General features: G+C 46.1%; 3 protein-coding genes across 5 annotated transcripts; all 3 read left to right on the forward strand.

Annotated features, from left to right (window-relative positions):
- Positions 1-5,045: 5,045 nt before the first annotated feature.
- LOC126534085 (uncharacterized) lies at positions 5,046-16,270 on the forward strand. Its single transcript, XM_050181305.3, has 4 exons — positions 5,046-5,151; positions 9,000-9,037; positions 11,350-11,424; positions 15,837-16,270. Exons 1-4 carry the CDS (start codon positions 5,115-5,117, stop codon positions 16,020-16,022), a joined length of 336 nt encoding a protein of 111 aa, XP_050037262.1. The 5' UTR covers positions 5,046-5,114; the 3' UTR covers positions 16,023-16,270.
- A 13,412-nt stretch (positions 16,271-29,682) lies between these two features.
- Positions 29,683-44,866, forward strand: LOC126534931 (uncharacterized). Of its 2 annotated transcripts, XM_072289077.1 has the most exons (6): positions 29,683-29,803; positions 40,155-40,192; positions 41,019-41,093; positions 41,891-42,065; positions 42,102-42,217; positions 44,770-44,866. In XM_072289077.1, exons 1-6 carry the CDS (start codon positions 29,770-29,772, stop codon positions 44,788-44,790), a joined length of 459 nt encoding a protein of 152 aa, XP_072145178.1. In that variant the 5' UTR covers positions 29,683-29,769; the 3' UTR covers positions 44,791-44,866. The 2 variants fall into 2 exon arrangements, with proteins under 2 accessions (XP_072145178.1, XP_054928044.2); XM_055072069.2 differs by having other exon boundaries at positions 29,684-29,803; positions 41,891-42,217.
- A 24,667-nt stretch (positions 44,867-69,533) lies between these two features.
- Positions 69,534-104,960, forward strand: LOC129385822 (uncharacterized). 2 transcript variants are annotated; one of them, XM_072289282.1, is made up of 5 exons: positions 69,534-69,713; positions 71,073-71,128; positions 98,733-99,950; positions 102,811-102,849; positions 104,723-104,782. In XM_072289282.1, the coding sequence occupies exons 1-4, from the start codon at positions 69,677-69,679 to the stop codon at positions 102,835-102,837; spliced, it is 1,338 nt and encodes a 445-aa protein (XP_072145383.1). In that variant the 5' UTR covers positions 69,534-69,676; the 3' UTR covers positions 102,838-102,849; positions 104,723-104,782. The 2 variants fall into 2 exon arrangements, with proteins under 2 accessions (XP_072145383.1, XP_072145382.1); XM_072289281.1 differs by lacking the exon at positions 104,723-104,782 and adding an exon at positions 104,809-104,960 and having other exon boundaries at positions 69,535-69,713.
- Positions 104,961-117,883: the final 12,923 nt, after the last annotated feature.

Consider the following 117,883-nt stretch of genomic DNA (forward strand, 5'->3'; position numbering starts at 1 on the left):
TAAATTTGTCAAGTTGATGACGTTATTCGATGACGTTGTGAATAAATTGCCTAATCGCAGTCCTAGTGCAGAAATAAAATCTCTTGTTCAGCTTATTGCAAAACTGTAGTAGTCGGAACCGCTTAATAACGCTCCCGTAAGTGGTTCTTCTAGTGGAATCGCTTTAGGCTACTTACATCACGCAATGTATCTAAAAAGAGGGATAGGGATTAGCGGTAATCCACTTAGGAGATGAAGTGGTCTTAATTAGTAGAAGCAAAGAACTAAAATATTGCTTGAATATCTTCAGCCTTCTTTCCTTTTTTTTGCAAATAAGGTCCTCGCAAAAAACGGTTCATTGTGCGGATAATTCGAAGAGTTCAGTGCGCATTCGTAAGTTCACTTTAGCTGCTGTTGGAAGTCAAAATAAGTAAGCTAGAATGTAATTTACACGCAAGTTAAGTGAACGAATGCTAATTGAAGCAAATGACCAACTCTGTTCAAGATTTCTGCTGGCACGGTTATTGCTCATTGTTTGGCCCATGTCGATAAGCCAGCTAGAATCATGATCATTGTGCTTTTCTACGCATTTACGCATTACAATGGGCACATTTCATGCGGTATAATTGATTCCTACCCTTAACAGAAGCTGGGCACTTGCCATTTAGCCTACTAGCCAAACTAAACGATGTGTTTGACAATCAAATGCCTGTGAAACGAATCTCTCGAGGTGTTTACATTTCTGAAACGAAGAAAACTAGAAACGAAGAAAATCCCATCACTGTTGGCCTAGCTCATTTCCTTTGTTGTCGTCCACGCATTACAGCCAAAACATTTTTGGCTGGCAGCGTAGTGATTCGGGTATCTGTTTGTGCAAAAAGGACAAGTTTCTGTGCGATAGTGCCACGAGAAAACTGATTAAAGCCAAATGTAGGACGGTACTCTGTGTTCTAGCACGTGATGAGAAACGCATGGCTAAAACAAGGAAAAGCACGATGCTCTCTCACATTGATCTGTCTTGCGAATATATATATATATATATATATATAGAGAGAGAGAGAGAGAGAGAGAGAGAGAAGAGAGAGAGCTGAACTTATTATGACACTGAATTACGTTTCCGCGGCTTTCAATGTTGACCAGAGGATCAAATCGCTTGTCGGAATGTGAGCCTAAGAGGACGCTTGTCGCCATGCCTCAATTTCCACGATGCCCAAAAGTAGCTATATGAAACCTTGGCAGCGGCAGACATATGTTTGTAAACATCCTTAGTCACTATCGAGTTACCACGTGAAGGTTCTTGATAGCATTCAAATTAGTTTGAGAACAGCTGAAAACAGCAGCAGTGGATTCATTAAGCTTCGCTGTTCGTGCTCACTTTCCTAGCCCAAAATTTCTTACGCTAAGTGTGCAACTCAAGTGGCACGGCATATAACTAACGGCGTCGTGTGAGAGCGAAAAGGAAGGTAAGCTCGGAATAAACGACTAGAAAGGAAAGAAGCGCAGTCAACTGATAGCATGATGGGGCATCATGCATGTGTAATTGAGGCTATAGTTTCACGGCAAGTCAGTACACACCCCTATTCAATAGCTTCCTTTTCCGGGCGTCCGCTACAGCGCCCACAAGCGCTACCATGCTCGCCCGTTCCCCACACCACCGCCAAAAGAATGGCAGTGGAAGTGTCACGCATTCTTCTCGCACCTCTGCGATACGCAGGACTGATGGACGCATGGTGGCATATTTGACGCACGAAAAGACGCACGAGCAGTGGCCGGCCATGTCTGCCATGCTTATACCGCCTGTAGCAACATCACCACCAGCACCACAGCCACTATATTACACAGCGTCTAAACGCCTCCATTTTGATAATAATTACAGAAATGAAAAAAAGAGAAAGCTGCATAATAATACTAGCTGCTAGTCGAAGACGATTATGTCGACCCTGGGATTAGTGGGAGGTATCCGTAAGCGGCCACTGGTGACCTGATCACGACAACGTGCCTTGCTTGATGTTGGCTGGCTTCCACGTTGGGCAGTGCTTGCTACCCCTTGTATATACCCTGTAAACAGTTTAGCTACTACTCTTCTACGTAACATTTATTTCGTAGAGGCGCTGGGTACATCTGACGATGCAGCTTCGCAGCGGACGCCACCTCAAATCTACTGCAATGCCTCCACGCGATGACACGTCACCGCCAGCTACGCCTGCGACCACTACTCAGTTTATCACCCTCGTACACCGCATGCGATCCCGAGACCTTTTCAGGGGCGAATAGCGTTGACGTGGACGAGTGGCTCAGCATGTACGAGCGAGTCAGTAAACAGAATGGCTGGGATTCAACTATAATGCTGGCCAACGTCATATTTTACCTCGGCGAAACCGCTCGCACCTAGTTTCAGAACCACGAGGACGATCTCACCGGCTGTCACACGTTCATGCAGCAGCTTCGCGACCTTTTCGGCAACCCGTGTGGCCGACAGCTTTCCGCCAAGAAAGAAGTGGCGGCAGGTAACCATGCGTCAATTGAGCCATAATTGTCGTACACACAGCTGACAAGCTGACGCACACAAGCTGACAAGATGTCCGAGACTGACAAGATCGCCCACTTTTTCAACGGCATTGCTGACGGCGCGTTCAATCTGCTCGTTTCCACCAACGTCGCCACCGTAGACAGCGTGATCAAAAAGTGCCGTCGTCTAGAGCAAGCGAAAGGCGTGCGCACCTCGCCGTATTTCGAGCGTCTACCGAATTCCGCTGCAATGTCGTCGTGAGAGGTAGCTCTGTTCATCATTCCAGAAGCCCTTCGGAATGGAGAACACCCGATGATAAACCTGTCTTGTTACGCTGCAGCCAAGCTGGACACACTGCTGGCTATTGCCGCAGCCAATAGCCATCCGAGACCCATAGCCCATTTCCCGCTTACTCTAGACCCTTCCGCACTGCAAGCCGCTTCCACTGCACTAGGTTGGCCCTGCCGGAACTCTGTCCACTGCTGCGTGCTCCTCGCCTCTTGTCAACCAATTAGGTCAGGAAAACCCGTCACGATAGTGAATGCTACTCGTGTTCATGAATGGGCGAAGTTGTTTTTCATTTTCAAACTGCTCCAGCGCAACAAGACAAGCTAGAAACAGCTGAGCCGGCCAAAATAAGAAACACCGTGCTCACTTCCAACTGCTTTCATTAGCGGATTGCATGAAATATGTAGGCACAAGAAAGCATCAGAAAATATCGTCAAAGCACGTCACAAAGCGTCACGTTGAGCGAAGATCGCACCATCATTAGTCGCATAGAACACGTGCAATTCTTTCATGCGCGGTTGGAGTGTTCAAGAAATTGTACTTCCTGTGAAGACAGGCCCAAATACTGGGCGCTAGCACACGTGCTGCAAGCCCTTGCTAGGATAACGTCTTCATTAATCCGCCGCGTTAGTTGCCATCGGGATTTTTCAGCGCTGCACACCGATCAAAATTCGACTTATTCACTGTAAAATTCACTGCCGCGATTGTGGACGCATGCCGAATTTTGATCTTGTGAATTGCTGGAAGAGCAGCGATCACAACTCGCTATAAACAAGGGGAGCGGTCAAACGACGCTACCGGTCACCGCCCGGTTCCTGCGTCACAACAGGAGCGTTTCGCTGCGCAGCGAAGACGCTCCGGTTCCGCACGACGCCTCTTTCGGACCTGGGTGCCCTCGACGCTTTGTGCACGCTTTGGAGTTACTTTGCTGGCTCGTGTTTACGTGTTCATTCTGCATTTGTGGCCCGCATGCTGTTGCGACGACAGCTCCAAGCGCTCTCTTCAAGCCACGAACAATTGTAATGTTTACAGTATGACAGCCCAGCAGGCTACCTTCGCAGCCCAGTATCTGCACTCTTGTCGCATAGAAAAGCAAGCACAACACGTGCCATACACACAAACTGCGAAATGCTGCCGTGGTGGCACCGGCCAGGATGCGTGGAAACGAGCGCCATCTGGTGGTGTTGCACCAAACCCAGAGGCGTTGCGCGAGCAAGACCACATCAGCAGCAGCAGCGCCCGGAAAGCTGGGAGAAGAGGCAAAGATCGCTTTGCCCTAAACCCTCAATGTTCAGATGAAAACACGTAGCGAACCACAATAGTTTAAATGGAGTAAGAACGGAAGAAGATATAAACAAAGTTACAGCGTATCGAGAAAAAAAGAAAAAAAGAAGGAACATAAGAACAGTCGGTGGAACATAGTATTGCATTAATTTTGGCAGAGATCATGCGGCACATAAGACACTCTATTCATTTGAAAACTCCTATCATTGCTTTCCGGGCCTTCTTTCATCCCGACAAATTTCGCTGATCCACTGCTGAGCTGGGAAGGTTATAATAATAATAATAATAATAATAATAATAGTAATAATAATAATAATAATAATAATAATAATAATAATAATAATAATAATAATAATAATAATAATTATAATAATAAGAATAATAATAATATTATTATTATTATTAATAATAATAATCGCCGTAGCGCAGCTTGTCTTAGGCGTCAGCATACGCGACGAATTTTGCAGATAAAACGTTTCGTGTTGTTTGTGGCACACTCAAGCAATCTTACGCTTCCAACCTAGCCTGCATATCTCCGGTAGAGGAGCACTGCGTCCCCTGGTATTCTTGCTGGCTCTACACGTTATTCGTGATTTAACGGATTAAAACCACATTAAACATTAAAGCATCCGACGCACCGCGTTTAACTGGAGGCAGTTATATATTCTTCAAGGTGCGCGGAAGTGTTTTAGTTCTCCGAATCTCGACTGCAACTGCATGCGAACGCTGTCGAGTGTTTTGAAAAGCGCACGCTCGGAACACGCGGGACCTCTCTGGGCACCTGAAAAGAAAAACCAATTAAAGCGGCCCGTAAGGGTGCTCAGAAGCACACGTACCAGTTCACCACTTGCCCCCCACCCCCTCCCCTTTAAAGAAAAAGTAATAAATGTATGCACCGAGCCGCGAGCGTCCCTAGACGAACAAACTTCTTGACAGTCCGCGAGAGCGACTCAAAACCGTTTCCGAGTGCTACAGCTACTTAAAGGGAGCTTATCCTTCGAAACGAACCGGAGCTCTTCTAGGTCCCATTACGTCGCACGGTGGTCGGGATAGAATGATGCGGCACGCGCTCTTCACAACCTTGCTCGCACGTGAGTACGCATTATCTCAACGCAAGATACACGCTGATCAGACAACGTGGTTGGAGCGATAGCAGGGCGCTGGTTCGTTACGTGCCTCGCCGTGCTTGTCGTTCGAGGCAAAATTGAAACCGTTCACCTCACGGGATTGTGCATAGATCTCGGAGATATTCCAAGATGATGGATATTCAATCGAAGGTGGCGTTGCTTTTACGTTGACGCCCGAAGCAAATCATGGGCATTGGACGCGTTCCGTTTCCCGAAATCGCATGACCGGCTGCTGGCCGCCTTGTGTTCGTCGGTGCTTGCTATTAGACACATCATATTTTATTTTTTGTTATAATTTATTGTAGTTTAACCATTTATCCCTGGTGCTCACCAATGTTCAAGTACCTCGAGCACGCAGCACGAGATATGACATGCCAGCTGCGTGAACTTGAAAACTATTAGACGACAGAAAGGCCAGAATATATATTGGTTGTAAGAGTCACTACTCCTTTACTTACTCAAATGGTAATAAATGCCTTTTTCACCTACAACTTAGTACGTACAAGATTTGGCGCATTACTTAAGTCTCGCTCAAAGCTGGTTTTGAGTATAATATAACATACGGCGCGTATAGCATAAATGGTAACTCTTAAAGGCGAGCAGTGAATTATCCCACACAGAGAAATGTGAAATTAATATTAGGTCGTTTTCCATAGGAATATACTATTGCATGATTTCATCTGCCGTTAACCAGGACACGTCAGCTGTTCGTAAGAAGTTGCTTTTAATGTTTGTTTTTCTCTCCGAAATATGTGAATTTTTTGCAATATTGAAGTTCACATATTGCCAGCCGTGGAGGCTGAGTGGTTAGGACGTAAAGCTACCGAGTACGAGGATGCGGGCTCCATAACCAGCCGCATTATAATGCATGCACAATGATAAACTCACCCGTATATATATATATATATATATATATATACTCGAGAGCTTTAGCATTTTGCATCCACACCTGGGTAAGAAACCTAACGCAAGATCACAAGATATGGTGTATCTCAAAAGCTCCTGTGTCGGTTTGTGACATTGAACACCACAACATCACTTGATAAGATTATTTTGATGAATACGGATACTGCACCAGCAGTGCATTCTCAACAAAGACTTTTCTTGCATACATATTTCTGGATTACCCACTCATTCTCTAAGCTATGCAATGGTTTGGGAGTTTCTCTCCTGGCAACCACAGAATGTTAAGTGAGGTAACACAGTATTGTCTTTTTATATACGAGGTGTACATGGACAGAAAACAGGAGTCGGGAGCTATGAGGCGCTATCTCAAATTGAGTAAAATGGCGCCAACCTTATCCAAGACCCTCGTGATCCCACTGAAAAAGAGCCAAGTTGGCAAGTTAGCGTTTTGCGCATTTTCTGATGAGTCATCATAATTAGCGAGTAACTAAATATATATTTGTGCAATCAGTAATGTTTCGATGCTCAACGCAAACAATCGCACACAACGGGCTTGAAACCGATAAACAATCTAATTATTGACCGCTAGCATTACTGAAACAGAGAAAAAAGTTATTTCTTTTCTAATTTCTGAACGCGGTACGTCGAGCAACGCTACATAAACGTGATAATGCCCTCAGCAGTGGTCGTCTCTAGCAATACGCAGCACATTGTAGGGAAATTAGGGCACAGTGAGCATGCGCGTGGTTCAATTCACTTGAAGCTGAATGTGCTCTTCTTATTTTAGCCCACTAACGGACATGACAGAACTACAAACTGAAAGTCGTGTCCACAAATGTGGACATGGCCTTTCAAGCGGACCCATTCCGAGTTTCAAGATGTTTGTAGATGCACAGCCCTTAGACATGCACCAGCACACTAGCGTTACGCTCAAACGCTAGCAAATTTGCTCGTAAGATGGCATGATTCTTCGTAGGATGGAATAAATATTTGAACGGATTTTCTAAACGCGAAAAACGTAACGATGTGCCACGAGTCACGCAGATGCATCCGCAAAAACGAAAAGAGTAATTTCTAGCGGCGATTTTGTAAAACGAAGTTCCTATACTTGTATACAGACAGTCAATATTGCAAAATTAGGCGAAGTACACAAGTTTTGATATCGAAGCGGGCATGCAGCAGCGGAATAAATTTAAATGGCTCAGGGAAATCCCGGAAACCACGGATTAAGCAGGGCGTAATGCTTTGGTGAGCTGGCCACAAAACAACTGCGATAAAGCTGTCGCAGAAGTTACAAGCAACGCAAGGTGTAAATCAGAAACAGAGGTGTGCAATCGATAAATATTTAAGCGATTACAATTCTCAGCTCAAAGATAATAGGTAATGCCTTTCTGTTATTCTAATGATATTCCGTACGCCCAAGAACCTAAGAACGTGCAGTGGTGGCTTACTGGCTATGGTATTGCGTTGCTAAGCACGAGATCTCGAGATCAAATTCCCGCCGCGGCGGCCTGATTTCAGCGGGGAGGAATTGCAAAAGCATCCGCCTCTCATAGATTGGGGGCACGTTGAAGATCCCCTGGTGGTCAGAACCAATTCGGACTTCCCCACTACGGCGTGCCTCATACTCAACTCGTGGTTTTTGCACGTAAAACCCCAGAATTGAATGGAATTCCATTCGAGATGTTGAGAAATTTTGGAGGGCTCCTCAAAAGTATATTGCAAGCGGCAAGCTCACCTCACTTCTAAATCACGAATGCATCTGACCAATGAGTATACCTACATGCGGGTAAGTCCACATATAAAGATGCACCAACTAGAATATATGGGGAAAAAAATAGTTCTCACGGAGAATGGGCAGCGTAAGTATATCGCCGCTGTTTCATTACTCAAAAACAGAATGCGTAGAAATGACAAAGCTGACATTAGATGCCTGCATGTTTTCTGTAGAAGTGAATGTAAAAGGCGCGGAAACCAGGCAAGGAGCTGTTTCAATGGCATGCATGAGTTATCTCCGGAGATGTGTGTCCGAGTTACAAGTTATGTTTAAATATCGCGAATGGCTCGAATGTGATGTCGTTTGACCGGTGCAAGTTCTCACTGTCACCTTTTGCACGTGCTATGCACCAGTGATTGCATGCGCAAACACTATTTTTAACTTTATTAAAGCATTATTTTCGCTCTATTTTGTATGCGTTCTTGTACTATGGACAAATGATATGAGTAGCCGGGGGAATCATATCTCCAACATTTGAATCAAGCCATCAGCTAAGCTTTTAACACCATACCTAAAGGTACCCAAAGCCGAGTCACAGAATGTCATTTATTTCAACAAGCAGCCTTTTACTTCAACAGTGTATGCAATGTCGTAATTCTCAGCTCCTTTGCATAGTGGTCATTGAAACACGTAATCCCAAAAATGTCAAATACGCGATAATACGCAATGTCAATCACTGCAACTATTAACATATCAGGCGTCGAAGCTTAAGAACACTGCGTTTATCTTCAGTTACAGTTACCTCTTATGGGCCTTTAATTTCATTGTTGACTTAAAAGAATTTAGGGAACACACATTCGGTGTGAAACACCGAACGGGTAAAGAATGTACCTAATATGGCAGGCCCATTACTTACTTCTGATGACATATTCACGACCTTGTTTGCATGTAAGACGCATTAGTACTAGAAACAAGGTGCGTAAAATTAGTCGAGTGAGCCCAGATGCATCGTACGTTGTCATCGCAATAAAATGTAACGGTACCAACTCACGCAGGCGAATATTGTAACAAAAGATCAAGCTCTCTGTTGTTTTTCATTCTCCTTAGTGAACTTCAACACAGCGTTTTCACACACTCGCCATATTGGGCGCATGCGCGTTAACTAACAAAATATTTCTCAAATTTGCAGTTCTCGGAGCAATCACCGTCGACAGAAGTTATGCTCAAGTGAGTATAACAAGATGTACAGTCTATACTGCAGTTGTGCATATGATTACTAAATGTACACGTTAGATAAAAGACAGCCATTTAATTGCAGCTGAAACGCAATACTAATAAAAAAATTTGATAAATTTAGGAGTGCTAGATAGATCATGCCCTTTCTACAAATGTTCCAAAGCCATTATTGATTTGTTAAAGTAACCTAGAAGCTTGACAAGAAGTCAAATACCGTACAGCTTACGATGAGACAGAAAATTCAGTAACGTAGCGTTTTGGGCGCGTCGGTATGACATGGTGAGGTTTATAGCACACGAAGACAGAAGGGCACAGAAAGACGTGGTACGCGCAGGCGCCGTGCGTGTACCAGCTCCTGTGTGTACCACGTATTTCATCACTACCTCACTGATACCAAGAATGACATCCTTAACAATAAGACGACCAAAAACAGTGGTAGAAATTAGAAAGTAGACCACGGTAGCTGTTGTAGTTGTATTACAAGACGAAAAAAAGTTGAGTAAATGTGGTGTGGTAACGTGGTAAGCAGGCAACCGATTCTATAGGTCATCGTTTATCGGAGTAGCAGAATGTGTGCCGAAGAAAGGCGACCGCGGCAAAGGACGGGAAAGAATAGCGTTTTGAGAGAATCTGCACCTATAGTTTGGTGTACGCTGGTGCAGTATTCCAAAATCGGCTGATGGCGGCTGCTCCGCTGCTGCTGGTGGCATGATATGGTATGGTGAAACATTATGGATTAATGCAAAACACGCAGAAGTTTGTTTTTCGCCAAGTGGATGAGTTGAACGCCGCCAATTGTGTTACTAATATACCTATGTCAACGTGCCTACGACGCATGCGTGCTCTTTCGGGAGAGCATTTGCACGTGATGTGGTTACTTCTGGTCATCGCAGTGGCAGGACAGAACTGTGCTGTATACGTAGTTACAAACTGGGGCTCTTCTCGTAAAAGTATTTTGTAGGCATACTGGAGACACAGCATAAATATTCAGCGTAGTACGCTTTAAAGGGAGCCATGAGTAAACAGCAAGGCAATGTTTTGCCCTTTGACCAATGGGAAATCGCGCAGGTTTGCAGTAGATTACTCGCTCTTCGTAACACTGGCAATCTTTTATCTACCTATGCAGTTTATTGATATCGCCTAAGCCGGTACACATAGGTAGAGCGCTTGAAAAGCCGGAAGCTGCAAATTTCACAGTTGTATTTCGCATACCGTGAGTTTTCCTAATGGATTTTTCCACGCTCTAGACGGCTGCACCTGTCAAGAAGGCTGGTTTGTAGCTGTGAACGGAGATTATTTAAAAGCTCGTAACACGTGTTTCTTTATACCAAGTTACCAAATCAGGGCCGATAGCTTACCGCTGTGCTTGAAGAGAAAAGTGCAAAGTCATTGCTTTTCCGCCGTTACTGAATTAGAGGGCAGGAACGTGGAGGTTAAAAAAGCAGCTTGAGAAAAACTTACTCACTGCGCAAAGAGCAATGGGACGAAGAATGATATGCATAGCTTCAAGAAAGAGGAAGACAGGTGCGTGGATTAAAGAGTAAAGGAGGATAGCCGATATTTCGGGCTAAACTATGAGAAGTAAACGGGGTTGCGCAGGACATGTGGTGCGTATGACAGATAACCATTGGACTATTGGAGTCACAGATTGGGTGACAAGATAAGGAAAGTGCAGTCGAAGATCGCAGATGGCAAAATGCGGTGATCCGGTGAAGAAACTTCCAAGCATAAATAGGCGTCAGCCCTGAAACATACCTTGACTACACGTAGGACACCACACAAAAATATACGCTCAGATTTCCATAAAGAAAACATGAAGTGAAACATTCTGAGACAAACATGCTTTGGGAACTGCTGCTAAAACAAAGGAGGTATTCATTTCCTAATTCAGGTTTGATGGCCCATGAGGCGACAATAACGAACTCGCCAAACTAATAAAAATTCAGTTTCGCAAGGGATGAGTGCTTTCGAATACCCAGGGATGCTTCAAGTTCAACCGATGCGGACGCAAGATACAGGGCCGATTGTAGTAGACACGAATGCCGCACACGTAGTGGAAAGCCTGAGAGCGACATCTGTCCGGCGATAGCAGGCAAACGGCCTTCTTCAGTATCAATATGTATTTTTTTGTCTATAGAAAAGCACCTGGATTTTCAATAGGGAGCGCTGTCCAAAAAGTGAACGAAGGCGTCAGACAGCGGATGGCGGGAATCTATTATATGTTAAAACAAACATTGCACCTTTAGAAGTAAAATACGCAAGTGACATCGCGCGGCCACTAATAATTGTCACTTTTTTTCCAGGTAGGATACTACGGCGGGTCTACATTCAAAACCGGAACCAAGGGCGGAGGATACGACTCGTATTATCCATATGTTGTGAGAAACAAAAAAAAGAAGTGCTTTTCTTAAGTTTTGAGCAATCCTGCCTGAACCCTACCTCACAGGCTCACTTTCAGGAACGATTATTTTGGACATAGTTCTTCGCGGTACATAGTTGGATGTGCTTGTTTCCTTATGGAGCGCCGTGGACTGCGGCTTTGTCTTAAATCAAAAATTTCAACGGTACAAATTGCCGTGCATATCTGGACAGCTACAAAGACCATTGTACAAGAAAAGGGAGCAAACTAGTCGACAAGGCTACGTAAGATAATACGGAGGTGGCGAAAAATAAATAAGGCCACTAACATTCACATTATCGCGAAGATAGGTCAGTGGTGGACGAAACCATAGGTCGGCATACTCACTCGTAGCCGCACTTACTTGAGCTCACTCCCCACTGATTTCACAAACATAACGTAAGAAAATATAATTCGATCTCGATTGCAATGGGGGAATGAGGACCAGGGAGTGCGAGTTACCCTCAGAGTTAGGAGGAATGAGTGCCAGTTAACGCCAGTCAGTCCGTCTCGGGGAGTTACGAAGGAAGTGAGCGTTAACGTAATTGCTGGAGAGTGCGAGTGGATGCGAGTATGATCCCTATTAGGCAACTATGAATGAAGGCGAGTATGAACGCGAGTCAGAGTTTGCGAGTACGGGTGGGCGCAAGTAGGAGTGTTATTGAGTGCCGATGAATCTTAGTACATAATATTAGTATACAGCCCCCCAAAAATATTCGTGTATTTGAGTGAATATCGACTTAGTATTACGCAGCGAAGGAGGTTTAAACCTCCTTGGCTGAAACTTACGAATGAAGCGGGTGAACCTCGAACTGCGAAGGTAATTCGCCGAACGAATATGTACACTACTGCTATATTTTCAGTCTGGTGAAATTGCTGAAAAGTTCGCCTGATTGAAACTTATAGGGCTCTAAATGTATCGGACTGGTACAGTTGGCGTGGCTGACTCAAGGAAAGCTAACCGCAACGTACGTGGAACACCAATGTAGCCCTGTTCGATACCGCAATGTGGCCTCGTCTACGTTGCCCAAAGCCCAAATGCAATGAAATTTTCGACCACGTGAAAAGCACAGTTTCAGATCATGCTAGACATATAGTCATCTCCGTGGAAGTTTCACGCTTGAAATGCCGGTGGGTGCGTCACAAGGCGCTCGCAAACAACGATGCTTTTGATGCCGAAACTGAGAAAGTTGCAAGGAGACTCGACCTCCAGTTGCAGTCGATGATTGACACAGTGCTCCTGAGCGAGTTGGAGTTGATATAGGGGCCGAGTCACTGCACAGCTCCCTTTATCGCGCCACTCCTCGAGTGCGGGGAGCAGGAGGAGCGTCGAACTCAAATCTTTTGCCGCACTATCTTCGGGATTGGCCCTCACTTTAACGTATGATGACGTGTTAACCAATCCCAAATATTTTCTCCAATATAACATACCAGAACTAGCGAGAATTTGTTCCAAGTGGATCAGCCTTGCGAACTCCCCGGATAGTCTTGGTGAATTTCAATATGTGCCACAAGGTAGTTACTTAAAATTTAATTCATTAATTTTAGTTAGCTAGTCGGTTATGTATATTAATTTTTATGCAGCTAATGGCCGCCTGTTCAAGTGGACCGGATCATTAACTTTAATTGAGCCATATATATAGCTGCCACAGGCAATTAAAAACAATCTTTTTTGAAAGTGCTTGCTGAAACACCAAGTAATCTCGACAGAATAAAATGGTATCCCATAGGAAACCCGAATTTTCTCATAGGCCATGTAGAGCACCTTACCGTAAAAAAAAAAAAAACGAATAGGTTCTACGGTGACTATATTCAACACATAAACTTTAGAGAGCTCACATAAAAGGCTATATGTTTTCGTATAGTGTATGGAACAACCCTCTTTTGAGTTATAAAGAAATAGGGGTTTTATATGAGATTGATATTTATAGGGCAGGTCTCCAACAATGCTGCACAGAAAGTCGGAGTGACCAAATATGCCATGTACCTTAAGTCCTGCTTGATTTTGTGTATGTTGCTCAAGTCTTTGTACTTTAGACAACAACGAGATCTACGCTTGAAAGGATCTCTTTGTTCAACATAACACGCACTTCGTTGCACCGACTTTATTGCTGTAAGCTCCACGTGCTGCTCTAGGTACTTGAAGCAATGTAACTGTAGCCACTTTTGCAATTAACAGAACACAGTGGCCACACCCACACACACGCACACGCACGCACACGCACACGCACACGCACACGCACACACACACACACACACACACACACACACACACACACACACACACACACATATATATATATATATATATATATATATATATATATATATATGCTTGTAGGCCCCTCTACATTTGCTAGGTTTTTTTAAAGAATGGCCAGTTGCTCCTAACATAATTTTGGTTCTTGAGACAGGGAGGCGAGCACTATTTGCATGAGAACTCGATACACATATTCAACTCATCAACAATTCACTAATTACCGTATTAATACATTCCTTTATGACACATATTGTAAACAGCGTTCTTTAAAGAAAATGCTCTTTTCTGCCCTGGACCACATAAGTGACTGGAATGCTTAGTTACGGTGTCCCACAATTTGGGAAATTATATTTCGAAACTGATTTCATCCTGGAGAATAATTTCATGTGAAAATGTGTTGCATACTCACCAGCTACAATTATTGAACTAAAATGTATCCAGTAAAGTAATTATTTACCAAGGTAATTAGGGATTTCTGGTAATTAGTCCTACATGTGTTTTCATTTCTCGTGCTAGTATTGTCCGCCTCTTCGAATCATCCAGCTCAAGGGCAAGAGTGACGCTATCTGCCTCAGGCTGTTTTTAAATATTTCTGAAAACTTAAAATTTATCCCCCCGTATATATGTACACGCTAATGCTTTTTTTGACAGTTCAGTAGTTTATTCATATAAATATTTAACCTTCGCTATCTGTTATATTTCCGCCTTCGTTGTCTGTTGTTTATACGTATATGCAATTGCGAACAGGAAAACAACTTTTCTTCATGAAAGTTCCGATAGGAACTACAACTTCTCTACTTACCCTCCTTTAATCTCTACGACACGAAAGGGTGTGCTTCACATATCACAAATTCCAGTGTTGTTCATCAACTTTTCAAAAAATTCTGAAAGTTAAGAGAGACTGCATTCAAATTACGGAGTTGGTAATATCTGGCTGCAAAGAAGAAGTGTGAACGAGAGTTGAAGCATGGAAACGCCACAAGGCTCGCGACGGGTAGTAAGAAACGGGGTGGGTTAGGCGATTATAGTAAACAGCAAAACTGGTTTTAGGGTTACTATTACAGCAGTTAAATGTTCGAAATCCAGTTTGCCTTGAACGCCCGCATATATGTTACACTGACGATAGCGGCGTATTCACGCCGCCGTAGTTGTTTTTGCCGTTGTAAAGGTTGTAAAGGTTGTCGTTGTAAAGATGCTACGTCTGTAGCATCTGTCACAGCGTGAAGAGGACGAAAAACTGCATAACCACTTCCTCTGGTATTTGAAATCCCGTCATATATAGGAGAGGAGTACGCTAACCATTGAGCTAACACTGGTATTTGAAATCACGTCATATATAGGAGTATATAGGAGTATATAGGAGTACGCTAACCATTGAGCTATCATGCAGAAACGCAGCTGGGAATTTAGGGTAAGGCTTAACGTTTCACACAGATTCTGCGAGCAGTGTCGTTTGTGCACCCATCTCGGAGGCCAGAACAAGCAACCCTGTAGTGGACGACGATTGCATTTTGTACATCAGGACGCGTAGATTTTTCACTTGTAATAAATACCGTAAATATTGCAATAAGTAGGCTTATATGACCTTTTCTTAGACTACCCCCGTAACAAGCAAAAACATCATTGATGACAGCAGTTTGATGCAAACTGGTTCGAACGTCTACGGTTTCAGAAAAGAAGCTTTCATTTTCTGGATGCCAGTCTTTCGGGTGCAACATTTTACATGCGAACATTTTCTCGTTTTCTTTTATTCCAGCTCCAACTGCCTGTAGTTTTGGGGAACAAACTAACTGTTAGAATTAATATTGACTCAAAAGTTTGCTTCTGTGAGGAATCTGATAGCGCTTCAGAAAATGTGAGGGGTGAACCATTAGGAAAACGCGTTTGGATTATCGAAACAACATCGCACAAACAAGCCATAAAATTTGAACTTGAGGACACGTGCGACGTTATTGTATACATACACTTAGTTGGGGGCTTCCCATTTATAGCGTATTAGTTACCTCTTACGTAAGTTTTCTGAATTGAGCGACCTGCAAATCCATTTTTTTTTCTAATGCTACTGCTAGGTTCCATAGAGAAGACTGTTTGTAGCAGTACCGGAGCTCATTGTTCTCTTTACTTTCATGCAGTATTCTCTGCCATTCGTCGCAAAGGGAACGCTAACTATCTCACGCAACCCTGGCTGGTATGGAGGGTCGAGCACCTACTGGCAGCAGCAACAGCAGGTCCCGCTTCCGCCCTTTTATGGCGGCAGCAGCGACAGCATGGCAGCAGGCCTCGGCGGAAGCAGCTACGGAGGCAGCCTAAGTGGTTAATAAATTCGAAGCTCTGAAGCAACTTTTGCAGAAGGATTTCACACTCTGCATTTCTAAGCCACTTTGCGATTACTCCTCTCTTTTGCATTTTACTTCTCCGTGGCGATGCATAATATATGTTGACTAATTTGGACAGCTAACAAGTGTACCCGGCTGCCAAATTAGTTTTCATGATAGTCTGCTTTCTTCTCGCTATTCCACTGTCCGTCTCTTGAAACGTAATAAACTCATTTCTCAACGTCCCAAGAGCACGGCCGTCAAATATCTTTTTTTGGTTACATCTACACAACACCTGAACTACATTTCCCAGTGTCATACAATAAATTGCCTATTGCGCAGATACGTAATTGCATAGAATGTCTCCCACAACAAAGAAGATTTGAACGAAGACTCAAAAGCGTCAGGACATCTCAGCACATATTCCGTACAAGGGCCATGTTAATTTTCATATAATGAAGCGCGACCTGCCTTTTTTAAAACTTTAACAGGGCCCGAAATCGAAACGTCACACCATAGTGAGATACACATCACGGTTTTCGCAGTGCTAGGACGTATGCTTGCGTGAAATTTAGAATTATTAACCATATTGACCTCACATTCTCAAGTTCAACAAATGAAAAAACAACAAACGCTATAATCGGAGATTGTTGCCGAGATGCGCTGAGACATGTTATATTATAAGTTTGAACGAGGGCTATTGCACTATCTTCGGGATTGGTCCACTTATGGGGAATGCTTAACGCCAGCTTCATCTCCGCCTTGGGTCGGTCCGGCATTGCACTTCCTTCGGGATGGGCCCACATATGAAATATTGTTAATCTATGTTCACGGAGACGAGATCTGCCAGAACCTAGTCACAAACTGCTTCGCTGTAAGACAGCCTGAGCTGTACATAAGGCACCACTACATCGAACCTGGAGACATAGGCTAGTACCTACAGCACTCTTAACAGTGTAAATACATCTGAAAAAAAAAAAAACAATACATATGAATTCAATCAAAACGATCATTGTGGTCTTCACTTGCGACTTAAGTTTGTGACTAGAAGGCAAAGCGAATCAAAAGGCATTGCTTAAGCATACCCTTTTAACAACCAACTTTGAACACATGAACACTTGAAGCTGCTTGCGTGTGAATACGCACAAGACACCTGAATACGTTACATTAAAATGTTTCGCACACTTATTCATCACAGGAACAGTTACGGCTGACTGTGAGAAGGCAAAATACCAGACTTGAAACAAATGACCACGTAAATATATACAAGCTTTAGCGCACGTCTTTCACCGCGATTAAAATTGAATGAAGTACCAAAGTAGACTTGTCTGAGCTTTTTGTCTTCGAGATGTATATATTTTCAGGTTGCCTAATTATTTTATAAAATAACGTCACTCAACTTAGCTATTAATTGATGAGACATCATTTAGAAAGTTGTCGGGCATGGTGAACAACTGAATCATGTTTCCGACGAGCCAGGTTTGCAAGAACAGTACACCATTTGTATATGTTAAATTGAGGTACAGAAGAGTTTGTTGGTGGTATTTCCTCAGCTTAGTGAGCTCATCTTCAGTTAATTTTTCTGGACTCGCGCAAAGCTAATTAGAGCACTTTTCGGGGCCTTTTTCACTATACGCAGCAACTAAGTGGTATCTCAGTCAATAAATAGATAAGGCAAGGCTAGAACCTTGAACGATAGGAGAAAAAATAATTATTTAGCCCAGAAAATTGGAAGTAACACACGCCTAACACAATTCCAAAGTGCCAAATAGATGGTCACCTGTACTTGCAGTATCAAGTACCCCAGAAATAGTCATAAAGGATTGGAAAAGGTTTCAGTGACTGCACAGCCAGATTCGTGAGACAGTGAAAAACCCAAATGCGTATACGAAAAACCAATGACCTCATTTGCGCAGGTAAAATGTTATTAAAATGCTACCAGAATTGTATGGCATAAAATACATAAATGTTGCATAAAAATTGGGACAAAGCAGTAACAAAGACGAAGGGAGATACAGCACCCGTGTTGAAAAAATTACAAGTGATATACATGCATATTTAAGCTCAAGACAATTTTTTCTCCAATATATACAAAATGAACACATGCACTGACTGCATAAAAGAAGGTTCCTGCGCCTGGAGAATGCAGCACAGTACAAAGCAGCGTCATGAGAACCGAAAACTAGAGCTTAGTATGTTTAAAAAGTACGAATACTTGCATACCCACAGGCATGTGACATGTCCTGCCTTGAATGGATGAAATTCATAAATCTTACACAAATGAAGTTACCATCACTCTTATTGGCTTCCTCAGGGGACTCCTTGAAGTTGAACTAGAAAAATGTACATCAGTGTTAAAAACAGAGGAGATAAGACCCTATAGCGTTCTTCCTGAAATAAACAGCGCAAATATTTCATGTATCAATTCTATGGACACTTCGCTAAATCGGTGTGCATTTATATTTGACAGCCACCCAAACAGAGACGAGAAGGATGAATTAAGGTAGGAACACACATGAACGCTGACTCAACTAGAAGTTTATTCGTGAAGACAAATATTTTAAACACATTGGCCAACTTCACAAAGAAAAAGCCATGGATGTGCAGCAGAAACAGCCCGGCACAACAAAAAAGGGCCGAAAGACATGTCCTGTAGGACAAACATGTGCGTCAAAAAAAAAAGAACACATGAAAACTGAAAGGTTTGTCCTGTAAGTGATATTAACAAGAAATGCTGCAGCAACTCTTTCCCACTAAGGGTGAAAGAAATCTTGCTTATAAATTTTTCTTCGTGATCAATAAATAATTCTTCCACAAGTCCTCTTGTGTTCTGGTCTTTGTGATGAAACAACCGTTCTTTCTGCTCTATACCTTAACACCAGAGGAGTTCCAGAAGCAATATTTATTGATCACAGACGAAACAAATGCATAACCAAGTTTTCTGTTGCCCTTAGTGGGAAAGACTTGCAGTTCTCAAGAGTATTTCTCATTGGGTAGTCGGGCAAATCGGGCAAATACTCATCGGGCAAATATTTCGCTTTCCCGAAAGATTTGTCCGATAGTTCTCGTTTTTCACGCACGTTTATTGTACGACATGGCTTTTTCATATTTATTTTCTTGTCGCTCGTGGCTGTTTCTACCACGCATGCTCGGCTCTTTACCTTTGTAAAGTTGACCAGCGTCTTGAATACCTCTGTCTTCAAAAATAAACTTGCGCTCGTGTGTGCTCCTACCTATTTCGTCGTCCGTCGTCCACCTCTGTTCGCGCTGCGGTTTCCAGTACGCACGTATCACTTGGTGAGGCTGGTAAACATTCTCACCAGCAAAAGGAAATACCTCCCAAGCCAGAGCAAATCGAAAGTAAGCCTTCACAGCGTCCATGCGGCAGCTAGTACACCACACAGCAGCACAAAAAAATAGTTAAATATCCTACTTGATGGAGAGTGGCAACAGAGATGCGAGCTTGCTAGTGAATCAGCCACATATCAACGGGTGTCTCTTGCACGACGCCAAGCTGCTTTTGACGTAGAACACTTTAGCATCTGGGTATTTGCTGCATGCGTAACCTGCGAGAAGGGAATGCGGACAGAAAATGAGATTGCGCGGATTCAGAATCTGCCACACACTGCACATAACTACGCACAAAATAGAAGTACAGACTATACTGACAAGTAAAAATTTGCGACTCTTTACGAGTGCTGTCTAGAAAAGGAAGAAATGGGTTGCTACGGTAAATGTTAGCTAAGACACGCACAGCGATGTTTCACAGCGGGGAGAAATATTCCCGGCTCTCGCAGAACCAAAGACCACGCGACAGTGCATAGCCGATACCAAGCAGATATCGAATCTTTGAGTAGAAGTCCAGCAGCAGGAATGACCTAAAGATACGCCGACAGCGATGCGAGTATGCGCGTGCCTGTACGAGTGAGAAGATGCACCACTGCTTTGAAGCTAGCCGCTCCGGCGTGTCTCCGATCATCCCACGCGATTTGTGTGCAGAACGTCGTGTACACACCCTTGTGCGTTTTGCGCGGTAGCGTCTGCGCAGTGAGCTACTTCATGCACGCGTCATTCTTCACCGCGCAAACGGTGCTCGAGGCGCGGAAAAACCACTAATTAATTCGTAATAATTTTTCATCCACTAACCTTGATGAAGCTTTAAGAACAACCTAATTTGTAGCGTAAACAATAAATACTGCGACAAAAATATGCGACTACGAAACTAGCGGTAACGATGTGTACTGTTGCAAAAGTGTGCTCAAAACGAAGTTACAACGGTTGCAACCGCGTGCGCGCGCACACACACACACACATACCCGAACGCTACCTTGACGTTCGTAGCGCTACCTAGAAATAAGAATTACTACTAATTTTATTGTTTTTACAAAAGTAACGCTACTAGAATACTTTATAGCACCATTGCAGATGACGGAAGACAAGTAAGGTATGATAAGAGTCCGTGACCTGTATTTCTTTCATTCCCCTTTGGTGTTCTTCTATTTAACTGAACATACGGGACCTGTCCTGCATGCTTGGGAGACGGGAGGACGACAGTTCGGCGAGGCTCAAATAAATCGCATGCTTCTTGCAAGGCGAGAGTCGGGAGCAGCCGCAGATACAGCAATTAGCTGCGATACTGTTGCGGCTGTTTCTGAATCAGAAGCTCTGTGAAGACAACGGTTATAGCGGCTGCCCGCTGCGATCTCAAAGCGTGTCCGTTGTTTGATCTAGTACCATGGCCGTTGGATAAAGAAAGCTATATTTACTTTCCGGACAGAGGGTGCGACGCAGGAAATTCGAAGGTCTCTCACGTGTATGTTTGCAGCATGTGCACCGCTTGCATCCTACGGTTTCCACAGCGCGTCGGATGCTCGAAGGTAGCGTCGTCTTACCGCCGACCGCGCTGCCGCCGTGTCTACTTTTGGGGAACTCCACATGCGCGTAGTCACCATGTTTGCGAGTGAACTTCGCATTCTTCTGCTCCCCGAAACGTGCTCATTTTGGATCGTACCGATTGCTATGCCATCTAGTGTATGTTAAAACGACGATGGCATTTGTACACCGGCGAAGAAATAAATCGTTATGAACTTGAGCGGTCATGAAGGTAGTCTAACGCTGCAGTTTTTACAGAGCGAAAACGGGTACGAAAGTGGGGCGGTCCCGGAGATAGGCGCTTAAAAGCGCCAGCTGTAGCGACAGCATGAGGAAGTGGCACGCTGCGCACGCGCCAAGCATTTCAGAACTTACTGGCTTTCGAACGAGAGGAGCATGCGCGCGTTCGTGGCCTAATGGTTGGAGCACCGGGCTCGACGGCCGACGTTCAATGCCACCCCATCGGTCACACATTATTTTCTTTTTATGAAAACGAGGCGAAAGAAGAACCTACCTACCGCAAAGTGACAGGAATGAGGTTGGAACGCTTCGCATTAAATGTTTGGAATGTCTTCATATGCGAATCCTAATTATTGTATACTGGAATCAACTGCTACACAACAAAAAAAAACAACTACAAACATCAACACAAATTACCCAATAAATCGTTTATTGAGAACACTCAACGGTAATATTGTTGTGCAAGTGTTGAGCGAACTCAATTGGTTTTGAAAATTTGTTGAAGTTTGTTGTTTCAACAATTCCCCAACAATACATCAATGGTTAATCAACACTCATTCTTGTACGGGATTGAAGTTGAAAATCGCGCAGCCCGATTCCATGGATGTTCAGATGCGTCAAAAATTATATGTCGTTAATATAGGGACGTCGTTAATAAGGGACGACATCCCTATACATAATTAAAAACAGAACAGCATCAAGGACCAAACCTTGGGCAACGCCGGATTTCACGGCGTTGCTTGCCGAGTTGCGCTTGTCATTGACTGCCGACTGGGACCATTTAGAAATAAAACAAAGGATCCACAGCAACATTAAAGCTTCAAATCTCGGGCAATTAAGCTTGGTCAATAGTCGATCGACGATAAGTTGCGCAATCAAATTTTGTTGACAAGTCGAGATAGAAGACGTCTGTTAGGAAGCCGGAATGATGAATTAGGCGAATGTATGTGGCGAACTCGAAAAGCTGTTTCCATCGAAAGACCTCCGCGGAAACCACGCTGGTTAGAAAAAAGAGAATGAGTGGTTATCTAGATGGGAAGCTACGTGGGAGTATAAAATGGGTTCTTAGAGTTCACAGGTGGAGTGCACTTGTTGCGCTCCCGAATTTCAACTAGACCAATGCTTCGGGCTAACCAAAAAGACATTTGCGGTGGCAGAGGTCCTTGCAATATTCGAAGCCACAAACTGTTTTAGCCGAAAGGGACGTCAGTCAGCAGTGGCTGGTATATTGCAATTCTAGAAGGGCCCTAGAAGCGATAATTGAAGATTATTTTTTTAAGTAGATAGTTCTACGATATATGGATTTCTGGAAACATTTGATCATCACTTATGTAGCTAGTCATGAGGGCTCTTTTAGTAGCTACTGAGCCAGGTTGGAATCTTAGCAAACGAGGTTTCCAACAGAGTGGCTACGGGAGCAGACGTATTAAGTAGCGATTTGAAGAGGAGGAAAAGAGATAAGAAGAAGGCAGGGAGGCTAACCAGAATCATGTCCGGTTGGCTACCCTACACCGGGGGAAAGGGAAAGGGGGGGAAACAAAGATAACAGGGAGAGAGAGGAGGGAAGGAAAGAAGGAAATTGCAGTGAGTTCGCTGACGTGTGTGGCCTTACAGAAATTGCATTAATAGTCAGAGTTGGTCGCACAAGCCCGTCGTCCTTAAGAAGCACAAAAGTGCCTTCACCGCTTTATGGGCCGACGGGCGATGGGGGCGGTGTTCCAGCAGCACCTGCACAGAAAGCGGCCGATTGTCCAGTTTTTGAAAAGCTTTGGCAAGTTCTTGTCTCTCAGGGGTGTATCGTGGACAGTGGCACTACAGGTGGTCGATGTTTTCTTCCGTGCCACAGACCTCGCATGCTCCACTGTCAGTCTGTCCAATTAATGTAGAGTATGCCTTTGTGAAGGCAACTCCTAACCAAAGGCGACAGAGAAGCGTAGCTTCACGTCGAGGAAGTTAGAGTGGAGGCCGGAGTTGCAGGGAAGGGTTTAGTCGATGCAGTCGTGTGAGTCGTAAGTTTGGCGAGTTCCACTCGGTCAGTGTGAGACTGCGTGCCAGGTATCGAAGCTGCCTAGCGGCGTCTGTCCTCGAAAGCGGAATTGGAACGCTCTGCTCTTCATGATGTGCTGTGCGAGCAGCGTTATCGGCGGAATCATTGCCACTGATTCCACAATGGCCAGGTACCCATTGAAAAACGACCTCGTGACCTTTTTGTTGGACATGATGGTAAAGTTTCGCGATTTCGTATGTCAGTTGGTCATGGCATCCGTGTCGGAGAACTGACTGCGTGCACTGTAATGCCGGTCTTGAATCACAGAACACAGCCCATTTTCTAGCTCTTTCAGATTCAATGAATTCCAGCGCTCGACGCAGGGCCGTTAGTTCTGCCGCCATTGAGGTCGTGATATGCGATGTCTTGAAGCGCAGTGTCATTCCTCGCGTTGGTATCACCACGGCACCACCGGAACTGCACGACGTAGTTGATCCATCGGTATAGATGTGCGCGTGGTTGCTGTACTTTTCATGCAAAAGAAGTAAGGTCAACTGTTTTAGAGTAGAGGCCGGTAGATCTGTCTTCTTCTGTAGTCCTGGAATCATTAGATGTACTTGTGGACGGCTCAAACACCACGGAGGAAACGCTGGCTTGGCCGCAGGTGCGTACCCTGAAGTAAACGACGCACGATGTGCACGGACAATGCCGCTAAATGTCGAGCAGGGCCTTGCAGCACTGAGGCTCGCCAAGTGGTGGGAAGGGGTCCTAGCATAATGCCTGAGGTGCATACGCATTGTCTCAACGGTAATGTGCGTCGTGATTGGGTAATCCTGCGCAAGGGCAATGGTTTCAGCCGTTGATGCACTGCGTGGTAAGCCAAGACATATCTTAAGGGCTTGGGCTTGAATACTCTGTATCGTACGCAGGTTAAACTTGCAGGTGTTGGATATTGCAGGCAGGCTGTATCGCAGGAATCCAACGAACAACGCCATGTACATCTGTAACATAGCGTGTACAGATACTCCCCAACTTTTTCCTGCAAGGAACCTGAACAGGTGACAGATAGCAGTCAGCCGCTTTTTCACGTAATTGACGTGCGGAGTCCAAGACAGGTCTCTGTCAATTACGACTCCCAAGAACCTGTGACTTCTGCTGTATGGTATAAGTTGTCCGTTAATAGATACGCCGTAACCAGACATTGGCTTCCTCGTGAATGCCACCATTGCGCACTTTCCGCATGAAATTTCGAGTCCTTGTTCACGAAGGTAGCAAGATGTCATTGTGGCAGCCTTCTGAAGCCGAGCGCGAAGCTGAAGTCGTGTCACACTTGATGTCCAAATGCAGATGTCGTCCGCATAGATGGAAAGTCGTACGGTGCTTGGCAGGTTGTCAACTAATCCACAGAGGGTGAGATTGAAAAGAGTCGGGCTAAGCACTCCGCCTTGAGGGACTCCTCGGCTACCGTAATGCTCGTATGTCGGGCCATTTTCTGTGTCTACATAGAATGGTCTCCTCTGTAAGTAGCTGCACACCCACATATACATCTTACCACCAAGTCCGACGGCTTCTAACGTGCTAAGGATGGCTTCATGGGTGACATTATCATAAGCCCCTTTAACGTCTAGAAACAGAGCAGCAGATCGTCGCTTACAGGCCTTTTGGTGTTGCACAAATGTTATCAAGTCAACAACGTTGTCTGTTGACGAACGACCACGTCTGAATCCGGCCATAGCATCTGGGTAGATTTCATAGTACTCTAAGTACCATTGTAGACGTGTTAAAATCATTCTTTCCATTGTTTTTCCGACACAGCTGGCAAGTGCTATCGGACGGTATGAGGAAATGTCCAAAGGCGACTTGCCAGCTTTCAGAAGTGGAATGAGGCGAGTTGACTTCCATTCTTGCGGAACCGTACCCGTCTGCCAGGAGTCGTTGTACAGGAGCAAGAGTGCCTTCCGAGCTTGGTCTCCTAGCTTACACAGGGCACGGTATGTAATGCCGTCAGGTCCTGGCGCTGAAGAACGCCTGCACAAAGCCAGCGCAGCTTCTAGTTCTTCCATAGAAAAAGGGCATTCCATGCGGGGATCGCGTGAGAACGGTGGGTGGTCGAGCGTTCCCGTACCCGATCCATCGGAATTTGCTTCGCCAGCAATCTTTCTGCAGAAAGATTAGACGACATCAATATCTCTACATTGTAGATGGAGTGCCAGAGATTTAAACGGGTGGCGCTGACCAAAGGTTGTGCGAAGGCCACGAATAGTCCTCCATATAAGTGACAAAGGTTTTCGCGGATCCAGGGACTCGCAAAAGGATACCCATTGTCGCGAAGCCAGCTTGTTCATGTGACGCTGTATTTTCTTTTGTGTTCGTCTAGCCAATCTCAAATCATAATTGGACTTCGTGCGTCTATATCTTCGCTCCGCACGACGGCGAATTGCTCGAAGTTTCGCTAGTTCGATGTCGAAATCGGTGCGGGAAGAACTCTTCGAAAGCAAATGCGTGGTTGTATGTATAGCATCCTTTATCGCGCCCTGTAGGTTATAGGAGGTGCCGTCACGACAACAGTCTTCCATTATTATTTTGTATTTAGGCCAATCGGTGCACTGTACGGTTCTGGAGGACTTGGAGCTAGTCAAACCTCCGATCTTCAAATAGGTTGGGATGTGGTCGCTACCCCGCGTTTCTAAATCCGAAAACCAGTGCACTCTTCTCGAAAGCGAACGTGAAACGAAGGTAAGGTCCAAGCAGCTACTATACGCTGATCCACGCAGAAAAGTAGGGCTTCCATCGTTTGACAGGCAAAATTCGAGTTCATAGGCAAAGGACACCAACGTTCTGCCTCTAGAGTTCACTTTGGAGCTTCCCCATAGGTAATGGTGGGCGTTAAAGTCACCAGTGAGCACCCACGGCTGTGGAGTCGATGTCGAAATTCCCCGTAAACGCTCACAATCCAGACGGCTTGTTGGAGATAAATAGGCTCCAAGAATTGTGAACGTGAGCTTTTTCTTCTTCACCGTTAAGCAAACGTATTGATTTGCTTCGTCAGGAGGCACTGTGGGATGTACATAAGTCAAGTCACAGCGTATAAACACAACGACCTTGCTGCACTCTCCGTGGGCAGAGGACATAAAGCACTCATACCCGGACAGTCTGATGGGAGCTGATAGGTTGGGTTCGCAAAACACGATAATGGGGAATTGGTGCGTAAATACAAACTGTCTGAAGTCGGACATGCGTGACTTAAGCCCTCTGGCGTTCCACTGAAAGACAGATGCATTCTTGACCTCCTCTTGAAACGACGGCAATTTTCGGACCGTGGTTTTACCCTAGAGCCGCAAGCACCGGACTCAAGGTGTCCAGCACCTGCAATGCGCTCTGTGGAGACGGGGTTTTCATGGTGCTCAGTAGAATACGCATGGCGTCCATAAGTGATTTTAGCATCACTATGACTTGGCGATCCTCAGTCGTCGTCGCATCCTCGGTTCGTGAGGTCATTGAGGGCGGCGCAATTTGATGTGACTCCGATGCAGGTTGTGTTCGTGGAAGTGTTGGCCACTCTTCAGGAGGTGCGAGTCTTGCCCCTTTCTTCGTTTTCACAGTGTCTGTCTTTGTGGAAGTCGGCGTTGATACGGCAGCCGCTTTGCCGGAAGATGATGGTGTATATCTTTCAGTAGATATTACTCTTCGTGATGCTCTTCGATGGCGATGTCGTCGTCGCCTGAGAGTCGCGGCAGCCTCTCTGTGTGTTGAATGGTCCCGTACCATACGTTTGAGCACTGCTCGCTCGTTTCTCACCCGCGGGCAATCATTGGATGAGGCCTCATGAGTACCATGGCAGTTAGGGCACTTCGACAGAGAGGCGCCAATAGTACACACGGAGGAAGGAGACAGGACGAGTGCCATCACTTTGTGTAGCTGTACACCCTTGACATTTTCTGTATCTGACACCAAGAATGTATTTTGCACCCTGCTACACAATTTTCGCAAAGACACGTGAGTCGACAAACATGCAGAAGCTTTGTTCATGTACAGAGCTAACGCGTTCCTGCTGGTTTTCGCTGAAACAAACGATTGAGCACACGTCCGACCCTATCCTCCATCGTCTACGCTAAGACGTAGCCTACACATCTCACTTTTTTGTTTAGCATCAAAAGACAAATGCCCGCACATGTTGCAGTCACTTGTGTAACTCTTACGCTTCAGTGAAGCATGTGGGTTCGCCGGCGTGGTGGTTTCCACATTACTGAGAGACGTCTCTTCACAGTGAGCAAAGTGCTTGTACGGACGGCGGAGGCTTACTAAAGTGCCCTTGGTGTGTCTTTGTGCACACTATGGTGATAGATTGCTTAAAATTCAATATACCGTTTGTTTGTTCTACATTGGGCTTCTTTATTTAGTGAGCCGATCATACCCCCGCGTTGTCGGTGTAAACGTATGAAGGCACTTTTTGTATTCCAGATGAGGATTCAGCGTAAGTCAAAGAAGGAATAAAAAGTGGCATATAAGTTTCCGACTGATTTGTGTACGCTCCATGGCTCCTGTGTAATAATTGACCCCCCTCTAGAATCGGGAGTGTGCTTTCTATTGTGGTGCCCGTAAATCGGGCAATCTTTGTGCGTTTGCGCTCGTATGTGTAGCTTACTTGTTATGCAATGAACGAGAAGAAAGGGGGTTAAACGAGGGGCCCAATTTTTATTACTCATATCATAAGAAGCCAACAAACACTGACACCAAGGACAACATAGGAGAAACTACTTGTGTTTAAGAAACGAAATAACGAAACGATAAATTAATGAAAATGAAAGTGCGTGAAAAAACAACTTGCCGCAGGTGAAGAACGATCCCACAAACTTCGCATTTCGCGTGCGATGCTCTACCATTTAAGCTACCGCGGCGCCGTTTCGTTTCGACTTTCTTGGGTATTTATGTTTCCTAGTAGAACCCTGGCAGTGCTGGCCAGCGCACTCGTAGACCTTGGCGGCGGATATGGAACATCCTTTATGGCGCAGGCGTCACGAGAACGTGATCTTTTTGGGTGAAGGCAACCGGCCAATAAACCCACACATGCTAACTGAAGGCATCAATGTTGCCGGGTTAGATACCTTCGTTATGTAATCAACGATAAGAAAGGGGGTTAACCGAGGGGCCCGATTTTTATTAGTCATATCATAAGAAGCCAACAAAAACTGACACCAAGGACAACTTAGGGGAAGTTACTTGTGTTTAATAAACGAAATAAAGAAACGATAAATTATTGGAAACGAAAGCGCATGAAAAAGCCCCGCAGGTGGGGAACGATTCCACAACTGCGAAGATTGGGGAATTTCAACATTGCCTATGATCCAGTTAAACTTCCACTAACACAAGAAAGAGTTAACTTGGCTGGACAGCTTAGAAACTTCGAAGAACCTAATCCTCAACACCTATCTAAAGAGATCTTCCAGGTAGCGCGCGGATTTCTCAGGTGAAGAGAAACACACTTTTTGTGCTTATTCAAGTTCAAATCACGTGTACCTGAGAGAAGAGATCTACTTCAACACAGTGCAGAGGCATTGAGAGGACATAAAATTGTGAACGCTCTTTCATTTTAATTCTTTCTGTTAGATTAGAAATTCTCGATAACAAAATCATGGCTGCCAACATTACCGGGCGCTTGTGGTGCATATATTTATATATGTGTCGTGTAAAGTAATGGAACACTGGCTTATTGGCTTTACCAAGTACAATACTTCGCGCGGGGCAAGTAGGATTTGACTGCGTTCAGCCTTTCTAAATTGGTAGTACGAGCCTTGGAAATAGCCTTGTGTAACTGTCGCTTCTATTTGTCTCACGACCATAATGTTTCTAAACCGTCAATAATGTCAGATTTGTTAGTTTATAGAAATTACGTTACTGTATACCCGCGTGAAAAATACTTCGATGTGGAAATATCCTAGATTTCCGGAGTTTTGCAGGAATCTCAATCACCCGCCATGACATGTTTGGCATTGACAACAAAAATACCTGCACAGTTCGAGCTTTCGCGTTCAGCTTCCGTAGTATTTTTTTTTTTGTTAGGAATTCCTCATTTACGTTGTTTGTGTACTACACGCAAGAAGAAGAAATGGGAATAGAAGAGACGGAAAATTTGCATGCGACAGCTGGGTAATACCCATCTGCCTCTACAGGAAAATGTTGCCAAGGAGGCAAGTGTAAATTCATAGTAACGTAAAGTAGCTGTGGAAAGTCTCGCCATAAAGGTAATGTATTTTATGGCGATTTGTTGAAGGCACTGCACAAAAAAAAGTTTGATATGTCGCTTACGGCTGGGAAATTTAATTTCACGTTTATGGACTGTGCACTCTCCCTAGACAAGCACATTTCTTTGGAAGCCGGCAGAGAACCGCAAGAAGCGTCGCTGAAATCATTCATCGCTCATCACCGCGCGAAAAGCAATTACGAGGCTGCTCGCGCACGCTGAACTAGTTGCTTACGTGCAGGCAAGCTCGAGTTTGTTACTCCGAACTGAAGTTTCTGGCCTCTAAAAGAAATGCAGCCACGTGCAATAAGTCTCGCAAGTGAGCTGTAAGTATTTAGGGCTCTCCTTTCGGCCGTACAGCTGAGCACCTTCCAACGATCACCGCGGCCTGCCGTGAACACTGAGAAACGATGTGGTGTAGGTTTGTGTTGGCCCTCTTTGCATGTAAGTGAAGTTCTTTCTTGACATTGAATGTTATCAAGTTTGGCGACTACAAAGATTTTCCTTACAATGCGATATGTGTCCGTTGTGCTGTAATAGTTGTGTGAAAAATAAAAGCAATAGCATAGGGTGGCACTAAGAGCATGGAAAACTGTACTGGGGCGCTATAACGTAAAACTATTCCAAACTTTTCTATTCAAATTCTGCTATCAGCCCTCCACGATTGGTCAAAAACTTTTTTTGACCACCCCCACTTCACCTGTCTGTTACGCGACGTCCCTAAAACCGAGATACCTCCCCATCTGATATGATGTGTACACACTGATTATGCATGATTTGACAGAAAAAAGAAAAAACAGTTACTTCTGATTCGATGCCTTTTCGCCATTAGCCTCCGGCTATTGGTCAAAAGTTTTCGGGCTGCACCCACTTCACCTGCCTGTCACGCGACGTCACAAAACCGCGAAAGCTCACTGCATCAAAGTCACGTGTACGCACTAAAGATGCATTAATATGCCGAACAAAACTGAATTTTCTTCTGAATAGCCGCAGGCTGCCCCGTTCCGAAAGGAATAAAAGATGGCTGCCGCCGATCGCTCAGGCGCTGGCTACTCGCACCTGCCGGAGAGCATGGGTGTATTTGCGCATAATAAAACTTCTTGCGTGGCCGTGTAACGTTTTCTAGAACTTTCGGCACATTTACCACCTCATTCTGCCAACTCTTCTTTACTGAGTGTCCCTTTTAGCGTCATTCTTAAGCTTCCGTTGCATGCCACCGTGATTTTAGACCAGCCACCGCAAGCTAAGCAAGGGAAAGCCGACCAATCGCAGACGCCGGCACAACCCTCTTCATACGGTTATCGATTTTAAGTGCACTGGCTCTGCCCCACCGAATCCCTCTCCACTTGAGCGTTCTCCTCGCCTCTTGTCAGCCAACTAGATACGACAAGCCGCTCAGTGTAGGCAATGTTATTCGTTTTTCAAGCAAACAAAAGTGACCTCCTATGAACGAGGAGAGCGTTTTATTGGTGTGTTCAGACAACCCTGCGGGTGACCGCCCGGTGCTTGCGTTGGTGGTTACGCAAATTTGACGCCAGGAGATTGGAATAGAAACATATTGGAATAGTTTTACGTTATTGGGCCCCTGCGCACGTTTATAAGCCTTCATAGCTAAAGCAAAGTGGTCCCCGTGTATCTGCTTTACATTATATGTTTTTTTTTTACCGTCCAAGATCGCATTGAGGACGTGGTAACTTGAACACAATGGTAGTTAAGTTATTGTTATTATTAGTCGCCATATTCTTATTCATTTGTGGTGCTCAACCCCTCCATGTAGCCTAAAAAGTCCTGAAATAAAATAACAAACCGCGACTAATTTATTTCACATCGGTAAGCGGCGCCTACAGTAGATTTATTTGTCACGTGCTGCAAGTGGGTTTAATTTGTTGCTTAACATCACCATTATTATCATGGCTAATAAACGGATGTGTGCCATACAGACTTCTCACGCATCTTGAAGTGATTCAGACCTGTGGTAGTAAGATTCGGCGGCACTAGGCGATTCTCCAGCGACAAATGTTTTATAAGCGGACTCAATTGGTATGTAAAAAAATATATGCGAGTTCATTAAACATCATCATCATCAGCCTAGTTACGCCCACTGCAGGGCAAAGGCCTCTCCCATACTTCTCCAACTACCCCGGTCATGTACTAATTGTGGCCATGTTGTCCCTGCAAACGTCTTAATGTCATCTGCCCACCTAACTCTCTGCCGCCCCCTGCTACGCTTCCCTTCTCTTGGAATCCAGTCCGTAGTTCTTAGTGACCATCGGTTATCTTCCCTCCTCATTACATGTCCGGCCCATGCCCATTTATTTTTCTTGATTTCAACTAAGATGTCGTTTACCCGCGTTTGTTGCCTCACCCAATCTGCTCTTTTCTTATCCCTTAACGTTACACCCATCATTCTTCTTTCCATAGCTCGTTGCGTCGTTCTCAATTTCAGCAGAACCCTTTTCGTAAGCCTCCAGGTTTCTGCCCCATATGTGAGTACTGGTAACACACAGCTGTTGTACACTTTCCTTTTGAGGGATAGTGGCAACCTACTGTTCATGATTTGAGAATGCCTGCCAAACGCACCCCAACCCATTCTTATTCTTCTGGTTGTTTCAGTCTCTTGATCCGGATCCGTGGTCACTACCTGCCCTAAGTAGATGTATTCCCTTACCACTTCCAGTGTTTCGCTACCTATCGTAAACTGCTGTTCTCTTCTGAGACTGTTAAACAGTACTTTAGTTTTCTGCAGATTAATTTTCAGACCCACCCTTCTGCTTTGCCTCTCCAGGTCAGTGAGCATGCATTGCAATTGGTCTCCTGAGTTACTAAGCAAGGCAATATCATCAGCGAATCGCAAGTTGCTAAGGTATTCTCCATCAACTTTTATCCCCAATTCTTCCCACTCCAGGCCTCTGAATACCTCCTGTAAACATGCTGTGAATAGCATTGGAGATATCGTATCTCCCTGTCTGACGCCTTTCTTTATAGGGATTTTGTTGCTTTCTTTGTGGAGGACTACGGTGGCTGTGGAGCCGCTATAGATATCTTCCAGTATTTTTACATATGGCTCATCTACACCCTGATTCCGTAATGCCTCCATGACTGCTGAGGTTTCGACTGAATCAAACGCTTTCTCGTAATCAATGAAAGCTATATATAAGGGTTGGTTATATTCTGCACATTTCTCTATCACTTGATTGATAGTGTGAATATGGTCTATTGTTGAGTAGCCTTTACGGAATCCTGCCTGGTCCTTTGGTTGACAGAAGTCTAAGGTGTTCCTGATTCTATTTGCGATTACCTTAGTAAATACTTTGTAGGCAACGGACAGTAAGCTGATCGGTCTATAATTTTTCAAGTCTTTGGCGTCCCCTTTCTTATGGATTAGGATTATGTTAGCGTTCTTCCAAGATTCCGGTACGCTCGAGGTTATGAGGCATTGCGTATACAGGGTGGCCAGTTTCTCTAGAACAATCTGACCACCATCCTTCAACAAATCTGCTGTTACCTGATCCTCCCCAGCTGCCTTCCCCCTTTGCATAGCTCCTAAGGCTTTCTTTACTTCTGGCGTTACCGTGGGATTTCGAATTCCTCTAGGCTATTCTCTCTTCCACTATCGTCGTGGGTGCCACTGGTACTGTATAAGTCTCTATAGAACTCCTCAGCCACTTGAACTATCTCGTCCATATTAGTAACGATATTGCCGGCTTTGTCTCTTAACGCACACATCTGATTCTTGCCTATTCCTAGTTTCTTCTTCACTGTTTTTAGGCTTCCTCCGTTCCTGAGAGCCTGTTCAATTCTATCCATATTATAGTTCCTGATGTCCGCTGTCTTACGCTTGTTGATTAACTTAGAAAGTTCTGCCAGTTCTATTCTAGCTGTAGGATTAGAGGCTTTCATACATTGGCGTTTCTTGATCAGATCTTTCGTCTCCTGCGATAGCTTACTGGTTTCCTGTCTAACGGCGTTACCACCGACTTCTATTGCGCACTCCTTAATGATGCCCATGAGATTGTCGTTCATTGCTTCAACACTAAGGTCCTCTTCCTGAGTTAAAGCCGAATACCTGTTCTGTAGTTTGATCCGGAATTCCTCTAGTTTCCCTCTTACCGCTAACTCATTGATTGGCTTCTTGTGTACCAGTTTCTTTCGTTCCCTCCTCAAGTCTAGGCTAATTCGAGTTCTTACCATCCTGTGGTCACTGCAGCGTACCTTGCCGAGCACGTCTACATCTTGAATGATGCCAGGGTTCGCGCAGAGTATGAAGTCGATTTCATTTCTAGTCTCACCATTCGGGCTCCTCCACGTCCACTTTCGGCTAACCCGCTTGCGGAAAAAGGTATTCATTATACGCATATTATTCTGTTCTGCAAACTCTACTAATAATTCTCCTCTGCTATTCCTAGAGCCTATGCCATATTCCCCCACTGACTTGTCTCCAGCCTGCTTCTTGCCTACCCTGGCATTGAAGTCGCCCATCAGTATAGTGTATTTTGTTTTGACTTTACCCATCGCCGATTCTACGTCTTCATAAAAGCTTTCGACTTCCTGGTCATCATGACTAGATGTAGGAGCGTAGACCTGTACAACCTTCATTTTGTACCTCTTATTAAGTTTCACAACAAGACATGCCACCCTCTCGTTAATGCTATAGAATTCCTGTATGTTACCAGCTATTTCCTTATTAATCAGGAATCCGACTCCTAGTTCTCGTCTCTCCGCTAAGCCCCGGTAACACAGTACATGCCCGCTTTTTAGCACTGTATATGCTTCTTTTGTCCTCCTAACCTCACTGAGCCCTATTATATCCCATTTACTACCCTCTAATTCCTCCAATAACACTGCTAGACTCGCCTCACTAGATAGCGTTCTAACGTTAAACGTTGCCAGGTTCAGATTCCAATGGCGGCCTGTCCGGAGCCAGGTATTCTTAGCACCCTCTGCAGCGTCACAGATCTGACCGCCGCCGTGGTCAGTTGCTTCGCGGCTGCTGGGGACTGAGGGCCGGGGTTCGATTGTTGTATTCATATAGGAGGTTGTGGCCAAGTACTGCACCAGGGTGGCCAATCCTGCTCTGGTGAGAGAGTGCGTTACCGGTTCTGGTCACCGGGATCAGGCCGCACTCCAGGCCTGTTTGTGCAATTTTCTCAACACACGGTTTTTTTTTTTGTATTTTCCGGTGGAGAATAGCGCGGCACCGGGATTTGAATCACGGTCCTCTTGCACTGGAGACGGATACTCTACCGTCCCCGTAGGAGTTAAATTAAAAATTAATTTATGGGGTTTTACGTGACAAAACCACTTTCTGATTATGCACGCCGTAGTGGAGGACTCCGAAAATTTCGACCACCTGGGGTTCTTTAACGTGCACCTAATTCTAAGTACACGGGTGTTTTCGCATTTCGCCCCCATCGAAATGCGGCCGCTGTGGTCGGGGTCCGATCCCGCGACCTCGTGCTCAGCAGTCTAACACCATAACCACTGAGCAACCACGGCGGGTCCCGCAGGAGTTGTACGCCTCATTTAACCTACAGTGGTGCCCTACTTGGTCAGTCAAGGTGGACCAATCTGAGCTCGGTTATACCGCATGGATGGCACTCGGCTAGAGAACCTGGTATTTATGACCTGCACATGTGAGTGTGAGGCCATACATATTTGAAGATCTATATCTTTCTTTTTTTTTTTTTTTTAGGAGGGTTCCCGTACAGTGATAAAATAAAGGAAAAGAGATTAAAAGAAAGAAAAAAAAAGAAAGAAAAAGGGGCGGAAAAAAAAAGGAACATAACAGGTGATTTGAACTCGTGACCCTTCGATGTTGCCCGGAAAGATAGCTCAGTCGGTTGGTTCGTGAGGCCCCAGGCTACTTTCAAGCGCCACAGCTCCTGCTCCGAGCCTCACACTTACGTGGAAAGAGACTCATGTTGTCCGCGGTAGTCGGTTGGAAGGCATACTTTCTAGGAAAAATGGCCGCTAAAGCTTCGTTAGCAAACGATAGCACGGCACTCAGCACTCGAATATAATTATAACCCTAATACTAATTGTAAATATTCATCTCATCTATGGGATCTAATGCGCGCGCTGTTGCTTTGTCTCTGCGTGTAGTAGTAGAGCCAGTTTAAGGGAGAGTAGTTGGAAGGCATACTTTCTAGGAAAAATGGCCGCTCAAGGAGAAGAGCGAACTCGAGCGGCTTTAGAGGCTGGGACATCTAGCGGCAGCGCGACTAAGTCCGCGCACAACGTGCGTGCAAATATTCATTCAGGCAAGTCGTCTGAATATATATAACGCGGAGTTCATTCTTCTGCTCACCCCATCAATTAAAAAAAACCCTTTGTTGTCATTGAAGAGAGGCACTTACCCGGTGGCACTAAAGTCCCGTGCTTCCGAGGGTACGAACTCGGGACGGGTAGAAGCGGGGAAGGAGGCTGACGACGACCAACCCCGCCAGAGACAGGAGCCACCAGTCTGCACGTGCAACCACGTTAGATAGATAGATAGATATGTAGATAGATAGATAGATAGATAGATAGATAGATATCTATATAGATAGGTAGATAGATAGATAGATAGATAGATAGAGATCCCGGAAAGTGCGTGAAGTACCATAAAAAGCAAAGGCATTGAGATAGCGGCGAAATTTATCCTACGATTAATGTGGATGTAAACCGTTTAGTATTCAGTAAATATAGCATCAAATAAGATATTGCCACCACCGAAACGTGTGACGTATGAGCCGCATGCTGCAGCGGGATTCCTTTCTGGCGTGTCTTTCACACTCGGCGCCATGTAGCTCCGCCGCCGCAAAGCCTGCACGTGGCCTCATGAATGCTTGGCGCGCTGGTGGATGAGAACGCTTAGAAGCGCGTCATGCGGCAGTCGGGATCCTCGCTCGCGCTTGATTCTCGACCCACTGCGCCATCTAGTGGCAGTGCTGAGACGTCCGCGGTTTGCCTCCGAGAAAAGAAGCGTGGTGCACCAATGCCTACGAATGGTGGGAATCAGTCCCTCACTTGGCGTGCTCTCAGTGGCACATGTAGACTCAAGTGGGCGAGAGGTTCATTCAAGAGCGGCACACACTAATACATTCATGGCGTGCCTCGCTGTGGCGTGAAAGACGCCTGCTTGTGCACAGCCTGCTAATGCGCCGGGTTGCTGACCTAGAGGAACCGTGGTTACGTGGGTTTCATTTCGCTCAGCATTCGGGAAACGTAAAGGATATTTTTTTGCCATTGTAGAGCAGCACACTGCCGATTTCTCATGCCTGGTTACCCAAGTCGGAGTCCATTTTAAAGCGTCACACACCTAGGGGCACATACCCAGCGACGCAAGTCGGCGTTGCAGTGTTTCTTCGAAAAGTGGTGCCTACCCAGTCCCACATCTACCAATCGGGGCATGGAAGAGGTTCGCTGAAGAGCGGCACGAATGTTTTCACTGGCGCAAACTCGGTGAACCATGTTGGTGCGATGGCTGGTTTGAAACGCTTTTACTTCAACACAGAAGCCTAATGCGATAACTATTCGACCACGTACTTCCTAGTGATCCAGGTAGGCGGAAAAAAACATTTAGGAACAAACATCCACAGATAGACAGATAGCCTCCGGAAAGTGCGTGAAGTACCTAATGAGCTTTAACGTAATAAAACACAAGTGATTTGACATTTGGCCTTCCCCAGTAGATAGAGTACGGACTAGGGACTTTTACTTAAAAGCCGGCACTGTTTCACTAAACTCGGGATGGTAGGCAGTCCTAAGTTTCACATAGCCATTTAGCGATCTCCGGGTCAGAAAGGTTTGTTTAAGAGTGCATTTAACGCAATAAAACAGAAGTTATTTGACATTTGGCCCTCCGCAGTACATAGAGCAGGTACTAGGTACTTTAACTTAAAAGCCAGCACTGTTTCACTAAACTCGGGATGATAGGCAGTCCTAAGTTCCACATACCCTTTTAGCGATCTCTGGGTCAAAAAGGTTTGTGTAGGAGTGGATTTATTGCAATAAAACAGAAGTTGTTTGATATTTGGCCCTCCGCAGTATATAGAGTAGGTACTAGGTACTTTAACTTAAAAGCCAGCACTGTTTCACTAAACTCGGGATGATAGGCAGTCCTAAGTTCCACATACCCTTTTAGCGATCTCTGGGTCAAAAAGGTTTGTTTAAGAGTGACTTTAATGCAATAAAACCCACAAGTGATTTGACATTTGGCCCTCCGCAGTAGATAGAGTCGGTACTAGGGACTTTTACTTAAAGCCGGGACTGTTTCACTAAACTTGGAATAGTAGGCAGCCACGTGCCCATTTAGCGATGTTCGCGTCAAAAAGGTTTGTTTGAGACTGGCGCACACTTACTGTAACGTACCCGGGGACCCAAGTGGCCATCTAAGAGGTTCATTAAAAGTGGTATTGAGCCTGGGTCACATACCCAGTGACCCGAGTTAGTCTGACGCTTGGTGTTGAGGCCTCTTCTTGAGACCAGCAGCGCTCATCGCTATCCATTAGACCATGGACTACGCAGTCATAAAATTTAGCTGAACACTGTCAGAGACATGGGCATGGAAGAGGAAGAGGTCTGTGGAACGTGCGTAAAGTATCTTGAGAAAGCAAATTGTATTAAAAGCGATCATATCATTATTCTAACACTATACCTACTTTTTTATTTCTATCGCTTGGCTAAATTATTTATGCAAACAACTTTTTAAAGGTTTCCCTTCAAGCTCATATGTGCATAGGAAGGCCCTCACTATAATTTGTCGCTAAGTAAATGTTGGCAACAACATATTTTGCTGGTTTCTCTTTTCTACATGAGTCATACAAAACGGCCCATCGTTTAAAACCACACAATGTCACAAATGTTGCACAAATGCCACAATACGTTTCAGAAACATTTTAGAGATACTATATACAAGTACCGCAAATCTGTTTACAGTGATCGGTTTTCCTTTTTCGGGATAGTGCAAACCTTCTCTAAATAAATATTTGACTGATTGTAATATGCATCTTCACTTCATCAATCATCCTGTTTAGTGTGACCATTACCAGGCCTGTTTCCTTCTTTTGGCCTGCTAAAAGAGCAGCTTTTTACTTGAAATTTATTTATTTACTTGGGCTTTGAGTCATTGCCTCTTTTATTTTTCTTACTCGTGTTGAGTTTTGGAGCAATATTTCCGTTACACTTGGAATATTTTTGGCCCACTATGGACGAAACCGCCCTATATCAGTATCTTTTTCCTATAGGTTACAACCGTAGGGGCTGAATAAGATTTTTACGTGCTGCTGTGGCTGTTTTTGTGTTATTCTTCAATTTGGCTTCACCTTCCTTGGAAGTATAGCTCATTAAATCATTTTTAATCGCTTCTCAATAACCTACTGTTCCATTCATTATAAATAGAGAAAGAGAGAGAGAGAGAGAGAAGAAAGAAAGGCAGGGAACTTAACCAAGTGGTCACTCGGTTGACTCCCCTACACGTTGCAAAGGGTAAAAAATTTAAATTAGATTATGTGGTCTTACCTTCCAAAGCCACGATTTGATTTGGGGCTCTTTTACGTGCACCTCAAATCTAAGTACAGGGGTGTTTTCTTATTTCGACCCCACTGAAATGCGGGTGCCACGAGCGGGATTCGATCCCGCGACCTTGTGCTTAGAAGCCGAACACCGTAACCCCTAAGCAACCGCGGCGTGAGGGGAAGGGTAAAGAGAGAGAAAGATAGGAATAAAAATCGCACAGAACGTTTGTGATACAAGTATATGCACCAAGGTGGGTGTTCTTGAATCACCGTTTTTGTCACGATGATCTCTTTCATAGCAGATTTTACGTTGAAATCAAGAAACTACTTGGTACTGCAGCAAGGTATAGCTCAAAGTATACAGAAATTTTTGTGACACATCACTGGGCAGTTTAGTGATGAAACGTTTTCACTTTCACTAAGTTTATTGTGATCATAACTTTCCTCTTGACTTTTTCAATGCAACAGAAAAGCTAACAGAAAGCCTTCGCATTGAATTTTCCCGTAGAAATCCGAAGAAGCATATATCATAGCTGTGGTTGTAAATGGTATGTTCAAGAAGGGAATCATTGTTGACAGACCTGGCCGCTACAGTCAGCTCAGTGAAGCGAAAGCGAATCTCTGATGGAAAGCGCGGTCTTGAATGTGTGGATCAATGTCCTAGTTGAAGGTGTTAAAACTATCTGCACGCATTCCGATAGAGCGAGGCAGGTTATTGCTGAGCCGGGTACAGGTTCTAGCAAGCCATAGTATATAATAGAAACGTATTATGAAACAAGATGTGAACGAAGCAATAGAGTGAACATAAGAAGCGGTGTCTTCTAAATATATTTATTTTCTTGCTCGAACGCGTTTTGCCTGCTGTACTGTGCGTTGTTTAGATGGCCCGCGTGTAAATTTGAGAATAAGTGCGGCAGGCTGGTTCGTGGTCAAATTTATTCATTTTCAATCTATTGTTCCATGCTGAACTGCTCATGCGTCTTCGAATATAATTATTGTAATAAGGTCTCGTCATCGTGTTTAGAGCTGTTCTTACACTGTTGTGCCTATCAGAATCTGTTTATTGAAAGCAAAGCATTCTATAGTATGACAAATGTGGTTCAAAGCTCCAGACAAATGTTCTCAAGATATGGGTAAGTTCTGTTCTCTTATATGGCCGAATAAAAAGTTAATGCATGTCATATGAACTGCGCATCATTTTACAAGGCAAAATTTTCAAGTGTGATATGTTTCTTAAGCTGCTCAAAAAAATTCGAAAATATTCCAAACTCATTTTGTCCTTTACTTGTATATTTTAGTCTTCACAGGCTTCACTGCAGTCAGGAGCACTATCCCGGTAAGCAACGCATTATATTTGTGCGCTACACTTATCTAAGTAATTGTAAAGGCCACAAAAATACTATAGAGATGTATGCTTTCTGATATTTTCATTTAATTGAGTGTTGCTAACGTCTTCGAATGCCAGGGGGTCCTAATTTGTTTTAATTTGCTAAGGGAAAAGTATTCTTACTTCTGATAATCTAGCACAAAAGGTTAGCTTGAGTATAGGAGTTAATTATTTTGCCGCTGTCATATTTCTTTCTTACCAATTTTCATGTTTTGACATTTTTAAAGCGTGTCAACGCATACACATACACCATTCTGACGGATGCTCCTGTAAACTGCGGAATATTCATCGTCTGTTCTGTAGCGATGCCTCATATCTAAGAAAAACGAAACTAAGAGTTCGATTCTCGTGTGGCAAAAGCACTTTGCTTTTGAGGCCTAAGATAAACGACGCCAGTCCTCTATAGCTAAGGTCACATTACAAAGATTTCTTAGTGTGCCATAATGTCGTACTGCTGATCAGGACCTGGTACCTGATGAGGTCATTGTCCTCGTCAGAAATGAGGCCCTATTAATTAGCTGAGTCATGACTTCATTCCTGACCGGCTCAGAGTTGACTTCCGAGACCTAATCTTTCGCCGCAGTCTGGACACCACTATGGCATCAGAATCCGAAAACGAATTTCTCTATAACATCGAATGGTTGGTTCTTAAGAGGCGATTTAAATGAGTGTAATGGGCATAAGTTTATCAGCAAAAGACAGTCGGCTCCGAAGTCAAAACTAGCTGAGATGCGAACTACGCATTTTGGCATTCATTTTTTTTTTTCTCTTCTAGGTGCACGGTGGCGGCTACTTCCCAGAGACGGGAATAAAGAGAGTCTCCAGCCACAGCTTCTGGGCCCACCATGGGGTGAGGATGTTCACTTGCCAGGCTCTTTAATGCGATAACCGCGCCATACTGCCACTGGCCGCCCGTCGCCGGCGCCAGTGGCACTGTTGGCGCTGCTGCCCGATCGTTGTGCCGTCCTGGTATCGACGGTACTCGCAAGGTCCGCACATGGAGGGTTCGGTTCCTTATGCGCGCCGTGCCTTTGGCTGCAAGACGAATCCAAGGGGACGCACTGTCACGCTTCGCTCAGTCGGCCTGGTTAGAACCAGAATAGCATTCTGGCTTCCGCTGCTAGCACGATCTTTGTGTGCGCATGCATTAGCGTTCTTTCTGAGAAGTTGCGCGCGTACCGCGCCCTGGTGCACGCACTGATCTGAGAGAAGCGAACTGTAAACGTTGTGCAAAATCTGTCCGAGCTTTTGGTGCATTACACCAGTGGCCCGTACACTGGTCTGAGTGGAGCGGACATTACACGTTAGGCTAAATCAGATGTTTTCAGCGGGCGCTTAAGGACACTGACGGCTTTATGGTCCGTGTGATTTCTTGCGCAATCCATGTGTGACGGCGGGAACACACGCACTCCCGTCGTTCGTCGTCAACCGAGAATTAGAGCAAGACTGGTTATCGCTTGAGCTCTGCTTCGGCGGCGGTGGTTGGGAGTAGGCGCAAGTTGTAACTGGGGGAGCGCCGATTAGTATGAGTGCGTATCGTGAAAAAATGAATGTTGATGAGGGACGTTAACTTGCTCAGCCTATCTATATGAGCGTAGGGTGGTTTTAAGATAGCACCCTGCCACTTGCTAAACTTCCCTTGCCCAGGGTGGCGGAGGATTCATCAGTCCAGGCATCATTGGGGGAGGAGCGGCTGGCGGAGGATTCATCAGTCCAGGCATCATTGGGGGAGGAGCGGCTGGCGGAGGATTCATCAGTCCAGGCATCATCGGGGGAGGAGCGGCTGGCGGAATAGCAGGTGGCGTCATCGGTGGAGCAGCAGGTGGTGCGGCAGGTGGTGCGGCAGGTGGTGCGGCAGGTGGTGCGGCAGGTGGTGCAGCAGTTGGTGCGGCAGGTGGTGTCGGCGGTGGCTTGGCTGGCGGCTTGATTGGAGGAATAAATTCGTTTGGATACTGGCCGCCCCAACAACAGTTGGTATGAAATGCCCGCGGTGCTAGTTTACCTATGGCCACTAGCCTTTAATATGGCCATCAGTCAATGTAAATAATTTCTAAAATATCTCTCCCCAGTATAGATGCCTGGTTCTTTTCTTACCCCTTTCGATGAAGAACCGCTTTCAATCGCTTTTATTGCGACGATACCACAACAAGCGATAATCTATTATGGTGGTAAATATGTTACCATGTCTCTTTTGCTGTCTTAATGAAAGGCAGTGCTCATTCTATCATTTTTCTTGTTAATCCATGTATGTTCATAATATGCAATATCCGTGCAATCAGTGCGCAAAAAAAACTCAAAAAGCAAACGTAAAAAAGAGGCTGTAATGGAGCATATTTTTGGCATTACACAACAAAAATATAAATGCCTCACGCAAACTACCCATAAACTTATGGAACATTATGCAATATATACACTGAAGAATAGGACTCGAAAGACGTGTTCGCTGTAGGCGTTGCCACGCACGACAAGGTACGGTTTGACCTAGCTTTGAAATATGATATTTTTTATTCTTAAGTTTACTTGTAATATACAGTGACCTCTAGCATAAGCAGATAACAGAGAATATGACGGAGGTAGAAAATTCAATACTACGAGCGCGTACCAAATTCTACTACATTGAAATCAGGCACAGCACAAAAGAAAAATGATAAATATAGCAACGTCAACAGAAAGTACAATCTATGTAATGCCAATTTCATCCGAAAACTGAGACACAGTTGATTCGTGGATTTCGCTGTGCCTAGAATTAAAATCTTCAATCGTACGGGGAAACCATACAGGTGCGGGTGGGAAGGTTTCATATGCAGGGCGTGGTAGCTTCTAGTTTTAGATTTGTCGGATAGTCGTCAAAGGGCATTAAAATTATTAGTTCAATACATATTTCAGAATAATTAAAATTGCAGACTTGATGACCTGTATAGTAAAAGTTAGGAAAGAACTAATTTCACAACAAAACAACGGAAGCATAGGAGAGACGTGCGTCACCGAACCTAGAGCGGACGTTAAAGATGAAACAATTTTACTCCATCCATGTAAAAAAAAAAAAAAAAAAAGGAAGGAAGCTAACCGTCACTTCATAAGCAAGCAAAGCGAAATGAGCACTTTTCTTGAAAGATATTCTGGCAAACATGAATAAAAAGGGGGAAAGAGAAATGTGGAGGCGATATTGTTTTAAATTGATTGGCGTGCAATGAAGCTGTAATCGAACGGCGCCGAATATTAGGCAGGGAATACCCGGCATTGAGGCAGGGCTCAGCTGCCGACTACGCGCTGCGTCTATAGAAAAAAAAAAAAAAAGATAGGCCCACGTGTATAAAAGCACTTGTTCATATAAGCATTGTAAGATATATTACAACCACAGCATACATTCCTAAAGCTTGGAGAATGCCTCATTTTATAAACTCTCCCATCGCGAATTTTGACGGTATGGGCCCACAATTTCATCATCTCTTCTGTCAGCTGCATTATTATGGGCTGCGATGCGTGATAACCATATATCCAGTAGATTTCTCTCGGTGAATGTAACGCAGCCAACAATAAAGAACAGCACTGCACATATATTGTAGAACTTCTCGCTTAAAAGTCAATGCTCGTCAATTGCCGCGGCCTGTAGTAGATGTAGTACAAAACTTTGGTAAGTTGCGCGCGCCATGGTATCTGCAGCACCGTCCGTTGCAATTTCGCAATGACTTCACACCACTGAAATATACTATCGTTAAGAATACACTTAGCTCTAGTGTAAGCTTTTTGTATTTCGTATAATAATTTGCTGCTTACTTTCACTGAGTTGGTTTCTTCTATGCAAAAGCCTGAAGCGTGGAAGTGGCTCAGGATTGCCCCTCAAAAAGATCCTGATCGGGAACCCACAAAGCGTAAAGAAAAAACAAACAGGCTATATCTCTGCAATCTTGCAGGTTGAGCAATATTTTCCACCTAGGAGCATTGCCAAGTTTACATTAACATGAACACTCATGCACTTGCGAAGTCTAACGAAACAGTCACTTTTCTTTGTATATATGAAATTTAAAATTGCTGTCACTGTAGTTTTTTTCCAGTCATTATTTAATACTTTTTCGAGAGCACTAATTAAGGCAACAGAAGCAGCCGGCATCGTCTAACAGGCCCTAACATCTGTTTCAATTAATATTGTTAACTCAATTTTTTTCCAGAACTGCACTGTCTCTTACACGACTCGTATATTTTTGTGGCGCAATCAGTAGGTTGCTCACCGCCGTATTGAGAATTTTGCTTCAACTGCGTTGTTCAGCCTTGAATTGAGAGGTGCTGTTCGGTTTGAGTGCTATGTTGTGGATAGCTCCAGTTCGTTCAATGGTGCGATTTCACTCTCAATGCAGGGATCAGCATGCAGGCTATGAAGTATATCGTATGGGGGAAAAAAATATATTTATATATATATATATATATGTGTCACTCATATTGTAGCAGTGGACTGAGTTTGGCTGTAAGAGTTTCCAAAGGGGTTCGTGCCTCGATTTTTATTTCCTCGTTCTTCTTGTGCCCAACAGTTACCACCACTACATGGATGATCCGGGTTCAGCAAGACGAGTCCGTGGGTGCTCCTATGATTGTGAATATTGCGCGGAAATACACTCTGAAATATAACGTCGTGTGCATCTCTTCGTGTTTAATGTATGGCGGTTTTACCGTTTTGGATGGCTTGGTGCTGGAAAATTGACAAGCGATGACACTGCTAACTCTCCAGGCAGCGCAGTAAGCAATTTTCTTGAATACAAATCAATATAACACTTACCCCCATGTTGAGGAATGCATTGTAACTTGAAGCTCACGCTAGACTTGATCCAAATGACTCCTGAAGTCAACGGGCTCATGACACTCATTGCGTTTCCTTCGGCCTGTTCACGACACGCTTCATTTGGATTGACTCAAGTGCGGACTTTAAGTTAACATGCATTTCTCAATACGGGGCCCACTACGCGCCGTTGGCGCCATAGCCGCCATCGTCGTCCTTCTGTAAAGGGATCGATGGCGCATGCGCGGTCTGTCGGCGGAGGCTCACGATACCTCCTGTGAAGCGAGAGATGCGTAGTGCCTTTGGGCGCAATCTCAGAGTCTGCTCAGTCGGCTGCTTCAGCGGATGCAGTACAGTTCAACCTTTCGTGACTGGCTTGATCGTTCCCCAAACACTAGCGTTCCGGCCATGTAGATGTGCGCAAAACAGTGGTCTGAGTGAAACAGGCAGTAAAGTTGAAGCTGCGAATGCCGACAGGCTTTCTTCAGTGTCATGTCGTGTACCATGAGCATGTTACGCCTAAAACAGTGCTGCTAGCGTTCCTCATTACGACCGCGTTCTCAGACGCATTGTAGTTGCCAGCACACCGCTTCTGCCGCACAGTAGCAGTTGCCTTTAGGTAGTGCGTCATTTGAACAGCGTCGCATGAGTTTTACATAAACCTTGTTATTGCTTTCAATGCTTTGTCCCTTCCGACTGAACTGCCAGATTTATTCATACGAGCATTCTGTTCTGTTTCAACCGCCGCACTAGGCGTGGACACCGAAAAGACATGTCATTTTGAACATGTGGCCCGTTTTGGGCGAAATAAAAGCTACAAGAAAAAGGAACTTTTCATAAACACTACTCTAAAAAATGGCGATAACAACTTCTATATAAGGTAGCATTTCTAATGAACTCATATTTTCCTGATTAGAAGAAGATTGGGACCAGCAAATGATCAGATACTGCAGAAGTCGTGGGACGTAAGGCGATTGTTCTGCACTTCTTAATACATTAAATGGCGCAGATTAATGTCTCGCAGCTGCAGAGTACTTCAGATTAAGGATGCCAAAGTGCGGGGCATCGAAAAAGTTTTGGCCCAGCGAGGATCTTAAACGCACACAGTTTATTCATAAACGCAACAAATTTGCTTGCCTAAAAACGAAATTGAGAGACGGCAGCGTTACCCTTTCCCGATACCAGATAATCAAACCAAAGAATCATAGGATTGTTGGAAGAAAGAGACTTTTCCTAGAAGGTTTAAATGTACCACCTTATTCTTGTCTGTGCATAGAAAACAGTTTTTTTGTCTACCGCTGCATTCCTTGTCGTTTCTTTCTTACTAAATGACATGAACGCTATCAAACAAGTCACTTAGTGGTCAAGTACCCAACAGGTGGCACAAAATTCACGCAAGTAAATAACATTTTACAAAACCATGCACAAAAATATGATAGATAAAGAACAAGGGCAGGTTGGAAAGATAATAGTGGAATAAAACATTATATAAGCGAAAAATTTAAGTCAGAAAGCTCACATCCTATAGAGACATGCATGACTATATGATTGCAAGAACGAGCAGTCGCACTCAGATCACAAGCACATATCTACCCTCAGTACTCGTGTGGCTATCCTTATACAGTCATAGAATAAGAAGTCAACAAACAATGACAACTATGTTGGCTTCTTATGCTGTGACTAATAAATATCGAGCCCTTCTCTTTTATTTCTTCTCGTAACCTAATATAGGAATGCTAAAACGAAAACAAACCAAGAATTCTTGTACATACCCCAAAAGATCATATAACTAGAGACACTAGACAGAGAGAGAGAGACAAAAGGGAAGGAAAGAAAGGGAGGTTAGCCAGTGTAAATACGAGCTCGCTACCCTGTGCTGGGGAAAGGAGTAAAGGGAATAAAAGGAGAAAGAAGAGAGAAAAAAAAACAAGAAAAATTCACGCAGTAACGCGATGTTACTAGAGACACCAAATATATGTGAATGCACATTAAGAAAGAACAAGACATCAGAACAATAAAACTTTATGCGAGTAAGCGCCAATGTTAGGTGCTCAGCTTGTCAGTTGACTAATTCCATTCAAAGACTGCATATAATTAATAATAACAAAGAAAGAGGCCACACTCAAGCGCTGTGGCGCCCATCATATTTGCTGAATCCTTTTTGTGAAACGAATAAATGCCTCTCGAGGCAGTCTTTGCGGTGCACTATGGAGACAGAGACACAGCTATGAGCATAAAAACGAATGAACACAGGTTGAAAATCAGCTCGGGGTATTATCGCCTCACTCTAAATGACAGCTCAACAAAAGGATGCGTCGGAAAGGGTCTTTCACCTATGGGCTGCACCCTGTATCACTTTAGAATTTCTTGGCGGTGTTCATTTACCGAGGCTGCGATTTGTTCGGTATGGTTGCTTAAGAAATACACAAGCATCTAACTGGAAACGTTCTGTGAAATACATTGTTTCTTCATAGAAAATCTGGAAAACGTATCACTAGAAATTTCGACAAAGAGAAAGCAAAACCAACGATGACAAATGCCGCTAACAAGAATTTATTTCCATAAGACACAATTTATAGGCTCGTGCGAGAGCATTGCTCAGTATTCCTATCATAGTGCGAGAGCTTTTCAGTAAGAACTACCACGTAAGTGAATGCAGACATTCAAAAAACAAAAGCTTGGCCTTGCATTATGCAGTTCACAGTTTGCTCATACAGAAATCGGAATGATTTTATTAAGAAAGCTTCCAAAGCCAACCGAGTTACGTAATTTGGAGAGGTGACGGGAATCCTAGGCTGACAAAACCACGCCTCGCATAAACACCTACGTACTATAGGCAAACGTACATACTTGTCGCGTTTCATATTTCTTTAGAGTAGGCTCCCTGAGTCGGTGCTCTACACACCGTTCTCTCTGGCCAATGCAAACCTTTTAACATGTCATGTTGATAGAACATACAGAACAACCCTTGACGAACACTTCATGAACATTATTGCCTCGTATGGAAACTTCATTTGATGTTTACCGCAAATCGAAGGACAAAGCTCGGAAAAACTAGTTAAAGGCTAATATACCACAGGAACACGGTGCCTGTTTGTGGCCTTCTCGAAATTGTGTGAGATCTTAAGCATATAAGGCATAATGGTTCCAATATCCGTTACTGGTCACCAGCCCTTACCCATCCAGCTCTGTTTTTCGCCTTCTTCTGGAATGAGTAGCCCAATGTAACAACAACCGACTTAGGGAAACTCACAAACGTAATGGACAAAGCTGAGGTGCATTTGACGCAGGCACAATTTCTGGAAAGCAAATTCGAAGCCGTGAGTCAGAGTGCCCCTTTTACAATTTCGAATGAAGCGGAGTCAACAGGCAAGACGTCTCTCTTGACAGGAGGGAGGTAGGCCCATCAACCATGCTGCTCAAACAATTTCACTTGTAGGTCCATCAACTGTAACCCTTCCACTTCTGGCATGCCACGCATAAAAACCTGGCCCTGTGCTGCTTGATAGAACCCTCTATGATTATTGCAGGGGAAGTAAATTCCCGCAGCTTCTATAAAACATTTCAAGAATCATCGACATGCTCTAAATTATTTACCAGCTGAACATCATTAAAAGCGTTCTTGAAAACCCTCTCAACATCACCTAAAAATATATATAAAGTTGGTGCAGGCATGACGCAATACATCCGCTACGCTGCCTAGAAGGCTGCTTGATAACACAATAAAAAGCCACACCAAGGTAAAATTCCAATGTTTCTAAAAAAGTCGGCTGACAAAGAGGTAGAATTCTTAAAGTCGTATTCTCAATAAACTTTATTGTAGTTGTTTACAAAACATAAAACCTTGTCTTCATTCTTCTAATCAACCAGGTCCTCAATATCTACCGGAAATGCGGAATGCACACGTTTAATGTGGTTAACAAAATCAACTGCCTTTAAAAAAGGCGTGACGTGGAAGGGAACACCCATATTGACTATTCTCAACCTATTCAAGAGAAATAGGCTCGAATACTTCGGCCATAAATCACATTAGCTCACGAAAGCACTTCCTGCAGATCTTGGAGAAGTCCATACCTCGTTTCAAAATACAAATTTGGCAGATCCTATCGCATAATAACTGTCGATCATACGTGTTCCGCGTTTAATCAATATAGAGACACAACGTAATGCAAAGATATTGAAGCAACCTTTTCTGAAGCTCTAGCATGTCTAGATTACCTAAAACATTCTCTGCGCTCAGCGCCCGAAGAAACAATATTGCTCACTTATAAAACGCTAGTGCGGCCCATCTTGGATTACGGGTGTGCCATTTTGAATCCATACCTGAAATCCGCCCAAAGAAACTCGCATCCGCCCTCCCCCACAGAAAGACTATCCGAATTATATACCGACGTTACGACAACGACTTCTCCCCCTCTTCTAGCCTTCCCTCCTTGAACCTCTCTGCACAAGTAGAACAGCGTAATGTAGAAAATCTTAAATTGTTTTACGCTTCTGTTAACTCTGAACGTTGCTCATCCTTGGAATACATTAAGTTTGCTATCGTGCCTAATCCACGGAATTTTCACCCTCTAAATATTACGCCTCTGTACGCCCGCACTCCCAAATTCCAATGTAGTTTTTTTCTCCGATCCATAGAGTTGTGAAACCAGTTTCCCCCAACATACGAAAATTGACACTTGAAAGTTTTGTTAAGGCAATCACTGGTTCCCGTGATTCCTGGGACCATGTAATATACGCTATGTTTATTTGCGTATATGTATGTATGGCTACGCACGCTTATATCGCATCCCGTTTCTCTACCACGGGTGCGCTTTAAAACCACGGCGCTGCAGTTTTTGATTTTCTTTCCTTTCTTCTTCTCCGCCCTTAAACTGGCTCTCTTAACTACTACACGCAGAGACAAAGCAACAGCGCGCGCATGCGATCCCATATATATATATATATATATATATATATATATATATATATATATATATATATACACGTATATATATATAGAAAACTATCAGTCATAGCTCTCGTAGCATAGCCATCTGGGCCGTTTCCTTTTTTTTTTTCTTTCGAAAGTAGTCCTATTAGGGTTATTATAATTACACGAAGGTATTTCGCCGTCGTCAGCAGCAGTCCTTGGTATAGTTATTCTGGCGGCTAGCTTCCCACGCTATGCGTGCCGCCATCGCACCTGGTTAAGCTTTTCCTAGACGCTAGAGTTATGCTTTGTCCGCGCAACCGTGAGCGATCGGAAAGCGCGTTTTCCCCTCTTGGCCGGCGGAGAGGGGATGCTTCGTTCCGGCCGCGAAGCTCTCCACATCTCTGTAAGGTGCCTTGGGGTGGTCCCGTGCTGAAGATGCACTCTCGGTGAGCGCATATTTCCCCCCTCATCTTTTAAGAGGTTCAATACATACAAGCATTTGTCTCGCAAGCCAGATTTTTTTTCAAGGGAATTTTCCACGTCTCAGTAATTTCTCTCGTCGTATTCGAGTGCTGATTGCCGTGTTATAGTTCGTTTACGAAGCTTTCCCTCAAGTCTAAATATTTTAAGGCAGTTTTCCTAGCCTCTAAAGGCGCTCGAGTTCGCTCTTCTCCTCGAGCGGCCATTTTTCCTAGAAAGTATGCCCTCCAACCACTCGGAATCAGCAAAAACCGACTATCGCGGACAGCATGAGTCTCTTTCCACGTAAGTGTGACGCTCGGAGCAGGAGCTGTGGCGCTTGAAAGTAGCCTCGGGCCTGACGAACCAACCGACTGATATACATCTTCAAATATGTATGGCCTCACATGTGCAGGTCATAAATACCAGGTTCTCTAGCCGAGTGCCATCCATGCGGTATAACCGAGCTCAGATTGGTCCACCTTGACTGATCAAATAGGGCACCACTGTAGGTTAAATGAGGCGTACAACTCCTGCGGGACCCGCCGTGGTTGCTCAGTGGTTACGGTGTTAGACTGCTGAGCACGAGGTCGCGGGATCGGACCCCGACCACTGCGGCCGCATTTCGATGGGGGCGAAATGCGAAAACACCCGTGTACTTAGAATTAGGTGCACGTTAAAGAACCCCAGGTGGTCGAAATTTTCGGAGTCCTCCACTACGGCGTGCCTAATCAGAAAGTGGTTTTGTCACGTAAAACCCCATAAATTAATTTTTAATTTAACTTCTACGGGGACGGTAGAGTATCCGTCTCCAGTGCAAGAGGACCGTGATCCAAATCCCGGTGCCGCGCAATTCTCCACCGGAAAATACAAAAAAAAAATCCGTGTGTTGAGAAAATTGCACAAACAAGCCTGGAGTGCGGCCTGATCCCGGTGACCAGAACCGGTAACGCACTCTCTCACCAGAGCAGGATTGGCCACCCTGGTGCAGTACTTGGCCACAACCTCCTATATGAATACAACAATCGAACCCCGGCCCTCAGTCCCCAGCAGCCGCGAAGCAACTGACCACGGCGGCGGTCAGATCTGTGACGTTGCAGAGGGTGCTAAGAATACCTGGCTCCGGACAGGCCGCCATTGGAATCTGAACCTGGCAACGTTTAACGTTAGAACGCTATCTAGTGAGGCGAGTCTAGAAGTGTTATTGGAGGAATTAGAGGGTAGTAAATGGGATATAATAGGGCTCAGTGAGGTTAGGAGGACAAAAGAAGCATATACAGTGCTAAAAAGCGGGCATGTACTGTGTTACCGGGGCTTAGCGGAGAGACGAGAACTAGGAGTCGGACTCCTGATTAATAAGGAAATAGCTGGTAACATACAGGAATTCTATAGCATTAACGAGAGGGTGGCATGTCTTGTTGTGAAACTTAATAAGAGGTACAAAATGAAGGTAGTACAGGTCTACGCTCCTACATCTAGTCATGATGACCAGGAAGTCGAAAGCTTTTATGAAGACGTAGAATCGGCGATGGGTAAAGTCAAAACAAAATACACTATACTGATGGGCGACTTCAATGCCAGGGTAGGCAAGAAGCAGGCTGGAGACAAGTCAGTGGGGGAATATGGCATAAGCTCTAGGAATAGCAGAGGAGAATTATTAGTAGAGTTTGCAGAACAGAATAATATGCGGATAATGAATACCTTTTTCCGCAAGCGGGTTAGTCGAAAGTGGACGTGGAGGAGCCCGAATGGTGAGACTAGAAATGAAATCGACTTCATACTCTGCGCGAACCCTGGCATCATTCAAGATGTAGACGTGCTCGGCAAGGTACGCTGCAGTGACCACAGGATGGTAAGAACTCGAATTAGACTAGACTTGAGGAGGGAACGAAAGAAACTGATACACAAGAAGCCAATCAATGAGTTAGCGGTAAGAGGGAAACTAGAGGGATTCCGGATCAAACTACAGAACAGGAATTCAGCTTTAACTCAGGAAGAGGACCTTAGCGTTGAAGCAATGAACGACAATCTCATGGGCATCATTAAGGAGGGTGCAATAGAAGTCGGTGGAAACGCCGTTAGACAGGAAACCAGTAAGCTATCGCAGGAGACGAAAGATCTGATCAAGAAACGCCAATGTATGAAAGCCTCTAATCCTACAGCTAGAATAGAACTGGCAGAACTTTCTAAGTTAAGCAACAAGCGTAAGACAGCGGACATCAGGAACTATAATATGGATAGAATTGAACAGGCTCTCAGGAACGGAGGAAGCCTAAAAACAGTGAAGAAGAAACTAGGAATAGGCAAGAATCAGATGTGTGCGTTAAGAGACAAAGCCGGCAATATCGTTACTAATATGGATGAGATAGTTCAAGTGGCTGAGGAGTTCTATAGAGATTTATACAGTACCAGTGGCACCCACGACGATAGTGGAAGAGAGAATAGCCTAGAGGAATTCGAAATCCCACAGGTAACGCCAGAAGAAGTAAAGAAAGCCTTAGGAGCTATGCAAAGGGGGAAGGCAGCTGTGGAGGATCAGGTAACAGCAGATTTGTTGAAGGATGGTGGTCAGATTGTTCTAGAGAAACTGGCCACCCTGTATACGCGATGCCTCATAACCTCGAGCGTACCGGAATCTTGGAAGAACGCTAACATAATCCTAATCCATAAGAAAGGGGACGCCAAAGACTTGAAAAATTATAGACCGATCAGCTTACTGTCCGTTGCCTACAAAGTATTTACTAAGGTAATCGCAAATAGAATCAGGAACACCTTAGACTTCTGTCAACCAAAGGACCAGGCAGGATTCCGTAAAGGCTACTCAACAATAGACCATATTCACACTATCAATCAAGTGATAGAGAAATGTGCAGAATATAACCAACCCTTATATATAGCTTTCATTGATTACGAGAAAGCGTTTGATTCAGTCGAAACCTCAGCAGTCATGGAGGCATTACGGAATCAGGGTGTAGATGAGCCATATGTAAAAATACTGGAAGATATCTATAGCGGCTCCACAGCCACCGTAGTCCTCCACAAAGAAAGCAACAAAATCCCTATAAAGAAAGGCGTCAGACAGGGAGATACGATATCTCCAATGCTATTCACAGCATGTTTACAGGAGGTATTCAGAGGCCTGGAGTGGGAAGAATTGGGGATAAAAGTTGATGGAGAATACCTTAGCAACTTGCGATTCGCTGATGATATTGCCTTGCTTAGTAACTCAGGAGACCAATTGCAATGCATGCTCACTGACCTGGAGAGGCAAAGCAGAAGGGTGGGTCTGAAAATTAATCTGCAGAAAACTAAAGTATTGTTTAACAGTCTCGGAAGAGAGCAGCAGTTTACGATAGGTAGCGAAGCACTGGAAGTGGTAAGGGAATACATCTACTTAGGGCAGGTAGTGACCACGGATCCGGATCATGAGACTGAAATAACCAGAAGAATAAGAATGGGTTGGGGTGCGTTTGGCAGGCATTCTCAAATCATGAACAGCAGGTTGCCACTATCCCTCAAAAGGAAAGTGTACAACAGCTGTGTGTTACCAGTACTCACATATGGGGCAGAAACCTGGAGGCTTACGAAAAGGGATCTGCTGAAACTGAGGACGACGCAACGAGCTATGGAAAGAAGAATGATGGGTGTAACGTTAAGGGATAAGAAAAGAGCAGATTGGGTGAGGCAACAAACGCGGGTAAACGACATCTTAGTTGAAATCAAGAAAAATAAATGGGCATGGGCCGGACATGTAATGAGGAGGGAAGATAACCGATGGTCACTAAGAGTTACGGACTGGATTCCAAGGGAAGGGAAGCGTAGCAGGGGGCGGCAGAAAGTTAGGTGGGCGGATGACATTAAGACGTTTGCAGGGACAACATGGCCACAATTAGTACATGACCGGGGTAGTTGGAGAAGTATGGGAGAGGCCTTTGCCCTGCAGTGGGCGTAACTCGGCTGATGATGATGATGATGATGATGATGTATTGGGACCATTTTTTATAGTTTTTACACTAGTGCTTTGCTGCCTGCTTTGTACCTTTGATTTGTGTACCCGCTTTTGCTGGATGTGAGGCACCCTTGATTTTGTACCCCACTCCTTCGATTACCCTTCAAAGGTTGTAGTATGTATAAATAAATAAAAACAAATAAATAAGTGCTGTAGGGTTAACGTCAGAAGACAATACGTGGTAAATTACGCAGTCTTCAGCAAACAGCATAACAGATGATTGAACTACGTTAGTGAGGTGGACAAAAAGGGGCATCAGAATCGTTAGCTGTAATAAATTGGAAACGATCGAATGCATGATCCCGACTGTGTGACGACGACACAATGACAGCGATGACATTACAACGGTATGAGGAGAATGGGATGACGAGGAGTGTATGATGACGCTGCGCATCACTAAGCCTGGATGACGATGTCGGCGTGACAACCAAACGAAGAGGTTTAGATAACCAAACTGGAGGGACGGCCATGGAACGACCATGAAAGTGTATGACGCAGGTGTAACAACAAATGCATGACTGTGTGACAGCGATGGAGTGACGGCGACGGCATGAAGAGAATCGATGAGAGTACTGGAATGACGGGAACACAACGACAACCATGGAATACCAAATCGAGCTCAAACCTGGCGGCCCAATCTTTTTGGCAACATAGGTTGAAGCCGTGACGACGGCGGCGTGACAAGAGTCAGATCACGAAGCTGAAATGACGACGATGAAACAACCGCGACAGCATCACGACTACGAGCACCTAGGGGTCCAAGCTCGCAGGCAACTTGGGTCATGGGGTCGGCGGAAGGGGCTACACGGAGAACTAGATAGATAGATATATAGATAGATAGATAGATAGATAGATAGATAGATAGATAGATAGATAGATAGATAGATAGATAGATAGATAGATAGCCTCAAAACTACTGACGTAGACAAATAATGCTAATCGCATTATTATCTTAAGCCTTAAGACTGTAGTTAAGATCAGTTGTCAACCGATTTTTAGGCATAAAACACTCTCAGCGAAGATGGCCACTATAGTAAGCGTCACTTATGAAAGAAAAGCACTCTGAATTAAATTCCCGTGATTTATGAAAAAAAGAAAGCTCACGCGTATTTTTTACTTTTGTTTTGGATTTCTGAGGGATTCAGCAATATTTTTTCATGTTTCCTCATTGACGCTTGCTCTTTGGAGAGAGTCCTGGGATTCTTTCACATTTCATCCAGTGGCACTCGGATTACAACAAACTCAAGGCGATCGGGGTCGGAAGTTTTTCTCTTCTTCACTGAAACTGCTTTTCGGACTGAATAGCGTTTTAGCCTTCGAGGACGCTACTTTAAACAGCGTTTTCACTACATCTCTGGAGACAATACCATGAGTCCTCGCGTGTCAGCACTTACTTCGGTTGCCTTTCCATCTTACTTTACGAACAACGGCGCTTATAAAAGAACGCAACAGCTGTTCATCTTCGAGACAGTCAGTAGCTGACATCATGACGCCGTGTACTTGCATAGTTCTCATAGTCAGTGAGTACTTTAGAGTCTTACATCTGTCATGGAAGTCATAGTGGTTCGGTGTCCTGCCGCTGAGCTTGCGATTAAATATCATGGGGATGTCATCGCTATAGACTAAACGAATTGAGGATGACTTGGCATCCAAAATAGTTTGGTTATTACCCGTTCAGAGGTAAACGAAATGTAGAGGCACACCTTTTTATCAATTTAACTTAAGGCACACCTTTGGGGCGTGACGTCCACTCAATAACCACCGTTCTTGGGCTTTTTGGCGACATTTCCCGAAAATTTGCTTAGGAAATCCGTCCACGTTGCCACGGAATGAACACGGTTTACATCACGTATTCAGGTCTCACAGAGGTTTGACGTAGTGATAAAGCAGTTATCTCGCATTCACAGCTAAATTGCCACATATATTGCATATATTTGCATAAATTGCATAAATTGCATACATTGCATATATTGCATATATTGCTTATATTGCATATATTGCATATATTGCATATTGCAATACAGTCGCAATTCAATATCGTCCTGCACTCTACGTTTCACATGCGGCAGTTTCAATGTTACAATAGCTCGCACGAGCTTCATGCATATTGAAAACAGTTGTTGGAATAAGGTGACGGTGTCAGTGTTTTCATGTGTCCTCTGTTCTACTTTTTCAGTAACTGCATGCGCTGCAGCGGCAACGGAAAAACCAGTGTCCCCCGTGTACTTTTTGTTCCCATGGGTAAATATCGCTATAAAAGAAGCTAAAGCATAATAATTCTTACCTCAGAGTTATCAATGAAAATACAATTGCATTGATGCGTTGCCACGCTTTTTAACAAGATTGATAAGTTTGGATATATTTATTGCAAGTATTATCAACATTAGGGTTGTGGTAGTCGTCTCTATATAGTACACTAGTCATGAGTGCGAGCAGCATACAGTACATAGTAAAATAAGAAATAGAAAAGTTCTACATTACTCGCAAATGCGCGATCAACTAGATCTCAGGGGTCTAATTCATAAAGCCTCTCGGCCTGTATTCCAAAATCATCTTATTCTAGAATTTTTAGTAATACAATATATAAGCCAACCTAGAGGCAGCACTTAGTCATGAACGCGTTGTTCGGATTGGGTAAACAGTATTTAGGAACAAAAACCTTTGTAAATTCGGCCCCTCACTTATAAATGTTTTTTGCCATTCGCAAGCTGGCTTTGCTAATATTCAGCGTCAAGAATAACTGAATTTTTTACGCACAGTTCAAGCCTAGCATTTTTTCTGAATACGGTTGATAGTTTTCGGGAGCAGTTAGAAGACATTACCTATTGGCTGATGTGATTCATTTTGTGATTTTATTCATTACTAGAGGAGTTCACAACGCAGCATTTCATTGCGGACATTGCATTATGCTTTTGGATTGTTGTTAAGGCATCCATTGTTTACATTACATCCATTACATCCATGTGCGTCTTCTGTCGGATGCTATTTGTTCTTATATCCCTACTACTTCGAGGTCTGATTTTGGAATTAGGGAACGAAGGTGTACTCACGAAGTTCCATATATTGTCCCAAATAACATCTCTTTCTTTACTTGGGTGTAGGTGAAGATGAAATATTGAAAGAAATGGGCATAGAACCTATAATACGTTACTTAGGCTTGTAGCCTAAACAGTCAAGTAGTCGGAAGTACCGTTAATATGCGGTAACCTTTAATACTGCCGATGTCTATCCCTACAAAGCTTTATCAACTGTATTTCATGCGTTGATGAAATGAGAACTCCGTTCAGGTTGCCAAGACTTCATGTCCACCTTGTTGACGCCTTTGCTTAAGGTGTCCTGATGTTTCTCTTGAGCAGAAATGCTTTCGAGAGGTATAAAGGAATATTTATCGTCTTGAGTGCATTTACTTGTGTAACGTGACTGGAAGCACAACGATTCGTGATCGCAAACCGCGAATAAGTTTACAGGAGTAGTTGAGAGCTGGGGGGGATGGGGGAGTGCAGGATTGCTGCTCGCTTATATTCAGCTTAGTGGATCTAAGGACAACTTCATGATGAGCCGTTGATGGCACTCCTGCCAACAACGATGTCTCTGAAACAGATCATAAACACAAAAGATTCGGTTTACCTTAGCCTACAGCGGCATGTGATGACTAAGTCTGGTGCCTCTTCCTGTGGAAATCGACGAACTGGGCGCAATCTGACGGTCTGCTTAATCAGTTGCTGCAGTGGAGCCACTACACAGTTCAACCGTCAGCTGCTGTCCAGATCTCTGCGCAAACAGCAGCGTTCCGTCCATGCAGCTGTCTGCAAACAGTGGTTTGAGCTCAACAGGCCGTGAAGTGTGGAGGAAGGAAAAAAAAGTTAGGAGGGAGCATCGCGGAACGCGATTGACGCCAAACCTGTAGGTCCAAAACCTGATTGCACGTCAAATTGCTCTCTTGGCTTTAGCATTCCCGCTCTGCAGGCAGAGCCACAGCAGGACAGCTGGAGAAGTGTGCACCAAATAACAACTACGGGAATAGGTACTGGGAACCAAACGTCTCAGAAAATCTGGATTCTTGCTCCGTGATCGCGATGCGAGAGGTCACGTGTTAGGCCACCACTGAGCAAATGATGGGCTTCACGAAGCATTCTCTTGCCAAGGCTGGCTGTGCGACGTAGTGGTCTTAACTTTTCCCTTCCTCCATGCAATGAAGCTGAATCTGCGAACGCCGATGTTTTTTTTTCAGTGTTACATCGTATACCATAAAGTCGCGGCGCCTAAAACGCTATCCGTGGCGTTCCTTAGCGTGCCAGCGTTCTCAGCCGTCTTGTAGATGCAATGACACAGCTCCTGCTGGCCAACAGCAGTTCCTTCCCCTAGCGGGTCGCTCCAACAGCATGCCACAAGCTTTAGTGCAATAATGAAGTTTCGTGTCACTTTTAAAGCTTCGTACAACCGAACAAGCTTGCCAAATTTCTTGCAAATACCCATATTTGGTTGGGCAAGCCCCACAAGACGGGGACACAAAAGAAGGCGTGTCATTAGGCACGCTGTCTACATTTGTGGCAGTATATATTGCATGATATTATCGAGAATCAAGATTATTTTATTGCCCTAACATGCCTAGAGTAAAAGTGGAAAAACGTGCACGTGCACGGGCATGTCGCAGGCGATCCAAGGAGTCGTCAATTCGAGGAAGTGGGTAAACGTCCTTTTTCGTGACCTTGTTCAGTTTGCGATAATCAACACAGAATCTTAGTGAACCGTCTTTCTTTTTAACTAATACAACAGGTGAAGCCCAAGGACTTGTCGATGGTTGAATGACATCATCGTCGAGCATTTGTTTCACTTGATGACGAATAGCATCCTGTTCTCTTTGCGACACGCGATAAGCGTGTTGGCGAACAGGTTGGACGGTCGGTTCAGTGATGATTCTGTGTTTGATTAAAGGAGTCTGTTTGACCTTCGACTTGGTGGCGAAACAGTCGCTAAATGACGATAGCAGAGTAAGGAGCCTCTCCTTCTCGTTTTGGTCGAGCTGTGGGTTGACGTTGATGTGACTGGTCAAGTCCACATCGCTGGGTTCCGGAATCGAGATTGTCGTTACCGAAGCACAGGCGTTGGACTCGGCCACCGTTTCAAAGTAGGCCATGGTGGTATGCCTCGCAAAGTGTTTGTATTCGCCACTGAAGTTCGTAACTAGAATCGTGGTTTGCCTATGTTGGAGCTCTACGAGACCTCGTGCGACGCCGACTTCGCGATCCAGCAACATGGCGAGGTTACCTTCGGCGATGCCTATTCCTAGTTGTTCTTGGGGGCATTCAACGAGGACGAAGGTGCTACTTCGAGGCGGTAACGTCACGCAGTCATCGACCACGCGTAAAGCCGCGCGGTGATGTTCATCCGCCACATTCGAATCCGAAGAAACATAGTTAGAAAAAGTCACGAACAAGTCACGAAGGTTAATGATCGCCCCATATTCCTGGAGAAAATCCATGCCCAGTATAACTAGCCTAGAACACTTGGGCAGCACAAGGAATGACGCTACGAAAGTCGAAGTAGAAATAGCAAGTCTGGCGGTGCATCGTCCAATGGGTGACACGAGGTGTCCTCCGGCCGTAATCAGATGTGGGCCGTCCCACGCTGTCAGCACCTTGCGTAGCCGAGTCGCCCGTGAGGCACTCATAACCAAGTAGTCAGCTCCCGTATCAACAAGTGCAGTTACTGGATAGCCGTCGATTGAAGCAGTAATAGCAGCAGAAGCTTTTTTTTGCAGTTGCGAATGAAGGCGTCAGTGGTACGTCGCGAGGGGATGGCGTCGGCGGAGGATATTTGACGGTTTGCATGACAGCGGCCTCACCCCCGGAGGTCGCCGTTTTCAGTTTCCCCGGCGCGGGCTTCCACCGTTGACTCCAGCGGAATCAAAGGCGGGTCGAGCACGGTTCGGTGACGCGTACCGACGAGGTGAAGGCGACCGTGACTGTCTTCGCTGTTGGGCAGGAGGAAGCCGGTTACTTTCTAAGTATTGCTCGATTTCGTGCGGGCGTTCGCCATAGCGCGGGCAACGGGCGTCCGGATGGTATCCCCGCAGACCAATCCGTCGGTACTGGCAATCGCGATACATGTGACCAGCCTCCCCGCAGTGATAGCACAACGGACTGTTGTCGGGGGCGCGCCATACTGTAGATTTGCGCGGACCAGGATGAAAGGGCGCTTGCGGATTCGTGCGGTGGATCGGACTTGGGGAGCGTCGAGAAATCCCAGCAGGCGGCTGCGAAAAACGGCCCGTCGACGGCGCGCAAGCCCGAAGAGCATCCGCGTACGAGAGCGTGGGAGGTTCGGGTCGTGTTGGTGGCGAGGGATGAACCACTTTGCCGATTTCTTCTCGAATGACATCCGTAAGAACCGCGGCACTGGGAGGTGTCGGAGCCGATGCATAGGACTTCTGCAGTTCTTCTCGAACAATTTGTCGTATTAGCTCGGTAAGTGACTCCCTGTCATCATTTGCAGGTACGAGAGAGCATGCAGCAGTCATGGTGGTCTGGCGTCCATACTGCGAGAGCCGCTGCCGAAGCATACGTTCCATGACTGTTGGCTCACGAACGAACTGAGAGACTGTTGTAGGAGGATTACGCACGAGGCCCGCGAAAAGCTGTTCCTTTACGCCTCGCATTAACAGACGCACCTTCTTGTCTTCTGGCATTAGTGGGTCGGCCCGACGGAACAATCGCGTCATGTCTTCGACGAACATGGCGACGGTTTCGTTTGGCATTTGGAACCTCGAAGACAGTGCCTGTTCGGCTCTTTCTTTCCTTTCGGGAGTGCAGAAGGCTTCGCATAGCAGTCGGTAAAACTCCTGCCAGCTGGTAAATGAGGCTTCGTGGTTCTCGTACCATACTCTCGCCGCGTCTAACAGGGAAAAGTAGACGTTCTTCAACTTACGGCGATCGTCCCAGTCGTTAAAGGCGGCGACCCGGTCGAAATGGTCCAACCAGTCTTCAACGTCCTCAAAGGCGTCGCCATGGAACGGGTTAGGCGTGCGAGGCGCGTTGAGAATGCATGGTACGGGAGCATTTGGGATCACCTCGGTTTGGCTTGCGGTAGTTGTTGACATCTTCCTCATGGAGCTTGCCAGGGGACTGTATTGCGGTGGAAGACCTTGGAGGCGACGGCTGCTTCGATAGATTTCTGCCGTCCCCGAGGTACTGGCGTCGGTAGCTTCTGGTTCAGGACCCGTAGGCATACGATGGATGCGTACCCAGCACCTCCACCAGTTTGTCACGAGAGGAAAAGCCAGTCAGTCAGTTCTAAGCGAACAGCCGTTTACAGGTCGTGTTTGCAGCAGCTACCACGCACACTTCTTCTTCCTCGACCTCTAGCGTAACTAGTGCGTGCCAATATATATAAGGAATATTGGAAATGTTTAGAGTATCTTCCGGTGTGGCGTGACTGGAAGCACTACGATTCATCAAAACCGTCGTATAAATTCTTTCAGCAGTAATTGAGATGTCAGCGCATGGTTTCTGCCTCGCTAATAGTCAGGTAATTGCTCTAAAAACATATTCATGGTGAGCAAATGGTAGCACTTTTGGCGACACCATTTTCTCCGTAATTGGTCGCAAGGACTGCAGGTTTTATTTACCTTGGCGTACAGTGGCATTTGATGACTAAGCTGGATGAATTTTCTTTTGAAAAAGTGCATTTACATTACGTCACTTGAAAAACTGCACACTTGCAAAGAAAAAGTTCTTGGAGTGATATTGTACTCGGGATGGTAACGATGTGCTCTGCGGTTTACTCCAAATGTGGTTGCTTTCCCTAAGACACTACAGTTCTGTACAGTATTCACACACCAAAGAGAATCTACTGTAGAGCTCTTGTTAGGAGGAAATTGAAACGAATCATGATGCTGGACATAAGATGTGCGAAGGCGACCACCGAATGAGGAGCTTTACTTACGAAAATAATGACTTTCTGAAATATGTCCCCGAGGAATAACGCAAAGCAATTCTAGACGTGGATCTTGTAACCTCCGAACAACACGTATACGCTTGCTCGTCAGTCCAAAAAAGGAACGAAATACAGGCACACATAGGTCAGCACCATTAGAGCTTCTCTAACACGTAAATGGAGCCAGTATTTGTGTTTTGAAGGCGTTTTCCATCTTTTTGCGTGTTTTTTAGCCCGCACACCAGTGTCCTGCTGGAAGCCAGAATTTCGACAAGTGCGCAATGAAGGTAAGGAAAAAGAAACTTTGCATTCTTTGTGTGAATATAATTGTGATTAGCTTTCTTTGGGCAGTTGACAAATTTTCTGGAGGCTATCTATCTATCTATCTATCTATCTATCTATCTATCTATCTATCTATCTATCTATCTATCTATCTATCTATCTATCTATCTATCTATCTATCTATCTATCTATCTATCTATCTATCTGTCTGTCTGTCTGTCTGTCTGTCTGTCTGTCTGTCTGTCTGTCTGTCTGTCTGTCTGTCTGTCTGTCTGTCTGTCTGTCTGTCTGTCTGGCTGTCTGTCTGTCTGTCTGTCTGTCTGTCTGTCTTTCTGTCTGTCTGTCTGCCTATCTATCTATCTATCTATCTATCTATCTATCTATCTATCTATCTATCTATCTATCTATCTATCTATCTATCTATCTATCTATCTATCTATCTATCTATCTATCTATCTATCTATCTATCTATCTATCTATCTATCTATCTATCTATCTATCTATCTATCTATCTATCTATCTATCTATCTATCTATCTATCTATCTGTGTCATAACAATTTCTCCACCAACTTGAGTCATTGGGTTGATTGCCTAATGTGTAGCGCATCAGGCTGCTGCGCTCAGGCAACAAAGGTTAGGAACAAGCCTTAGGACCAACTTTGGTCGCTGAGTATGTGGCGCTGGATATGAGCCGTTGTTGAATGAATCACTTTGATGAAAACTTGAAGCTCATGGCGCGTGCCGCCGGTGTATGGGCCGCATTGAAATCCAGCCCGCAAAACCTACGGACTTCTTGGCTCTGCCGCTAGAGGACGCAGAGTGCGTGGTGGGGAGCGCGACCGAGCAGCTCGTGTGCATGCAAGTTTCAGCCTTCACAATAAGGTGCGTTCCAGACATTGCTTCAATGCTAGTCGTATTGCGGTAGACGTTCATCGTATAATGAATACTGGCGAATTAAAAAAAAAGCAGCTATTTGTTGAAACTTCTTTCGTGGCCTAAGAGAAAAGAAAATCGAAGGCATCCCTACACCCATCTTGGATTATTCGCCCGTGAAGGACTACGTACCAACTACCAATAACAAAGAGGGCAACCTGGGGATGTGAAACGGACCAGCAAATAAACAAATATGGCGCCCTATTTGCTTCATCTAGTTGATGCTGCATCGCGGCGACCATTCGGAACCGCTGCGCTCCAAGCTATACCGTAATGTACAATGCATGCACCTTGTCAAAGAAAGCCTGCCCTTGTCTCCTGTTGTTTCTTATTTGTACTTTCGTATATGTGTCTTGTTTCTTTGCTCTTTCTAAGTTGGCGCCACTTCAACAAAACGTTGCGGTAAACCAACTCACCCGATCGGCCACCCTTCTGCCATCTGACCCTTCCGGTCTGGAGCTCCTTCGTCTCGTCTCTCTTTATCGTTGTAAGCAACCATCTTAACTGAAACAGTGGCTTCGTCAAGGGCCTATTTAAAACCACTGGAGGACGCAGATAACACACCGTGCTCGAGCCAACTGCATTCTATACTCGCAATATTCGTCACGCGATGACTACGTCAAAACATTACTATGTTCAATATAAAAAAGTGTAGTGGCCAACGGTTGCACACTTCATCTCGCTCCAAACAGATTCGTCGAATAGGGTGCAATATACTTGCAAAAATGTTCCACTTAGTCTGTAGAATCTAGACCGAATGGATGTCCATGAGCACTGGCTCCTCCCGCGAACATTCTTTGAACTGTTAGTGTATATCGCTCTTGATATTGTTTGCATACATTTTACTCAGAATTGAGAAAGTTCTTAATCCGGTTCGATATAGCTTCCATACACTAACTGAACCATATTTGCAAAGATGTTCCACCGACATATATTAATTTATGCAGAATGAGATTACGGTTTTTTTATATACCTTTGAAATTTCAGTAAATACGTACGCCTGTAATGACCTCATTGATGGATTGTCAAGGATGTAAATAAGGATAAATTAAATGGTTATTCCTGCTTATCCTTTCAAGACTTCTGTAATAACATGTACGTCTAAACAGGGTCGTAATACATTGTCGAGAAAAACATTTACGCCAACTTTCTTTGAGATACGTCCTGAGTTATTTCTTTAAGGTTTACCGCAATCGACGAGGCTCTTCTATGCGGTAGCACAGATAAAATTTAACAGGGTTTCCTGTTTGCAGGGCCAACACTGCACCAGTAACGTTGGTTACTGCTGCCACGGCGTATGCCTCTGCCTACGGTCAAGCATCATCATGTGCCCTCGCCTACAAAAACCACGATACCTCATCGGCGTGCACTGAATCATTGCAATTGCGGCTTATGTATTTGCGCAGAATAATATGCACTTTGTGGCAAGATAACGTTAAAAGGTGAAACTAGATCGCCTCCATAAATAAAATATCGAGTGAACAGAATACTAATAAAGTTTTGTTTATAGGCCTCCGTCTTTACTTCCTTAATACATCCTAGCGGTTTTCTTTTTTTTTGAGGAACGAAACGCACTTCAGCTAGATAAATTGGTCAAAGTTCTCGAATCTTTCATCCCAGCCGCTCTTATACGACATCTTATTTCATCAACGTGATAACTTTGTAAATTAACTGGAACGAATCTCTTTGCTAAGCGTGTAATTGATTGAACACATGTCAAATTAGGCGATAAACGATAAGTTACCAGTTGTGTCAGTTTACTTCCTTAACCGGTGCTTGTTCTCATATGTAATTCCTAGTGGTGCTCACCGATACGGTGGTTCAATCTAATTTGGTTCGGGTAACACTGCAGGTTAGAATTCACCGATAAATAGTATGAACTTCCATCATGACATGTAAATAATGTTTCGATGTGCCATGGATTTCGGTCCAAAGAAAGTATGAAGCAAGATTGCCGCAAGTCATTCGCGTAAAATTATCAATGTAGTTTTTAAAGATGAGGTGAATAGCCAGGAGAGTTTTGATTCAAATTTGGGGACTGAAATGAACGTACTTAGCGTCCTATTTAAAATGATTTTGGCAGCACTCGTATCACTTTGAAAAGCTTGACATGAACCACATCCAAAAGGAACGATACTGAGATTGGCTAAGCGAAAAAATGTATACAAGGCGTCCAGGAAATTCCGCAAAAATATTTTGTTCGCATTTGAAGAAAATAAACCATCCTTAAGGTTCTGGTTTAAACGCTATTACTTAAACCCCATCAGTGCTTAATGTGGCACATTCCTTGAGATTCAGTGTGTTAGCTACGCTCTACACGGTAGCAAACGCTCACCTCCCGCCTTGACACGATTTAACACTTGACCTCTAAAATTTGGCGTGCATCAAACGTCCATCTGTTTCGGCTCGCCCTCCCCGTTTCCCTTCGCGCCCTCAGAATACGGCGTGCTGAGCGCTATAGGATGTTGATGTGAACTATCGGACTTTGATTTTACACGGACTTTCGTGCAGATACCGACGGCGGCGTGGGCCGCTAAAATTTATCTGGAGTGCTGTATAATTAACGTCGCAATAAAATGGATCCTTCTTATTTCAAACACAAATGCATGATGCGAATGTTATTAAACAAAGGTGAAGGACCATCGAACAGTCTATATTTTTTAACTGAGAGCCTACATAAACTGTGCACGATCTTCGAGTCATATTATAGGCTGAGATGTATGTATCGCTGCTAGCCTTATATTTCTAAAGCTAGTAAGCTGTCTCGCTATGTGCGTTTTCCTAATGTTAGGATGTCTTCACAATTTCACGATATAACATATTTGATTAATATTTGCCTGTATGATACCATCTTTGCGTATTACTCGGCAGCGAGGAAGGCTGGAAGGCAGGTCGGTTGTTCGGTCGGTTGTTTGATTAGTTGGATGGTTGGCGTGTTGGATGCAGCCTTTCTTGGATACAGCCTGTAAAGAATAAGGAATTATTTGCTAATAAATGTTAACTTTTCTAACACGAAATTTCAGAAAGGTTTGAATGGCTAAGAAAATAATACAGATCGAGTCAGTTGTCTGGAGTGAAACGATACACTAAGGAGTTGTAATTTCACGCACCTATATGAAGCATCTATGGAAAGGCAGACTTACGGACGGTAAGCCTTGCCTTAGAGGACTCTCGATAAGAAATGTGATAAGAAGGGAAAATGAGATGCTTTGGCGATTTTTCGACTGTTTTTTCATGATCACGTGCTCTTTTTGTGTGCTCGCAAATGATATTACTGGTTCTGGTAGGTACCACTTGTTTCAATAAAAGTAATATTTGGGGATGACTATTAGCCCGAGATTATAATAGCCGCTATTGGGTAAGGGTCATTATCATGAAAACATGGCCAGCAAGATGTTCCAACACGTTATAATTTTCTGCATATGCGCCACAAGAGACCACGCAGCAAAGATAGATAGTTCGGACTACTTCACCACTGAATATGCACTTATACGGAAATAAAAAAAAAAAAATGCCTAACAAAAGATAAGGGACTATCAAAGTGACCAGAATGTAACCATCGCGTAGATTAAGAAAAGAACGCGAAGCCTGGAAGTTTTATCACGAAATAATCTGCTGATGCTTACAGTTAATACTTTTGTGAGGACCACTGTAGACCTGGTAACTAATTAGAGGTAAATATAAAGGCTAAGACTACTATTTCGCGTGTCACGCATGCTAACCTGCACCTGCGGCCCACTCTTCAAGCACGCGTTCGTCTAGAAGACACCGTGCCTCCAGCCACTACCCTTCTTGGCTCACCCTTGCGCGCTTTTCCTCGCATCTTTAGCACAGGACGTACGGTCTCAAAGTCATCTCACTTCTACTTATACGGGACGTCGACAACGATGTCATTGGTGACGCCGACGGCAGAAATTTGTCTGGAGTGTCCATATATTTCTGCTGCAATAAAATAACGCATGCGTTGCTGAAAAGAAGGACGGGGGAAGGGGGGAGGGGTTCGATTGCACACGTTATACAGACAACATGTTAAGACCGAGAGAGTCAACAAGAACAGACAATACGAATGCACAAAACGACTAAAAACACTAAGCAACGAACCGATTAATACATTATCGTTGCTTTACATTAATCGGATACGCAAGAAGAGCCTGCGTACTTTAAGTCACCGAAGGGCAACTGACGTACGCGCCCCTCGTCCTGTGAATATATATGGCCTGTCGAGTAAGTTGTCGAGAGTATATATAGATTTGTCGAGTAAGCTGGCCTTTTGTCCCGCGTCCTTTAGCCGCCAGTTAAAGCTTCAAAGCAGACGTACTGCTGGTATACGCTTCAGGTACGCGGGGACTCAGCAGTGCACCTATTAAGTAGCAAATCTCGTACTCCATGAAATTGGCCTATGCTCTTCTACACTGGCCAATTTTGTTGGCACGGTTTCAGTTGTGGCACTTGTAACCAGGCTTAGTGTATTCTTTTTTGGTTATTTATGAACACCCCTCGTCAGGTTTAAAGAAATTCACAAACGATACCTTTATATTTCTGCTCCTATTTAATGTGACCCATCAATGCCGCGGGAATACGCCGTAAATAAATGGTTCAATATATAATATGTACGGCAGAAAATTTTCTTGAAGTAACAAATTTTACTTTATCCATTGCTTAATATTCTGTCGCTCAGAGTGTAGGAGTGTGAAGCCCAATAGAAACCTCTGGAGGAACATACGCATTAAGTCGGCAGCATTATTTTACCTATGGGAGGTACGTATATCTTGCTCAATGAAGGCAAGAGCTTCGTTAGTCAGGTTACATATTAGACCGGATTGTTGCTTCTTAGCCAAAGAACAAGAGCTGTGCATAAAGTTTTGTAAAACTTGCTATTGCCCATTTATGTGAAAAAGAAGTAACGAAATAAAGAAAGCCATGTCGTTCTTTTTGTGCGTGATAAGAAGTTTCAAGCTACCAAATATTTTGCAACTGTAACCTAGTGTGACAAGAAACTGTCAGACATAGTATGTTTCTTATAATTATCAAGAGATTCTGATCGAGTAATAAAAAAAACGGTATATGGAATTATTCCCCCCTTTTTTTATGCCATGCACATCCTGCCCACCAAGTCTGCCTATTTGTGTGAGTAAAACCAGTGTCTTTACTCTCCTAGTTCAAATAAAAATAAATAGCGTAGGTAGACCAGTCATAGGAAGCGGTATCGCACAATATCTTATAGTCTTTCATTGGAGTGAGCGATAAAACCACCATTCTGTGCTTCCTTGAAGGGAAGCAGTGATTTCTTTTTTGTATGTGACTCTCGTATTGTTTAGTAAACAAGTTCCCTCGATAAAATGAACTTTTAGCAGCCGAGGGCTTTTGACATGACGACTAACTACAATAGACTGTCACTGTAGAACGAGAAGTCAGCAGCAGACGTTCTCCAGCATCGACACTTCTGATCAAGAAGATGTATATCGCTTGTTTTTCGACGTTATTGGCTCATCACCTTGTGGGGACAAGCTGTACGATGTTCCTTCTTTCTCTTATGCCTTTTTGGTCAATTTAAATGTTGATTGTGCTGTCAATATCGTTTGCTATTTGAAGACCCGACGAACGAGCACTCACATTTTTGGAAAAACAAAAAAGCCACAGGATTTGTCTTGTCAGGGTCGCTCTGTTTGACTTGCTCTTATTGTCTTATTGTCTTATCATCTTATTGTCGAACTTTATGATTTGTTCCGCTCTGTTTCCCGCTATTCTTCCAATAGTTCCTTCATCTCTGCCAGAATATGTATTTTCTTTTCTATATAAGACGATGGTGCAAGACTAATTTTATGGACGTAAAAACCTAAAAGGCAAACTAGCACGTGAATTTGTTCCCACGTCACATATCAGAATTGTTCGAGAGTCTAAGCCGAGTTGGATGACATCTTTTTTTTTTCGTAAGTTTGTGGGGTTCCATCTTGATGGCAAAGTAGAGGGGCAAAATATAAGCAGTTCATCCGATTCCTACCTAACATGCCCGCGCGGACTTCGCGGGGGCCAGTTTGCATTTTCTTCGTGCGTTGTGCTTTGCTTGTTTGTTCAAAATCTAATTCAAGCGCGCAAGGTTGTAGTGGAAGCTGGAGAGGTTGGGGAATATGGGGTGCCCTAGAAATCTGCGGCTCGTCCTTTGTGGTAAGTCAGTGCATGGGCGCAGCTTTCATATTAATTTGACAGCTCCCTACGAGAACAAGGTAGCCTAATATTAAAATAAGTGGTTCCATAAGCTCTTTTCTAGTAAAATATATCCTTGTATACGTTGACCGCCGTTTGCCCTGAAGCACTCGTGGAGATTATGACTCCGAGTCTAATATACTCGATCATCCAAAGAAGGCATAAAATGGATATGAAGCATTCCGCAGAAGGAAGATATGAAATAGTTTCAGTGGTTTTATAGATCAATGGCACAATAACTGGGATCATGAATTAAGTAAACCAACTGGCAAGAACAGCTGCGCTACTCTCCAGATATGAGTTAAAGCTACACTGCGCTTTGGAACATACCAACTACAGGCTCTCATTGCAGTGAATAAAATGATGTTTACAACTTCATAAACGAAGGCGAACGTGCTCATCTTGACCTCGCCCTTCATCCCCCCTTCGGAGGCCCGGCTTACTTAGATACCGAACCAGACCCAATCGTACCAAATTGTCTTTTCAAAATTAGTAATTTACTTTGTGTACAGAATCCTCCCTGAGAAATATGACGTGTATCCGCGCAATTTTTAAAGTGTGTTTTTACTCTATGCGCCGTTGGCCATTTTTGGCCCCATGGCTTGATAACGCGGGATTTTCCGCTTCATGAGACATGTAATGCTTTCTCATTAAAAAAACAAACCATCTTTCTAAATACACTGCAGAATTGCTTCGCAAGCTTTCGCAATTCGGTGAAACACCTAACCATGTGACATTACAAAGCTATAGGGAGAACAACAATTTGGAAAATGCCGCTTTAATTTGCGAAATAACGAATGTAAAAGCTCCGTGCCCCTAAGCAAACTTCGTGATATAGTTCAAAAAGAAGTACAGTCTAATGGCGATGTGAGCTCATTTGCGCTTGTTTGAGGGTAAATAGATTGGTTATAATGCAAATTCTATAGCTCCGTGAATAATGAAGAAGGCATGTGCTGTTAGATATTCGTGGCAAATGCGCGTAGTTTGGGCCGATGCTCTAATCGTCATCCATCGTCTCTTATAGTACAAAGCTAACATTATCAGTGGCTGCCCTCCCAGTTTCACTTTGGGTTGATCAAGTACACCACCTCTCCAGCGAAAAAAAACTTTGGGTGTATATTTCCCTTGTATTGATTCATGCAACCATAAACACTTGCGTTCGGCATGTTTGTGAATCGCGCTATATATATATGCTAAATAAAACTCAGATATCCTTATGCTAAAGTGTTCTCAAAGTGTAAAATTAAAAGGTGTACCGACTTCCATAAGTAAACTTATGTGCTAAAAGAAGTTTGGTTATGCTCTTGATGTATATTTCAGTGATCGTGCTTGCGGTAGTAGCTGATAAAGCCTACGGAAAAGCATTAGGAGAACAGGTGAGCTATTGTGGTACCTTAACGCTGTTTTCATTTACACACATATATATTTCACTAATCACACCCCCAGAACCCCCCTATATATATAGAATGATGAGAAGCACACCATCGTAGTTATCTTCGGTTTACTTAAACAACAGTTTCGGCCGGTCCAGCGACAGATACTTTTGGGTAAATGAACCAAAGAAAGCAGCGAAGTTGTGCTTCTCATCTCTCTCTCTCTCTCTCTCTATATATATATATATATATATATATATATATATATATGCTTGTTTTCGGGTATGAGTGTGTGTGTGTTTGTGTGCGTGTTTGTTCATATGTATATCGCCCTTCTACTGCATGAGATAGAGATAGCTACACGAGATAGGAAGGGCAGGGAGGTTAACCGGATAAGCCTCTTGTTTGCTACCCTGCACTCGGAGAAGGGCAAGGGGAAATGAAAGACAAACAACAGCGGTGAGAAAAGGCGAAACAACGGAAAAAAAAAGGTAGAGAGGGTCGTGGACGTCCATGAGAATTAAAGCTCTCCAACAGGCCACTCGGACCGTCTTGTGGTGTGACGACTGTATAGGACCACCAAGGTCTTTGAGTGTCCCGGGGTTCTACTAGTCAACATAAATATCCAAGAAAGTGGATGAGAAAACTGCGCCAGAGCATCGCACGCGAAATGCGAAGATTGTGGGATCGTTCCCCACCTGCCGCAAGTTGTTTTTTCATCCACTTTCCGTTCCGCCTATTAGGCACAAGTGATTTCCCCTATGTTCTCCTGGGTGTCGGTGTTTGTTGGCTTCTTATGATATGACTGATAAAAATCGGGCCCCTCCGTTAATGCCCTTTCTTCTCGTTTATGACTGTATAGGACGGTGTTCCAGGACTGTCGGCTCCGAAAGTGTCCGGTCATCAAGACCCGCCAGCACGGTCGCGAGTGACTGCCCGTTTGCGCTGTATCGGGGGCAATGACAAAGAACGTGTTCGATAGTTTCTTTGTCGCCCCAGTGGTCACATGCAACGCTTTCCTCCCATGCAATGTGGAAAGGAAACGACTCCGTAAATGCGACACAAAGCCACAATCAGTAAAGTGCCGTTGTCTCGAGTCGGGAAAATGGAGGTGGATGATGAAATTCAGGCACGGGCCCAGTCGATGTCGACGTCTGTGCTGGAAACTAAGTGTCTTCCACAGCGATTGTAAGGGATCATATGGAAGCACTCGAAGTTGCGCTGCTGTATCTGTTCTTGACAGCAGGATTGGCTCCTGCATGCCGTCTTCATGAGCAGATCGGGCAGCTTCATCGGTCAGTTCATTACTCATCATGCTACAGTGGCTAGGGAGCCACTGAAATGTAACGTCGTGTCCTTGCTCGACGAGGCTATGAAGGAGCTCTCGGATTTGCAGCACTAGTTGTTAGTAGGATCCACGGCGTAAGGCGTAAAGCCAGCAATGTAGCGCTGCCTTAGAGTCACTGAATATGCTCTACGTTTGAAGTGCCTCCTCTCTAATTATGCGTAATGGGCTACGAAGAGTAGCAAGCTCTGTGGCTGGTGATGTAGTCTGATGTGATGTCTTGAACTTCAAGGTGGTGGCTTTCGCAGAAAAATTACTTATCCTGCAGAATCGTTCATTGTGGTTGAATCATCACTGCATATAATAGTTAGATCATTGTATTGTTCGTACAGCAAGAGCTAGGAAATTTGCTCGAGAGCTGGCAATGAGAGTTGTGTCATCATTCGAATCCCTGCTATTGTGAGTCGAATTTGTGCCTGAGCTGAGCACCAAGGGGGAAGTAAAGCTCTCGCTGCAGCTGTTTAATCTGATGGCAGAATTACACGCTAAATCAGTGTCGTCTGACAAAAAGATGCACGTGGTGGGTACGTCTTCTGGCAGGGAGGCGATCTAGTGGAGAGAGGCGCGAGCAAGGTGCCTGACATGTGCTTTTAGCGCTTTCATAACAATGTGAGTCTTGGTTGGGCAGTTCTGCGCAATTGCAATGGTTTCGGATGTTGATGTGCATCGTGGCAGCCCTAGGCAAACCCTAAGCTTCTGAGCCTGAGCACTTTCCATTGTACGGATGCTAGTTCCATAGATGCTGGTCACCACTGCCAAGCTGTACTTTAGCTACCCGATAAACGTCGTCCAGTGCAGTAGAATCATCATGTGTTCTGAAGTACCCCAGGCTTTTCCTTCAAAAACCTTGAATTGATTAGAGATGGCTGCCAGGCGCTTCTTTAGGTAGGCCATGTGGGGACTCCATCAGAGGTCACGATAGATGATTAGAAACCTGTACGTCCTTACCTAAAAGATTATTTGACCTACAACATATTGTTTGGGCTTGTCCTCGTACACCCACACAGAAAAAAAATAATTAAGACCAGAGAGCAGTGGGAGACCGCGTTGCTCAGCTGTGCACCGGAAGACCAACTCAAGGCAATCCAGCAGGCCGAAGATGCCGCCAGGGCCCAAGGGCTCGAGGCCGTCATTTAGGTAGAGGCCTAGGTCTCAAATCTGCTGTGCACAAATAAAGTTTATTCCTCCTCCTCCTCCTCTATCGATGGATATGGCGTACGAAGTCATTGGCTTCCGGCTAAATGCCACCAATGCATATTTTCTGGAGAAATCTTGAGGCCTTGTTCCCTAAGGTACGGCGATATCAACGTGGCTGATTTTTGTAGCCTTGCTAGCACTTGAGGGCGCGTCACACTAGATGCCCAGACGCAGCTGTCATCGGCATAGATTGACAACTTCATTGTGTTTGGTAGAGATGAGACAACTGAGGACAAGGTTGATGAGTGTTGGGCTCAACACCGCGGTACTCCACGGTGTGCATAATGTTGATAGCTTGGGCCGTCTTCGTATTCACAAAGAGAGACCACACATCTAAAAAAAGGCGCGTCCAAAGTTAGTGTCCACCGCCGAGGCCAACCATTTCCAGAGCCTCTAATATAGCCTCATGCAGAACATTGTCATATGCTTCTTTGATGTTGATGAAGATGGTAACAGATAATCGCTTACACGCCTTTTGATTTTGAACGTACGTAACCAAGTCGATGACATTGTCAACAGAACATCGGTGATGCCGAAAGCCATCCACGGCTTCTGGGTAAATTTCATAGCGTTCAAGGTACAATTCAAGTCTGTCAAGGATCATTCGTTCTTTTACCTTCTCAATGCTACTAGCCAGCGCGATGTGGTGGTAGGAAGTAACCTCTAGAGGAGACTTGTCAGGTTTGAGGAGAGGTACCAGGCGACTGGTCTTCCCTTCTTTAGGAACGTATCCATCCTGCCAGGACTTATTGAATATGTGCAGGAATGCACATCGCGCCTGTTCACCGAGGTGGCACAATACACGGTAAAATATACCATCTAGACCAGGTGATGACGGCATATTACATAAGACAAATGCCGCGTCAAGCTCTTGAGTGGTGAACGGCAGATCCATGCTTGAATCATCCCGTGTGCCTATAACGTAATTAAAGGCAAGGGTACTCGCACCTACTGACTGGCCTGCTATCATAACACAGAAATCTTCCTCTACATCGAGGTCTTGTCGGCGTTGAAAGAACGCTAGGGCATTGAATGGGAAGCGCTGTTCCGGAATAGAACCTAAGCCTCTCACAGTTCTCCATATTTGAGACAATGGTTGACGAGGCTCAGGGAACTCACAATATTTTCTCCATCGCTCGAATTCCAGTTATTGATGCGACGCTGTATATTATTCTGAGTGCGACGGACTTCTTGCGTCGGTATCTTCGTTCGGCGCGACGATGAATCGCGCGAAGTCGGTCTAGCTCCAGGTCGAATTTCGAGTTACTCGGTGAGCATGTGAGCGTGCGCACATCACTCTGCGCCACTTCTTTGATAGCTTCTTCCAGTCCAGAGGCGAGGCAGTTTTGAGAAGCGTCCTCCAGCAGGTTCTAAAGCGAAGCTTTCTTTGCCTCTTCTTTTGACTTTCCCACTGCCGCCACCGCCGCCGCTGCTGCTGCTGCTGTGGGCTGCTGCTGCCACGCACACCGTGTCGGGGGGTGTTTCAGAGTGTGTTTATAGATGACAGGAGCGTGTAAGAAACTCGTTTTCACCCTACCGCGTCGAATGTGCGCAATACCCCCCGGGAGCTCCCTGACTGTCGCCACATTAGCCGCTTGGCAACTGTAATTATCGGTGACTCCTCTCAGAAGCATTGGAAAAAATGCAGTGCTTCCGTTTCTACTAACGTGCGAGGCCCGAGGGGACGCAGATAGAACTGTGGAGAGGAAGAGGCAGTTCCTTTACAAGAGAGGGGGGAGGTGACGTGAGAAGGCAAGGAAAGCCGACTACTATACGACAGCGGTTGCGGGGTTACAGGATAAGCTTAAGTTCAAGGTACGGTACAGTACGCTGCTGCTATTTCCGAAAAATAAATGCCGTGCAAATATGTCAAGAGGGCAACTTATGCAGGGCGCGCAGAAAGAGAGCCGCAATAATTGAAGCGAACTGCAGGGTTGAGGAGACAGTGAGGAAGCGGTGGACCGCCAAATCAACACTTCTGTGCCCGCCGCGTCTGCTTTGCGGCTATGGCATTGCTAGATGTCGTGCATTTGATTTCAATCGCGGCAGCCGCATTTCGACGGGGCAAATTTAGAAAATGCACGTGTACATAGATTTTGGAACATGTTAAATGAGATCACGGTGTCAAAATTAATCCGGAGTCCACCACTACGGTGTTCCTCATAATCCGATTGTGGTTTCGGCAGGTACAGCCCCATTATCTAATTCAAGTTTAATGCTTCTGCTGCAATGCGATCTGCCATGTGACGCAATGACAACGCTCAACCCTCTCAAAGTTATAAAATATGGCGCACAACAACGCCTTAAGCAAACACCTCTCCCTGTGTGTTCTGTGTACTGCGCAGCCAAGCAGCAGTGGTGCACGCAAGGTTACGTTTAACATCAACTCACCACTCTCGTGTTAGCCTAAACGTTCAAGAAATTAAGCCTTACCGGTCAACATGACCGCTAATTATCGTCAATCAAAGCATCCAGCACGGAAAGCTTCACTTGCATCGATTCCCACAGTGCGTGGAATCTGCGTAATTCTTTAAACACATTCGAATCTATTCGTCGTAGTGCGTTAGGCTGATGGGTGTTAGACATCCCGTCGATCTTAAGCTAAGTAGGGATGTGATCGCTCCCATGTGTCTGAATGTCCAAAAACAACTTAAGCGGGTAGTAAAGCAGCGTGATATTCTGCATGAGAAAATCAATAGGATTGCACGTTTCCTTTAGTTTTCTTGTTACAAACACTATGGTGGACCTAGTTTGTTGAATTCAAGAAAAACTACAGCCACAGAAACAAGAAAACAACGAAAGCCTTTCGCACTGGCTGAAGAAAAGCGAGAATAACGGACGAAAGGTAGACAGGTCAAGCAGAGTAAGCATCCTGTTGGCTACACGGTTCGCACTTCACTGTTGGCTACACACTTCAGCGTATTACAAAGGGCTTTACTGCCTACTTTTACGGCTACACTGTCTGAGTGTTCTATCGCGACAATCACACAAAAACTCACTTTATATGCCTCTGAAACCGCTTTTAAGTTTGGTGATGTGACATTCCTTTTAGGAGTTTCTCTTGTTTATGACTACACAGCTGAATTACAGAATAAATCACGGCAAACACGGCACTTCTGAATGCATACTCTGTGTGTTTTCTGCACATGAAATTTGACATCCGATGCAATGTCAAATACTGCCAATTTGCAAACTCAGAAATTTTCCGGTAGTGAAACTACTACGGGTTGATGGAGATGCTTCATAACTTAGTTGCCTGTACCTAACGCACAAAACTATTTACAATACATTCACACGTAGCCTAACAGGGGCCAAGATAGTGGCCCTATAACAATCGGGAACACGTCCTCTTCCTCCTCTTCTGTGGCACCACACTGCGGTGGCTGTTTCGTACCATCACCCCCGGTACTAGGAGCACTATTCCTCTGCTTAAGCTACACAGCCATGGTGAAAGGTGTGTGCGATACGGCTTTAGTCTCGCTACGTGAACTATGTCACTTGCAGGTGACGATGATGCTGAGGGTTGGCCGGGGATGGTTTCCTCTGTGACACCGATCTGATGTCGCACGATACAGTATAGACCAGTGTAAGGTGACAGCAGCTTTTCGGAGAGCCCCATGCGGCGGATGGCTGACCAGAGAACCCGGAGAAAAGTGCCCGTCGTGATCATGGTAATCATAGAGGCGACTCTGCTGGTCCTGTGAGGCCTGCAGACGGAAACGGGTGAGGTGCTGCACGTGATCGGCGCGTGCGTTCGTGTCGCGTGCGTATTCAGTGGCGAAACGGGCGGGCAAGGGCATCAAGGAGTCCAAGGGCAACACTGGTTGGCGGCTGCATATAAGGTAGACTGGTGAATAGTCGGCGGTGTCGCGACGCGGTTTATTATACGCGAACGTCATTATAGTAAATGAAGATCCCACTCGTGGTGGTCGGCCACACCGTACTTCGAAAGGGGCTCCGTGATGGTCCTGCGGAGGTGCTCCGTGAAGCTGTTGGCCTGTGGGTGGTATGCCGTGTTGAATTTGTGATTTTCGAGCAGAAGCGGAGCATGTCTTCGACGACTGCCGAGAGAAAGCTAAGGCCACGGTCAGTTAGTAACTGGCGTGGAGCACCGTGCACTAAAATGATATCGTAGAGTAGAAAATCAGAGACGTCAGTAGGGTCACTTGTCGGGAGGGCTTTTGTGATCGCGTACCACGTAGCGTAATTGGTAGCGAAGGGGGACTCTTTTATATCTGCAGCCTGAGCGAGGAAACTGTCCAAGTAGGTCTAGACCCACTGGGAAAAGAGATAAGTGCGGATCATTGACTGACCAGAGACATTCAGGGGGAAGAGCGGAGGGCTTCTGCCAACGCTAACAGGCTCACAAGTGTCAACATAACGCCGCACGGAGCGGACGAGACCTGGCCAAAAGAAGCGACGGTGAACACGCTCTTATGTGCGCGAGGTGCTGAAGTGCCCAGCCAAAGGAGCGTGGTGAAGCTGGTGGAGGTCAGCTGAACGCAACTGTGATGGGATGGCGAGCAGAAGGTCAGGGCCATGGGGATCAAAATAACGGCGGTATAATGTCCTCTCTTTGAGAAGCATCCAGAGAGAGCGGCGTCACCAGGCGTTGACTCTAGCCGGCCGATGAGAGCTCGAAACGAAGGATCGCGGCGTTGCTCGTTGCCCATTTGAAGCAGCTGTGACACAGAGAAAACATAAGCGACGGCGGCGGCATCTACCGGTTCTTCCACGGGGTAGCGGGACCAACAATCTGCATCCTGGTGCAAGCATCCCCCTTATATGCGACGGAAAAGGTATATTCTTGCAGGCCTAAAGGGCCCTTGAGCGAAGATAGCCAGCAGAGAGCGTTATGGTCCATGATGACAAAGAATGAACTTCTGTACAAGTATGGACGAAACTATGCGACCGCCCCCACAAAGCAAGGCACTCGCACTCTGTGATTAAATAATTGTGCTCGGCGGGTTATAGAAGTCGGCTGGCGTAAGCTATAAACCGATTACGGTTATGTCGAGACTGGCATGGCGCTAACACTGCGCCTATTCTGCGACTAACTGCATCCGTTCGTACTTTGGTTGAGGCAGACAGGTCAAAGAAGGCCAGGTTTGGAGGCGTAGTAAGGAGAGTAGTCAGATGAGAAAAAGATGCGGCATTATTCGGACCCAACGAGAACAGGACATCTTTACAAAATGGATCCTTTATAATACGCCGTAAATAGGAGCAGCACTCTACAAAACTACGAACGTCTTTTGTAGACTTTGGGACAGGAAACTGCAAAAGGACAATTTCGTACGGATCAGGTTGCACGCGTCTTCCATCCACGAGGTGTCTAAGGAAGCTGATTTGGCGGTGAGCAAAGTGACATTTTTAAGAGTTCAATTGGAGACCGGCTCGGCGGAACACAACAAGAATCGCTGAAAGACTATCCTGACGCGTGCCGAATGTGGGCGACGGAACGATGACGTCGTCCAAATAGCACAAACCGGTGGACCACTTGAACCCCTGAGACAAAGAGTGCATCCTTCGTTCGAAAGTGGCCGCCGTGTTACAGAGACCGAAAGGCATCACCTTGAACTGTTAAATACCGCGAGGGGAAACAAATGCAGCCTTCTCTACGTACAGTTCGTCGACGGCAATCTGCCAATAGCCGTCCGTCGATAGAAGAAAAAAATCTGTGCGCAAGCGATCCGTCCAGATGGTTAACCAGCGTAGCTGAAACGTGCAGCCCCGGTGTTTATCAGTGGGTTGATCCCGACGGTTCATTAAACGGCGGCTTGGTAGGCGGATGGACCCTCTGTAAGCAATAGCTGCTTGCACTCAGTTGCACAAGCCTGTTCTTGTGCCCAGGCTACAGCATCGGCACGGCGTAGACGAGCTCGTTGCCGGCTGGGCTCGCGGCGTTGCTGATCGAAAGGTGCCTGTTCCTAAAGAGTACGTGTCACGCGTGGCGCACCCATTTTGGATACGGATAGAAACTTCTGCGCGCGCTCGGCTGTGAAGAACAGCGACGTTACTACTGGCGCAGCCGATCGCGCACCTCTTTTTTTCTTTTTCGCACTTGCGCATGGGGTTACGCCGAAGCTTTCGGCGTACAGGCAACATACGTATGGACGGACGGACGGGTCCTCCAGTCATATGCAGCTTCGCTGTAACAGGTGAAACCCTACAGGCAGTCTAGAGCGTCATCAATACGTAGCAAAGTGTAAACGTTCTTATTGTGATTTTGTTCAGTTGGCGATAATCTATTGCAAAAGCATCACGATCGATTTTTCTTTTTGACAAGTACCACCGCAGAAGCCCAGCGACTAAAGGAAGGATCGGTTATGTCCTTTTAAAGCATCGTTTTAACTTCCTGTTGGATAATTGCTCGTTCCGACGCGGAAATACAATATTGACGTCGGGAAGTAGGGTTTGCATCGACAGTATTTATAGTATTTATGTGATTTGTCACGACGGACGTTTGCCCTAAGAGCAAAGGTCCAAAGTAAAAGTGAGTGATTGCCGAAGTAAAAATGTCGCGACAGCTTTCATGAACGTGGCAGAGGGCTTCTGCTTGAGCAGGTGGAGGGTCAGACGAAAGCATCTTTGTCATGTTGACGCCACTGACGTGGGATGATGTCGCGTTATGGGCCGAGGTGCAAGAACCATCGACTATGAAGGGCTCTACGTGATCATCCTGCACAGAGCTAATTTCAGCCAATGAGATTCCTTGTGGGAGGACTTGCGCGGTTAGCGCGAAATTGACAAGGAGAAGGCAGGAGCGGTTGCCAGTAATTGTCAGTAGATTGTACGGAACGGTAATACCATGTGTAAGCATAATGACCAGAATTGGTGTGACCATGTAATTGCCGTCAGTTACAGCTGATCTGGAAAACAAGTCGATGTGCGTAACAGATTCAGACGGGTGGCGAATAAAATCAACGCAGCTTAAACGAATTTTAGGTGGGTCCGCAGGGTCAGCAAGAAAGAGCAAGTCAAGGGGAAGTGAGCTGGCCGAACAAACAATGAGGCCAGAGTGAGTAGGTAGAAAATGCAGACCCAGAATCAGCTCGTGAGAGCAAAGCTCGATGACGATGAAGAGAACTACGGTGGTTCTCTCAGTGATGGTGAATGATGATGCGTCATAGGAAGACGCGTGATGTGTTGGGGTAATCGGGGACTTTTAGCATGCTCGAGACGGCGGCATTCCTTCAGGATAGTATCTAGCAGGTTGATGACGTCGTCAGAAACGCCTTCGAGGACGTGGCTAACGTTAACGTCCTCCGACGTGTTCGGGTCGACCTTGCTACAAAGGGCCAAGACGTCGCGAAGGAACAACACGTAGGACAAGGTCAACATAATCTTGGGGCAAAGGCCTTATTTCTATTGAGTTCGCGACCAAACGGATTGCCAAGAAGGTCACGGAGCTTCTCTTTGAAGAGATCTCAGCTGGTGAGCTTCTCTACGTGAGTCTGGAAGCATGCCCGTGGAGTGCCGTTGAGGTAGAAAAGAACGTTGGCAACCATAGTAGCTGGATCCTACATGTGAGTGGTGGTTACACGTTCGTACAAGCGGAGCTACTTGTCAAAAACAGGACAGTCGACTCCGGTAAAAGCGCCAGGATGCCGAGGGGAAAAACTTGTGACGTAGGTTGTGGTGTCAGTCGTAGAGGCTCGTGTAGATGGAATGACGCAAATAGGAGCCGAAGTTGCATTGTCGGCTTTGCGACTGCTGCGAAGCTCCATGGCGGCTACGGGGAATTTAGGCCTCCACCAGATAATGTTACCTGTAGCTGATGCAGAACGCTATTTACAGCATATTTGCACGTAGGCCTATGGTTACAAAGATGGCGCCCCCCTAACAATTCGGAACACGTCGCCTTCCTCCTCTTCAGTGGAGCCACACTGTGGCGGCTGTTCTGTATCAATATTTAGGGTAATGGCTCTTTGCGCTATAGTCTTCCTATTCAGCAGCAACTGTCCCCAACTAAGAATGAAAGCTTGGAAGCAGCAAGAAACAATTCCCGGCGTGTTTGTCTCGGCGTTCGTGCTACGAATTCGGGAAACAATCCACAAACGTATTAAGCACGTGGTTCGAAACAAGAATAATTTCTTGAGTAATATCCGAATGCAAACCAATTCTGGATTCGGGCAACCTGTTGGCGAAATTGAACTTACTATACCAAAATAGGTGCCATAGATCATGCCACTTCCGTTCCCTCCATGATACTGTCACGTCTGCACATTCGAAAGTGCATTCCTAGAATAGAGTCCCAAAAAAAACACGCCTCAAACGGCATTCTTACAGACAGCACTGGCCTTCATGAGCGTGAAGTACACCACTACCAGGCACATACGGCTCCTCTACACAATATATTGTCACGTAGTAGCGACAGTGAATAATACAGCGGTAAACCTTCGAGTGACGAAACTAACTTTCATTGGGCGAACTTGTACCCACAAGAGCACGTTACACTGAAAGCGCAGTAACAGCGGGGAACACCGTCGGCCATCGTCGAAATCGGATCTGCGGGGCAAGCGCGGCGGCTTTTATAAATGAGTCTGCAAGGGTTCCAGAATATTCCCTGGTGGCCGCGTGTCTTTCAGAAAGTTTTACACAATTGGCGTCGCGCATACAAACAATCAGATTACACAAGGTCCAGTGACAACAGACGGCGGATAGAGCCCTTATAATATTCGAGAAACTTCCGATATATGCACGTGCGTCCGGCGCTGAGCGATAACATTTCTTAGACGGTGAAACGTGGTTACCCCATAAAGCGATGAACTACGTACTATGGCAACTTCATTCGGAATGGGCAATTTTCACAGGCTAGAAAGCAACATGACAAGCCTGTGTGCGAAAAGCACTAGACCGAAGGATCACAGTTTCGCCCATGACTTAGCATACCTACACCATTTGGCGTCTAAGACCGGACGTGCGATAGCGTTTTAGTGGTTTCCAGAAGATTGTAGTCTAGTAGGTAGCGAAGTTGCTGATGAAATAACCCACAGTGGCTATGACCACATAAAATTTATAACAGTATGTTCCACTAGACGAGAGGCTTCAGCTTTGGCGAAGCGGTATGTACTCAATGAACTGCACAGACGTCTTCACTTTCAGGCGATTGCCATTTTTCTTCAACATTGACCCAGAGCTATAAGCAAGGCTGTCACATTGCCTATGGACCTGGAGACCTTCAATCACCAGATTGAACTTAACGTTGCATACACGAGCAGTCTTTTTCGCAATAGCTACACAAGTCCGTGTCGTGACCCTGCGGCATGAGTGACGAACTTACTGAGAAGGGTGACATCAATATCAAATAAACATGGAAAAGCTCGACCAAGGCCTCTTGACATGGATACGATTATTCTGTCCCTGGCTTTGCCCATCAAAACTGCGCAACAACTTAGGGGCTATCATTTCGAGTGCTATTTGTTTGTGTCTGTCTGTCTGTCTGTCTGTCTGTCTGTCTGTCTGTCTGTCTGTCTGTCTGTCTGTCTGTCTGTCTGTCTGTCTGTCTGTCTGTCTGTCTGTCTGTCTGTCTGTCTGTCTGTCTGTCTGTCTGTCTGTCTGTCTGTCTGTCTGTCTGTCTGTCTGTCTGTCTGTCTGTCTGTCTGTCTGTCTGTCTGTCTGTCTGTCTGTCTGTCTGTCTGTCTGTCTGTCTGTCTGTCTGTCTGTCTGTCTGTCTGTCTGTCTGTCTGTCTGTCTGTCTGTCTGTCTGTCTGTCTGTCTGTCTGTCTGTCTGTCTGTCTGTCTGTCTGTCTGTCTGTCTGTCTGTCTGTCTGTCTGTCTGTCTGTCTGTCTGTCTGTCTGTCTGTCTGTCTGTCTGTCTGTCTGTCTGTCTGTCTGTCTGTCTGTCTGTCTGTCTGTCTGTCTGTCTGTCTGTCTGTCTGTCTGTCTGTCTGTCTGTCTGTCTGTCTGTCTGTCTGTCTGTCTGTCTGTCTGTCTGTCTGTCTGTCTGTCTGTCTGTCTGTCTGTCTGTCTGTCTGTCTGTCTGTCTGTCTGTCTGTCTGTCTGTCTGTCTGTCTGTCTGTCTGTCTGTCTGTCTGTCTGTCTGTCTGTCTGTCTGTCTGTCTGTCTGTCTGTCTGTCTGTCTGTCTGTCTGTCTGTCTGTCTGTCTGTCTGTCTGTCTGTCTGTCTGTCTGTCTGTCTGTCTGTCTGTCTGTCTGTCTGTCTGTCTGTCTGTCTGTCTGTCTGTCTGTCTGTCCGTCCGTCCGTCCGTCCGTCCGTCCGTCCGTCCGTCCGTCCGTCCGTCCGTCCGTCCGTCTGTCTGTCTGTCTGTCTGTCCGTCCGTCCGTCCGTCCGTCCGTCCGTCCGTCCGTCCGTCCGTCCGTCCGTCCGTCCGTCCGTCCGTCCGTCCGTCCTGATCTTACGTTATCGTTTTGTCTCCTACCTCGGTAAATTTGTACTGCGTACCCGAATGGGTAGTGCATCGATCTGCTGTTCTTTGTCAAGAGTTCAAAACCAACCATTGAACTAATCTGGCTCTCTGAGTAGGTGGCAAGGTATACATAGGGGCCACTCTTCAACAATAAATTCTCCTATGCGCCGGCATGGGTCACTGTAGGTGCGGGACTGGGTAGCTGGCACTCTTCGAAGAAAAACTTCGACTCCGCTCTGTCTGTGCTGGTCTTCAAGGAACGTCTTTGACACCGATTTTGGTAGCTAAGTATATGCCACTGGGAATGTGACACTGTACAATAGCGAAAAAGACTTAAATTTTTCCACATCACGAGGGTTCATCGAGGGCAGCAAACCGACACATTAGTAAGCTGTGCAATGACAGCACTCGGTATGTGCCAATGTTCAATGAACGGCTATCACGTCAACGCTTTAGCAAGCTGCGCCTTGAATGTACAGTCGCGATCAATTTGAAGGTGATCGCGCGAGCATCGACTGGCGGGCCTTCCAAGCAGCATAGCGGCCGATTTCGGAACTGCGAACATAAAAATTGCGCTGCCTTCTTCCCCTATTATGCTCTTCCAGGCTGCAACCATCACCCCCAAGACCAACTCGCCACATTTTCGTGCTTGTTTCCCTTTCATGGCAATGATCTATGTGCGTCGCTTCCTCATGCATATCTTGGCTAACAATGACGCCTCTGTGCAAAAGCTCATAACGCAATCGAAATGAATTCGCAGGCTACACCGTGAACGGTGACGGGAGTGACAGCTTTTCAGGGAACACCAAAAGAGAGAGAGAGGGGAGCTATTTGATGTTTCCCTCTCGACCGACGGTGATGACGTAACGTGGCGCTGCTCCTAGTTTTGGTCGCCACTCGAGCGATCACCTTCAAGTTGATCGCGACTGTACCGCGTATGTACCGCTCTTCAATGAACTTCTCGCCAACTTGGGTCAATGAATTTGTGGCATTTGTTGTGCGATAAGCGAGGGAAGATTTCTCGGAGTTCGCAGGCAACAGCGCGCCACGCTTGTTGCCTCGGAGGCCGCATGCGAGTTCTCGGCAGCGCCACCAGATGGTGAAGCTTGTCCAGAAAGAAGTGCCAGAGAGCAGCCTACTTGGCGCATGACATATTTCTCAGCTTTTTCACGCAGTTGCGCAACGTGCCTTTAGAGGCTACACGCAAGTTTCACGGCTGCAACACTAGACGGTCGCCGGGCTGCTACTCGACGTAGCGCCTTCGAATGTCGTAGTGTCGGCTGTCGACCCCTCCGCTCGTTCTTGATCAGCAGGCGGGGGAGCTGTCGGGCTTCTTCGGCACACTGGAGACAGGTGGCTACGTCAAGTTTTTCTTTGTCGTAGACGTGCGGCAGCATGGCGTCGAGAGTAGTCGTCGGATTACTACCGTAAACGAGCTTGAACGGCGTGAGCTGTGTTGTTTCTTGCACAGCCGTGTTGCAAACCAAGTTTACGTACGGCAAGACGGCATCTCAGGTCTTGTGCTCGACGTCGACGTACATTGCTAGCATCTCGATGAGCTTCTTATGCACGCGCTCCGTGAGACCGTTCATCTACGGGTGGTAGGCATTTGTCCTCCTGTGGCTTGTCTGGCTGCATTGCAGAATGGCTCGCGTTAGCTCTGCTGTAAAGGCCGTTCCTCTGTCGGTGATGAGGACTTCTGGGGCACCATGTTGCAACAGGATAATCTCGATGAAAAATTTCTCCGCTTCAGCTGCGTTACCTTTTGGTAGAGCTTTAGTTTCAGCGAAGCGGCTCCGGTAGTACATCGCCCCGACGATCCACTTATTTCCAGATGTTGACGTCGGAAACCGTCCCAAAAAATCCCACCCGATCTGCTGAAAAGGTCGCCAAGGATTCTTTATCGGCTGTAGTAGTCCCGATGGCCTTGCCGGCGGTGTCTTGCGTCGCTGAGAGTCTCGGCATGTCTTGACGTAACGGGCGACGCCGGCGGTGAGGCGTGGCCAGTAATACCTTTCCTGTATCCTCGATAGCGTCCGGTAGAAGCCGAGGTGCCCAGCGGTCGGATCGTCAGGTAGGGCATGCAGTACTTCTGGACTCAGCGCCGACGGAGCAACAACAAGGTAGTTGGCGCGGACTCGTGAGAAGTTCTTCATGAGTAGGTTGTTTTGAATAGTGAACGAAGACAATACGCGCCTAAATGGCCTAGGGACAACGTCGGTATTCCCTTCTAAATACTCGGCGAGGTCGTTTAGCTCCGGGTCTGCTCGTTGCTGTTCAACGAAGTTTTCCGCACTTATTATTCCAAGGAAGGCGCCGTAATCCTCATCGCCCAGCGGCGGCGAGTCAATGGGGGCGCGTGATAGGCAATCGGCATCACAGTATTTTCGTCCAGACTTGCAGACTACAGTGATGCTACATACTTGCTGTCTGATCATCCACCGCACCAGCTGTCCTGAAAGGTCCTTTAAATTAGCTAGCCAACACAACACGTGATGGTCACTGACTACTTTGAATGGCTTACCATATACGTAAGGGCGGCATCTTGCTGTAGTCCAAATGATGGCGATGCATTCCTTTCAGTCGTAGAACACTTGCCTTCCGCTTTTGACAGTGACCGGCTAGCGTAAGCTATCGCCCGTTCAAGTCCGTCTTTCCTCTGGACTAAGACGGCAGTGTGGCCTAGAGTAGTGGCGTCATTGTGGATTTCGGTATCGGCGTCCTCGTCGAAGTGCGCAAGTACTGGTGGCAACGGCATGCGTCGTTTGTGTTCTTTAATAGCGTCGGCCTGTGGCGTTTCCCACTTGAACTTGACATCACATTTGATTAGCTGTATCAGCGGCTCAGCGATACGTGGAAAGTCCTTGACAAAGCGCCTGTAGTAGGCACACATGCCATGTAATCTACGCACTGCCTTCTTGTAGATGGGCTGCGGGAACTTTGCGATGGCAGCTGTCTTTTGCGGGTCGGGGCAGACACCAGATTTGCTGAAGACGCACCAGATTTGCTGAAGACGTGGCCTAGAAACAGAAGCTCATCGTAAGCGAAGCGGCACTTTTCCGGCTTCAGAGTGAGCCCTAATGACTTGATGGCCTCTAGTACTGTCGGCAGCCGCCTAACGTGATCGTCGAAATTGCCGGCAAAAACGACGACGTCATCCAAGTGAACAAGACAGGTCTGCCAGTTCAATCCGGCTAAAACCGTGTCCAACATGCACTGGAAGGTTGCAGGCACCGAGCTCAGTCAAAATGGCATAACCTTGAACTCATAGATAAAGTCTGGTGTGATGAACGCTGTCTTTTCGCAATCTCTCTTGTCGAATTTCGAGGACTGACGCTGCAAAGCAGCTTCGACACCTGGCGCGCAGTCTCACAGTGACCGAGTGGTACTCACCAAACTTACGACTCACGCGACTGCATCGACTAAACCCCTCCCTGCAACTCCGACCTCCACTCGGACTTCCTCGACGTCAAGCTGCGCTTCTCTGCCGCCTTTGGTTAGGAGTGGCCTTCACAAAGGCATACTCTACATTAATTGGAATGACTGACAGTGCAGCTTGCGAGGTCTGTGGCACCGAAGAAAACATCGACCACCTGCTGTGTCACTGTCCAAGATATGCCTCAGAGAAACAAGAACTTGCCAAAGCTTTCCAAAAACTGGACAATCGGCCGCTTTCTGTGCAGGTGCTGCTAGAACACCGCCCCCATCGCCCGTCGGCCCATAAAGCGGTGAAGGCGCTTTTGTGTTTCTTAAGGACGACGGGTTTGTGCGACCATCTGTGACTATTAACGCGATTTCTGTAAGACCACACGCGTCAGCGAACTTGCCGCAATTTCCTTCTTTCCTTCCCTCCTCTCTCTCTCTGTGATCTTTGTTTTCCCCCTTACCATTCCCCCGGTGTAGGGTAGCCAACCGGACGTTATTCTGGTTAACCTTCCTGCCTTCTACTTTTCTCTTTCCTCCTCCCTCTTGTCGAATCTTATTTACCAGTAGCCAGACTTGAGGTCCATCGACGAGAATTATTTAGCGTTGCAGAGCCGATCCAATGCGTCGTGTACCTGTGGGAGGGTGTATACGTTCGTCTATGTGATCTTGTTCAGTCGACGATCATCGATACAGAAAGATAAGGTTCCATACTTTTTCTTCACCAAGAGTACAGGAGATGCCCATGGACGTTTCAACGGCCGGATGATGTCGTCGCGCAGTATTTCGTCGACGTGTTGCCTAATAGATTCCCGTTCTCGCATCAAAACTCAGTAAGGTCTCCGGAAGAGTGGCCGAGCGCACTCTTCGGTTATTACGCGATGCTTTGCTTCTGGTGTTTGTAGAATCCTCGACGACGTCGAAAAGCAGTCTTTGTATCATCGAATAATATTTCTGAGCTGTTGCTCCTTGCTCATGGGGATTCCTGGATTGATGTCGAAGTCTGGTTCGGGAACTATGGTCGACGCGGCAGATGCGGCAGAATCCTAGAAGACAAACGCATTGCTGGTTTCTACAATTTCTTAGATGTACGCGACTGTCGTGCCCTTGTTGATGTGCTTGAACTCTTGACTGAAGTTGGTTAGCATCACTTCAGCTTTCCCTAAGTGTAGTCAAGGGATCATTCTTGCGACGCAAACTTCCCGGTCGAGTAGTTGATGTTGGTCACCCACGATGACGCCCTATACGTCAGCGGGTGTTCCAGTGCCGACGCAAATAATAATGCTGGACCGAGGCGGGATGCTCACTTGATCTTCGAGCCCATTCAAGGCATGGTGACTACGAGAGCTCTCGGGTGGTATCGCTTGATCTTCGGATAGCGTTATGGACTTCGACCTAATGTCGATGATTGCGCCGTGTTGGTTCAGAAAATTCATACCGAGAATTTCGTCTCAAGAGCACTCTTGAAGAATAACGAAGGTGGCAGGGTAAGTCCGGTCAGGAACGGTAATTCTTGCGGTGCCCATTCCAGTCGGCATTATTAGGTATCCTCCAGCGGTCCGAATTTGACGGCCTTTCCATGCAGTCTTAACCTTCTTCAACTGGGTGGCGATGGGTCCACTCATGACGGAGTAGTTGGCTCCTGTGTCCAATAAAGCGGTGACTACGTGGCCGTCGACACGCTCGTCGAGATCGGTGGTTTTTTGTCTTGCATTGCAGTTAGGTTGTGGGGTCCGAAATAGTTACCTTGTAGGGTCCGAAATAGCGTCGCAATAGTTTCTCACTCAGTCCTCGTCGGCGTATCGGGGTCCATACCTAAACACGGTCGCCGGGCTGGTACTCGACGAAGCGTCGTCGGAGGTTGTAGTGTCGGCTGTCGGTACGCTGCTGGTTCTTGATCCGTAGGCGGGCGAGCTGTCGAGCTTCTTCGGCGCGCTGGAGATAGGTAGCGAAGTCAAGATTCTCCTCGTCAGTGACGTGCGGCAGCATGGCATCGAGCGTCGTCGTCGGGTTCCTGCCGTAAACCAGCTTAAACGGCGTGATCTGTGTTGTTTCTTGCACCGCCGTGTTGTAAGCGAATTTTACGTAAGGCAGGACGGCATCCCAGGTCTTGTGTTCGACGTCGACGTACATTGCTAGCATGTCGGCAAGGGTCTTGTTCAGGCGCTCCGTAAGACCATTCGTCTGTGGGTGGTAGGAAGTTGTCCTCCTGTGCCTTGTCTGACTGTATTGCAGAATGGCTTGGGTGAGCTCCGCTGTAAAGGCCGTTCCTCTGTCGGTGATGAGGACTGCTGGCGCGCCATGTCGCAGCAGGATGTTTTCGACAAAGAATTTCGCCACTTCGGCTGCGCTACCTTTCGGCAGAGCTTTAGTTTCAGCGAAGCGGGTAAGGCGGTAAGGGTAAGGTAAGGAAGGGTACGTCGTCACGACGATCCACCTATTTCCTGTTGCTGACGTCGGAAAGGGTCCCAACAAGTCCATCCCAGTCTGCTGGAATGTTCGGCAAGGAGGCTCGATCGGCTGTAGTAATCCCGCAGGCTTTGTCGGTGGTGTCTTGCGTCGCTGACAGTCTCGGCATGTTCTGACATAACGGGCGACGTCGGCAGTCAGGCGCGGCCAATAATACCGTTCCTGTATCCTAGATAGTGTCCGGGAAAATCCGAGGTGTCCAGTGGTCGGATCATCATGTAGGGCGTGCAATACTTCTGGACGCAGTCCTGACGGGACAACAAGAAGGTAGTTGGCACGCACTGGTGAGAAGTTCTTCTTTACGAGTAGGTTGTTTTAAAGCGAGAACTCAGACAATCCTCGCCTAAATGCCCTAGAGACAACGTCGGGGTGCCTTTCCAAATTCTTGACGAGGTTTTTCAACTCCGGGTCTGCTCGCTGCTGTTCAGCGAAGTCTTCTGCGCTTAAAATGCCAAGGAAGGCGTCGTCATCTTCGTCATCTTGCGGCCGCGAGTCAATGGGGGCGCGTGATAGGCAATCGGCATCAGAATGTTTTTGTCCGGACTTATAGGTTACAGTAATATCATATTCTTGCAGTATTAGGCTCCACCGCGCCAGCCGTCCTGAAGGATCCTTTAAATTCGCAAGCCAACACAAGGCGTGATGGTCACTGACGACTTTGAATCGCTTGCCATATAGGTAAGGGCGAAATTTCGCTGTAGCCTAAACGACAGCGAGGCATCCCTTTTCGGTTGTAGAATAATTGCCTTCCGCTTTTGACAACGACCCGCTAGCGTAAGCTATCACTCGTTCATGTCCATCTTTTCTCTGAACTAGGACGGCACCGAGGCCTAGGCTACTCGTGTCAGTGTGGATTTCGGTATCGGCGTCCTCGTCGAAGTGCGCAAGTACGGGCGGCGACTGAATGCGCCGTTTGAGTTCTCTAAATGCGTTGGCCTGCGGCGTTTCCCACTTGAACTCAACGTCACATTTAGTTAGCTGTGTCAGCGGCTCAGCGATGCGTGAAAAGTCCTTGACAAAGCGCCTGTAGTAGGTACACATGCCAAGGAATCTACGCACTGCCTTATTGTCGATGGGCTGCGGGAACTTTGCGATGGCAGCTGTCTTCTGCGGATCGGGGTGGACTCCAGACTTGCTGATGACGTGGCCTAGGAACAGAAGCTCATCGCAAGCGAAGCGGCACTTTTCTGGCTTCAGAGTGAGCCCTGATGACTTGATGGCCCCTAGTACTGTCGCAAGACGCCTAAGGTGATCGTCAAAATTTCCGGCGAAGTCGACGACGTCATCCAAGTAAACAAGACAGGTCTGGCACTTCAATCCTGCGAACACTGTGTCCATGACGCGCTGGAACGTTGCAGGCGCCGAGCACAGTCCGAATGGCATTACCTTTAACTCGTAGAGGCCGTCTGGCGTGACGAAGACGGTCTTTTCGCGATCTCTTTCATCGACTTCTATTTGCCAGCAGCCAGACTTGAGATACATCAAGGAGAAGGATTTTGCGTTGCAGAGCCGATCTAATGCGTCGTCTATCCGTGGTAGGGGGTATACATCCTTCTTTGTGATCTTGTTCAGTGGACGATAATCGACCCAGAAACGTAAGGTTCCGTCCTTTTTCTTCACCAAGACAACAGGGGATGCCCAGGGGCTTTTCGACGGCTGGTTGATGTCGTCACGCAGCATTTCGTCGACTTGTTGCCTAATGGCTTCACGTTCTCGCGTCGAAACTCGGTAAGGGCTCTGGCGGAGTGGTCGAGCGCACTCCTCGGTGATTATGCGATGCTTTGCGACTGGTGTTTGTCGAATCCTTGATGACGTCGAAAAGCAGCCTTTGTAGCAGCTCAGAAGTCTGAGCTGTTGTTGCTCAATCATGGGGAGACTTGGATTAATGCCGTAGTCTGGTTCGGGAACCATGGTCATCGGGGTAGATGCGGCGGAATCCGAGAGGACAAACGCATTACTCGTTTTAGGAATTTCCTCGATGTAAGCGATCGTCGTGCCCTTGTTGATGTGCTTGAACTCCTGGCTGAAGTGGGTTAGCATAACTTCCGCTTTCCCTCCGTGGAGTCAAGCGATCCCTCTTGCGACGCAAATTTCACGGTCTAGCAGTAGACGTTGGTCACCATCAATGACGCCTTCTACGTGGGCAGATGTTTTGGTGCCGACGGAAATGACAATGCTGGAGCGAGGTGGGAGGCTGTCTTGACTTTCGAGCACGCTTAAGGCATGGTGACTACGAGAGCTCTCCGGCGGTATCGCTCGATCTTCCGACAGCGTTATCGACTTTGACTTCAGGTCGGTGATTGCGCCATGTTGGTTCAGGAAGTCCATGCCGAGAATGACGTCTCGTGAACACTGTTGGAGGATAACGAAGGTGGCAGGGTAAGTCCGGTCATGAACGGTAATGCTTGCCGTGCAGATTCCAGTCGGCGGGATGCGGTGCCCTCCAGTGGTTCGAATTTTTGGGCCTTCCGATGCATTCTTAAGTTTCTTCAACTGGCCGGCGATGGGTCCACTCATGACAGAGTAGTCGGCTCCTGTGTCTACGAAGGCGGTGACTGCGTGGCCGTCGAGAAGCACGTCGAGGTCGGTGGTTCTTTGTCTTGCGTTACTGTTAGGTCTTGGCGTCGGATCACGGCTGCGTCGCGTTGGCCTGTGGCGGATGCGTGGCGTCGTCAGATCATCTTTCGTCGACGGATTCTTTTCTTCCAGACTGCGTCGCGACGGCGGCGTGTCGTTATGCCATCGAGGTAGTTTCTTTGGCGTCTTCGTCGGCGGCGGAGGATCTTCGTCAGTTCGACGAACAGCAACCGCACCTCCATCGGTTGCTGCTTTTAATTTTCCGGATATGGGCTCGCAGACCAGGCCCAAGCTGGGCCAGTGTATGGTCGGCGCTGCGGCGACAGGTAGCGGCCTGGTGACGGTTAACGAGACGGTCGTCTAGGGCTCCACTGAGTGGTGGCGAGGTAGTCGGCGATATCGCGAGGTCGTTCACCAAGCTGTGGTCGCGGCGCGTTCACGGCTAACCCTCGCAGTCCCATCTCCCGGTATGGGCATCGGCGGTAGACGTGATCCGCTTCTCCGCAGTGGTAACATAGTGGGCGGTGTTCAGGAGCGCGCCAAATTTCCGTCTTCCTCGCGTAGCGGCGCTGGGCGACGGGCGGGCGGGCTGGCGGTGGCGGAGGTGGACGACGGAATTGCTGCGTTATAGGGCCCTGGCGTGGTCCTGGAGGGGGGCCTTGACGGCGGCCGACGGCGGCGTAGGCCATCGCTTCCGGCTGGGGCTGCGGTAATTCTGGTTGCAGCTCAGGAACTCCAAGCTGTCGCTGCACCTCTTCTTTCATGGTGTCGGTGATCGACGACACTTGAGGCTGCGACGAAGGCAAGACCTTGCGCAGTTCTTCACGCACAATGGCCCTGATGGTCTCGCGAAGATCGTTCGTGGCCAGTGATTGAATTCCTGACTAGTTGGTAGAGTTGGTACGGCGGTTGAATTGCCGGTTCCGCATTTCGAGTGTCTTCTCGATGCTGGTGGCCTCCCGAAGGAATTCTTCTACGGTTTTCGGTGGGATTCTTATCATTGCGCCGAAAAGTTCTTCCTTCACACCACGCATGATTAGGCGGACTTTCTTCTCCTCTGGCATATCCGGGTCGGCGTGGCGGAAGAGACGGCTCATTTCTTCTGTCAAGATGGCAACGTTCTCATTAGGTAGCTGCACTCGGGCGTCCAGCATAGCTTCGGCCCTTTCCTTGCACCCGACGCTCGTAAAGGTGCGCAGGAAGCTGCTACGGAAGAGGTCCCATGTTGTCATGGTCGATTGCCGGTTCTCAAACCATGTTCTTACTGCGTCTTCTAAGGCGAAGTATACATGCCACAGCTTGTCGTCGGAGTCCCAGTTGTGGAAAGTCCCGATTCGTTCGTAGGTCTCCAGCCAGGCTTCCGGGTCTTCAGTAGCTGCTCCGTGGAAGGTCGGTGGGTCTCGAGGTTGTTGCATGATAACGGGCGACGCTGGAGCAGCCATTGGGGTTGTCTTGGCCACGATCTTCTTTGTCATCTCAGGTAGAAGTCCGTGCTCTGGGGGCAGTCCTTGCAGCCTGCAGCTAGCACGCTGGTCTTGGGCGATGTTTATTTTGTCCTCGGGCTTGGGGCGTGGATCGCGGCTTTGTGGGGGCGTTCGGTACATGAACGCACAGGCAACTCCACCATATGTCACGTGGTAGTGACTGTGAAGAAAGCAGCCAAACTGAGAGAGACGAAACTAGCGTTTTATTGGGCGAACTTGTGCCCTCAAAAACAGGCTACACTCAAAGAACGGCGACAGCGGCGAACACAGTCGGCGGTCATCGAAAATCTGCTCAGCGGGTCAAGCGTGTCAGCTTTTATGCAGAAGTCGTCGAATGTTCCAGACTAATCGCTGGGACCCGCGTGTCTTTCACAAAGTTCTACACCATTTGCGTCACGCGATGAAATCAGATAACACAAGGCTCGGCGACAACAGACAGTGGATAGAAGCACCGGCAACATTCCAGAAACTTTCGATGCATGCAGGCGCGTCCCGCGCTGTGCGATAACATTTGTCAGGCGGCGAAACGTGGTCGCCCTATAAAGATATGCACGTGCACGTGTCAGTATGGAACCATCGATAGCATTCCAGAAATTTCGGATACATGCATGCGCGTCCTGCGCTATGCGATAGCATTTGTTTGGCGGTGAAACGTGGTCACCCGATAAAGATGAACGAGTAAACGTATCAACACTGCTGCCATTGAATCGTGAATATGCAACCTTGTCATGCCGTCCTCATCACAGTTGCTATCGTGCACCAGTTGTCATACCGTGGTCGCCATGCCATCGTCTTCACAGTAGTGTCGTCATAAATGTTTCATGATATAGTCATCATTACACCATTGTTATAACACTCTTCCTATTGAAATCATGCCGTTGTCATACCATCGTCGTCATATATGCGTCGTCATGCATTCGCTGTCACACCGTCGTCGTGATGCTATCGTGCTCATTACAAAGTCGTCATTCTTACTTCGACCTCCGACTTTCATCATGCCATCGTTGTGAACGATCGTCCTCGCGCTGTTGTAATCATGCGATAGTCGTCACACTGTTGTTTCACCATCTTCCCTTCAGTAGCATCATAGCACCTTCGTCGATTCATCAACGTCATGTCTGTTTGTCATACTGTTGTAATCAGGCTGTCGTCATTCAGTCACATTATGTTGTCGTTGTCATGCCATCGCCTTCGACGCGTCATTGTCAGACAGATCTTATGGTGCGTCCTTTGTCATGCAGTCATAGTCATGGTGCCATGGTCTTGCCATCGGGGTCACAATCGTCATCTTAATGCCCTCATATCGTCATGGCCTCGCGGTAGTCGTTACACTCCCGCGTTAACTTAAATATCCCCATCTCATTGTCATCATTCCATCCCCAACGCATCGGCGTCATAATGTTGCCGTCATCTTAATGATGACATATCGTGGTAGTCACGCGGTTGTGCCATAATTTCAAGATACCTGTCTCATTGTCGTCATTCCATCACCAATGTAACGGTGTCACACAGTCGTCGTCATCGTAATGCCCTCATATCGTCGTGGTCACGCGGTGGTCGTTACGTCATCGCCATAGCGAAAAAAAATCCTCCATATCATTGTCGTCATTCCATCACCAATGTATCAGTTTCACACAGTCGTCATCATCTTAAAGCCCTCAAATCGTCGTGGTCCCGCGGTTGTCGTTACGTCGCCGCCATAATGAAAAAAATCCTCCACATCATTGTAGTCATTCCGTCACCAATGTATCGGTGTCACGCAGGTGTCGTCATCTTAATGCCCTCACATCGTCGTGGTCACGCGGTAGTCGTTACACCACCACCATAATTTAAAAATCCCGATCTCATTATCGTCATTCCATCACCAATGCTTCGGCGTCACACAGTCGTCGACATGTCACCATAAACAAGAAGTCTTGGTAAGCAAGTGCCAAGGCTAGTGGGATGATGCTGGAGGATGTGCCATATAGCTGAAGCGACGAAATTCTCAGAATTACGACTACACGTGGGAGTGCGGTCTGTCGCTGCAATGCTCAAGTGCTATTGCCATTATCGTCGATAGCCATGGTGAGATGAGTTCGGCTGTAATATTTATGTATTGAATCAATAAGCTGGCTCTCTAAACTATGAACCACACACAACGCCTCATGAAGACTAATTTGATTACAGCGAAACTGTTAGCCTTTCGGTGGTCGGCAATTTTTGTGTCCGCGTTCGTTAGCGAAAATATGGGTTGACCCCGGTGGTAGAGCAGGCTAGAAGCAGTGGTTCGTACCCCCGTAAGGCAGTGCATACATCCTTTGTAATTACGCATTCAACATACAGAACGCATATGTTTCAATGGAAATCAAGCACCAAACAAGCATGTTATCCACTTATTTGATGATAAGTTGCTGCTGATAACAATGCAAAGCCCGTAGCGGTCCCCACACCCATTCCCTGGTAATGTTTACCGTTGCGCAAGCTGCCGTGCCGACGGCCACTTGCAAACCAGCCTAGCACTGATTTCAACGTTGTTGCAACACCGCTATGGGCAGCGATGTGCTGTAAAAGTTACGCTTACTACCATTACTCCAATTGCTACCAATACTCTAAATTACCATTACTACAATTGCTATAAAGCAATAAAGTATTGCATTCCCGCCTCAGTCGTTGTAGCGGTGTTAAACAGCTTGGCTGGACATACACTTTCGCAGGGCCGGGAGGGCGAGTCATTTCCTTTGTTGTTGCATTACCCGTCAAATTCTAACATTACTTACATTCATCACCTCAGACACTTATCTTGCTAGCCATAAAATTACAAGTCCTGTGCCTCTTTTTTTCTTTTGCCATCTTCTTATAGGGCCTACTTATACTTCCGGCTATTTCCTACCGAATAGCATTCAGGTGCAAATACGCCGGATAAGAACTCTGCATTTTCAATAGAGCGATTTCTCTCTCTCTGCGATACCACAATGACTGTAAAAACGTGTCTTAAAGCCTAATTCTGCGTTACTCGGCATTTACAGGGCCATCTACGGGATATTTGTCAATGTATACCGAATCGAGGAGATATCCTTTTATTTCTAAGTCGAATAGTAAAATTGGAAATCAGGGCAGTATTCGAGAATGCCGCGTGTAACACCCCGATGTTGAGGAGTAAGCTAGATGGCACTCCTCGAGTCAACCTTTCCTTCTTTGATGCCTAATATGCTCAATGCTAAAAAAATAAATGAACGATATGCTGGAGAAACGCCAGGCTAACATCTCCAGCATACCATTAAAACTCCTTCTCTCTATGCTGAAATGAAGGTACCACGAGAGGATGAGAGAAAATATAATAATAATATAATAATAATTTACTTCTGCCTCAAAAAATACAGACAGGGGGAGTTGCAGAAAAAGCTGTCATAAACAGCTTGACTCGGCCGCAGCCCCGAAATACAAAGCAGCAGCGATAGGCAATCTCATCGCAGACATGATGGCTTCATGATAAAGAAAAAAAAACAACAATAATATAGCAAGAACATACGAAGACTAAACAAAATGTTATCTGCACTTAAATGTGCAGAAACGAAGTTACTTTTTCACAAGCAGGATTACACTTAACATAATCGTCAAATAACATTAATCAAATAACAGCACAAATGACAAAAGAAATAATGGACACAATAAATATAGAACAAAGAAAACATCCTATATTAAGCATTATCTATACCTAATGGTTATTCAGTGGCACATTCTTTTGCATATGAATTGCATATGGCACGTATATCTCGTTGGGTGCAGGTAAACAAGTTGATGTTAGCAGATTCGTACGCATTGAGTAGGGAAGGAAGTGTGTGTTGAAGGCGCTCTTTCCCGGTATTGATGCGCGCTGTTGGCACCAACCTGATTTCGGGGTGTCTGAAAGGGTAACTCTTTTTATTTTCGTGTAAGTTTGCTAGATGCCGAATGTTACTTATATTATTTCGTGTTTCTATATAAAAACGGACGCTGAGCCGATACTGATACAAATTAAAAACTTTGATTATACCAGTTTCAAGAAAAAAGCATCTGGTGGTTGTTCCATAATTTGCATTAAAGACATTGCGAAGAAACGTTTTTTGCAAAATATAAATTTTCTGTAGGCAGGACGGTGTTGCTGTGCCCCATACCAGCTCGCAATAGTTAATGTAAGAATAAAATAATGAGTTGTAGAGAAGCAGTTTAATTGGTTTAGGGAGAATGTATCTAATGCAGCCAATTGCGCCAGTTATTCTAGCTAATTGCTTGACAACTTGGTCCACATGTGCTGTCCATGACATAGTTGAAGAAAATACTACCCCAAGACATTTAAAATGGTCAACTATTTCTATTTGTTTGGAGTTAAATAGGATACTTTTGTGAGGAGGAACCAGTTTATTTCTCGTCCTGAAGATTACCGCTTTTGTCTTGCCCTCATTAACACGCATATGATTAGATTGGGACCATTTTTCCAGCGAGATCATCGTCGTGTTGCACGATTGTATGAGTTCGTGAATGTCGTGTCCGGAGAAAAAAATGCTGGTATCATCTGCATATATTATGAATCGGGCATTTGGATCGGGCAAAATGAAATTAGAACGCAGGGACTTGTTGTATCATTTCATTTCCGTAATTTGCAAGCTACCCCCATTCTACCATGAAACCGTAGCAACTCATCCACATGTGAACCTTCATATTATACGAGCTCGCCTTTTTCTCACTGAATACTCCTAAAGCAGACTTATTTGCCCACTGCAGAGGAAGCTGGTCGTACCTTTGACTGCAAAGAAGGGTGGAGACCAGACCTCGCCACCGAAGGAGGCGCTAGGAACACCGCCTGCAAAAAAGAGTGGAAACAAGACCTCCACATCGAAGCAGGCGCTAGGAACACCGCCTGCAAAAAAGAGTGGAGACAAGACCTCGCCACCGAAGCAGGCACTAGGAACACCGCCTGCAAAAAAGAGTGGAGACAAGACCTCCCCACCGAAGCAGGCGCTAGGAAAACCGCCTGCAAAAAAGAATGGAGATAAGACCTCCCCACCGAAGCAGGCGTTAGGAAAACCGCCTGCAAAAAAGAGTAGAGACAAGACCTCCCCACCGAAGCAGGCGCTAGGAAAACCGCCTGCAAAAAAGAGTGGAGATAAGACCTCCCCACCGAAGCAGGCGCTAGGAAAACCGCCTGCAAAAAAGAGTGGAGACAAGACCTCCCCACCGAAGCAGGCGCTAGGAAAACCGCCTGCAAAAAAGACTGGAGACAAGACCTCCCCACCGAAGCAGGCGCTAGTAAAACCGCCTGCAAAAAAGAGTGGAGACAAGACCTCCCCACCGAAGCAGGCGCTAGGAAAACCGCCTGCAAAAAAGAGTGGAGACAAGACCTCCCCACCGAAGCTGGCGCTAGGAAAACCGCCTGCAAAAAAGACTGGAGACAAGACCTCCCCACCGAAGCAGGCGCTAAGAAAACCGCCTGCAAAAAAGAGTGGAGACAAGACCTCCCCACCGAAGCAGGCGCTAGGAAAACCGCCTGCAAAAAAGAATGGCGATAAGACCTCCCCACCGAAGCAGGCGTTAGGAAAACCACCTGCAAAAAAGAGTGGAGACAAGACCTCCCCACCGAAGCAGGCGCTAGGAAAACCGCCTGCAAAAAAGAGTGGAGACAAGACCTCTCCACCGAAGCAGGCGCTAGGAAAACCGCCTGCAAAAAAGAATGGAGATAAGACCTCCCCACCGAAGCAGGCGTTAGGAAAACCGCCTGCAAAAAAGAGTGGAGACAAGACCTCCCCACCGAAGCAGGCGCTAGGAAAACCGCCTGCAAAAAAGAGTGGAGACAAGACCTCCCCACCGAAGAAGGCGCTAGGAACACCGCCTAGGTTTCGCTTCCCTCCACCTGTCGGCCCAGTACCTACCATCACGCTGCCCAAGGGTCCATGGAAAGGTATTTACCTCGTGTATCCGCCGATCGACCTGCGACTGGCTCCAGTAAGTATTGAAGAATGACTCACGTTAGCTGCTTGAGTTTATTAAAGGGAATTCGCCTTCCCTACATTGTACTATTCCCTCACGGCGAACGGTTAAAATGTACCAGGGGATTTGCTTTTTGAGGACATACAAAATTATCATCGTTTACGGTAGAAAACGTCATTTGAATCTTTCAACTGAACGCTCGAAGACCTCAGTACATTTGACACAATTTACATGCAATATTGACTATAGAACGAAATTACCCCCAGCTAAGCTTTTCAATAACTGTACTCTAATGCACACACTGCAATTTAGAAATTGTTGTCTGTGTGTTTGGAAGGCATACTTTCTCGTAAAGAACGACTCTTGTTGAGTTATGAAGTGTACACTTGATAGTATACATACATATAGATGAGCCCTCCTAAGATATAACGCTTCGGAGCAGTGCAGTAAAAGCCTGGAAGCGAACACCGGGGTACCGTTGCAGCCAGCCCGATATGGTAACTGAGTACATCGCGATCGGGAACAGAAGGGGAGCAGAAGATGCCTGCGCGTCTTGGAGCCCTGTCACACGGACAGCCTTAACCGAGGTTAAGTTAACTACGGTTACGGCTGACCGCAGTTACCACTAACCACACGGCAGAGGTAACCGTAGTTAGTCCTCTAACCAAGGTTACCGCAGACCGAGCTTGGCAACCTCGCAAACCGAGGTTGCCACAGGCAAGCTTGCCAACAGGCAAGGTTGCCAACAGGCAAGGTTGCCAACAGGCAAGATGGCTGACACGCACGCAAACCCCTTGAGCACAGAACAACGCACGACGTGAAATATTATCAGGAAAGCCTACGGGACGTGCGACAGTTGTAACCTTAAGCAGAGGAAATAATGAGCACAAACTGCTAACACGTCGCAAGGGCAACGTACATCAAAAAAGAAGCGCAATGAAATGCTTTGGCTCTCGCTAATGCTACGCCGGTTACGGCAACCAGTATTGGAAGACTTAATGTGAAAATAGCCAAGGCGCTCAATATTACTGAGTTAATAAAGGCTTTCAGTATTAATGCAGTGAGCGTATGTTTTATTACATGTATCTGCATGCTAATTAATATTTTTTATCATACACCGCGAACATTGTTTAAACAATTTTGCACGCATGATGATCACGTGATCGCGTCGGTTTGCTGAACCGAGTCCGTGTAGCACTGGCAAACCGCTCTCGCGTTAACCGCGGTTAACCCTGTGAACCATGGTTAAGCTTAAGCGCTGTTATATCTGCTCGTGAGACAGGGGTATTACTCTGATTTCGATACGCTCCCCGCTTACTCGCGTCTAGCTTCGCAGCTTCACGCGGAATTAAACTTGCAAATTTTACGCGTAAGCGATGGTTTGGGGGTTGTGCTCACACTCTTTCAGTGTCAGCCTTAAGAGAAAGCTTTAGCTCGGGCCCAACTCGGATACGGCCTGTTCAAATGCATGTAAAACGCAGAAACACTTTTCTGAGATGACACCTGGATCGATTTTAATGAAATTTGTTGCATTTGAGAGAGAAAGTTCAATTATAGTGACTGTAGCAAGCAGAATTTTGGTTTAGGCCAGAATTTTGTTTAAAACCTTTTCAAGAATTCGAAAGGTCGAAAAAATGGACGCTAGATGTTTACAAATTAATTGCTCTGCATCAAGAGCAGATATTGCAGTTCTACAAACGCCATCTTTTAGAACATTCTAAGCGGACACATTTGATTTGTCAATTTGTATTTTATATGAATTTGTTACGCTTGGTACACGCGTTCTGCAAATGCTGTATTTCCACATTATTATTTTTTTAGAATCGTGAGTAACATATCAATCTTGTCCGTTTTAGTTGTACTATTAGATGGAATTCACAAAATTGTGATATAATTATTATTGCTTAGTTACAGAATTGTAAACTTGATAGTTTTGTTTTTTGACAATTTGCAATTCTTGCCCCTTTTTAATAAAAAATGACGACCTAAATGAAATATTCGAAACCAGCTGTCACTAGAATTTAAGTTTTTTCTTTCAAATGTAACAAATATTGTTAAATTTGGTGCAGTAGTTCCGAGAAAAAGGAATTCTCCTTTTACATGTACTTAGATTGTAGGGCTCGAGCTGAATGAAGCGTAGCTTGGCTTCGTATTTGCCTTTGGTGTCCCTTTAAGCGCAAGCATCCTCGTGGCCGTGAGGGACATTGCAGCCCAAGTATGCACCATTGAGGTTAAACGCGCCTTGCTTTCTCACATATTTTGCCTCTTTCTGGGAAGTGTATGGTACAACAGAGTTTCGCTTATATTCGTCTCACATTCAGAAAAAAATTTGGAACGTTGCGTGTTCCGTTCCCTTTAGCGTCATTCTCTATATTGACGGGTCGAAGAGAGATGAGATCGCCGCCATGCCAGTGGCTTGGATATGTTGCATGCTTCTGGCCATCTGAACTAGAACACATCCTCCATCGTTCGCGGTAGCCGGCGTGTTATAACTGTTAAACCACTCATTGGCTCACAGGCACGCACGAACGCATCGAAGCCCTTAAAGACACCGGAGAGTAATACACCAATTATGACGCCATGACTACTAATTTAGCATGCGAGTTTTATTGCGTACGAAGAACCGGCATATATTTGGGCGCAATATATCAGTGTTGTGGGCGTGGAAAGAAAGAGCTTGATAAACATAAAAAAAAACATGTGGTATGGTTTCTTTGGATGGACATCATATATGGCTGCACGAGGTCGCTTAAGTTTAGAAATGAGCTGGTATTACACTAATTTACTTAGGTATGCAGTGTTTTATCCGTGCTCAGCAAATCCAGCTCCATACTGCGGCATTCCGAGAGTAATTCTCCTCGAAACTCTTTTCCAGACAAGAGTCAAGTGGGATACGCTGTAAGGACTTCTGGAGGTGAGACTATTCTGGCATCTGTATTATGGGCAGAAGCCGAAAAAAAAATATCTTACATCTAGAGAAGTGCCATAAAGGCCTGCATAAAAGTCAACGCAGCGTGCCGGAGCACTAAGCATTTTTTTGAGACTCCAAAGTTTTTACATAACGTTATCCCCGCTACCTTTAAAGTAGTTTCATATATATGTATGCTCACTTCTTGAATGCCCTGTTCAAGTAAAACGAAAATTTTTTTGCGGCAAGGTGTTCCGATAATCGTATTTTGCAGCAGTACTTCGTCAAGCTTCGTTGGGCACAATCGGCAAGAAAGGCCACGAGCTCACGGCTTGACTGATCACAACTTTCTTTTCTTTTTCTTCATTTCGTACGTGTGCTCAGATGAAGCTGACATCATATTTTATTTAAATGGAACGTGTGTCACATCACCTATATTAAGGATGGCCGTGACGAGCAAGAAACAAGCAATTTTTTTGCGGTGCATCAGTACACATCTCTTTCTCCACTTTTGATACGAACTAAAGATGGTAATTAAGTAAGGCTTTATGAATCGCTGGTTGCGCGCTCAAAGTTAGCTTTCACTGAGATTGCTGGTACCAAGGTGGTCGCATGGTTCAAAACCCGCCGAAAGGGTAGCGTTACTCACAAATTAGGTGATATATGACGCTAGCGGGACAGTCGCCATTTCGGCGAGAGCCTCCCTGCTTCTTCCAGGTAAGTTTGTCGGCTCACTCGGAAACGGCTTTGGGGCACCGAGCTATACCTCGATTTCCGGGTGCTCTGCGTGTTCACACCACCTAATGCTACTTTCTTGCTGTGGTTGATGCAATTCAGGCATCCTAAAAGTTTATTATATATGGCGGACCCATACTAGTAGCTCGCTAAGTAATTCCGTCAGTAACGCTCGTAGATTTCAAATATTTAGGCGGTCTAATATTGGCATCACTGGTGCTAGGGCTCCATCCCGCGTTCCCCAGCGCAGCAGACAGATGATCTACCCATTCGGCATAGCTATTTTGAAATTCTCTGCTTCATCGCACCGCCTCCGGCATCCACCGAGTTTGGCACTTAAGTCGCACCCAGAAAGGAGTGTCGTCAACGGTAGCGGACTGTGTTTTAACGCTTTGTCTACGATAACTTGCCGTGCTACGTACTTCAGCTGGCGTAACCTTAGTCTAGGGAGACTCCATGAGTGCACCTAAGTCCAATGCGCTTAGGTATATTTGTGTAATCGTGTACAATCCCTACTTCAATGCTGCCTGCGCACAGCGCCCGTGAAACGAGCTTTAGGCAGGTGTTCGAGGGTGACAACAAACGTTCTCTCCCGCCTTCTTTCTCGTTGCCCACAAATGATGGATCTGCTCGATTGCCACCTGCGCAACTGGAGACATATTAAAAGACAATACAATTCGAAGAACACACTTTGAAATTGTGACCTATCTTAAACACGTTCTCGACAAGAGTGCCTCTTCGGTGAGAGGGTTAGCCTGTAGCGTAAATTGTTAGAAACCCAGTTCCCAGTTGCTTATAAGGCTAAGAAAATATTAGCAAGCACAATACCCAGATGGAAAGACAAAACTGACAGCCCTGCTCCAATTGGTGTTTATTATAGTTAGCAGAAAGCATAGAAAATGTCAAGTCGATAAACAAAATCGAAACCTATGTGGTGATAAAATATTCTGGCCCTTTCTTCCCGCTTTTACCTAAAGATGTTCGCCACGGATGTCCTCCAAGAATAACGTTTGGGCTTTGAGCGAACGTAATGCTAGCTGCTCTTGAAGGAGGAATATTTTTGATGTACGCCTATATGGCGTTTGCTGCTTAATTGCTGTGATGCTGTTGTGCTGTTTCTTAACCGCCTTGTGTTCTGTTGTAGGGAAGCGCCAGGGAGTGGAAGAGGCATGCCCGAAGGGGCCTAATAAAAACTTACACTGCACCCATGTTTTCTTGTTTTTTTCGCAGATGTGGAAACGGCATCTCAACTGGTGGCAGATGGAAATGCCGAATTGCGAAGACCAAAATCTGTTGGGCTCCGATCCACGCAAAATGAAAATCCAGCTCGTGATGCTTCTTTTTGTGACATGGGCTGCAATAAACTTGGCCAAAGTATTTTATTTTGCAGTGTTCCAAAAGCACATTACAGAAAGGTAGTTAATCGTTATAGACGCGTCCGAACAGTCTTACTTATAATATATACAGTCATGCTGAAATGAAAAACAAATACGAGAAAAGCTACAAGTCATATTTCTCTTTCACATTATCTATACGCCTAGTTTTGGGGTGGAGTGCAATAACGTTGCAATATGCCATCATGGCAACGCTTGTGACGTCCTTTTGTTACATTAGACGAGTTGTAATTTTATTCTTCCAGTGAGCATTTCAAATCACTGCGATAGTGCATCGACGCTTGGACCTCTGCTAGTAATGTTCCGCATGGTTCTTATGCGTGCGTTTCAAATATTTCTGTATATTACGTATCCTTGAGGTATTGAATCTCCCAATAATTCTTCAGTCTACTTTCAGTATCGCCAACAAACTAGTTCAAAGTGATTGTGCTTACCTGAAAATTACTTTGCTCACCACATTCCCAGAAACAGCAAGGAAGTGAAGTGGTCATGAACGTGTAAAATGAGCACACTTCTATTCAAGCTTTCATTCCAACATGTGAAGGTATGGGAGCTAACCAGCACAGGGATAAATGTATACAAATATAATTCATAAAGACAATGATATGTCATGATAACCTACTGACTCAGGGGTTGTGATTTTATGGGTATGCGTTTTGAGGAAGGAAAAATGCGCTACAAAAAATAGGGGTTTCAAATTATATTTTTGTCTCGTCTAATTCAAAGAATAAATGATTCTCCACGAATACTTTTCAAAGATATTTGGGGAGTAAACGCGAATGCACAATGCTCCGCTTTGTTTTATTCACGGCGTTGCAATCGCCGTTTCGTCGCTGACAACGAGAGAGAGAGAGCGAGAGAGAGAAAGGGAAGATAGGAATGTTAACCAGGTTGCACCTTGTTTGCTAGCTCATTGTTCGAGAGAGTGAAGAGATGAGAAAAAAAAACTGACAAAGCAGAAGCAGATAAAAAAAGATGTAATGCGCGTGCATCACATATAATGACATTACTGCGCAATGAGTGGCAGTCTCAGAGCTCAGACTTCAGTCAGGCAAGTGCACAGTTGCTCACATAACGGTCGAATTCATGGTAACATTGTTCTTTTTTTCCGGGTAACAGTTTTGCCGCTCATTGGACATCAAGCAGCATGAATTATGTGGTTTTTATTGGTGAAGGAAGTGCCATAGGTTAGCATTTACTTTATGGTCTTGTGGCAAAAGCAGACGTTGCACCAGGAACGCTCCATCATGCCGATAAAGAAACAGTGTTCTTAAGAGCGACGTCCAACCAATAGCAACACAGTAAAGCTGAATCGCGTAGAGATAGACCAGGCAATAGTAGAAGACTGAATGAATGGTAAAGGGAGTGTACTCTCGAGTTGGCCCATTCCGATCAAGTCCACCGTTCCTATGCAACGGGATGAGGTAGTATATGAAGTTGTCCGTAGTGCATCAGAATTTTACAGTGTCACAGGCGCATGCAGGACACGTTATTGAGCAGATTTCACGCCTTCTGCTACTCTTTCGTTGCCGATGGTGCCGCAAAGATCCGACAGCCATTAAGTTTAATTATGTGCCTGTTTTAAAGAGCATGCTAGTGAGGTTCTATTATGCGCCTATTTTCGCCAGGACAAATGCATCTACTTAGGGTTTCTCCCTAAACATTTCTCTGAGTGGAATGAATTTCTGTAAGTACCACTGATGCCATCCATTTTGTACATGAGCGGCAGCGTGGCTTTGCGCCTAAAAAATATAATGACCTAGTGTAAGTTTAGTTTCTGCATTTCTTTTCAATATTTAGTGGCCTTTTGTTCTTGTTCCCTTTTCGTCGATACAACGACCTTCCTGCTGGGACCACAGAAGTGGTTCAGAGGACGTGTAAATCAATAAATAATAATTCGTACCACCTGTTCACATGAACCATGCTGCAGGATTGAATGCAGTTTAAGCAGAGTGGCTTTCAAATCTCTGAATATGGCCCACGGTCCGGGTGCTGCTGCTGCGTGCAGCAAACAGTGCCTCTCAAAGTCACAAGTTCCGATTTCGTTGATGCTGCGCCATGGTAAAACTTCAGTCTGATCTACATTGATCATGACGCGCTGTTCACAGCACCGGACGAACTGTTTTAAATAGCAGAACTATGTGAGCATACGTGCACACAACAAGAGCCCATCTGACGTAAGTGCTGTAAAGTGACGCGTTTAAAAGCCAGCCGCTGGAAGTCGACCTTCTTCCAAATAGAATGAACATAAAATTTTATGGGATGTTTTTTCAGACACGCCATGGCAGTGCATAGTGGAGACAGTCAAAGACGTAAAGCCAGCTGCAAGTGATGCTTGATGAGCAGTCACAATAGCGCAAAATGAAGCGCTCCATCTTCGCTTTGGCCGAGAGGGTCAACGCCAAGATGATGGCAAGAGTGGGCACGAAACGTGGGGTATGTGCATTCTGAGTGCACTGACGAGTATGTGTGTTCAAAACTCTCTGTTCATCGTGCTTTAATTAGCGTAGAGTGGTCTCAGTAAATTTTCATTCGAAGCAGCCAAGACACTCAAGTGCGACTTTTGGGGTGCTGCCCCTTGGATGCCTCGTGTACTTTGCTCGTTATTGCTATGACAATTGTCTCATGGACACTACTCCCGCACGAGTCAATAAGACCGAATCAAGCATGCACATAGTGGTTGTCTGACCAGCTATGCGGCATTCATAGAATTGGTGTAGAATGCTCTTAGTCATTCAAGTGATCTATAATGCTTCACCCTACAAACATTTTTCTTTTTCCTCATTGGTATGGCCAACAGCCCCACGTGCGAGACATGCAACATCGAGGAGACGCTCGCACATATTGTCTGTGTCTGCCCGCGCTATAGTGCTCAGATACAAGTTATGTGCAGAGTAGTGGACCAGTTGGACAATCGTCCACTATCAGCACTAAAAGCGTTAGGCCAATGCTGCGAAAGAACATCCGCGTTGAAGGCCTTACTCGCGTTATTAAGGCTCCTGCGCTCTACCGGGCTTCACGACAGACTCTAAGAATGCCGCCCCCTACTGCTCTGTAGTGTACGCGCTTTGTTCGTGCTTGTCTCTCTTTCTTTCTATCTCCCCCTTCCACACTGTTTCTCTTTTTATCCCCCTTAACCCTTCCCCCTGCTCAGGGTAGCCAACCGGAACTACCTTTGGTTAACCTCCCTGCCTTTCCTGTGCATTATCTTATCTCTCTCTCTATCGTGGGCGCTGTCATATAGCCTAGGCAGTGGCAGCATCTATGAGCCGTTGCCCGAATCGTTCGAGCTGACATTCTGCGCGGTACGCCAGGTGTATGCTCAGTGGAATTTGCTTGTGGGTGTATTCGGGCTCCCATGGTCTACTTAGTAGGACATAGCGTCTTCTACGTTGTAAACAGTCATATATGTGAGACGTAAAGAAGAGATTTAACTTGGAATGGCCGGAGTTTCTACTAATGATGAGGCAGATAACCTGTGTCATGGTCAACTTCAGACATTTCGAGGCAGTTATGATTCCTGCGACCATGCCCACGTAGAAAAGCACATTACAGAGAATATTCCTGCTGATTAAAAATTAGTAACTATAATGCTGGGGCAGAAAGATGTAAACAAACAAAACCAAATGACGCTTAAGCGTACGCCATTATAATTTATTAATGCACCTGCCCAAAGAAAGCCCGCTCTGCTATTTGAAACCCCAGCAAGGTATTGAAAGCAATGTTCTTCTCGCCGGCAAGAAATAACTCATCAAATTAAAGAGTTGGAAGAACCTGGTATAGTATCAGTGGTCTCTTTCCTCAGTGCGAAGTTTTTTATCGAAGTCACTCTGCGATGCGCGTCATCTACTTCTTTCACGAAAAGACGAAATCATACATTGTCTTTGCACTACGATCACACGTAGAATGATACTCAAAAAGTCTTGCGACATCCGTATTTTTCTTTATTTTCGGGTTCGTACACGGCGGCGTCACGATAATACGAGAACTGCAATGCATTCAGAGCACGCCATGAGCGCACGCTTTTGCTTCAAGGTTGAACCGGGACGGGCTGTTTCTCGGCGTGGCCGCTAGGTGGCGAGCAGTCAGTTGGAGTCGTTGGAGGGCTTCACATGTGCTTGCTGCGGTAAAGCTAGGGAAAAGACGGAGCATGTTTTATTAGAATGTGAAGACGTCTGCCCAGCGGTCGATTTAGGCACCACTGGCCTCCTTGAAGCCCTTGGGTTCAGCGGGAGCAGTGGTAAAGCAAACATGTCTGTAATAGGCAGTAGTAAGAGGAGATTGGAGGATTGGTGGAAGAAATGTAGGGAAACAAAAAAAGACGGATACGTACAAAAGCACAGTTCGCAATAGGGGATCAGAAAATTTGGGCGTGGTAGTTCATAGTGTTTTTTTTTTCTTTTTTCATTGTTTAACCTAGGTAGGACATTGGGCAGTATAATAGCAAGAGCTTAGTGGTGCAACCCACCGCCCCGTTCAAAAGGGGACGCTCATAACATCCATCCATCCATCCATCCGTCCGTCCGTCCGTCCGTCCGTCCGTCCGTCCGTCCGTCCGTCCGTCCGTCCGTCCGTCCGTCCGTCCATCCATCCATCCATCCATCCATCCATCCATCCATCCATCCATCCATCCATCCATCCATCCATCCATCCATCCATCCATCCATCCATCGTCAGTATGAAATAACTAAAGAAACCACCGCCGCCTCTAGCGCCATTTGGTACGTACGAGCGCTACCGACTGCTTAGTCCAAATAATGGGCATGGGCACAGCGTGCAGCATCGCTAAAATAAAACTAGGGCCGCGATAGGGCGCCTGGATGTTATAACGCAATATCGTTAGAGCGCACGCTGGAAGAAAAACCGTCAGTGTCAAAATAAAAAAATAAAGGTCAGTGTTATTTCGTGAAAAGCTTCGTTAAATCGGGTTTTCGATATTAGAGTGTCGCTAATTCGGCTTGATGACAACATTGTAACTTCTGGGTACCTGCCGGGGGTTGTAAATTTCTTTGTTAGATTGGGATTGTCGTAAAATCGGGTCTCGTTAGATCAAGTTTTAAATGTAGTTGCTGCACGTAATGTGATGGCATTTGTGGAGATGGCAGTGGTGGCGGTGGCAGTGATGGCGTTTAGTCCATTTTTAGGGCCTAAAATGATTACGTTTGTAGCGTACTACTACGTGCCCCAATGGTCCGGTCACAAAAACACGACGACAGCACGATGAGCGCGCTGACTGTGCGCGAGCAGTGGAAACGGCGGAATCGGGCACGCTCTGCGTGGGCTCGACTAAAAAAATATGCTTTGTGGACACCAAGCACCAGCGTCTGTCTGGTTTTTCTTCAACCACAAATTGGTGACTCCGGACTTCACCTCATCGGTCTCACCTCCAAGTGTCCCAGCCAGTTCGCTGGGCTTACCGCTGCAAGGAGTTCGAGCGCCGCTGCCTTCGCAGTCCGCCTCCTATGCACCTCCTACCCTCAAGGCGCACCAAGCGCCTAAGGAGCGGCGAGGCTCTCTCGAACACTTCAAAAAGAACAAAACCCCTATTACAGGGCCTCGAAAGGGCTCTGTAATCTAAGGCATCCCTTCCGTTTCCGTAAACACAGCACTTATTTACTTCCAATATGGCTACACAAATAATTCAATGGAATGTCAGAGGTCTTCTTAGGACCCTTGATGACGTCCAAGAGCTTATCCAAAACATAATCCAAAAGTGCTTTGTCTACTGGAAACACACTTAAAACCACAACACACAAACTTCCTCCGACCGTACGTCAAGTTCCGCAAAGATCGCGATGATGCTGTCGTATCATCAGGCGGTGTTGCCATTTTTATTCATAAAAGTATCTCCTGTCAGCGTTTACAGCTACAAACGCCCCTTGAAGCAGTGGCAGTTCGAGCTGTTCTTCTAAATAAACTCGTCAGCATTTGCTCCCTTTACGTACCCCCACACAACAAGTTAATGAAACATGAATTCCAATCCTTTATAGATCAATTGCCAGAACCTTATGTTGTTCTTGGCGATTTCAATGCGCACAGCTCCCTGTGGGGCGACTCTCGTGTAGATGCGCGAGGTCGTCTTGTTGAACAGTACCTTTATTCTTCAGGTGCGTGCCTTCTGAATAAGAAGAATCCCACATATTACTGTCTTGCAAACAATACCTTTTCTTCAATTGATCTGAGCATAGTTTCCCCGTCCATACGGCCTGAACTCGAATGGGAAGTTACGAATAATCCTTACGGAAGCGACCATTTCTCCATACTATTAAGAACACTTAAAGAAGACGAATATCCACCACAGGCTCCCTGGTGGAAGATTGAGACAGCGGACTGGGAGAAATTCCGAAACTTAACTAGTATATCATGGGATGACATGTCCTCGTTAGGAATTGATGCTGCCGTGGAATATTTTACAGCCCTCATAATAGATGCCGCAACTAAATGTATATCACAAGTAAATGGATTGGCATGCAAACGGCGTGTCCCGTGGTGGAACGACGATTGTAGGATCGCTCGTAAGAAACAAAACAAAGCGTGGGAGTTGCTACGCCCCTCCCCCACTTCGGAGAATCTTATCAATTTAAAAAAAGTAAAATCCCAAGGCAGGCGAACCCGCCGACAGGCCAGAAGAGAGAGTTGGCAGAAGTTTTTATCTGGTATCAACTCCTATACAGATGAGGCCAAAGTTTGGAACAGGGTTAACAGGATAAAAGGGCGACAAACATATTCAGTTCCTTTGGTGAACACACAAGGTGAAACACTGAAAGATCAGACTCACTTGGAGAACACTTTGAGAGCGTGTCGAGTTCAAACCATTGTTCGCAATCCTTTTTGAAATACAAACAAATAGAAGAATGTAAGCCAATAATACGAAAATCCAGACAGAATGAACCTTATAACCGGCCGTTCAGTATTGCTGAGTTGAGAGCTGCCTTGACCACATGCAAAAGCTCTGCACCGGGACCTAATAGAGTCATGTACGAAATGATCTGAAATTTACACACTGACACTAAACTTACACTACTCACGCTTTTCAACGCTATTTGGGCTACGGGATACCTCCCATCCACGTGGAAAGAAGCGATTGTGGTCCCTGTTTTTAGGCAGGGTAAAGACCCTTCCTTGGCGGCAAGTTACCGTCCGATAGCTCTTACAAATTGTCTTTGTAAGCTTTTTGAAAAAATGGTTAACCGCAGACTTGTAGATTTCCTTGAACTCAACAATATCCTCGATCCCTTTGAGTGTGGCTTCAAAGAAGGGCGGTCCACAAACGATCACCTTGTGCGCATTGAGGGAAACATTCACGACGCCTTTCTACATAAACAATATTTCCTATCCGTATTCCTCGATATGGAGAAGGCGTACGACACTACGTGGCGCTATGGAATCTTGAGAGACTTGTCGGGAATTGGCATCCGTGGCAATATGCTCGTCCTAATAGAAAGCTATTTGTCCAACCGTACATTCCGCGTGAAAGTCGGCAATGTATTGTCGCGACCTTTTGTACAGGAAACTGGTGTACCTCAAGGAGGTGCACTTAGCTGCACGCTCTTCATCGTGAAAATGAACACCCTTCGTGCTTCATTACCGCCAGCCATTTTTTATTCTGTTTACGGAGACGACATACAAATAGGTTTCAAATCCTGCAACCTTACTGTATGTGAGAGGCAAGTTCAACAGGGCTTGAACAAAGTGCCCAAATGGGCAGAAGAAAACGGATTTAAAGTTAACCCGAACAAAAGTTCTTGTGTGCTTTTCACAATAAAGAGAGGGCTCATTGCAGAACCCAGTATGGAAATGTATGGTCAGCGAATTCCTGTGAACAAAGAACACAAGTTCTTAGGCATCATACTTGATTCGAAATTAACTTTTATTCCACACATAAAGTACCTCAAGGTCAAATGCTTAAAAACAATGAACTTACTTAAAGTGTTATCCCACACAACATGGGGCAGCGACAGGAAATGTTTAATGAATCTTTATAAGAGCCTCATCCGATCACGGTTGGACTACGGCGCCGTGATCTATCATTCTGCAGCCTCGAGCGCGCTAAAGATGCTAGATCCGGTCCACCATCTAGGAATCCGACTGGCCACTGGATCTTTCAGAACAAGTCCTATTGAAAGCTTGTATGCAGAATCGAATGAATGGTCACTTCATCTGCAGAGAACATACATCAGCTAAACATATTTTTCGAAAGTCCACTTTAATCCTCAACATCCGTGTTTTAATACCATTAACGATACGACATATGCTACACTCTTTCATAATCGTCCCTCCGTAAGACAGCCTTTCTCGCTGCGTGTGAGGGAGCTTAGTGACGAAATGCGTGTCCCAATCCTCGAGCTTCGCCCAATGCATCCAGCCAAGCTGCTACCTCCTTGGGAGTGGCAGCTGATACAGTGCGATATATCCTTCATGCAAGTTACAAAATACGCTCCAGAGATTGAAATCCAAATGCATTTCCGGGAACTCCAGCACAAATATTCCTGCACGGAGTTCTACACAGTCGCATCGAAGTCACACGACGGGGTGTCCTATATAGCCGTCGGTACATCCTTCTCGGAAACCGATGTACTGCATCCGGAAACTAGTATCTTTACGGCTGACGCTTACGCACTGCTGTCGGTGGCAAAGCATATAAATAAATCAAAACTCCAGAAATCAGTTATATACACGGGCTCCCTTAGTGTTGTGAAGGCCTTGATGTCTTTCTGTAGCCACAAAAATCCGGTAATTAATGATATCTACTCCGTACTGTGTAAAGAATATATATCTAACAAACATGTAATTATATGCTGGGTGCCTGGACATAGGGGCATTGAGGGAAACGTACTAGTGGACTAGATGGCCACATCCATCTCATTGCATGCAGTTAGTCCTACTGCTTCAGTCCCTGTCACAGACCTGAAGCCTTTCTTAAGAAAAAAAACTGCGAAACCACTGACAACGCCTGTGGGACGCAGGAGTATATAATAAACTGCACGTAATAAAGCCACAGTTAGGTTCTTGGCCCTCCGTAACAAAATCACGGCGAACAGATGTCCTATTCTGTCGTCTCAGAATAGGACACACGTTTGGCACGCATAACTTTCTGCTCACTGGAAATTATCCTCCAACCTGTGGTAGATGCGGGGAGAGGCTGACCGTCCTCCACGTCCTCCTGGAGTGTCGGGCAGCCGAATCTGAAAGAAGGAAACATTTTTCCCTGGCATACCGGCAGCACATCCCCCTACATCCCTAATGCTACTCGGCCCAGAACCTTTATTTGACACCAACGCAGTCCTAAGTTTTCTGAAAGATGTTGTCTTGCATGTTTTTAGCCCCACATGTTCGTAGCGGGTCCTCTCTTCAGAGGATGCCGCTGCGATAGCTCTTTAGTATTGCACATGCCTCTAGGCCCTTGTGTTTCAAGGGCTCTGGCGAGGCAGCAGTGCTCCAAGTAATTTTACCATCCCATATATTTTTATTTTGCATCATTCTCCTACGATGGATTTTAACGTTCATAGTATTCGTCATTAGTCATCGCCATAATTTTATAGTACATAGATTTTACGCACTTTACTGCTACAACTTTTAGGCCAGTTTACAGCCAAGTCACATCTACCATAATACATCGCCAACATTACCACTTGTCATGGCGCTCTTTGGCCAAACCTGGCCCTTGCGCCATAAAACACCACACATCATCATCATCATCATTATGCAGTCAGCCATGGCCTCGGATTCTCCCTATTAAGTACTGCCCTCAGCGCCACTGCCCCGCGATACCGAGGTATCCACTCTCAAGCTCCTGGAGTTCTGGTCGTCGGACTCGGAAAATTGGTTAATTACCGTCCAATCTGTGTTCAGTGGCCACCGCTTCAACTCGCAGTTGGCCATGTTCGATCGTGCCATGTGTCGTTAGAGCGCTTTCACATACTACTGGTGCGATTGTTGGCGATATTCTGCGAACCCAACCAATCGACCGTCCCTATGACCACCTTAAGGTGACACTCATCCAGCGCACCACTGAAACAGGGCACCATCGATTACAGCAACTTCTTAGATTGGAGGAGCTCGGCGACCGCAAACCTACCTACTTATTGCGTCGTATGCAAGCGTGGACTGGAGACCAAGCTCCTTCAAGTGACAACACACTTTACCGGGAAATTTTCCTGTAGCGCCTTCAACCGCAGGTGCACATGATCCTGACCGCGTCTTGGTTCTCAACGTTGGAATCTCTGGCACAGTTGGCCGACGATATTGACACGTGTACTTTTATTTATCGGGCGACCACGTTCCGCCGCCTAACAAATCTTATCGCACAGCGCGGGACGCGCTTGCATGTATCCGAAGTTTCTGGAAAGTTATCGATGCTTCTATCCGCAGTCTGTTGTCGCCGAAGCTTATGTTATCTGATTTCATCACCTGACGCGAATGGTGTAGAACTTGTGGAAGGCACGCGGGTCCGAACGATTAGTCTCGAACATTCGACGACTGTTCTTTAAAAGCCGACGCGATTGACCCGCTGATCAGATTTCCGACGATCGCCGACTGTGTTCGCCGCTTTCGTTGTGCTATAAGTGTAGCCTGTTTTGTGGGCACAAGTTCGCCCAATAAAAGTTAGTTTTCTCGTTCACAGTATTGCTACTGTGTTCTTCTACGTCACCACCACGTGACATCTGGTGGAGGTGCTGGGTATTCATGTACCGGACGCCCCCGACAAGTCGTGATCCAAGCCCGGACTGCAAAAAGGACACCAACGTAGTCCCGGACCATAGAGCAAGCCGCCGTCTTCAACAGCTACCCCCGGAGCACGGACTTCTACTTGAGAAGACCAAGAAGATTGTGGCCAAGACAATCACAATGGCTGCCCCAGTGTCACCCATCGTACTTCAACAACCCAGGGAGCCCCCTACCTTCCGTGGAGCTACGTCAGAGGATCCTGAAACCTGGCTCGAAACCTTCGAAAGGATCTCGACCTTCAATAACTGGACCTCTGAGGATAAGCTACGACACGTGTACTTCTCCTTGGAAGATGCCGCGAGGACTTGGTTCGAGAACCGGGAGTCCACCCTAGCAACATGGGACCTGTTCCGCAGTAACTTCCTGAGGACGTTCACGAGCGTTGTCCGAAAAGAAAGGGCCGAAGCTCTACTGGAAACCCGAGGCCAACTACCCAATGAGACCATCGCCATATTCACAGAAGAGATGACCCGTCTTTTCCGGCACGCCGACCCGGAAATGTCCGAAGAGAAAAAAGTGCGTTTTTTGATGCGAGGCGTAAAGGAGGAACTTTTTGCCGGAATGGTAAGAAGCCCACCGAAGACCGTCGACGAGTTTCTTCGTGAGGCGACGAGCATCGAGAAGACACTGGAATTGCGGAACCGGCAATTCGACCGCCGCACCAAGCCAACAAGCTACGCCGGAATTCAATCACTAACCACGGACGATCTGTGCGAGACAATCAGGGCCATTGTGCGCGAAGAACTGTGCAAGGTTTTGCCATCGTCGCAGCCTCAAGTGGCCTCGATCGCCGACATCGTGAAAGAAGAGGTGCACCGATCGCTTGGAGTTCCTGAGGTGCAACCACAAGTACCGCAGCCTCAGCCAGAAGCGATGACTTACGCCGCCGTCGCACGCCGTCAAGGTCCCCCTCCGCGACCGCGCCAGGGCCCTGCAACGCCCCAATTCCGTCGTCCGCCGCCGCCGCCAGTACGACCACCCGTCGCCCAGCGCACCTACGCGAGGAAGACGGACATTTGGCGCGCCCCCGACCACCGCCCGCTCTGCTACCACTGCGGCGAAGCCGGCCATGTTTACCGCCGATGCCCATACCGCGAGCTGGGATTGCGAGGCTTCGCCGTCAACGCACAGCGCCCGAGGGAAGGTGAACGCCCTCGTGACATCGCCGACTACCTCGCCGCTACTCAGTGGAGCCCTCGACGACCGTCCCGTTCGCCGTCACCAGGCCGCTACCTGTCGCCACAGCGCCGACCATACACTGGCCCAGCCCGGGGCCGGTCCGTCAGCCCATATCCGGAAAACTAAAAGCAGCAACCGATGGAGGTGCGGTTGCTGTTCGTCGAACTGACGAAGATCCTCCGCCGCCGACGAAGACGCCGAAGAAACTAACTCGACGATATAACGACACGCCGCCGTCCCGACGAAGTCTGGAAGCAAAGAATACGACGACGAAAGACGACCTGACGACGCGACGTTCCAGCTTCCGTTCAACACGACGCAGCCGTGATCCGACGCCGAGACCTAACTGCAACGCCAGACAAAGAACCACCGACCTCGACGTGCTTCTCGATGGCCACGCAGTTACCGCCTTAGTGGACACAGGGGCCGATTACTCCGTAATGAGTGGACACATCGCCGCCCAGTTGAAGAAAGTTAAAACTGCATGGGAAGGCCCTCAAATTCGAACCGCTGGAGGACACCTCATCACGCCGAGTGGAATCTGCACGGCAAGAATTACCATTCATGACCGGACTTACCCTGCCACCTTCGTTATCCTGCAACAGTGTTCACGAGACGTCATTCTCGGCATGGACTTCCTGAACCAACACGGCGCAATCATCGACCTGAAGTCGAAGTCAATAACGCTGTCGGAAGATCAAGCGATACCGCCGGAGAGCCCTCGTAGTCACCACGCCTTGAGTGTGCTCGAAGATCATGTGAGCATCCCGCCTCGCTCCAGCATTGTTATTTTGGTCGGCACCGAAACACCCGCTGACGTAGAAGGCGTCATCGAAGGCGACCAACGTCTACTGCTCGACCGTGAAATTTGCGTCGCAAGAGGGATCGCTCGACTGCACGGAGGAAACACGAAAGTGTTGCTGACAAACTTCAGCCAGGAGTTCAAGCACATCAACAAGGGCACGACGATCGCATACATCGAGGAAATTCAGGAAACCAGCGAT

This window comes from Dermacentor andersoni, chromosome 7 (genome assembly GCF_023375885.2).
Source record: "Dermacentor andersoni chromosome 7, qqDerAnde1_hic_scaffold, whole genome shotgun sequence".
NCBI lineage: Eukaryota > Metazoa > Arthropoda > Arachnida > Ixodida > Ixodidae > Dermacentor > Dermacentor andersoni.

Bases quoted from the DNA above. Each gene is read 5' to 3' on its own strand.
- LOC126534085 (XM_050181305.3), top strand. From the start codon at position 5,115: ATGATGCGGCACGCGCTCTTCACAACCTTGCTCGCAC. The intron at 5,152-8,999 runs GTGAGTACGCAT...TCAAATTTGCAG, and splicing joins CTTCACAACCTTGCTCGCAC to TTCTCGGAGCAATCACCGTC. The intron at 11,425-15,836 runs GTGAGAAACAAA...ACTTTCATGCAG, and splicing joins ACTCGTATTATCCATATGTT to TATTCTCTGCCATTCGTCGC.
- LOC126534931 (XM_055072069.2), top strand. From the start codon at position 29,770: ATGTGGTGTAGGTTTGTGTTGGCCCTCTTTGCAT. The intron at 41,094-41,890 runs GTGAGGATGTTC...TCCCTTGCCCAG, and splicing joins GCTTCTGGGCCCACCATGGG to GGTGGCGGAGGATTCATCAG. The intron at 42,218-44,769 runs GTATGAAATGCC...TGTGCCCAACAG, and splicing joins GGCCGCCCCAACAACAGTTG to TTACCACCACTACATGGATG.
- LOC129385822 (XM_072289282.1), top strand. From the start codon at position 69,677: ATGGGGTGCCCTAGAAATCTGCGGCTCGTCCTTTGTG. The intron at 69,714-71,072 runs GTAAGTCAGTGC...TGTATATTTCAG, and splicing joins TCTGCGGCTCGTCCTTTGTG to TGATCGTGCTTGCGGTAGTA. The intron at 99,951-102,810 runs GTAAGTATTGAA...ACTCTTTTCCAG, and splicing joins TCGACCTGCGACTGGCTCCA to ACAAGAGTCAAGTGGGATAC.